The 119,541-nt window shown below is 45.0% G+C and overlaps 6 protein-coding genes across 7 annotated transcripts; 3 read left to right on the top strand and 3 right to left on the bottom strand.

Annotated features, from left to right (window-relative positions):
* Positions 1-28,445: 28,445 nt before the first annotated feature.
* hook2 (hook microtubule-tethering protein 2) lies at positions 28,446-53,249 on the top strand. The gene is made up of 22 exons (XM_088603563.1): positions 28,446-28,651; positions 30,509-30,591; positions 31,859-31,931; positions 32,999-33,049; positions 34,059-34,191; positions 34,393-34,460; positions 35,152-35,214; positions 35,830-35,910; positions 39,242-39,405; positions 40,322-40,462; positions 41,330-41,531; positions 42,287-42,397; positions 42,970-43,057; positions 43,892-43,958; positions 45,386-45,523; positions 46,173-46,260; positions 47,149-47,183; positions 47,964-48,046; positions 48,743-48,846; positions 49,564-49,668; positions 50,296-50,367; positions 50,800-53,249. The coding sequence occupies exons 1-22, from the start codon at positions 28,607-28,609 to the stop codon at positions 50,938-50,940; spliced, it is 2,136 nt and encodes a 711-aa protein (XP_088459689.1). The 5' UTR covers positions 28,446-28,606; the 3' UTR covers positions 50,941-53,249.
* A 1,370-nt stretch (positions 53,250-54,619) lies between these two features.
* Positions 54,620-67,050, bottom strand: best2 (bestrophin 2). Of its 2 annotated transcripts, XM_088603565.1 has the most exons (11): positions 66,601-67,050; positions 65,194-65,505; positions 62,386-62,621; positions 61,522-61,616; positions 61,090-61,323; positions 59,990-60,144; positions 59,357-59,434; positions 58,271-58,423; positions 57,435-57,515; positions 56,411-56,565; positions 54,620-55,813 (listed from the first exon to the last, which is right to left on the bottom strand). In XM_088603565.1, exons 3-11 carry the CDS (start codon positions 62,535-62,537, stop codon positions 54,958-54,960), a joined length of 1,959 nt encoding a protein of 652 aa, XP_088459691.1. In that variant the 5' UTR covers positions 62,538-62,621; positions 65,194-65,505; positions 66,601-67,050; the 3' UTR covers positions 54,620-54,957. The 2 variants fall into 2 exon arrangements, with proteins under 2 accessions (XP_088459691.1, XP_088459690.1); XM_088603564.1 differs by lacking the exon at positions 65,194-65,505.
* A 12,384-nt stretch (positions 67,051-79,434) lies between these two features.
* get3 (guided entry of tail-anchored proteins factor 3, ATPase) lies at positions 79,435-88,121 on the bottom strand. The gene is made up of 7 exons (XM_088603567.1): positions 87,924-88,121; positions 85,111-85,258; positions 84,626-84,774; positions 83,492-83,642; positions 82,258-82,365; positions 81,109-81,306; positions 79,435-79,872 (listed from the first exon to the last, which is right to left on the bottom strand). The coding sequence occupies exons 1-7, from the start codon at positions 88,064-88,066 to the stop codon at positions 79,744-79,746; spliced, it is 1,026 nt and encodes a 341-aa protein (XP_088459693.1). The 5' UTR covers positions 88,067-88,121; the 3' UTR covers positions 79,435-79,743.
* A 1,166-nt stretch (positions 88,122-89,287) lies between these two features.
* Positions 89,288-93,504, top strand: trir (telomerase RNA component interacting RNase). The gene is made up of 3 exons (XM_088603568.1): positions 89,288-90,269; positions 90,854-90,931; positions 92,118-93,504. The coding sequence occupies exons 1-3, from the start codon at positions 89,994-89,996 to the stop codon at positions 92,223-92,225; spliced, it is 462 nt and encodes a 153-aa protein (XP_088459694.1). The 5' UTR covers positions 89,288-89,993; the 3' UTR covers positions 92,226-93,504.
* A 7,015-nt stretch (positions 93,505-100,519) lies between these two features.
* On the bottom strand, positions 100,520-104,266 carry rnf11a (ring finger protein 11a). The gene is made up of 3 exons (XM_088603589.1): positions 103,838-104,266; positions 102,124-102,293; positions 100,520-101,067 (listed from the first exon to the last, which is right to left on the bottom strand). The coding sequence occupies exons 1-3, from the start codon at positions 103,934-103,936 to the stop codon at positions 100,896-100,898; spliced, it is 441 nt and encodes a 146-aa protein (XP_088459715.1). The 5' UTR covers positions 103,937-104,266; the 3' UTR covers positions 100,520-100,895.
* Positions 104,267-105,176: 910 nt separating this feature from the next.
* Positions 105,177-118,206, top strand: rad23aa (RAD23 homolog A, nucleotide excision repair protein a). Its single transcript, XM_088603588.1, has 9 exons — positions 105,177-105,449; positions 107,452-107,613; positions 108,994-109,175; positions 110,181-110,233; positions 111,244-111,371; positions 112,699-112,777; positions 113,021-113,151; positions 114,170-114,328; positions 115,666-118,206. The coding sequence occupies exons 1-9, from the start codon at positions 105,384-105,386 to the stop codon at positions 115,777-115,779; spliced, it is 1,074 nt and encodes a 357-aa protein (XP_088459714.1). The 5' UTR covers positions 105,177-105,383; the 3' UTR covers positions 115,780-118,206.
* The last annotated feature ends 1,335 nt before the right edge of the window (positions 118,207-119,541 follow it).

Below are 119,541 nucleotides of genomic sequence, written 5' to 3' on the forward strand. Positions count from 1 at the left end.
CCCACAAACCGCGAGAAAAACAATCCACGTGAGAAATTAAGTCGCTAATGGTCAGTCCTGGTCCTGACGAGCCGTCCTGGGTGGTGGTTTTCTAGATCTCTTCAACGCAGCCATACCTGAAGAAATAGAAGCAGCTTTTTTAGTCCCATCAAGCCCGTAGAGAACTGATGAAAGTTCAGAGATGAGCTGTACGGACGCCTGCGAATTAGAGAAGGTCTTCGCTCGCAAACCTGCCTCACTCCCATGCGGGCATCTGTGGGATCCAACCCGGGATCTACTCCAGTCACTTCCAGAAGATTCCCCTTCCAGGAGGTCTTAGGGAAGCTTGTTCCCGACGCCCTCCACAATATGTGTGAAGACGCGCCTCTTGTTTTCTGTCCTAAATTGTCTTTCCCATCACTTCTCAATTCCTGCTGCCCTTCCTGATTCCCGGTGTCGTGGGGTTGTCGGTACCTTTCGGGATGTTGAATTCTGTACTTGAATCACGGCTAATCTGTGTTGAAAAGTAATAGAGAAGTACACGTTCTAGGGAATTCGGGACATTGTAAGTTACTGTAATACGCTGTTACATACTAATTACAACGCCGACCCATGGTAAGGCCGTACTTGTAAGAATGATTGGGTTTATTATAATTGGTGTAATGGGTCCTATAGTAATTTACTATAGTTTAATACAAATTTATAGTAGCACAGCAATGTTCTAATGTAGTACTACTTAATCTGAGAGAGTACATGGTTATAAAGGAATTTTCTTGTTGATGAAACTCCATCCATTTTCTAAGCGTTCTATCCAATACAGGGGGCCCAGGAGTCTATCCCGGCAGGCAATGGGCGTAAGGCAGGGTACACTCTGGACGCGACACTAGTCCATGGCAGGACACACACTTACAACAGGGCTAATTTTCACCGAAGCCAGTAAACCTATTAGCATGTCTTTGGAGTGTAGCAGGAAATTGGAGCACCCAGAGGAAACACACTCGAATCGGAGAACATGCGGACTGCACACAGATAACACCCCAGGAATTGAACTCGGGGCCCCATCGCTGCGAGGAAACAACGCTCTTCACCGCGCCTCCGTGCCGCCCCGTGTTAAACTCGCTCCATTCTTTTTTTTTAAAAAGTGACTAATAACGTGAAGTTAACTTTCAGCGTGTCTGGCATTTCTGTCGTGCGTGCCCGCGCGAGGGAGAGTTCCTGTGAGAGTCTGTTTGTGGGGCTGTCTGCTCGGATGAAGGAGCGCGTGTGGGAATCCAGCCTGCTTTTGTTTTGAGCACAATATCTGTTTGTGACTGATGACGAACCAACGCCAACCGACAAGCGCTCCGGCGAGCGCTGCAATTGGGAATGACAGACGGACTTTTGTAAAACCGCAGTTCGTAAAAACACTGTGTCCCTTGTTAAAGCAAACCGCATCTTGTATAGTATGACAGACATGTAGAGAGGATCCGGCGAGAAATAAACTGTTTGGATTGTGTGTGCGGCTTTAAAATAAAGCTAAAATTATATCGGCGATTCGTTTACGTCTTATTCTCTAGCTGGTCTTGATTCCTGTTGCAGCAGATACCGTGTACATGCTCGTAGTTTGTGTGTATTCAAGCCAGAGTATGCCCAGTTCGGATATAGGTGCAGATTACCCGTACTTTGGAATTGGCTCGCGAGAAACGTGTGATTTCAAAGCCGTGTGACGGGAAAACGCCAAGCGCGAGGTGTCAGAAAAACTATATATTCATCACATCCATGAAGCAATTGTCCACGGAAATGTTCATGAAGGGACTGTTTGACCATATGAGCTGTTCCACTAACGAGCACAACAATGTTCTTAAACATTCTCAGGAGAAGGAAAACGCAGGTGCCATTGTAACTTCAAACTAAACGGTGATGATGATCGCAGCTGTCAGCTGAGAAACCCTGACGCTGGAAAACTTCTGACTGGAGCTCATCGCCTGGGAAAACAAGGACAGCGAGACGATGAGAAATAAATGTGGTATAAACACAATTACACTTTTAAAAGGCCAGTTAAGAGAGTTAACTACCATGAGGTTAAACTGCAGTGAACGTCTCTTCTAGAAACAACAGAAAATCCGTGGGATTCGTGGACTGTTACAGGCATATTCTCAATCTGCAAAACACTTGTTCTCCAAAGAACTTGAGGCGGTCTCTCCTTTCATCGAGTCCCATAGCACTGTGGCTAAAATTACATTGTTGTTTATTCATATTTTAATGTTTAATATGTATTTATTATAGCACAACACAGAGAGAACATGTAAACTCCACACAGACAGCCCTCAGGGAACTGGGCTCAGGGCCCCAGCGCTGTGACGCATCAATGCTTAAGGTTGCGCCACTGTACTGCCCTTAATTACAGTCGTTATCCACAATTAAGTGTCCCTATTAAAGCCTTCTACCTGCTCAGCGGACTGAGCTGCCACAGGGACTCATCCAGTGCCCCATCACTGCTGAACCTTGAGCCACCCAGAACGTGAGAAGGGCCCCATGGCTCCTTCCATTTGTAATCTATCTTGCCCGTTTGGTCATTCGTAGCCGATTTGTCGAAAGACCTCATCCATCCGCCTAGGTTTCAAATACACTTCCACTGTGCCCCGTGCTTCCTGTTTCACTCTTCATCCGGAAGACACCCTCGGACTCGACCGAATCCTATTAAAGGAGTCAAAATGGTAGATCTCCGTCTAAGACTAAAAAGATTCAGTTGCTTCAGCTCATCAGTGTAGGACATTCACGTATATCCCGGTTTTATCACTTAATTGGTCTATTAATTGGTTAAATTACTGTCTTTGCCAATGCCTGTCACTCACGAACTTGATGGTGCTGGTGCTTGTGCTTGGATCAGGACTTGTGCGTCTCCTGATGTCCTCACCTGCTTCAGACCAGGGGAATTGTTTTAATTGGTCTGGTCAATTAATAATAATAACAATAATAATAATAATAATAATAATAATAATAATAATAATAATAATAATAATGTATTATTATTATTATTATTATTATTATTATTAATTGAATTTCTTTATTATTAGCCCTATACAATTAGTTCAATTAGCTAACAAAAATTATGTTTACTTCTAAATACCTTCACCAATGTATATTACCTATATAAATCAGATTTGAATACAAGCACAAGCCAAATTAATAATTATAACCGTAATGAACGTAAAACGCTCATAAAGATAGTCCCCTCTGTTTTAAGATGTGTTATTATTAACGTTTAGCATATGCATATTTGTGTTCAATCTTAGAAATATTTTCTGTTGTATTTGCGAATGCCTTCTTTGGCGACCTAAAGACTTGAAAAGCGGACGTCTTTTTTTTTTCTTCAGCCCACAGAGTCACCGAGAGAGAAAGAGAAGGGGGAACCCGTGTAGAGGCGGTGACATGCGATCTCTGTTTCCCTTCTATTACACAAGAGAAGCCGCCTGCACTTCAAACAGCCTGGGCCCCCGGTGAGTAGCTGAGGCGGAGCGGCGGTACAGACGGCAGCTGCGGGCCCGGCCGGGCTGTTTCAGTTTGTGTGAGAAGCCTCTGATTAGACACGCCTGACTGGCTGGCTGGGGCTGACAGGGGGTGAACCGGCCAAGTCGAATGTTCCATAAAAAGAAAAGTGATGACTCACTGTAGTTCCCAAAATTCCCCAAATCCTCCTCCCTCGTCCCCCCTCCCCTACTTACTTCCCGGTTTACGGGAACTGGAATTTGTTTTTCTTTTTCTCTTCGCCTTTTTTTTTCCGACAAGGTCAAGTCTCAGGTTAATGTTTGTCTGTGTGGTCGTCTAATCTACACGGGGGCGGATAATTACTGCTCGCAGCTCCGGGAGACGAGGCGAAGAGCAGGCAGACACACGCGGGAGACAGAGCCCCCTTTGTTCCCCAGCGGGCTGGCGAACTGGAGAGTTTCCTACCTTATAAATGTTGAGCGTCTATAAGTTATACTGGTTTATAAACCAAAACTCAAGTCCATTTTAATTCATGGAGATATGTACAAAAAATACCTGTAAACGGTGAACATTAATTAAAAGTCCTTAAGTACTTTATTTTTTATTTATTATGTGCTACTTTGGTCATAGTTGTCATTTTTACCTCGTCCTTGGTAGTTTAGTATCTCATAAATATAAAAGACCTATAAAACAACTGGGAACTAACCAGCCAAGACTGGACTGGACTGGACTTTGGGCAGCTCTGGTCCAGAATGAAACTAAATTATGTCTTTCTGGTTTCTCCCTGCTCTCCTGTTCTTGAAACTGAAAGCTTTTATTTTTTTAACACTTTCATGACTAACGACCTTTTTTCTGGCCAGGAGAAGCTGGTATTTTTAGCAGGCAAGTCCATTAAAAGTAAGAGCTCAGACCCTGAGTCAGTGTATAAACAGTATCTATTTCAAAGAGCTTTATTGGCATAGCCAGGGAATTAATGTGCTGTCAAAGCAGAAACATATAAAGTAAAAACGTAGTGTTTGACATTTATGGACATCTCATAAAATGTGATTAGGAGACAAGCTCTCTGTTCTTCAGGCTGTGACAGGAGATCACATACTGGGCTGCAGCTCTTCTGCAGAGCACAACCAAGTTTGCTCTCTCCTCACCCAGTAGGATTGGAAGCTGTGCTGATTGTGGCAGGAGAGTGTGTTTTATGCTTTGCTCGCAATCAAATGTTTATGCTTCCTCGCAATCGAAAGTAATATCTTCTCGTGAAGCCATTTACAAATTCGTCCATTTTGTCAGCCTGTGGGTTTGTCAGTAAAGGTGACATTTCCCTGACAGGACAGCGTTGAATCACTGCTTAACAAAGAAACACCACCGACATCCTACTAACGAGCAGTCTGTAACAGCTTCAGATACGGGTACACCTCTGGCTTTAAGGTCAGGAGTGTGGGACAGGGAGAGGATTAAAGAGCTTTTTAATAAGAGGGAAGTGGTAGCCAGATCCCTGTGTCCTGTTAGATCAGCATTTCGATCCTATTTTCCACTGGGCCAGCCTGAGTCCCTGTGTGAAAAGAGGAAGGTTTGTTCCCCAACTCACTTTGTGCCTCAAGATTAAACTCTCCAAGACCAGGAGTCAGACTTCCAGACAGGTGGCTGGAAACTTGTGGATTTCTAGCTGGGGTTTTCCAGCCAGGAGTGGCTACTCGGGACACATAAACATTGTCTGCTGTGCTGTGCAACCAAATTAAACTCCTTTGGTCTCTACCAGTGGGGGGGAAATATCCCAAAAGCACAGGGTTTAAAACAGTTTCCTCTTTGCTCAATTTAGACCGTCTGGGGCTGGGGACTTTTCAACTGCGAACAAAAAAAAATCTCAACACAAGGAACAGAAGAAAATAATGGAAAAATCTGTGTAGCTCTGTAGTGAATGGCTGTGTGTTAGTGTCTGAGCTCATTGTCTGTGTGGGCTAACCATGGAGGATAAGTGTGCCTTTAACCCTTTCACTCTAAATTATTTGGATTTAAAACTGCATGGGCGAGCAAAACCATTGGAAAGGGAAAAAAACGGTGCTATCTCTCTGAACCGCCACGCTTGGATAATTAGAGACAAGTGTGCTTCTTTAAGAAAATCTGCTCTAGCCTCGTGTTTGTGCCACAGTAACGCACAACGGTGCGGTGAGGGCTGCAGATCAGCAGTAATTATACATTACTTGCAACTGTAGCTTGGGGGAGAAAATGTCAAATTACGACAATTCAGAGGAGGATGGAGGGGGTGTGGATATGAAGTAACACAGCTTCTGGGTTTTATCATCAGCCATGAAAACATCGCTGTGCTTCAGCCCTCAGTCACATTTGACCCAGAGCCCTCAAAGGACTAAGATCATCCAGAGAGGGCTCCAGCTCTGCAGAAATCTCCCACTCTTTCCTGAACACGTGCCGCTCCTCAGCAGAGTTTGTTCAGGGAACACTGCGGGTATCCCACCTCAGGCAGTCGGGATTGTGTGCAGGGTGGAGGATCGTCAGCTCATTGGAATGGCCCCAAGGCATGTCAGGGGGCGTGGCCCAAGGGTCAAAGGTTAGGCTCAGGTGGAGGGTGTTTGGGAGGTGCCACGCTGAAGCTGGAGGCATGCTTTCTTTCGCTGCTGCGTTGCATGGAGAGATGAGTTGTTATCGCTTTTAATTAAATTGAATTGAATTAAATTCTCTTTCTAGAAAAGGCTGGGTGAGACACTCGGATGAATCAACGACTAACTAGCAAACGGCCACCATGGGCCGGGCGGTCTGTGTTTTGTTTGTAACTCCTCTCGTGTTCTCATGCTCTTTTATGGCGTTCTCGCTGTGAAATTGAGTCCGGGCAACAAGGACTCAGACATGCCAGGGTCTTCCTCGGCGATGGCTAGGGAGTGGGCCTTGTTGCCTGACTTGCTGCCCAGTGCACATCCGTGTGTGTGCGAGAAAACTTCCCTGCGCTCCAGACGAAGGAATGCGCGTGTGGTTGGTGGTGTCTGAGCCGTGCGCTGAGGCGTGGCATGGCTGGAGGGAAAGAAAAACACACAGAGAGCCGCCAGGCTTTGCCAGGTACCCACCTGTGTGCCCACAGACAATCAGACAACAACACAGGCCCCGGCGGGCAGACAGGCAGGGAGGACTGTGGAACCGTCTGGAGCGGCAGGCCTGGGGGTAAGGAGGGGTGAGAGCCCTGACTGAGTTCAGCGAGGTCGGCCCGTTCGGCACTCTTTGCACTCCAGAAATGTCCCAGCCCTCCGTCTGGAATGACTCGCCGCGTTGCTGTTGTTGTTTTCATCTCCCTTCCTGTCTTTCAGGACAACTCTTGAAGGCGAGGAATGAGCAGCGCAGAGACGTGCTAGAAAATTCGCCACCACCTTTGTGTTTTCGGTATGTCAAGTCTTCTGTGTTATTTCAACGCCTGTGCACTGTGACAATGCCTTAGACGTGCACGTGAGATCTTGTGGGTAACTGTACGCAGCAGAGTGCGCTGTGCTGGCAGGGCTGCAATCTATGTTGCTTCTTCTCGTGGACTTCTGGGATGTTAGCGGTCTCTGGTGTCCGCTGTCGGCGGCCATGGGAGTGCACTGCCACATTGAATTGCTGGAAAAGATGTGGTTTCTGAAACACGGTTAATTTGATTGCCTGTACTTACTGTATGGGCTACCCTGCCTGTGTGTGTGTGTTCCCGAAGGAGCTTTTCAGTTTGGACTCAAAGTATGAATCACACTGTGATTATTTGAATTAATCAAGAATATAAGAACATTTGTAAACAAGAAGAGGTCATTCGGCTCCTCTGGCACATTTGTTTTTTAGCAGACAGTTGGTCTTAAGATCTCATCTGTGCATTTTACAAAAACATAGTATTGGCTGCTGTAGAATTGCTGGGTAGCTCCTGTCCTACTCCCACAACTCTTTGTGTAAAGAAGCGCCTCCGGTTCACATGTCTGATTGCACTTAATTTCCATCTCTGTGAAGTAGTTTGTGTTTCTCTGTTGATTCTCAACAGATATTGCTTCTGCTAGAGTCAATAAAAATATATTCAGCAGATCTACCATACCAGTTCAGGGATCACAGACTCAGGACCTGCAGTGCCTTTTGTCTTCTGGTTTTTGTTCCAACCTGAGTAGTCCATTAAACAATTACACTAATGATTGTTGAAATGGGGCATGTAGAATTTTTGTAAGAGTCTTTCACAGTTGATTACACAAAACATCCTCTTCATTAAAGGTATAGTTACCTAAAAATCACCTGGGAGCCTGGATAGAACGATTCAAATTATGTGCAGCTAATTAAATAATAAAACAGGAATACATGGTCTGCATTTGAGACCCCTGTTATAATTATTAAACTCTTTTTTTGTCGGTCTGTTTTTCTACATTACTAAAACCCAAATCAGTCTCACGTGTTCAGCTCAAATAGTGTCAACATCAGGGAACAGTTAGGAATGTCACCTCAGCAGTGCGGTTCAGAACGCAAACGAGGAAAGAACAAGACATCCTGAAGAAGCTGACACTTCAAACCATTAATAAAAAATGCAGTTTGCAAAAAGAGTGCACATGAACATTCACATGAGAACTGATAATCCTGCATCCTATAAAGCAGACAGAAGTTAATGTGTTATGTATGTGTTGGGAAAGAAGCTGCTCTGGTTTAAGGCTGGAGTGACTGAGCGGAGTGTGTGGAGGCCTGGCAGAAGGCCCAGCCATGAGATCATGCAGGATTCTGGGCCAGTCGGCTCTCTGGGTCTTAAGGTCCCAAAGGAGATGAAGTAAATAAGTGGAGTGGAGGGGTCAGTCGCTGAACTAACCAACCGGCTAACCAGGTTGGCATTCACTTAGTTAATTAACCAACCAGTCAGTTCACCAGCTAGTAAGCCTGTCAGCTGCTGAGTCAGTTAACCATTCAGCCAGAGAACTAGTGAGTTATCTAACAGTACAGCTATCAGTCAGTCATGTAACCACCCATGTGCCCGGTTAGCCACCCAGTTAGGCACTTAACCACCCATCAACCCAGTGAATCAGTTAACCACCCATATGCACAGTTAATTAGTTAGCCATTCAACCAGTCAGTTAACCACCCATGTGCACAATCAGCAGTCAGGTAACCACTCATCTGTCTAGTTAATCAGCCAGAAAGTCAGTTAACCATCAGTTGAACAGTCAGGCTGTCAGCCCTTCAGTCTGCTGGGCTCAGAACACTTTGCTTGGCAGACAGGAAGCCCATGTCAGGAAATACCCTGACCGGCAGACAGAGACGACTAATTGCTGCCAAGCCCCTGGACTGCTGGGACGCCACTATTTACCTTATCGAAGCTGGACCGCAGTCAAAACTCTGGCTCTGTGTGGCTTTTCACAGGGGTGTCAGGGGCAGAACAGGGGAACTTTCTCACAGAGTGAACCAGGACTCTTTCTGCACAGGAGGTTTTGATCCATTTAAAGATTTTTAGCAACTGCAGGCTCCTGTATGCCAGCCAGCATCAGGTGACTGGTTCTGTTTGAGCTTGTCCTCTTGTGCTGAGTAAAATTTGCCTCGGGCACATGTGTAGAATTAAGCTAAAATTCGCTTTGCCTCATTTCCTTTTCTGTTTCACTAGCACAGCAGGGCATGAAACAAAATGCTGTGCAGAGCTGCAGAAGGCTCTGGTGCAGCACCAAAAAAAGCTGTTACTTGGCATGAAATACTCTGACAGCCGTCCTCTTAATTTAGGCGCTTGGCAAACTCTTTTTTTTTTTCAGAACCAGATTAACAAGAACAAGACTTTTAGCTGGTGCACAGCCGGTTTAAGTGACAGGTGGCAGGAAAAGTTATCTCTGACAGGCAAGAACAGGAAGAAACGAGATGGCAATAACCTGTTCTTCAAACACCATATTTATAAATCTGATTTTCGAAATAGCCAAATATCTTTTTACGTACGCCTTAGTTTCCACATTTGTTAACCGAGAAAAGCTCCATTAAGTGCATTGTCCAACTGTATAGTGAGGACTGGTGTAATGTGCAGTGTCAGACCACTGAACCATCCGCTGGCCTTGTCTTTGGAAAGGAAATGCACTTCATTAATATCTCTGATCTCTAGTTATACACCAGGAAGACAGCGCGTCTTCAAGTAGACTGAATGCTAAATAGCTCAATTTCAGTACAAACGAAGCTGTTCCTCTCCCAGCTCTAAGGTTTAAACCATTGGTATTGGTGAAACAATCTCCTGGCAGTTTGCTCGTCACCAGTGAACCCACCCTGCCACTATCAGACTCAGAGCCTTTCTTTATCAAGAGAAAACTACCATTTTCAGACCCTCTCTTGTAATCCCCAAGCAGGATAGAAAAATAATTATCAGATTTATCAATACACACCAGACTGCCCAATCATAGCACAGTAAATTGGGGTCTGTCATAACAGCACACAGTGGAGGATAGACTGGAAATACAATGCCTTAATTAAAGCTGGGCTACTTTGGAAAACATGCGTAGTCAGGCCTCCCAAGGCAGAAAAAGGGATCTGAAGCCTCAGTTAATGTTGTTGGACTGTTGTTTCGCTAGGGTAGCCACAAGACCTTTAAGGCCAAGTGTTTGGGCAGCGTGTTTGGCTGCAGCACAGTAATGATGATTGTGGGGGACAGGCCCTGTCCCAGTAAACAGGCTCTGAGCGCTGAGTCAGTGCGGGGTGTCACTTCGGTGAAGGTCTGTGGCTTCAGCAGCCACAAACAGCACTTGTTGACGGCCTGAATGCCCAGCTCCCTGTAATTAAGGTCGTTAGGACGTACAATTAACATCTTTAGCAGCCGTCCGCAGAAGGAGCTGTGGCTGGGGCTGCGGCCGGCTGGAAAATAAACCCGCGACGAGGAGTGGCGAGCGGTGACGCACGCGGTCCGTTTCCCCTCAGCGGGGCCCTGTTTGTTTTTGGTTGCCCTGCCAGGCTCAAGACGAAAATAAGAGCCGGCGGAGGCGCAGCCTCAGCAGGACGACAGCTGCAGTCGCCGCCGGGGGTACCCTTGGACTCGCCCTGCTTTCCTCGGCCTCCACGGCTCCAGACCGGTTTTCCATCCGGACCGGGGCTCGTCGGTGTGGCGCAGTCCTGCCTTGACCAAGCTCGTCTCCGTCCCGGCCTTCGTCGTCGCTAAGGGCAACGGCGCCCAGAAGACCAAAACATGCAGGACATCAATCAAGGCTGTGTTTAATTCCTCACGGCCTGCGTTTTGGTTATTGCCTACAAATAAAGTTAAGAAGGACTCCGGTATTTAAGGCCAAACTTCACACCTGGCTCTTTGACCACAGTCTCTGCTCACTGACTTTTCATAATGGCAGGACTTTTCGAATCCCATCAGGCCAGGAAAGAGTTAAAGATGTGATCAACTTCAATAGCCGCCACGCCCTTAGCTCTTAGTAATTTTAATCCAGTATAAAGTTAAAAAAATGGCCCATTTATGCCACATTGCTTTAGGTGTAAAGTTAACAATAGAAAACTGAACTTGCTACTTATTTTTGGCTGACAAAAGACAAGAACCACTGTGAGTGATTGCTGTTTTGTTTTATAAATATATCTGCATGGTGGTTCATGGTGGTTTTTGGAGGGTTTTTTTCTTCTTGTTTTTATCAACACAATGACAAAAAAAAACCTTAAAGCTCCTCTCCCGAAAAGACAAGCACTCAAGAACACACAGAAAAAGAAACGGTCCAGGACCAAATTTTTTTTTTAATTTTCCAATTCGCACTGTTTTGTATCAAAACATTCTCATCTGTTCTTCAGTAAACCTGTGGAATTAGTCATTGTGCTCTACCAGGCTGCAAAAGAAAGAACTCTGCCTTTTTTTTTTGGAGCTTGGAAAAAGACTGTCAGACGCTGTCCATAATTAGCATTGTGAAAGACTGCTGCTCATTGAGACACTACTGATACATCTGTATTAAGCGTTCCTTCTTCAAAACCAGAAAGTGCTTGGAATCTCTCCCGCAGTGATGTTAAATTAATCTGTGTGAGCACTTTAGTCTGATATTGAAGCCCTTACAAGGCTCTTCCACATTGTGGTGCCCCAGGGAGAAAGAATGGCACAGAGCACAGCAGAACTCAGAGCTACACTGGGTTTGCTTTGGTGAATGACTTTTATTTCTGTTTCAAGTGTCTGAAATTTAAAGATAAGGGATGAGCTCATGGGTTATGAGTTACCATTGCTGCCAACCTGGGCTCAGTTCCTGGGGTGCTACCTGCATAGAGTCTGTATGTTCCCCCTGTGTTTGAGTATCTGTGTGGAGTCTGTATGTTTCCCCTGTGTTTGAGTATCTGTGTGGAGTTTGCATGTTCCCCCTGTGTTCGAGTAGGTTTTCTCCAGGTGCTCTGGTCTCCTCTGGCTCCCCCGCGACCCTCTGCTGGATTAAGCGGTTAGAAAATGGATGGGTGAGCTCATTCTGGCTCCCAGGTGTATGTCTGTAATCATTAACGAGACTTGGGTGTCAGGAGAGCAGATTCATACAGGTTTCCCAATCCTCCGAAATCCGCTGGCTTTGTCCAGCAAGACAAAGAAAAGACAAAGAAAAACAACAAACATCCTGCTTAATAAAAACACCATCAATTCAGTAAAGTCTTGTTCTAAGTACAGTCTTATTCTGAAAGCTTACGATGGGCAGTTGCTCATACAGAAATGAAATGAAATCCTGAAATGACCTTGTGGGAGAGAATTATTTTACTAAACGCACAACCAAAGCGTCAGCACAGCCCTGTTCGAGCTGTACAATGGTACAGCTGGAAAACTGGCTCCATCTTAGGCTGGTGCACAGAGAGAGAGGCATCAAGGTCTTCGATGTTCCCCCATCCAAGCACCGAACTGGAAAACCTGAGGATTCGGTCATTGTCTGTGGGGTCACGCCCCCTGATTCATCAAATCCAATCTGCGGTGCTCCTCTTGTTAGTGATTTTCTCTCCATTGTCCTTAACCATCCTAAAGGGGGGAGGCAGGCAGCCTGCAATTAGTGGAATTAGCAGAAAGAGGGTTTGACCAGTTCCTAACGAGCTCAGGCAAAGCCTGCTGGTATCCAGCCCTGCCCAGTCATGCCAATCAGCTTGGCATCTTGGGGTGGACCCCGCGGGTACTCCCACCTTTCTGTTACACCCCAGTGTTCGATTTCATCTCATTCCTGGGGTTTGTCACGCTGCTGTGTGTGGGTGTGCACGTGCGGCTTGTGACCGTGCCGCTGCTGAGCGATTATTTCGCCAACGCTGATGGCTTTAACCTGAGCGCTGTCAGAGGAAACCGGTTCCTGTGCAGCACGAAATCGAAAGAATCCTGGCCTGCGGAGAGGGCAATGCCAAGGGAGTGATGCCTGTGAGGTAGTTCCTGGTCAGAGTGCCAGCAGGCAGTGATGCTTGACCTTTGACCCAGGGCTGAGGTAAATGATGCCCTAGCACATGTGCGAGGGCACAGTTTTGCGGGAAGTGCCTGCCTACAGGGTAGGCAATGAATAGCACACATGCCAGCTCAAATTCGAGATCAGACCTCACCCTGTTGCAGAAAACTTGATCCTGAACTGTTCTTGGCAAAGAGTGACATTAACATGAGGAATGGCTGTAGAAATCATCACCTGTGTCACCTGTCCAGGAAACAGATTCATGCTTGACGGCATTCCTGTTGGCTTTTCCCCATTCCATCATTCCTGTTTTCCCCCGAAGCACACAAGAACAGACGTCACAACCGAGAGGAGACCATTCAGCCCAACAGGCCTGTTTGGTAGTTTGTAGAGGCGCTGTGGCTCATAGTGTAGCGCACTGGTCTGCAGTTGGTGAGAGTCTGGGTTCAAATCCCCAGAGTAAACTGCTTTCAGTGAAGGTCTGGATTCAAGTCCACTGACTGCAGAGCTCCAGAGGCACTGTATAAATGGCTGACCCTGTGCTCTGACCCCAAGCTTCTCTCTCTGTCTGTGTGTCTCAGGGAGAGCAAGTTGGGGTATGTGAAAAGACAAATTCATAATTTGTCAAATTGATGCAAGTATCATATTTCAGCCATTTCTTGAAGACAGCCAGGGTATTGGCTTCTACCACATGGCTGGGCTACTTGTTCCACACTCCCACCATCCATTGTGTAAAGAAGTGCTTCCTGATCTCAGTCCAATGGAAATGTATTATTTTCCCAAAAATACCAGGAAAGCAGCAGGTTTGTTCTTCCCTTGTGTGCCTCAAACAAGAATCAGCAAAAGCCAGGCCAAGCACAGACACCTCCAAATCATGTATTGCTTTGCAATTATAATGATTACTGATTATCGCAAATTACTCACAATGGCTGTAAAGTTTGGCTTAGCAATTCTAACAGCTGGCCTGACATTTGTGTCGTGGAGTGTGAGGATTAGGGTGCTGGATTAGATTTCATGGGATTGAATCCCCCTCCCACTGCTGTATCCCACACCCGCCAGTCTGTCACCTCGATAGCAATGCGTCTTCCCGGGCCCATCCTATGGGAAGTACCAGGAGTGTGTGGGTCTCTCCCAGGGATTAACAACTCACTGCGTGTGGGGCAGTGAGTCATGCTGCGATCAGCCGAGTGTTGGCAGCAAGAGCTGGAAAAAACGCTCGCACACACACAAACACACACACACGTGGTATGTACTAAAAGATGTACCGCGTTCCAGCATTCTGCAATTCCCGAATTGACTTCTGTAATGCTCTACTTGCTGGGGTGTCTAAATCCACGAACTTCAGTATGTCCACAATTCGGCAGCTGGAATCCTGACCAGGTCTTGTGCAAGTGATCACATTACTCCTGTCCTGGAGTCCTTGCACTGGCTTTCCTTCAGATTCCATGTCAACTTCAAAATCCTCATGCTCATCTATAAGGCTCTGCATGGCTTGGCACCTTTCTACCTGTCTAAATTACTATAATCCTACTCCCCTCTCTTGCAACCTAAATTCCTCAAATTCTGGTCTCCCTCTGTCCCCCTAGCCTGTCTGCACTCTATAGGTCACAGGGCCTTCTCCTACTGTGCCCTAAAGCTCTAGATCTATGTACCAAAGTATATCAGAGAGTCACATTTCCTGAGCTCTTTTCAAATCAGACTTCCTTTAAAAGGGCTTTTATTTAACTGGTTCCATGTGCTCCTATTGTATTCTTTTCCCTTCCTGTTGTCTCCTCTCATTGTGTATGTTCAATGCCTATATTTTGTATATTTTATGTTTTGTTTTGTTGCTGTTCTTTAAAGCTCGTTGTGAAGCCACTCTTAAAGGTGCTATATATAAAGTTTATTATAAACAACATGAGCTGTGTGCACTATGCTCCCTATGACATCTGCCCAAAGCTTGGTGGCAGCTTCTACATTTGCCAGATGTTGAGATCATGTGTTTGTCATTTACAGCTGGTAAGGAGGTCACTGCCTGACAGTCATTTTGTGGAGAAGGAGAGGGTTGTACCTGGTCTTGCTGTGCTTGTGCTTGACCTGAACACTCTCCCTGTGACCCCACTTTGCCTAATCAGGATCCCAAGCTGGAATCAAACCCAGGAGTCGTATAGCTGTGCCACCACACCATCCTTCACACTCTCTACATTCGATTTAATCCAAACGATGCAGGAAGTGGTGTCAGCTTTTCACGATATAAGCCATGTGTATCTCTCTGCAAAGCAATTTTTCTTTGCCCAATGTAAAAGACATGATTATTTTTCCAAATACGGGTCCTTGCGCAGATTTGGCATTGCTCTGCAGCCCAAACTGCACAAAACATAACAGGTGCACATGTGTGGTAGTCAGGCCTGGCACTTAATGCAGGCCCTGATGCAGAAGCTGGGCAGAGGGCTGAAGGTAAGGGGCACCTTGTGGAAGAGCTTAGATACTGGTGGGGGTGGGGCGGCGTGATTCTCAGTTTACCGTAGCTGAGGTAATTAACTAATTAGAGAAGAAGAATGTGACTCTCACAGTTGTTTAGATCTGTGATGCTCAGAAGCAGCGCCAGCTTGCCGGCTGTTGTGATGGGGAATGCTGCTGAGCTGCAGTGATTTCTCTTGCCAGTGAGGTCATGGGCTTATCAAGTGTTAGCGATTCTCTTGCGGCTAAAAGCAATAAATCTGTGGGCGAGGAGGAGGAGGTGGAGAACAGTGGGAACAAACGTTTCTCTTCTTTCTTTTTGCCATTGTTGTTGTGTTTGCCTTTGGTGTACCTGGAGATGACCTCATGTCTAGAACGATGTCTTTGATTCTCCCCCCTCTGCGCCTTTTTTTCCGTGGATATCTGGTTTTGTTGTTTGTGTGTCGGAGTTTCACACCTGGGATAGCACTGCGGGATATGGAACTCCTGCCAACATTCCAGCTGTGGAGCCCGAGCGCAGACAGACATCGCCGGGATTCTTGTCTTAAAGACACAGCGCCGGTAATTTGTGGGGGAATTAAGGCTTGTGCCCGGGCTGTTCCCCTACTCCCTCCTGTTTTGAGGTGTCTCTCAGCGTGGCGTGTATGTCGCTACAGGCTCCGGCTTCATCCGAAAAGTTTGTTTTCGTAGAAGGAGAAAACGAGAGATGGAGAATAAAAAAGAAAAGGCACGTCGCAAAATGAACGAGGTGCTGTCCCATGAGATTGAAAATCGATTGAAAGCAGTAAAAATAAGCAGGACGCTCTCAGCTTGGTAATCGTTTATGATACAAAACCGATGTTCTGGCATACAAAACGTCTTCTTCGGGACGTACACGTTTGGCTCGAAACATATTCTTAAATCAGCTAATATTTATTTGAGAAAGGACATTCTATTCAGAACTCTTCCCAAGTGGTATGCTATCGAGTAGGGACTTGTATTCTAAGCCTGGATTTCATCAAAGGTCTGAAATCGGCACAGGTTCGGGACGTTCAGGCCAAGTGAATGCGCCCTCCCCAGTGAATCCGCTTTCAAGTTTTTGTTTGGGTAAAAGGGAAGTCTTGCCAGGCTCTTACACAACAGCCCAACTCAATGTGCGTCAGAAAAGAGTTAGGATGGGCCGCAGAAGTGCCCGTTTTATTTTCAGGAAGGAAACGCTGCTGCTTTGGAATAAAAGAGAGAGAGGGGGAGAGAGAGAGACTGGCAGGGAATTCAAAAATAGCGTCGCTCTGTGCAGACCCTGTGTTAGTCAGCGGACCCTGCCTCTCGTGCGGAGTGACTCAGGCAGCTCCTTGCTGACCACTTCCTCAAAGCCTGCAGCCGTTCGGGACTGCAGCCCGGGGGCTGTGACCCACGTCTTTACCATGGTTATGCCCATAGGAGAGTGTAGTAAAGCTCTTATCAGTTATTTCTGGGCTTGTAAGAGTATCATCCACAGGCAGGCAATACATAATAATAATTCCTTACACTTATATAGCGCTTTTCTGGACACTCCTCTCAATGGGCTTTACAGGTAATGGGGACTCCCCTCCACCACCGCCATTGTGCAGCCCCACCTGGGTGATGCGACGGCAGCCATAGTGCGGCAGAACGCTCACCACACACCAGCTATCAGTGGGGAGGAGAACAGAGTAATGAAGCCAATTAATAGATGGGGATAATTAGGAGGCCATGATTGGTAAGGGCCAAAGGGAAATTTGGCCAGGACGCTGAGGTATCACCGTTACTCTTTCTGTGAAGTGCCCTGGGATTTTTAATGACCACAGTGAGTCAGGACCTCAATTTTATGTTTTATAGTGTCCCCCTCACTGGGACATTAGGACCCAAACAGACCGCAGGGTGAGCACCCCCTGCTTGCCCCACTAACACCTCTTCCAGCACCAGCCTTACTTGGTCCCAGGGGGTCTCCCATCCAGGTACTGACCAGGCTCACACCTGCTGAGCTTCATTGGGCTGCCAGCTGTGAAACTGCAAGGTGACATGGCTGCTGATTGCTACATGATGAAGATTCACAGCATTCATTTCAATACATTAGAACGGTTACAGCCGTGAAGAGGCCATTTGACCCATCCAGCCTGTTTTGGCAGTTAGCACTTAACTGATCCGAGGACCTCATCCAAGCACAGTATCCACTTCAACCACATGGCTGAGCAGCCTGTTCCACACTCCCACCTCCTCTTGTGTAAGGCTTTGCTCCTGTTCTCGGAATGAAACGCACTTCCCCGTACTTTCCGCTCGTGCTCTCAGGTTCGTGTTTCGCCGTTCATGCAGAAGAAACCCATTGGGGGGTGGCTCCGTCAGGGACCTTTGAAGATTTTGAAAACTTGTATCGGGTCCGACTGTAGTTGTCTCTGCTCAGGGCTAAAAAGGTTCATTTCCTTCAGCCTATCAGTGTAAAGATGTATGCATCCAATTCGATACAATTATACTGGCTGGCTGACGTAAAGTTGCATAGAGTCAATATGCAACAAATGATGCGTATTTACTGCACACACCAGCCAAGAACTGGATAAACAATATGGATAAGAAGCAATAGACCAACGAAAATTCAATAAATCACAGACAGCATTAAGATGACCCTTTCAGGAGCAGCTCATTGCAGGTGTGCAGGTGCCTGGGAGAGGGAGGGAGGACTGGAGTGCAGAGACTCAGCTCCTGCACCCGAGGAGTGTGTGGGCTGATTGGCTTGGCGTGACTTGGAGGGCTGGCTGAGAGGAAGTGACACACATGTTGCCACACACAGGTGTGCTGAGGAGCAGGTAGGCGGACAGGACGTGGGCAAGGTCAGCAGCACACGGCACACAGGAAGCTGCCTGCTGACGCCACTCGCCACGCGCGCTGTGTACACTGCAGCGAACAGTGCCGTGCCTGGAGGAGCTGGGGGGGAGGGGGCACTTTTTACTTTTTCCAGTGGTCAGTAGAGATGTTTTTTGTTGTGGGGGGGAGGGAGATGGCAGCTGTAACATACATAGTTATTTATAGACTAGAAGTGGTGTGGAGGCGTTCAACATCCAAACAGCCCTGGTTTTATTTTTAAAAAGGCTCTCATCTTGTATTTGGTCCCCCTATACTAAATTTAAAACTCGTTTCCTGAGCATGAGTGGTTTTTCAAAACAAACAGCCTCTACACACATACTGCCTAATGATTGCAGAAACTAGAGGAGGCTAGGCTAACCCAGGTCCTGGAGAGCCATGGTCCACCAGGTTTTCTATCAGTCTCTCAATCAATCAATCTCTCAATCTATCAATCAGTGGTTTTCTGGAATAGTGTCATTTTTAACATTGGAAGGTGATTTGATCAGTCAAGTAGTTCAGAAATTATTTCAAATGAAAATACTGACATAATCTAGATCACGATAAATTGTCTTGACTTAATTTGACCAATTAGTTTACCAAATATATCAAAACTCACAGATGTTTCCTGTCAGTACATACTTACAGTATGATCTCAATCTTTCCTGTATACCCTATGTGTTTGACCATTAGCACAGAGTGGGCTGGCAAGTCTTAAAGTGACCAGTACCTAATGTACAAGTCCGATGAAAAAAGTCCATTTATTAACTGGGACTGTTTCTGACACCACAAACGATAAGTGACGTAAAATCAATCATTTATTTCAATATGAATGCTGTCTCCGATCTTTGCAAAGTCAGACTGCAGCAGGCTAAAGTGAACAGTCTGTTGAATCTTGACATGTAATCTTATTTACAAAGTGAATGTTTTAGTCTATAGCTTATTGGTGAATCCTACCATCATCTCCCATAATTCTTTCTTATCAGTATTAGTCCTGATTTTTTTAATGTAATCTATGTATTCTGATAATGGGAGAAACATCTCACACATTTTCTGAAATTATGTATTAAAATCCCTGGGTTCTACAATCACAGCCGTGCTCATTCCAGATTCCTCATGTCAGGAGAGGAGACAGTTTTGCAGAGGATAGAAACCTCTCCTGCAGACGCGGGAAATATCAAGAACTTGGATTTTGGACACGCTGCACTGAAGCTCAGGAGGCTCACAGGCATCTTTCCAAAGCTTGTATTTCCAAGAAATCGTCGCTAACACATCAGCTGCCACACTCAAGACTGGTCTTTTTTTCCACATACTATGGAAGATCTCTAAGCAAGAATGCCTGTGTGTGTCCCTGCTCAGAACGCTGAGAAATGATTGTCATGATTATGGGTTTGGTCTCTGACTCTGGCTTCTCAGCTCTCACAGCTGATCGACAAAGTGTGGGGGTCTGAAAACTGGCTGGTGTGACAAACGAGCGACTTTTCTGGCGGCTGATTTGTTAGGTTTAGTAATATGGCTAGTGTTAAGGTTTGGGTTAGGGTTAGGTTGGACAGGATCTTGAAGGACACGGTGTGTTCCCTTTGTAACTGCTGTAAGGCAAAAGCTGTTTAGATGTGATTGAGAGCTACAAGTCATTTTGCCATTGTCCTAACACGAGGGGGAACTGGTCACTCTGAAAATTAATGCACCGTCAGCGTTAAACTGGAAGAAATAAAACTAACCACGTATAACTGTGTGCCGCAAAAGACAGTGGTGTAATCAGTTGTAGTAAGAGAGGGAACACCTGACGCTTTGAAAAGCTGGTTTCTGTGTCAAAGGTGACTGTACGTCAGTGTGGGGAATTGAAAGATCATCAGCTAGCCCCCCATTTTCAAACCACTTTATCCAATTCTGGGTCACAGGGGAGCCAGAGCCTATCCCAGCAAGCAACAGGCACAAGGCGGGTCACACCCTGGAAAGGACGCCAGTCCATCACAGGACAGACACAGACACACACACCCACTCCAGGGTCAATTTCCCCAGAAGCCAATTAAGCTACCAGCTTGGTCTTTGGACCGTGGTAGGAAACCTGAGCACCTGGAGGAGACATACAACAAATTCCATAGCACCCCAGATGTGGAATCGAACCCAGAGCCCCAGCGCTGCACGGCAGCAAAGCTAACCACTGCTCCATCCTCCCACATGCTACAGCAGCAGCGGAAAAATCACAGGTGACAGCAGAAGCTTCAAATGGAAAAAGGAACTGGAGGGGGGTTGGTGCAGTAGGTGACCTGAAGAGCAGTTTTGAGAGCAGTCTAATGAGAAGTCTGTGCTCCAGCATCTGTGACGTCAGTGCTCTCAGACTGACGTATGAAAAAAAAAATTCCAGTTGGTGTTCTAAATAAAACCGGTTCCCGAATGCTAACGTGCCGCGCTGCGAGTACCAGAATTATCAATCCGTTGCCCAAGCGCGCCACCTAGTGGAATACTTTTCACAATAAAAGGGGGGAAAATTCAAAAAGTTCAGCGCTGCTCTCTGGCCTGGCGGGGGTGTGGAGCGGGGGGGGGAAATCCAGTCATCTCTAGGACCACAACTTTGGCACGTAAAGTCAATTGAGGTGCTCCACATTACTAGGACACAAAATAACACAAGAAAAGCCATTCAGCCCATGTGTGTTATTTAGGTGTTTGTATCTAATGAATCATTATTCTCACCGAGCTGTGATTGAAAGAAATCAGAGTAACAGCTTCAACGAGGTGCCTGGGATGATTGTTCCAGACTCCCACAATGCTTGGCGTAAAGAAGCACTTCCTGTTCTCTGTTGTATAGCATTGTTCTTACAGTGCCAGTGGTCTACAGCTACCAAGGCACTCTCTCCCATCTGTCCCCCAGATCTGTCTCCTTGTGTACAGTAGCCTCTTTCTCCCCTGCTTTGTCCTTCATTCTCCTGTGTTTTCTTTATATTTCAGCCTTTTCTCTCTCCCTGGCTCCTGAAGAGAGCTAGGCGGGAGAGGTGCTGTGTTTCTCATTTCTACGTTTCAGCAAGGAATTAACCTCTTCTTGTGCCTTTGCAGCCACACAGCTCTCCACTCGATCATCTGGTGTGCGACTAGAGTTTCAGACACTGTGGCTGTATTTCTGCATGGGGAAATGGAGGGAGTCTTTCACTGCAGTGTTCTCCACAACGCAGCTCTGGGTCTCTTTCATTTTTGAAGGGCTTCTAGCTGGGGGTGGTCCAGGCCCGGTTCTGGAGGGCTGGCATGTCTTTGGGTGTTCAGTCCAACCCAGCTCATAATAACCCCAAACCAACTTGCAAAACCTTCACTGGATAAATCTACAAACCCCTCCCAGCTCCTCAGGTGCAGCAGCTTTAAAGAGAACCTGCAGACACTGGGCCCCCTGGTGTTCAGCTGCTGGAGTTGAAGGTGTTTTATCATCTGATCAGCGGCAGTGTGGTGTTAGTAGATTTCTTCACACAGTGTGCATCATTCTGGCTGATTCTGTAAGAAGATAAGATTAAAAAATTGTTATGAGCTTGCAGTGGGAACATTACCAGAAGGGGAAGAGTAACTCTTCTGAGTAATGTAAAAGGGGCTGTTTTCACCAAACATTGCCGACAAGAAAAAGAAGAGACACAAGCTTGAGGGTTTAGTGCGAACGTTTTGCTTCTAATGTTTTGTCAGTTAGCATGGCCACAAGGACCAAACCAGTGCTGCACCCTGAAGTAGCTAAGTTCTGTTTCTTTCAGCCCATGTCTTTTGATCTGATACATTTCTTGGGTTTCTAAGTATAATCTATGTCTTTCCTTCGTTACGTTTAGAGGTCTGGCCTTTGGTGTTCTCAAAACAAAATGTTGTCCTTACAAAAGGAAGAAATTCATAAAAATGCACAATTCTCTTGTCTTTGAAACCTTAAGAAAAAGGCCAATCTTTCACGTAAAGGCACACCACAGTTCAAAGGAAAAACATTGGTTTTTCCTCTCGTCTGCAAAACACCCTGAATGTTTATCATGTCAATATAAGTTCAACCCACCTGACAATCACAAATGTCTTCTGATGTTGCTGTTGGCTTTTCTCTTGGGTCACTTTTAAATGCCTATGTCCATCACAAAGCTGCTATCATGTGTCCCGTGTGGAATTTGCAATTGTTGGTTACAGAACCAATTTGCCTGGACACCTGTACGTCACTGATATCTTTCCCTATTGGTACCGACTCCTTAGAATAACTGCAGGTGGCATTACGTGGACACCATGGAACACGACCTATTAACAAACCATATTAAGGAATCAGCTCTGTACCCTTAAAAAGCAGCACAGATCCTTGTGGATCATGGATCATTTTAAAGCCAATTAAAAATCTGCAATGACTGGTGTCAATAACTGATCCAAGTCAATTAATAAAGACTTGGATTAGAGATCCAGATGGCTCAGTTTGCCTTTCCAAGACCGGGGGTATCTAAGTGCATTGTAGGAAATTTAAAATCAAGGAAAACATACGCCTCAGTTTGACCTACTCTCTATGGTGTTTATTAAACCATCCGTGATTCTGTCATTACTTATTCTAAATGACAAAACTGATTGAACAGTTCAATCAAGACTGTTGTCCCCACAGTGGTTGCTGATGAATACCTTTAGAGACTGTAGCAGCAGGTTAGTTGTCTGCGACAGACTTTCTGTTGTCAAATTAAAACTGTCACAACTGGTCAGCTGTTCATGGGTGTCTTGTCTCTCTCTACTTTTGATGGAATGTCCAGTCATGCCTTTTGGTTCTCCATCATCTCTTTTTACTTTTTTTTTTCTGGCCCAAATCCGCATTTCGGAACAAGTACACCCTCATGGAAAAACACTAGGAGGTCCCACTGAATGACCTTTCAGCAGCTGGGACAGGCTGACCAGGAGGGTATTTTGTGCCCCCACTCCATCCTGTTTTTCTAGAACAATCACCATCAGCTGGGGCTATCATGAGGGCAATTGATACTGTATGGCCCTGACATGCCCTTCCTGTTCATCACTTTCTATCCATTTCGCAGGAGTGTTCAGTCTAGTGAAGGTGATGGAAGCCTGTCTGAAGACCCTCCTGTCAGGCCGACATTGCCTCCTAACAAAGAAAGCCCATCCTGCTGAGTCAGGAATTTCAGCGTTTTACCTACTGAGTGTTTTACCTTTTTGTGGACTTATGCATCCATCTGGAGCCCTTTTCCATTTTTATAGATAAAAATAAATAAAGACCCTTAAGCCAGGTTTATTTTTTCTTTCATTATAAATAGAAGAATACGCATTAAAACGTAGCACTTAGCGGCTGTCGGTGCATTTTATTTTTTGCAAGTTGAGCCTTTTCTGAGGTGAAAACAGTTGCTCAGTCCGGAGATGCGCTTTTACTGATGCCCAGAAAAAAAAAAAACTGAATGGCACGCAAGCTGGAGCGTGGGAGGGAGTTTTGCGTCAACCCGGATTTGGCTTTTGAAGCTTGTCAGGAATTGACACTGCTTGGTTGTTGTTATTTTTTCCTCCCGATGCTGTCTGTCTCTCTATCGTCCTTCTCAGAAGCAAGCTGGCAGGGCCTAGCCAGCCGGGTCTGATAATAACCCCGTCTCTCCCTAGCTCGTCTCGGAGAGGCTGTTGGCGTTGCCGTGGGTACCGTACCGCGGAGAGGAAGTCTGGCCGCGGTGGTTGCAGCTTGCGGTCGCGAATGTCCTCGCCGCACCTTCCGAAAAACGCAGGCGTCCTGTGACTGTGTGTGAGAGAGAGAGCTTCCCGCTTTCAGTGGAACTGAAGCGGGCGGGAACCTGGTGCTTCAAACAACCATTCGCAACTGCGAAAGCGCGGCTGTTTGTGTAAGCAGTTTTGAGTGTGAATGTGTGTGTACACTTCTCAGAAGCCAACAATAAATAAAGTGTCGCGCCGAGCGGGGGACGGGGAAATCCGCTTGACCTTTTCTTGCGATCAAGATGAGCCTTCTCAAGGCGTGTCTGAGTTACTTGGAAGTTCACCTTGTGGACGAGCATGTGCCACTCAAGCAGAAGAGCACTCGGGTCTCCACTGCCAATGTCCGGACTTGATTAGTCCAGAACAATATCATAATTCAGCCACTGATTCCACACACCCAGAAGGACGAAGAAGGACTGGAAATGGTTCAGACCCACTTTTCGAAGAAATGCATTGTGGCATTTTTCACACCTGGCACTTTGATTTTACTACGATTGTTCTCTGAGAGGGCGTCACGGAGGTACAGTGGTTAGCATTACAAGTAGGGAGCTGCGTCAGGACGCGTAGGCTGCAGAGGAACAAGTAAAGGTTTATTTAATGCTGAAAAGAGAAGACAATTGCCGCCTTGGGCCCTGGTGTGAATGTGTTTGTGTCTGCCCTGTGATGGATTGGTGTCCCATCCAGGGAGTGTCCTGCCATGTATCCGTTTTTGGCTCTTCCCCGAGACCATAAATTGGAAGAAGTGGTTAGCAAATGATGTTCTCTGAGAACGCAGGATGATGTTCCAGCCTGGGTTATCCGAATAGCCGGCAGTGGCTGCGATTCCCCGGACAGTGGCACACAATCAGCACAGCACTGTGGGTGGACACTAGCTAGACAGTATACTCCAGGCTTTCAACACCATAGTGACTCCTGGAGTGTAACAGCAAAACTCTTCTAGTCAGTGCTCACTCACTTGTTGGGGGCTGTGGAGTTTCACAGTGCATGCTGGGATGAACGGCTCTGACAGGTGAGCATGTCAGAGGTGGGGGCCTGTAGGGCTTTGCTCTGATGGTGAACCAAAAATGTAAAAATCATTAGTGCCTTAAACAGTTGTGAATTTGAATGCTACTGGATGTAGTAAAGCAGGAAGAGGAGATAAACTATGTTACTGGTGAACCGTTTAGGAATATCTTAATCACTCATGCACCATGGTCTACAGAAATCCACTTTCACATTTTCAGATTAGCTTTCAGATTCAGAGAGTTTCAGATCAAACTCGCATATCTTCTGAAAGGTATATTGAGAGATCAGGACTTTCCTAAATTGTGTCGACATATGATTTCATTTCTTTTGTGGTTCTTAAATGTGAAGAAATTGTCCTTATGATTCAGCCAAGACTTTAAACAGTCCCACAGAATGCAGTTCACGAATGTGAAAGGAAGGCCTTCCTTACCATCACATTTTCAGGTTTGACAAAACACTGCAACTTAGTGCTTTCAACCCTAAAATAAATTCAAGTTTCTTTCATAAGCAGAACACAAACCACAGCATTTGGAGTAATCAACATGCTAATGAGTTCCAAATATCTAGTGAAGGCAGATATTTTTGGGCTGTGGTTTGAGTAATGACTCATGTTTTCATTAGTGAGTTTCTAGACCAGTCATTTCAAGGGTACACTTTTACTACCTTTTAATTCAACATTGAGATGTCCCAAAACATAAAACCACACATTTATGACAAAAACGAAGATTCTAGCACAGAATAACCCAGACCACATTTGAGGTTTCATTTATCATGGCTGGACTTACATTACCTGTGACTGTCCTTCTGTTAGTCTTCTGCCTACAAATTGTGTTCGGCTGTAGTCCTTCTCATTGTTTATTTTTGTATACTGCAAGAAAGCATCATATATTGTGTTTCCAATTAATGACAGTCATTAAAAATAATTACTATTATTGTTTTAGAGAATGCAAACAAGTTAATGGTCAAGTAAGATTTCAGGTTTCTGTTTTCCATCCATCCATTTTCTAACTTATTTATCCAATACAGGGTCTCAGGGCAGCCAGAGCCTAGCCCAGCAAGCAACAGGTGCAAGGCAGCATACACCTTGGATGGGACTCCAGTCCATCACTGGGCACACACTGACACAGACACACACACACTCACACCAGGGCGAATTTCCCAGAAGCCAGTTAAACTACCAGTATGTCCAGACTGTGGGAGGAAACTGGAGCACCCAGGGGAAACCCACACAAACATGAGGAGAACATGCACACTCCATGCAGACAGCACGCAGACAGCACCCCAGGAATTGAACCCGGAGCCCCACTGCTGCAAAGCAATGCTAGCTAGTGCACCACTGTGCCACCCATTTCTGTTATAAAAAAAAAAGATAATGAGTACTATTACTATTGCTAACCCTAAAGAAGACAAGACAATAAAGGCAGCTGTCATAACAATAATAATAATAATTGCTTACACTTATATAGCTCTTTTCTGGACACTCCACTCAAAGCGCTTTACAGGTCAAGGGGACTCCCCTCCACCATCACCAATGTGCAGCATCCACCTGGATGTTAGTAACTGAAAGCTATTTTACTCTCTGTTACAGCTTCTTTTAATGGATCAATTAAGAGGTTAATTCCAAACTGAGAAGTGGGGAACTCTGCTTGTTCCTCTGCAGCATGCTTCAACCAGAAAAGGTACTTCCTCCACCCAGCCTCCAGAACAGGGTGGGTTCTATCGACAAGGTGTCATGTGGTCATGTCATTATGTGACTGTTGACCAAGATTCCTAAGCAGCAGCGACAAATGAGAGGAGGCCATTTGGCCTATCTAGTTCGCTTCGTAATTAGCTAATTGATACCAGGATCTCACCCAGCCATTTCTTGAAAGAAACCAAGACATTGGTTTGACAATGTAGCAGGGTAGATTGTTCCATACTCCTACAACCTTGGGAGTGAAGAAGCGCCTCCTGTTTTCAGTTTTAAACACACTACCACGCAGTTTCCACTTGTCCCCCCTGGTTTGTGTTTCATTGATCATTCGGAAGAAATCTGCCAGGTTAACTATGTTAAGGTCTTTGAGGTTTCTGAGTGCTAGAATCAGCTCGCTATAGTCTTCTCTATTCAGGACTGAAAATGTTCAGTTCTTTGGCCTATCAGTGTAGCACATTCCTGAAGAAACTAAATCCTTTTAGACTTGAAGTGCTGTGACCTCACAGGCACCTGCAGCCTTTCAGTGACATCAGCAAGGCTTGCGCCTCTCCTCCAATCAGCACTAGCTCTCCTGTGAGGCATCGTGGAGCTTGGAGCAACTCAGAAAATGATTGGTTTGATGAGCTGGAAGGGGGAGGGGCTCGTGGGAAATTGTCTGTCCTATTTAATTCTCATCGTACTGCAAAGGAGCCATCACTCTCAAGGCGAAATGCAAAGAAAAACTGTTGATTCCAAAAATCCAGGTATACATGCACTCATCATCATTCATCAGTCTTACTTTCAATCCCTTGTCTCATCTTGTCATTTATCTTATCTATTCTTCTTATCCACTTACTAACCACTTAGAACATTGTTGCTTCACTCTTCCATGCATTAATGTATTTTTTTGTTTTTGCTTTTCCATGTTGGAACAAGCTAGCTGCACACATCAGGCTTGCTTCACCTCTGACTACCTCTAGTGTCTTCTCACACTTCTCCTGCACCTGTTATTCCCAGACATTGTCTGCCCCTCTATCTGCCAGTCATCATTAGCACTGAATGACTTAATACCAGCTACATTAATATTAATATTAATGTTGTTTTATTTGGTTTTTATTATAATACCTTCTTGTTTACTTTGTTACTTATTCTGTACCCTTTTTTGGACTGTATTTTCTAATTTCAATAGATTATGCTGTAAACTTATCCTTTATTTTATTTCCTCTTATCGCAGTGTATGTTACTTTGGGTGGAGTAGAAATTGTACTATAAGATAAACATTATTATCCCATAGGGTTTTTTTTTTTATTGACACACAGCGCTTTTGTACAACTAATTAGAATAATTACACATCACATCTATATGCCCAAATCGGTTGTACAAATTTTGATTCTTTCATGTAAGTCACCTTGCATAAGGGCTTCAATTTAACAGACGCTTAATGTTTTTTAATACATTCGTTTATAATCATTAACAGAAAACATATAACAATAATTAAAATTTTAAAAATGTGTACGTGGGAATAGGTAAAATTTTATTCCATGCTGAAAGGAAAAGAAAAGAGGCACAATATTTAGGCTGTGAAACCTCCTTCACATCTGAAGGCTCCACGTGGAATAAACCTCTTCCTTCGCAGCCTACGTATGCTGACGCAGTTACGTACTTGTAGGTATACATAATGTATACATACATTATAAGAATAGTTACTGGTACTTAAATACTTAAAAGAAACAAAAGAACACAACTTAAAATGTTACAGGTTCGTTTAGCTTTCTGCTTTTTGACGTTTTGAATAGTTTTAACATACAATTCCATTTATATTTTAAGCGGATTAATATTTGGAGAAGACGCTGACCATTTATTTTCATGGATATTAGTATAACAACATAATTAGTAAAACAAACTTTTATGATGGCTATAAATCCGTTCTATTTTTAAAAAATTGTCAATTTTAACAAGGCACTCATCGGTCACCCCTCACTAATCCGTTGCTATGGATTCCGTCCCATGTACGGAAGCCGAGCAGGGTGCGGCCCACAGGGTTTATTTGGCGAGTAATAGAGAAAAGGCGAGAGGAAAATTGTGCAAGAGAGAGAGGGGGGGCGGCCATTCCTGGTCGAAGTTCGGGCTGTAGACCAAGACATCAACAATAACAAACTCCAAATTAAGGAGCAATACATATATTTCCCACGTTGAAACCACCATGAGTTTGGATAAAGCTGAGCTGTGTGACTCGTTGTTAAACTGGGTAAGACATTACCTTTTTCTTAGATTTTTCTCCCGGCATTGGACGCTAGGATGGATAAAGACAGTCAGGAGAAACCTGACCCTATCCGTGCATGACTGGCTTGTGTGAAGCAGTTCGTGTGAGAGAAACAGGTGGTAAATGCCCTCCGAGGAAATTTGATATTTAATTTGAACCGACTGCAGATCATGAAGACGGGAAAACCGTGCGTGTAGAAAATTCTACAGTTCTGATATATTCTCAAACGAACCCCAAGAAAACCATGAGTAAAATAAGAGATAAATAATTCATGTTTTTTTCCTATACCACAGTGGCTATGGTATTCGTTACAGTTAAACCTTTTTAAAAATGGTCACTAGATTTACAACACTTTTCACTTCTAGTGGGGATTTTGAAGGCATAAATGTATATCGAGGTCAGCCAAATGTATATAAAGCTATACATGTGCCTATTAACAACAGCAACAAATGTGCATTGTAGCCATTTGTTTTGTGTTTGTAATGCCTCCCAGAATATATTTTTCATTTTGGGCAAGAACGAGCTTTTGTAACTGTCACAGCCCAATCATATCAAGGCAAATCAAATTAAAATAAAAAACCGTAGGCCTTCATTTAAGCTTGCGTGCGAAGTTTATTCAGCCGAGTTTTTTTATCCAGTTCACTGCGCAATAGCTATCCGAGTTTTAGTTGTTAAAGTCCATTACAAGAACAGGCAAATGCGTTCTTGCGTCGTTACAAAACAAGGAATACAGGTTCAGCCTTTAATTAAGAGCGTTATATTCACAGGATTTTTTGCTTTGTTGATGTTGAAAGCTGGGTTATTTACAGAAAATGAAGGCACAAGACGGACAAATACACCAGGCAAAAGAACAAACAAACCCATCTGAAACAAAACATTGGTACAAAAAGCAGATGGAAGCGATAGCTGTTTGGCCATATTTTTTAATTTGGCCTGGATGAAATCAAAACCTGAGCTCCTCCAGCCATTGCAAAATCGAAAAGCTGACTTTGGTATTTGTAATTGAGGGGTCTGTAACTAAATTATACTGGCAGATGCATTGGAGGATTTTGATATGGTATTTAAAAACAAGTCCAAACAAGGATGCCAAATCTCCTAATTTGTAGTCATATTTGGAAATAAACATTAGTTTTGCTGACTTCAGATTTCATGCCTTAGGGGTCTCATTGGAAGTGGGTGTTAATCTTCAGCATCATATATGTAATAAGGGAGTAGTTTTGCAGTCAAGCAACACCTGTGTGAAGTACTGTAGGAGCTGTCATATCTTGGATAGTGTGGAATTGCAAGGATTGTTTGGGTGGATTGTGTTTTAGAAAGGTTCAGTCATGATCCCACAGGTGGCAGTTTCTCACCACTGGCTCCTCAGCCAATCACAGATGCCAAATGTTTGCACCTCCAGTTCCTCTTGTATTAAGCAAGAGTACTATAGATGCAGGGCTGTTCAGATATCTCAGTGCTGCATAATAGGAGAGTTTCTTAAATAGGTGGTGTGCAGAGGCCCTGTGTCTGAACACAGTGTGTATGTGTTGTAGACACCAGGGTCCCCAGTTCTTGTCTATCCTGCTGTCAATCCAGCTCTCTGAATTACTAATAGCTAAAAGAATGTAAAGAATGTAAAGAATGTATTTGCCCAGTTCAATTCCTTTGGTTTTAAGATACTTACAGAGTTCAAGATTAAGATGAGGTATAACTTTCAAGTCTCAGTAATATTTTAAATTGAAGCTCCGTACAAATGTGAAATGTGTCGCATATGAAGGGTCCCAGGTTGTGCAGTCACAATCAAAACTCTTTTTTGGACCAATAACCATTTTCTGTCTCTTTCCTTTTTTTTCCCTCCCCCAGCTGCAGATATTTCAAGTGCCCTGCTGCACCAGCAAACAGGACCTGACCAATGGAGTTGCCATTGCACATGTGCTGCACAGAATGTAAGGTCATGTAAATGAGGGGGGGGGTCAAAGGTCATGAACAGGTGGATTGGTTAGCAGGGGTAGTAAATCCTGGGCCTGTGAAATAGCTCCAGTGTTTTTGGCTTTATTTGCCAAGTTAGGTCTCAGATACTTAACTGAATCAAGTGGTGGTTAAATTAGCTTCTTAAAGATGTGTATTCGTTCTGAAAGAGTAATTAATGAAACCAGGGGTCTTGAGTTCATAACATAGAGTACAAAGTAAACTTCATGTATTGTTTTCTTCACTTTCTTATTGACACCCTCCCAGTTTTTATGCACTTTTACAAGTACTGTGTAAAAAGAAAAACAAATAGTTTTGATACTCCCCATTAAGTGAAAAGTGCAGTAAATTCATCTACATGTCATTTGACAATCATCCAGAGGTGTGGTTGAATCTTAATATTTAATAAATAGATAGGTTTCCTCAGTTATAGAAAAACAAAACTCCGGAATGCCGCACGGAGTCAGACATTTATTAATATTTAAGCAGCCTTATCAGTAGCTTTGTTAATCGGGATTGTGGGTTTAGTCAAAGTTAGTGGTGTGATTTTGGCTTGCTGTGTGTGTTGGTTATGTGAGCGTGTCATTTGTAATGTTGTATCTGTGAGTCCCTGCTAAAGCCCGAGTTTATCTTTCAAATGTTTGGATGCAGGATCCTAATGTAACCCATATAACATCTCTTAATCTAAACAAGTTAGCAAAACGTCATGAGTTTTGGAATGAATGGTGACTCATGAACCAGAAGGCACAAGTGGAAAGCAAAGCCAAAGGTGGGAGGGATGTGGGAGTGTGGAACAGCCATGATGTTGAAGCCAATAGCCTATTTCTTTCAAGAAAGGTAAGGTTACAAACAAGACGAGGCTATTTGGTCCATCTGGCCTATTTGATGTAACTTATTGATCCAAGAATCTCATCCAGCCTTTCTTAAAGGAAGTCAAGGGATCTACTTCACCAACTTGGCTGGCCAGCTTGTTTCACACTCCCACAGCCCTTTGTGTAAAGTACTTCATGTTTGTGGCCAGTTAGATGAGTAAAGTCAATAAGTTATCATGAGATCAGGTCCATAAGGTCCCAAAATACCATGGAAATTTTGTAAAGAATTTCCTTCTGTTTTGTTCTTGGTTTTAAATGCACTTCTCTGTAGTTAACCTGTCTTTTTTCTTGATACCTGGGTTTCCCAGCTCTGCTGCAGACCAAAGGTGGTGGCTGTGCTGTAATCCTCCCCCTGTTCCTCTGTGCTTTTCAGAGACTCTTCCTGGTTCAATGAGGCGTGGCTTTGTCGAATCAAAGAGGAAAGCAACACCAACTGGAGGTTGAAGGTATGGAAGGGGCAGAGATCTTGGTCTTTGTAGAACGCAGCAAGGAAGTCCTGGGGTTAAAGGTAAAGGGGTTTCTTATCAGGAGGTTCACTGGTTCAAACCCTAGGATCACTGCGCTGTTCGGCGGCAAATTCAGTAAGTGTCAACTGAACGAGGAATTCTGAAGTGACTGACATGACTGCGTTACGTGTTTAACGAAATGTTTTCAGTTGTGTTTAGGTTTCCTCGCCGTACAATCTTCAGCGGGTGACATTAGAATGATTTTGAATGTCAAACATGGAGGGTTCATTCACTTCCTAGGAATGACTATTCTTAAGTAATCAATCAGCTTTTTGGTCATGAAGGTAGTGCATTCTCTTCTGAGTCTGTCTAAGTCTCTTCTAAGTCACCTTCAGTGAGGTGCTGCTGGAAAAATAACTGACTAACAGGTGTGTGATGGTGTAGTTTCTCGGAAGTATGAGTAACTCGTCAGCCTCTCTGATGACTATGGGCTGCAGACTGCTGTAAGATCCCTACTGTGTTAAATGGAACAGCCTTAATGTGCAGGGTATATGTGTAATAAGGAGCAGCAAAGCACAAAACAAAGCTTGCACAAACTCCTCTGTATCTGGTGGCTTGCGGATGCAGGCCCTGAAGTAGACACTCATAAAGAACATTGATGTTTAGATGCTAGGAAATAGTATATTTGGAGGAGGGGAGGGGGGAGTTCATCTTAGTATGGCATTTTGATCCACAAGAAAAAAAAAAACAGGAAGTTTCAGCAATTTTTTCCAAGGAGTTTTTTGTGTCTCTGTGTGGGTCCAAGTCATTAAAATGGCAATGGTGATCTCGGTGGGATTTGAGGGAAACGTTTTTGGAAATAGATGTCCTCTTTATCTCAAGAACTATGCTTCCCTCACTTATTTGTACTTCCTTGGACAGTTTCTCTCACAGAGCACTGTCTGGCCTTGCTGTTTTCCAGTTTCAGCACCTGTTTGTGGCGAATGCCATCTATGGAGGGAGGCTTATGTGTTGCTTTTGTTTGTCCAGCCTGTGAGCATTGATACAAACTACTTCTGTTTCCACAGGTGAGCAACCTGAAGAAAATTCTTCAGAGCATGCTGGAGTATTACCATGACGTGAGTACTGTGTTGGGTGTCCATAGAGTTCTTTTAAAGAACAGCACCTCAATATGTGCTTTCTTGTCATGAATGTAATTCATTTAATTTAACAGTTTTGGTCTGTATTATATCTGAGCCTCCATCTGCAACCTTGTTACAGAGTGAAAACCTGGAACTTAATGGCAGATTCTTCTGTCTTCCTGAAGGAAATCTGCCATTAAGTACTGTGTGCAGAAACTGGTGGATGAGTTGAAAGATTTTATCCAGGCCTTTGTATAGTCAGTGTGCCTATTGGGTTCGAAATGAAGAGGCCGTTCGAGTCCATCTTCCTCATTTGTTAGGACTTCATCTTGCTGTTTCTTGATGCGATCCACGGAATCGTCTTCAACAGTGTTCCATACTTCCACAACTCTGTGTAAAGAACTGCTAACCGGTTCTGTTTTTTTTTTTAAATCGCTCTTCCCTTCAGTTTCTGCTTTTGACTTTTGTAAAAATAAAATTGATCATTATTGCAGAAAGGAAACTATCTCTCTGGGCTTTTTGGGTGTCCTGAAAAAAAGAGTTTGACTTTAGATCTCAAGCGGTTTCTGTATGTTTACAGTATGTGCGTAGGGTAGCATGTTGGTGCAGTGGTTAGTATTGCAGCCTCACGGTGCTGGGGCCCTGGGTTCAATTCTAGACCTGGGTTTCTAGCTGGGTGCAGTTTGTATGTTGTCTCCTTTTTTGTGTGGGTTTCCTCTGGGTCCTCTGGTATCCCCCCACTGTCCAAAGACAAATTGGTATATTAATTGACAACTGGTTCCGTGTCCGTGTCCGTGTCCGTGTCCGTGTCCGTGTCCGTGTCCGTGTCCGTGTCCTGGACTGATGTTCTGTCCAGGGTGTACCCAAGCCTTGCGCCTGTTGCCTCCTGGGATAGGCTCTGGGTCCCCCGTGACCCTGTATTGGATAAAGAGGCTGAAGACTAATGGATGTAGGTGCGTATCCTGATGGGTTTCCCCCCCTTGTCTCCTGCGCCTGGTGTGAGTAGGTGCTGGGTCACCAGGTGTCAGACATCCACCTGCCTGACGTGAACCGCATTGGCGAGATGAGTGACGTGACGGAACTGGGCAAACTGGTGCAGCTGGTGCTGGGCTGTGCGGTCAGCTGCGAGAAGAAGCAAGGTGAGCCAGTAGTGAGGGGGGCAACATGGCACTGCCCAGTGGGACCCCACGTGCAGGTTTCGGGGAATGAAAGTGGTTGGATTGGTGCTCACGTGGCAGTTGCAAGACTTCCCTGGTACACTCATCTGTGCACAAGACCATCTTGTTCGCTCACGAGGAGCGCCCCAGCTGTCGGCTCTTGAGTGTCTGTCTCTGTTGCAGAACATATCCAGCAAATCATGACCTTGGAGGAGTCTGTGCAGCATGTGGTGATGACGGCAATCCAGGAGGTGAGATCTGCGTGTGTGGTTTTTCCTATCTGTATTATTTTGCATTGCCAGAATTGCAATCCTCATTTCAAAGATGGGAGGAGGTCAAGTTATGTTTCTCCAAATAAGGGCTTTTTGTAAAGATTTATATATTTTTTTACTTCCAATAGGGATTCATTTTATGTTAAACTAGAAAAATAAAGTGATATACAGTTTAATGTGTTCAGGAAGTTTGATTAACCTTGAAAGAGTTTTGGAAATCTGTTTTTAGATATTTAAAACACTTAAAAACCAAAACAAAAGAAATAAAAAATACCAACATCCAGCCAAAGAACCAACAGCCCATACTTTCTTATGCAATTCGGCAGTATTCCTCTTGAGATAAGAGTAGAGTTGAAATCTGTGATGGTGGTAATCACCGATGATTGAATGTGTAAAACAATTGGGGATAAATCAAGTCCAGTTTAAACATAAACTTAAGACTTAAATTTTACCCACCCCGAATACACAGCTGCAGACGTTAAGAAAAGCCTGGAAAACTGCTGACTTCACTTGTAAGGCCTTGAAGAAGGAATCCAAGAGGGAGTAAAAATGTAACGTCTGGGAAAAGACATTTGACACGGGGGTGTAGGAGGGAGGGACTATGGGAAGGCTGTGTACACTACCAAAGCTTGTTTTAATGCCTCTGTTTGTTCTTGCTATCATTACATAGCTGTTGACCAAGGACACAGTGGACACCGGAAGCCCTGAAACATATGGAGACTTTGACTATCAGGTGTGTGTTGCTCCGTGTTCTGGCTCTTCTACAAACCCCTTCTTCAGGAACGGCATGAGTTTGCATAGACCTCATCAGGTTAGGATCAGGATAGCAAACACAGTTACAAAACTGCAGACGACAATGATGTTATAAGAGTAAGGCCTTTGCACACATACCCAGGCCTAAGAACATGTAAAAATGAGATGTATTGGGGGTACAACATGAAATGTAACAACACAACAATAAAAGGTAGCTCTAGCCCAGCAGTGCTTTATATGTGAGCAGTGTTGCTATGCTAAAGCAGTGTGCTGACAGTGAGCCAGTGTAATTTATGCAGGATGGAACTTATACACTAAGACAGTAGTTTTAAGTGGCACTTGAATCACATACAGCTTTTCTGAGCATAGTAAAGTCCATCTTGTGTATTAACAGATATCCCAGTAAGTAAGGCACTACAGTAGTTCTGTACATCAGTTCTTGATATAAACGCATGTATCAGTATTTGAGCATCAGATAGCTGTTAGCTGCCTGATGGGATTTTAATATTCTGTTGTGATGCTAAGGATTCTTCCATTGTCAATTACTTACATTCTCCTCCTTCCTTTCTGATGTGTCTGTGTTTTTCTATGTCAGTCCCGGAAGTATTATTTCCTCAGTGAGGACATGGAGGAAAAGGAGGATCTTACCCAGCGATGTCGGGAACTGGAGCAGCAGGTAGGACCAGCTTGGGGTCATGGGAGGGGTCAGAGTGCATGGGTCACGCAGGCATGTGGAGTGTGATACCCAAACCAGGCTTCCCCCTTTTTAGAGCAATTGGCTGCTAAATGATTTCTTTAATTCTTAAAAAAGGTTTTTGTTAATTCTAATTATAAAACCCTTTATCTACAACTGTATTAACTAGTAGACTTATTAACTGGTGCTGCTTGGTTGGTTCACTACTTTCACTTTCACGAGACATGGTCATATAGTGTGATATTCTACGACATTAGTGTCATATAAACACTAATGTGGAAGCCTTTGTAAGCCCAAAGCTATGCCGGTGTGCAATTTGACTTTGCAACACTGATTATTTCCTCCAAAATAGCAGAAACTTTGTAGATCATTTTAAAGAAATTAATTGCTTGCAATTATTTAGCACATTTTGTACCAGAGGATGCCAATACACTTATACATAGAGGAGGGAACTCACTTTAACCATCATGGACCACATTTGGATGATGATTTTGAATTTCTCTGTTACACAACTTAGATCCTGTAGTTAAACCATTGTGCAGATGCCCTGTTACATAACAGCAAATTAAACTCTTCTTTAGAAGGAGTGCAAGCTTTTTGTGCTTTGAAGACTAAAGATATGACTTAGGAATGAGATCTGCTATTTTATGTTTTGTGTGATTCTAAAGAGCGCTGTTTGTCCCATAAAGATGTACTTTGTAAGGGTCGAAGTTCGCAGTCAGGCAGTGTTAATGGCAGTGAGGTAAGTGTGTTGGCTGAAGAAATTCTGGCTTGTCTAACCAACAACGAGCGCTGACGCACGCACGTGACTCACCCCTCACTCTTCCTTTCTGTCCTTATCTCGCTCAGAGCTGTCATAGGCCTGCAAGCACGTTTTCAGGAGACTTTAAATATCATTCATTGCCAACACATCAGCTGTGCCAACAGGTGCATGGTTCAGGGTTCAGATTTACTTATTCTCATTCTGAACCTTGCTTTTGGGTAATGTATGAATATTTGAATAATGTGCCTCTGAAGGGAGGTCTTGTACAATGCACTAGGTCTCCTATAATTGCGGTTCCGGTCTCGGGCCCTCTGGAGACTATAGAAAAGCAAGGAATCGGGCCCTGTATATCAGAACAAGCGGTCACCTGCAGAAACCATGAGGACCGGATTCAGGGAGACTTGTGTATTTCACCTTTTGACTAATCGGAAATCAAGCTCTAGAGCAAGTGCAAAAGCTTCCAAATCTAAACTCTGCTTAGGCGGCTGATGTGTTAGGAATGATATTTGAAATCTTTTTGATGGTCAGAATTAATATTTTATAAAGCACTGCAAATATGAATTTAGGACCTAGAAGGGTACTACTGGAAGCAGAATTATTTTGCAATTTTTATTGTGCATACAGGTGTGACATTACCTTTACCTGTATGCTGTGAAGCCATATGGTATAGTATGTAGTTTTTCTTTTATTCACAGCTGTGTGCACTCAGTATCCAAAATGGCACACTCTCCCCCACGGAGATGCGCAAACTACCTCAGTGAAACGCAGTACGTTCATCCGCTTTCCATAGCAATGAATACCAATGTCATCTGAAGGCCAGATGTCTTGGAACTTTGCGGAATATGTATCCAGTTCCAGCTGTGCTCCTGCTGCAGCTGGAAGAGGCCCAGTTTTGCTCGTTATTTGCTGGGTGTTGCTAATATTCTGGCCAGCAAGTGGACTAATTGCACCAGCACTACGAACATCGAATTGGATTCGAAATCCGTTAAAGCCATGCTCCTGTGTCCGGTGCAGGTGTTTAAGGAAATGGCTTTTTCACATGCAGATGGCTGGTTCCGGCTCTGGTACTGCACAGACCCCTTATGCGTGGCCCTTTGAGTGAGACAAACCAAGGGTGCGATATAAGTGGTCCTGTCACAGCAGCTGGTCCACGCCCCTTAGGTCTGCAACTCGCTTTGAATTAACCTGTCAGCTACTGGTCTACTTCAGCTGGCTGAAGATCAGTCCAGAAGTAGCCACGTGGGCACTTCCCTGGGGTCACCCAGCTCCTTGCATGTCTGACTGTTAATGTGCATCTGCATCTGGAATGTGGACTAATTCTCGTCTGCTGCAGTGTAACTTCCCAGCGGCTCATGGAGGCCAAACCAGCACAGTGGCCTCGTCCATGAAGCACAACCAACCTGTGAAACTGAAAAGACTTAGGCACGCAGGCGCTGTTCCCTTGGTTTGGTCTGGTTTAGGGTAATATAGCTCCAACACAAAGTGCAAACGGGCGAGGCACACAGGCCGTCTGCTTACTTGGCCTTCTGTGCCAGACAAGGCCTGATGAAGATGGTCATGTCAAGGCCTAAGATTTACCCTGTGAGTGGCAGCATTTCTGGGGCTGCTCTTGATCAATATGGCAGGGGCTGTGTATGTTTCAGTGAGAGCAATGCTGATTTTCTACAAATAGAAAAAAAGTCGGGCCTTGTCTTCAGACCTTGGGCCTGTCCTGGAGCCAAGCAGGACTGCTCCCCTAACAGTATACCAGTCCATCGCAACATGGACAGATTCCATGTTGACCCCAGTTAACCTCATCAGCATGATTTTAGGAGGTGAGAGGAAAAACCATGTGGAAATAGGGAGAATTTGCAAACTTCACACACTTCTGCCTGCAATCAAACATAATCAAGCTATGACACTCACCGCTGTACCAGCAGCCTGCTCGCTCTGGCCTTTTACACAGACTGTTTTAGCAAGATATGCAGGAATACCATGTTTTCCTGGTTTTTCTTGATAGTTTTCATTTTTTGGATGTCTTTAAAGGTACTTCTAAACCTCTTCACATATGCATATGTGTTATCTTGATGCTTAGGAACATTTGATCTAGCCAGAATTTCACCTTAAAGTCATAAACAAATTACTTGGGTAAGTCAGATGTTTAAGATTTTAAATATGTGGACTTTGTGGGGGAACTCTCCAAATTAGTTTAAAATGTCAGAATAAATATCATACAAAAAGGGAAGCTAGTCTTGTTATAAACAAAACAAAGAGAAGGGCATTGTAATATATGTGTATTTGTGTTTTTGAGGTTGTGGTGTTTTAACAGTAAGCACTGACTATGAATCATGGGAATATTGATTCAATTTTGTTATACAGTGGTAGAATGCTTATCCATCTAAACAGGTTTCTAATTGTACTTTTTATGTATCAAATCAAAGTTGCAGGCTGCAGGCAGCTTTTGCTCATCAGCACGGCATAGCTAACACAGGACGTGTATAATTTTCCACATTTTTAATAGTATAAATATACACGCACTCCTGATTTTGGATTCCTCTTTGTCCGGCTCAGGTGTCTGCGATCATGGAGGAGAAGAACGCCCTGCTGGCCGAGACGAGGTCGTTGAAGGAAAGACTGAGCCGCTCTGACCCTCTGGACGTCTCTGCTGGGATCACTGGCAAAAAGCTGCTGCTGCTGCAGAGCCAGATGGAGCAGCTGCAGGAGGAGAACTACAGGTAAGGAGCAACACCAGTCCGTGTTTACAGTCCACAATTCCTCCGGCACCAGATTAACTCTAAAACTTATCCAGTTTTGCTTTAAATTGAACAGTAGGTTAAGTTCTTGTTAAGCCTTAGTAGCTGGAGCATCTCTCTGTTAACTGAACTGAGAGTACAGGACACCTCCTGGCTGGGACGCCAGTCAATTGCAGGCAAGTCCACCAAGCAGTGCTAATACCAGTACATTGTTAATAACAATAATTCCTTACGCTTATATAGTGCTCTTCTGGACACTCCACTCAAAGTGCTTTACAGGTAATGGGGACTCCCCTCCACCACCACAAATGTGCAGCATCCACTTGGATGATGCGACGGCAGCCATAGTGCACCAGAACGCTCACCACACATCAGCTATCAGTGGGGAGGAGAGCAGAGTAATGATGCCAATTTGTAGATAGGGATTATTAGGAGGCCATGATTGGTAAGGGCCAATGGGAAATTTGGCCAGGACGCCTGGGTAACACCCCTACTCTTTCCGAGAAACACCCTGGGATTTTTAATGACCACAGTGAGTCAGGACCGTGGTTTTACGTCTCATCCAAAGGACGGTGCCTGTTCACAGTATAGTGTCCCCGTCACTATACTGGGGCATTAGGAGCCCCAGTGAGCGCCCCCTGCTGGCCCCACTAACACCTCTTCCAGCAGCAACCTTAGTTTTTCCCAGGAGGTCTCCCATCCAGGAACTGACCAGGGTCACACCTGCTGAGCTTCAGCGGGTTGCCAGTTGTGAGTTGCAGAGTGTTATGGCTGCTGGCGCTAGGGTTTTAAACATGACAAACTCTTGCCATGTTTAGGTGGGCAGGCTTGGGCTTAGAACCTGTCTGCAAGGGATGTTCATCAGTGTATTTCCTCTTGCACATGCTGCATGACACAGGCTGGAGAATGCCAAAGATGATATGCGGATCCGTGCGGAGATACTGGAGAAGGAGGTGCTAGAGCAGCAGCATCGGAATGAGGAGCTGGCCAGCCTGGCTGAGGAGGCCCAGTCCCTCAAGGATGAGATGGATGTCCTGCGGTGAGTCACACCAAGCTGCTGTCCCTCCCCACTGCCCCCTTCTGTCACTGGCTAATGTGGCACCTTTTAAATGCTTCTAAAGGACAAAGCTTTTTGTTTGTTCTGCTCTTTGATTTTATCTGTGTACAATAGGTGTGGTGATTTCGGTCTCCAAACAGCATTGGTGTATCAACTACCAAGCGTTTGGCTTGAAGGCACAGGTCTTATTTATTCATCTAGATGCAAGACTTAGATTTTTTTTTTAGTTAATCTTATAGATAAGATCACTTTATTGGCCATATACAATGTCTTGTATTAGGAATTTGTCTTTTCACATACCCCAACTTGCTCTCCATGAGACACACAGACAGGGAGAGAAGCTTGGCGTCAGAGCACAGAGTCAGCCATTCATACGGCATCCTTGGAGCAGTTGGGGTTAAGGGGCTTGCTCGAGGGCTGAACGGAGTAGGATTCCTCTGCCGGCCGCGGGATACAAACCGGCAACCTTCCAGCCACAGGCGCAGAACCTTAGCCACAGAGCCACTGCACTGCCCTAAATGCTTAGCCCACAGTGTCACTTTACATTGTGACTTCATTAGCATCTGGAAATCAGAAATATTTTAGATGCTTAAAAACAAAGCATTGGAAAGCCCAGGGCTCTAGCATTGCAAGAACCAGGTTTAGAAAGCTAGTTTGTGCCTCCTATTAATAACCAATTGAGACCAATTAAAGAATTTATTTTGGCCGGGTAATTCATTTTCTTAATGCAGAAGAATAGAAAAATGGGACCTGATTAAAATGCTTGGGTGCCGTGGCCTCAGTCAGAGGGGGTTGAGCCGGCCCTGCTGGCTGTGGTGCTGTGCCCATCTGCCGATCCGCTTCCCACAGACACTCCTCGGACAAGGTGAGCCGGCTGGAAGCCATGGTGGAGACCTACAAGAAGAAGCTGGAGGACCTGGGCGACCTGCGCAGGCAAGTGCGGCTGCTGGAGGAGAGGAACACCGTCTACATGACGCGGACCTGCGAGCTGGAGGAGGAGCTGCGCAAGGCCAACGCTGTCCGCAGCCAGCTGGACAGCTACAAGAGACAGGTCCGCACGGAGCCTGGTGTCCCACAGCCCTGTTCTGGAGGAGCCTCAGTCCAGCAGGGTGGACAGAGCTCTTTGATTAGATAGAGACCAAAAAACAGAGGAAAATGTAACTCTCAGATACCTTGGTTTCAGAATATTGTCCCAACATTGGAGTAATCTGAGATTTCAGGCATGCGTGAGTGGACAAGTTCCTTCCTTTTTTCTAAATATCAGGTTAATCCTTAAGTGCACTGTAAAGGCTATGACCTGGCTCACATCTGGACTGAATTTAAAAGCAGCAGGACTTGTCGTATCTCTAGTGTCTGCTCGAAGTGCACACCCTTGAATTTGACTTGAACCTTTAGCCTGACTGGGTAGTTCTTCTGTTCTCATCAATTTGTTTTCCTAACACCAGGAGAGGGGGTTCAGGGGGGCCAGCACTGTTCTTAAGTGAATATTGCATTGATCTTCATTCCTCTGTTCTGTGATATTCATTCCTGATCATAGAGTTTTACAGGAACTGTTTGATCTAATGAGTAAAGACTTGGGAATAGTGGTAATATAGACAAGTGAAGCTATTCCACAGCTGGGTATTTTCTTACTATATCTCCACCTTCGTGTCAGAGTCAGAGGACTAGGGAGACAGTTTAGTTCTGTGAGATGTTTGTAAGGGGGGAGCTGGTGGTTATACTGGCAATATTGTGGGACCTGGGGGGGGGGTGTGGGCATGCAGAGGGAAGAGGCGTATCGTTGAGAGGCCTGTGTCGTTGCTACAGGTCCGCGAGCTCAGCGATAAGCACTCGGCAGAGGCCGTGAAGGCTGAGAAGTGGCAGTTCGAGTATAAGACCCTCCACGTCAAGTATGAGGCCCTGCTCCAGGAGAAGGAGGTAGGCGAATGGCCTTCAGGTTTCGGATATTAATTAAGATGGTGAAGTGGGTTGGTGCCAGTTACAGTGTCACAGCAGCCTTTTGTTGTAAAGCTGGTGCTACTGAAATATAAAAGCATTTATTGTGGTAACTGTGAAAAGGCTGAGGTATAAACTGCATTTTTCCAATTAGCCTCGTAAAACATCAGCCTCTTCTGTGTTTCGTGGAGGTGTTAGGCCCAGCATGTCATGTAGGGCTTAGCTCTCCAGATACTCTGTTTAGTGCTAAGTGTTTTGTTGAGTTCTCTTTGTGGGTGGGCTACGTAATAGAACTGTGATCTGTGGGAGTCATTCAAGGATCATTACTGACATCTACTGTCTAACCGGAGAACAGCCTTATTGTTGACTACTGATTCTATAAGATGCTGATTTTGTGCCACTGGAATTTTTTTTGTTTTGGAATTTAAGAAAGAAACCATGATCAGCTTGTTGTAGCGGAAGGTTTTTCAAAGCTGCAGTTTTGTTTCTTGTTGCCTGAGCTCCCAACAGGCGACGCAGGCGTTACTTCATTGAAGTGTCTCCTGTTGTTGCAGCGTCTGATCTCTGAGAGAGACACCTTGCGAGAGGCTTATGATGAGCTGTGCTGTATGCAGCTGCAGCAGAGGTACCTGAGCCAAGCAGGTAAGCTCTGGACAGGTGGGCGGGGCATGGGGGCAGCAGTACTGGCATGCTGAGTCACAGGGAAATCATCTTAGTCATAACTTTAAAAGTTTGCCTTCTGCGTCTACATTCTGGTATACATTAACAATGTAACAAACATTTTTTGTGCACTGCCCTGCCATATTCATAATGGGAACCATCCAAAAATAGTGGAGTCCCACACTTCTACTGTGCTTCATTAATATAAACATCAGCAGGAGTCTTTTACTTGTTACACTCTGCATTTTCTGCATTTGATCAAATGTGTATCGGGGCTCTTCAAGTTGATGTAAATCCGATTTAGATCATGTCTGAGGGATTCAAATAACACATCAGAGCTTTTCTATCATCAGAAATTTGGCATTCCCTGTGGTTATCAATAGTTTTGTAAGGCTTTTCTGCAGGGACTCCTATACCCAGTTGGGAGAAAATGAGACTGAATGGCACTCTGCCAGTTGTGGGACATTAGTTCAGTAATCTCAGCCACAGTCTTGCTAGAAGCCACGATCCAGTCTCCTTTTAGATCAAACTGCTCAGATCACTGCAGTGAGACCTGAGTGCACTGTTAATTGCCTTTACTGGTTGAGCTGCTCAGGAGCCTGCAGTCCAGCCACAGCTACACCATTTTTATGTACGCATGAGCTCTGTATAAAACAGGTGTGCATCATCATTTACCTTGTGTATGAGTACCTAATTGGATTATAAATCTAGACCATGTAATGCTTCCTAGGACTAGAGTTGGAAATTGCTGCCGTTTATGTTGTCACTAAAGTATGTTCATACCTGCATCTCGAATGTTTTTGTTTTCTCTTCCAGGCGCACTCCATGAAGATTCCAGCACACTGGGTAACCTACAGGCAGATAGTTTGCCCACAGAGTTCAGGTGAATCCTGTAAAACTGCCATTTGTTGTTGACAAAGCTAATGCATTGCCTGTTTGGAAGGAATCTAGATGCACAGAGAAACCTGGGTGTCTGGAAGGTCTACAGCGTGTTCTTATGTGACACTTGAAAGTGCTGTTAATGATCCTTGAGTGACGGACCTTGTTTCTTCCAGATCTCTTGGACCAACATAGTCAGGCCCTATTTAACTATTTTAGGTGCCCTGAGATTGTTCAATATTGAAGTCACCTGAGGCATTTTTCTAGTTTGTTTTCCTTAATGAAATCTGAGCTTAAAGGTTTTTCTTTTTCTCTTTAATCTTCCACTGTGAATACCAAGATTATTCTTTTTTTTTTATTTGGCTTTTCCTCTCGGCTACTAAATTGTTTAATTAACAGGAACGAATTGCTGTCTTCTGGCCAAGCCTTGCGTCTGTCTTTTCATTCAGCTAAAAGAGACCTCTTGGGGCTGGCAAGGGGTGAGAACCTCCACCTGTGCCAATAATCAGCCTTGTTGATTGACAGATGAAGCTGCAACAAAAACCAGAAAGACCCTTTGGCCATATAGGATCTTTATTTTTTACCATTGGGATCCAAGCTTGTCTTGTTCTGTATACATCAGTCAATCAACCAATCAAAGTTTATTTATCAAATGCACAACAATACAGCATGCAGCAGTAGTTGCTGGCAATGAAATGTCTTTTCTGCAAGCTCGATACCGTTTAACGGACAGTAGGAGAGAAAACAGTTTGTGACTGGGATGACTGGGGTCCTTGAGAATGGTGCCGTCACATCCTTCTGGTCGGGAGCTTCTGAGGCAAAAAAAAACCCGATGGTGTCTGTAGAGTGATTCACAATTCAGTGCAGCATAAGATGCTAGCAGACCCGTACAAGAAGCAAAATTGTGAAAAATCCACGAGGAGCAAAATAATATGATCAGTTTGCATACAAGACCACATTTCAAATGCTACATTTCTCCGGAGGATGGCAGCTGACAATAAACAGCTTTGTGCATCTGGTTTCTCTGTCTTTCCACATGTGCTGGACTTTATGGACATTAATTTGTTCACATGAACACCATCTACTTAGTGTGTGTTGCCATGTCCATGCAAATGTGGTTCTCTTTGTTCCATTTGCACATGCATCAAATGCTATTGTTCCATAGTGTTCATAGGGTTCACAATGTTGTCGTTTGCATGGGACAGCTGGGTATATAAATACCAAGTACAGTACACTGACTTTCATGTGAAGGTACAAATAGTGTTGTGCAACCAGTTAAGATAAATATGGTGGACCTGCACTGTGAAGTGTCAATAAAATTTTCAAGACGCTTGTAGCTACTGTAGGGTTTCTAACACAGGGTCAATGTGTTCAGGCTGGCGGATGTAAATTGGTGTTTCTGTGTCCTGTGTGCCGTCTCTCCACTGCCAGAGAGACGATTGTCCGGCTGCAGAATGAGAACAAGATGCTGTGTGCGCAGGAGGAGAGCTACCGGCAGAAGCTGGGAGAGGCTGAGAGCCAGCTGGAGGAGGCCCAGCGCAGTCAGAACAGACTGGAGACTGAGAACAGGTGTGTCCATCTGTCCTTCCTCGAGTCTGGGGCAGGATCTGTTGGTGGGCCTGGCTGGCCTTCCTGTTTCTTAACTGTGTTTTTCAATTTAGCCATAGGCTCTTGCAAAAGAAATACTACACTTCCACTAACAAAAATCTAATATATATCCATGATGCTTATCTGAACCACACCAGGGGTGTCCTGTGTCCAAGCACCCACAAGAAGCTAACAATCAATAGCATGAAATATCCTAACGGCTCTTCCTGGCTTTGAACACATGGGCCAGCAGCTTGAAAATCCTGATATGGATAAAAGTGATGTGGAACAGGGGTTTCAATTCCATGACAGTGTGCCAAGCCTACCATATTTACACAGAGACTATAATGTACACCAAATGGAGCTTGCATAATCACAACGGTATTTGGAAGCTTGGACACTTTATGCTCAGGATCTAAATGTACAGCTGTACATAAAACTCCCAGCTGTGTACTTCCTACTTGATCTTGCAAGTCGGTTTTGGGGAATAAAGTAACTCTTGAGCCCTTGTGAAGGCTGGAGCCAGTGAGGAGGCATCAGCTGTGGAAGGCAGGGGAAATGTGTGTTGGGGCTGTGTCTGTTTCTCTCTGATCCCATGCCGTCTCCCCCCACAATCCCCCACCCTTGCCAGGCTCAGCCAGCAGCAGGTCTCCGAGCTGCGGTCCCAGGTGGAGGAGCTGCAGAAAGCCCTGCAGGAGCAAGGAAGCAAGACTGAGGATGTGAGTGCGTAATGGAGATTGCTCACCGTTTCTCTGCCAAGGGGAAGTGGGGGGTCTCCTTGCAAAGGGCACTGCTGTATGTATGCACTGCTGGGGCTCCCAGGATCTTGTGCTTTTTCTCTCCATCTGTTTCCTTAAAAAAGTGCTTTCTTAAATGAGTTGGTTCGTCCTGTTTAAAGGGCCTTGATTGACTGATGAGGCCTGTGAGGCCCTCTATCTGCTAATGATGTGACGCACCTTGACTCCTTCAGATGAGCGTCTTCACCTCGCCTTTTCTTGCTTTAATTGAATTTTACTTTATATCCTTGCATCCCTTAGCCAGTCACCTTCACCGATTCCCGCTTAGAAATTGTTTGTTGCAGAGGGCCAGCGTGGACTTTCCTTCAAATCACCCTTATCAACCCGAGCCCTCTTGTGAAATATATTGGTCACACCCAGTGGAGATCAGGCAACATAAAGACACGGAGGGGCCAGTAGGCATGCGGGGATATTTTTAGGCCCTGTAAATATACTGCTTGTCCTGGGTTGTATTTACAGAAACAGGAGATGTGGGTGGCGAGGTGAGCTGTAGGCTCTGATTGACCTGTGTGTTTTCAGGCCATATCAAAGTGAACTGTTTGTGTGGAACACATCGTGTACCCTGCTCATCTGATTGTTGTGATTTGCTGTGATTTGCAGGGTGTGTGAAAGTTAACACGCACCCTGCCTTGCTGTGGAATCACTAACCTGATTTTTCTTTCTCCCCCTGATTGCTTGCTGTTCTCTACACAGGCTATCGTAAGTACAGCCCACCCCTGCATGCCAGTTTGAGTTCCGAGTGCATTAGCAGATATAGTGGGTTTTTTTAAAAAGAAAACCTCATCGGTCGTCTTTTTTTTCCATTTCTAGTCCTCTTTGCTGAAGAAGAAACTGGAGGAGCATCTGTGAGTAGAATTGTTTGTGGTGTTTTTTTAGATTACTCTCCTTCCCACCCATATACACACCATGCTTCTTCCACCCAATGAATACCAGCTGCATATCTGATTGTATTTCTATTCTCCTTATTTTTGACACTAGTCATTGCAGATTTTACTTCAGGAGGGAACTCGTGCTTGTGCTGCAAGGATTGTTGATAAGATTTAGTGCTTGAACCTTGGTTACACCTCCCCAGCATTCCCAGGATATGTCAAGGACAATGAAGCCATTCCCATGCCACCGCACACACTGCTTGTTGTAGCAAATACCTCTAGGCTCAGGGGAAAACTTGCCCTTAGGGAAAATCGGAGCGATCCTCTTTGGAGCAGTTTGGCAGGGTCAAGTATTTATTGTTGCCAGTCACCGCCTGTGACATGTGGAGCCTAGCCAGTTAAGTGTGCTGCTGTCTAAGCTGTAAACGCATACATTGCAGCTTGTTCTTGAGCCCTGCAATGCGTAAATGGGAGGTGTTTTGGTCATTGGCTCTTAGAAGCTGCTACTATGCATGGAAGTATTCTCCGCTTAACCCCAGATTAAAAGAACTGTACGTGTAGCTCATTACCCCAGATTAAAAAAACTGTACGTGCAGCTCATTACTGTTTGAGAAATATGGGCAAAACAATTTGTCGAGTTGCTTTGCCCATGAACTGCCTTGCCGCTATGCGGTAAGTCAGCACAGGCTTATTTGCAGTTCTTTTGTTTTTTTTAATTGCCTGCTGGTTAATGCAGTGTTTTTCTTGCCTGTCCAGGGAGAAGCTGCATGAAGCTCACTCAGACCTCCAGAAGAAGAAGGAGTACATTGATGACCTGGAGCCCGGCGCAGACAGCGGCAGTGTGTTCATGTTTTCCCCTTTGAGACCGTAGCACAGGGGAGACCCTCAAACCACGTTGTCTTGTTTCGTTTTGGAAGTGTCCAGTGAGGGAGAAACAAAACGGCCTCAGAAAAGCCTCAGGGTCTTGATTTCGGGAAGCGAGCATGGGGCTGATTTTCTGAGCTGAGGGTTGAGGGCTTGGTGTTGGCAGTTGAGCTGACAGCTGCATTTGACGCTGTTCTGCTTCTCTGTCCTTGCATTGGGTTTTTACCAGCTAGATAGGCTCCATTAGGGCATAAGGTTATCGTTTGGAAGCATGCAGAAAATCCAGGTCTCTCCTGTTTTTAAATAACTTTTGAGTGAGTTTAGAAGGTAACAGTCTTGCAGTCCTTGCTTAAGATGGTCCTTCCCAGTCCCAGGGAAACACCAGCTAATCTAATTTTTGAGTTTTGATGGGAATAAGTTATTGTGCGTCCATCAGTCTACATATTTTTAATGCAAGCTTCCCAGGATCTGAGATGGGATTAGTCATCCAGTGTTTTGACAGCTGATGTGTGGTGAGAGGACTGGCGGGCGGGTCTACATGGTGGTGGTGGAGGGGAGTTCTTCTAAAGCTATTTGAATATACCAGAATATATGAGTGTAAGGAATTATATACAAGTACCCTGTATTTGGAATGCTGTGACCAAGGCTCCTCTCCCTCCTTGCTGTTTCAGTGGCGAGAAAGATTGACGAGCTTCAGGAGATCCTGCGGAAAAAAGACGAGGACATGAAGGCCATGGAGGATCGCTACAAGAGATACATGGTTAAGGCACGCACGGTCAGTCACCAGCAGGGGGCAGTGTGCAGGGCAGATGGGAATGGTGTGCTTGGCTGTGTCTTTGCAGAGCATTGTCATGGGCCAGCAAGTTCGCTAAGACTTTCCCAGCTCAGGAAGAAGCTCCAGAGACACACTGGTACTTCAAGGTTAGAGCTGAGAGTCTGATTTAACTAGAGAATTTGACACAAGTAGGCAGATACCCTGGTTAGAAAAAACAGCTATTCTAATGCCACATGCAGGATTGGCAAACAGTTAACTGGGTCTACTGGATGGTGCCACCTTTTGATTGTTACAGGGCACCTGCATGTTGTGGAAAACTGTGCCATGTATGAATGAGATCAGGAGCCCTTTTCTGCAATCAGTTCCAGTTCCAGGCATTGAGTTTAGTGGGACGGGTTGAGCCAGGTGATTTGGACAGCCTGTAGTGGAGCTTCTTGTTTTGTACGTGTCTGGTCTCTGTGGATCCTGCACTGTAATCATGCTTCACATATGACACTGCACATTTAAGGCAATGCATCAAGAATACATAGGTGTTATTTCCTGCACTAGTAACTTGGTATGTCCACATCAAGACTTCCATCTCCTTTTCACTGTTAAACTTTGTGGCAGAACCCTTGTATAATGTCTAGTTCTAAAAGGAGCAGAACCCTGAGCTGTCGGTTTTTTATGTGTTCTTGCTCTTTGACTGACCTGTGGCCCAACTCTGGTGCTTGACAGGTGATTAAAACCCTCGGCCCCAAGCAGCAGCCGGTTGTGTCCGACGAGGTCCAGGCACTAAAGAACCAGCTGAGCGAGAAGGACCGGAAGATCCAGTATCTGGAGGTGAGAGCTTGTCACCATGTGCTTCTATTTTTGACTAATGGTGTTCATTAAATGCCCATGGATCCAAATGCACCTTTCTTCTGTGTCACTGGGTGATATTTAGCTTCTGGTACTAAAGAGACCCACAGTCCTTGAGGTTTATAGTTGGATAACGATAAACCTCGAGGACTGGGGGTCTCTTCAGGACTGAAGAGTTGCTGAAGATCAGGTTATTCTCATGAGGCAGTGGTTGTTTTATTCAAGTCATGTGAGAGCTGCGTGGGTAAATGGGAGCCAGGAGGTGGCATTGATCTGCAGGTCTAGTGTTGGACACTGCTGACATTACTCCTTGCATTTAGATGGGTTCCCCAAGCACAAGGATTGTGGGAAGGGGACTCACTGTCCACTTCTAAAGTAATGGTCCCACTACCTCTCTTTTTCTGTCATCTTGGCACTAGACATTGTCTTTGAACTGCTGCTCTTTATAGCAGTCAACTGACTTCACAAATCTACGGAGGGACAGCGTGGGGTTGTTTTTTAATCTAGTAGTAGGACAGTTTGTGGCTTTCATGGCAATTGACCAGTTTTTTTAATGAGCAGTTGCCTTTGCTTCTGGAGTCCAGACAGTAAAATCCGCTCTCCCTGCAGCATGACTTTGAGAAGACCAGGTCTCGCCACGACCAGGAAGAGAAGCTCATCATCACTGCCTGGTACAACATGGTGAGTTTGGCCGCCTGCCATGCATGTGGGCGAGCTTCAAAACACTGTACCCAGTCTTGTCGATTTGTCTGTTTGCTATAATGTCCGACCATCTTAATCTGAGACGCTATAAAACAGTACAGGGATTTAAGTTTTGCATATGATTTAAAGAAAGTTGTCAAGATGAGTATTGATGTCTAATTGCAGGGAGTGACAAAGAGCTCTGATCAGCCTTTTACTTTTCCTGTAACTGTTCTGACTGATGGAACTGCTGATCTGCTGACACTTTTCAATTCACAAAATTAAAAATGAGAAAAACCAAACCCTGATTTTACCACGGTTTGTGACTGGGGGGGGGGGTGGGAGGTGTGATATTCGATGCTGTCACTGATGGCAAATTATCAGCATTTTTCCTCTGATGGTTGCTTTTCCTTTTGCTTGCTGTTTCTGTAGGGCATGGCCCTTCATCAGAAAGTCACAATGGAGAGAGCTGGCGGCTCCACCCAGGCCCAGTCCTTCCTGGCCCAGCAGAGGCAGTCGACCAACGCCAGGAGGGGACTGTCCCCAAGGCTGCAGCCGGGCTCGCCCAGATAAGAGGTGGGGCATCCCTGGACTCCTGGTTGGCCACAACTGGACAAGAGGGCTGGTGTGCTTCGCTCTCTTCCCTGCCATTCAGACTCCTTTTGTGCAGAGCTCTCCTACTGTACCAACACAGCTGTGCTGTTTACAGACTGATATGCACTTATGTTTGGACTGAGGAGCTGGGAGGGTGTGCTAGGCTGTTGCCCTTCTGTGTTGGATTAACTGGCTCAGCTGCTTAAAAGAGCACAGCCCCTTCTCTATAACTAACTTACAGAAGCTTCTCCATTTTCCTACTCTTCATACTGTAGTCTTTAAGACCTGCTGGAAGACCTGGAGTAACTTTGATTTTCAGAGCTGCTGAAAGGGTGCTGAGAATACCAATTGTGTATAGAGAAAGTTAGAGTTTTCCTCATTTGACCCAACATGAAAGACTGTAGAAGAAATGAGACGGATGTTTGTGCTTTTTCTGTGTTGATCTCCTCCATGCCGTTTTGTTTTAGAGGAAGCTGGTCCAGCTCTTCTAACAATCAGGTGGTCTTAGAGTGATGTTGGCAACCATGAAGCTCTCTCTCAAGCAGGGGTTGATGGGGTTGAACATGTCAGTCAAATTGCATAGTATAGTTTTTTATTTTTTTTGTTCCTTTGGAGTATTATGATACTTGTTGATCTGATCCAGTACTTTATCCGGTATCCGTCTCCAGCCTCAAAACACTAAAGTCAGATCTCAGAATTGATATTAACACTCCATTTTATGGACTTTTTAGTTAGTGTAGTGTTTTAAATATATTTTAAAGTCTAGAATTATTTCATTTGCTAGAAGCAAAATGTGGCCTCTTTTTCATAGTTTTTTTTGATTTGTTGTACAAATGTGGCTTTGCGGTTGAGAAGGAAACAGTCCTCTACATTGGGCACACAAGGTCTTAAAGGGGAACAGCAGAACGAAAATCTGTGCCCTGCTTTTTTTCCTAGGTTTGAAACTTTTGATCATGGTTTAGTAGCTGCATTTAATTATTACTTTTGCTTTCCTTTTAGCTTTAATTTTGTGAAAATTATGATTATACCAGTTAATATTATTTTATATATGTTTCCACCACAAAAATAATCTCAACAAACTACAATGCCTCTGAACAGTTTCAGTGATGCACAACATCAATTTAAGCTTAAGTCTCCATTGACTGTGAATTACACATTAGCCTTCTTGTATTTTCAAGATTGTAACTGCACATTTCATGTACAGTTAATCTCAAACCAGCTATGAAGGAATTATGAAAATAAGCCTTGTTATAATTTTGCAGTGAACACCATTACAGAAGTGAAGCATTTTTTTTGCATTATATGAAGACAAGCATAGGTACAATTAAATGTTACCTGCAAGCTACATTGAGTTGGAAATCAAATTTTAGATCCTCACTACATTTGTGCTGGTGATCAGATTGACAAATGGGCAATTAATTAATTAAGATTGAAGGTCTGACCCATCAATCATATTGGAGGTCTGACCCAAAAACTGGACTGACTGTACCTGCAGCTCAGAATGACACTATTGTGATTAGTGACCATGTTTACAAGCTGCGCCTCTTGCATTCTTATATGTTGCTGGGCAAAATGCTTGTCTGTGACTTGCTAGAAATACTGTTGGCACCTCTTGCCATTTCAAGCACTACCATTTTTTGTTCTAATGAGCAAGTCAAAAACACTGGTCAAATATTTTCAGTTTCTCAGAATCAATGAATGACTGATTTAGGCTTTGGGGTAGGGATTCCATTTTAGAATGGGAGTTTTTAATGTGTTTTTAAGGTTTTAAGACAATCTGAAAGGCACCAAAGACTGTGCTTTTTGGATCAGGTTTTATTGCTGGAATTCTTTGAGGTTTGAGGTCTGTTTCTCATTCCAAAGTGTAATTGTACTGTTACATAAGGAGGAATGATGCTCTGTACAAACATCCTGAACGTAACAGGCACCGCTGCTGCCCTAGTTTGACAAACATCAATATAACAGGAAGAACTTTATGATGAGCTCTCTAACTGCCAGTGTGCTCAGTGTAATACTTTTGCTCTTGAACATTGTCCCTTTCTGATATGTGAGTCATGTCTATTTCAAGAGCTGCTACCCTATGCTACATTAGAAAGCTCTGTTGTAAATGAACAGGTTCTAAAGATTATGGGTGAGAGAAAGGGGGATTTGTATATTTTGTTCTAGATGTTTTAATTTTTTCTGTACTACATGGGGAATCTAGGCAGTGGGAAATATACTGGCTGTTAGTTAAAACTCAAGTCTGTCAGTAATTCTTTTGCACTACAAATAAAATAGGGTCTAGATACTGCAGTGGTCATGTTTCTGTCCTTTGACACGTTTAAATCCATTTTGTGTTCAGAATCATAAAAATAAGGGAGATGAAATGTTAAAAGACAAGCCAGAGGTTCACGTTACAATTCAGCTGTGTTTGTGTTTCTGCACAATCCATAAATAAATGCTATTCTTCTCTAACGTGAAACCGGCTCACTTAAAAAATGGTTTAATCCATAGTTTACAGGAGTTGTTTGTTTCTTATGCATACTCAAAACTTTTTATAGGCAACTACCAAACTAAAAAAAAAAGTATCCTGCTCAATCTCAATCGGGAATAAAACTCTGACCTTCTTCTCCTTTATTTCTCGTCTGAGCTGGATGAGACTGGTTTCTTAGATTTCAGATGGAAGTCCGATAGAATTTCAAAGGTCATAGTCCTGCCCTCATGTCAAGGGTGACCACCTGGTCAGGTGGTCATGTGTGACTGAGGGCTCCCTTCTCCTGAACCTACACAGCTGCAGGCTCTGCTAATGGGGATTCTAGGTTTTTCTTGATCTAACTGAATGAGCTTTAGATCTAATCAAAAGATGTTACAATGCCAGGTCTTCAGCCCTGCACATTGTAAATTCCTTTCAAATCCCAGTAAGGCCAACAGCTCTCTGGAACCAGTAGCTCTGTGTATGTCTGCTGTGAAAATCCAGCAGTGCTTCATGTTTGCTGACACTTAATAGCCCAGCATGCAGAGTGCAATCACTCAGGTGCTTGCAGACCAGAGGCATGCTGCAGTTGCCTGACCTCTGCTGCTCTCTTTCCCAGAGGCTGCGAGGCCTCTGGTGCAGCCCTAGCTCACTTGTGATCATTATTATTCATCGATAATCCAAGGTCTCATAAGAACAAACAGAATATTTACATTCTAGAGAAACCAACTCCTACCCCTGTAACAAATTCATCACATCTGTAGGGGTTGAGTCATGGTATTTAAAGAAGTAAAAAAAAAAAAAAATGACTGGGATTCACCCTAGTTTCATTTTTTAAAAATGAAATCCAGTTAAAGAGGATTGCTGGATGTAGAGCTCTTCTGGCTCCTCCGTCCCACCAGAGGACCCCTAATACCAACTCAGCCCTGAGAGTCTTTCCTAAGCGGAGGTGTCCTCTGCATGCCTGCAGGGCCTGCCCTACCCCTTTAATAAAGGGTGATATCACCGAATATGAAACTAACCAATAAATGTAAGCATGAACATGGCTGAAGACTCACACACCCATGGACATCATTCAATTTCATCCGGAAATCAGCCCCACCTTTTCTAAACAGGACTACGTGCAGGAAGGCTTTGATAACCTTTGCCTTGAGGTTCCTAGGGCTCACTGTCTAAGCTCACCTAGAAAGAAAACAGACACCCCCATTTCTAGTTTTAAAATAGACAATTTTATTTTAGAAGAGCAAAGAATTAATACTTTGGCTGTGTCAAGACAGCCTTAACAAAAGAAAGAAGAAGCAATATAAAATTTATAAAACTTTTTTGTTGGAAAGTGATGCAACGCTAACTCCTAAACCAAGAACTCCTACTGTGAATGGAAAAAATTATTTTCACGTGCACATGACTTACTCCATTATAAAAGCTTAACCTTTTTTTTTTTGGTTTCCCAGCTTCCATGTGCAGAGTATCATTTGCTCTTTAGAGCGAGAGCAGGTTGAAAGTAGCACTTCGTTTCCCAGGATTCAGTCCATTCTGCTCCTGCCTTAGTAGATGCTTGTCTCGGTGGGACAATACTGGCTCTTCAGACGCATTCCTCCCGTGCTGAGGTGTAGCTGTGGGAGAGGGCCGCTGAACTCTGAGCCCATGCTGACACTGCGGAGGCGCTGATTGAACTTGGCAACGGCTGGGCAGCGAAGAGGGGGCTGCTGCTGCTCCAGCTGTTCTACGGAATTCAAGCTGCCATTGGTCGGGACGCACAGCATGGACCGCCCTGCCCCTTTCCCATTGGGCAGTGTTAGCAGGGGCGGGGCTTGCTTCTTGTCACCTGCGTGGAAAGCGCCAAAATCCTGGACCGAGCTCCCATGGACCGGAGACAGCCGCAGGCCGGAGCCCTCCTTGGGATTCGCCCCCGGGACCCTGTTTCGTTTTTCTGCCGCAGGCGTGGGCGTGAGGCAGCAGGGGAGTTTGGCCAGCTCCTCATCCTGGCCACCCGCCGCGGGGAGTGTCACCGTGTCGCCGGAGGGCAGGGCTGGCAGCTCGGCCTCGGCCTCCTCGCTGGGCTGGCGCGGCCAGGCCTCTCCCTCGCACTCGCCCGTGGAGAACTGGATGGCGCTGAGGGGCACGTGCTGGCTGACCGCTCCGCAGCTGCACAGCGTGCTCTGGGTGTCCGGGCACAGGCAGGAGTTGAGGGAGCTGCTGTCGGAGTCGCAGCTGGGCCGCCGGCCGAGGCGCTGCAGGCGGGCAGTGGTGCGCGTAAACGCGCTGCCCAGGCTGGCGGGCGAGGGGGCGGCGCTCAGCAGCCGGTTCAGCAGCGCCGTGCTGTTGTGGGCATTGTGGGGCTCCTCCAGGTTCTCTGCAATGTCCTCCAGCGGCTGGAACTGCATCTCCTCTTTGGGGACCCTGCGAGGAAAACAGGGAGCAGCCCCCACAGCGCTTTAAGACACAGAGAACCCCCCGGCAGGAGAAAGGGCCCTGCCAGTGTCTGCCCGTCTTCCCTTGTGTGGTGTTAATCGCTTGGGGTTCACGTGAGAAACTTCCAACTTGGTCTAAACCTGCTTTCGCCTCTTTACTCCATTTACATTTTCCCTTCTGTGTGTGTTGCAATAGCAGGGGGAGACAAGTAATAAAAGTCCTGTTGCTCCAGGCATAGGAACTATTTCACTCTCCCCAGCCTCCTCTCTCACTCTGACTCCTGCAGCAACGTTTGTTTTCTGCAACACCTGCAGCCGTATACAGCCCCTACACAGAACACAAGTACAAATCCAGTTTCTAGCTTTCCGTCATGCTTTTAGGATTCACTTTTCAACGTATTCCACTTGTACATTTGTACTCTTTGCAAAATTGTTATACGAGTTAGCGCATTTAACCCAAGACGGCCTTAGTCCGTACATTTCTAAACTTGACCAACTGCAAGTGGTGGGAGGTGTTTGTGCCTGCTCTGGTGTGTGCACAGGATCAAGGTTGCTTGCTGTTGCACATCGTGCAGGAGATACTCACGTCATGTCGAAGGTGGAGCCCTGGAAGGAGGGCTTCCGCAGGACAAACACGGTAGCAGCTGTGTAGGGGGGGCGCGGGTTCGAGTCGTTCCAGTAGCGGTCCTTCTCAATCACCGGCAGGTCGCCGTACATCTCATCCACGGCCATCATGGACACCTGGCAAAGCACAGCAGGGGCGGCCCTCAGGGTGAGAACAGGCGGCTACAGGCCAGAGGGCGGTCTGGCCACTTTGTTAGAACCCTGCTTCCTTGGCACAGTAAGGTTTTGTTCAGCAAACTGGATCAGGTACTGCAAGGTGCTACCATTGTGCTTCTCACCGATGGCAAATTCCCTCGCTGCAATGGTTAGATTGAAACTGCTAATAACTGTGCCACTTCAATTAATCCATCCCCCTCCGTGTGGCCGCACTATGAAGTCATAATATACTAAATATTCTACTATAACGGCCGTTCTCTTCCACTTCAATACACTCACCACTGATCACACTGTCACACATCCATCCATTTTCTAATGGCTTCATCCAATTCAGGGTTGTGAGGAAGCTGGAGTTTATCTCAATCAGCAACGGGCATAAGGCAGCATCAACCCTGGGACACCACTCCATCACAGGGCCAATTTTCCCAGAAACCAATGAACCTACCAGCATGTCTTTAGGACTGTAGGAGGAAACTGGAACGCCCTGAGAAAACCCTCATGAACACAGGGAGAACATACAAACTCCACACCGATAGCAGCCCAGGAACTGAACCCGGGGGCCCTTCACAGAAACCTAAGACAGCCCAAATTGTACATGATATACACATCAAGATAAAGTTTTTAGACCCTTGCTATGATCTCCACCAAACGAGAATGAGTGCCACACTGAAAAGCTTGTAATCGGTCAGTAACACACATTGCTATTTTTGTCTTACAAGTTAGATGGTGTACAATCATGACAGCGTGTCTGAGGGAAGAAATTGGTTCACTTGATCATGTTGCGTGGCTTTAATAGCATTGCCTGGCAGTTTTGAAGACGAAGAAGGCACCTGGAAGTTCCTGTCAATGAGCCAGTTGGTCTCGAAGTCGTCATCGTCCACGCCAAAGGGATTGATCAGCTGCTCTGCGACCTGAGGGACACAGCAGGCAGGTCAGTGAAAACAACCTTTACTTCGTCTCGACTCTCTTAGAGTCGTTATTAAATCTCTGCATCAAAATAAATTCAGTGATGGCATAGAACAATTCTGAAAAAACTCAGAATTAAGCACAAATGTGTGAACTTTGTGAAAGTACTGTATGGTTGCCATCGCTGGGCTCACTCCAGGTGATAGTAAGAGTTTGCAAGATTGTGACATGATGCAGCCCTTCCTGATCACTAGTCCCTGTAATGACTAATGTACAAGCGATCAAGCACAGGATGTGCAGCAGTCATTTCACCGCAGAAATGTTCCAGTGTGATCTGCAACTCAGAATTAACAAGAAGGTAGTATTTGTAGACAAAACCATATCGAAATCAAGAGCAATATTTCTATTGAATTAAAAGAGATGTATTCTAAAGACTGCTTGTTTACAGTGTAATAGGGCTACTTCACCTCACCAGAAGGTTTGTTGCCTAGTTCTGAATCACAGACAATGACAAATATGGTGCTTTGCCATATTTTATATAAATTGGAGGTTGTACACATTAGTGCAGTTTATTTTCATTGTGGTCAGAATTGGCATTGATGAGTACATTTCATTCTAACCCCAAAATCTAACAAAAAAAAATGTAGGAGTTCCCCTTTAACTGATGCAACACAGGTTTCCATGAAAGAATCACCAAGGACTCCCCAGGAGCAAAGCCGCTGGATTTGCCAGATTCGCACCCCGGGCCTGCTGCTCTTACCTTCAGCCAGCCGGCGTAGAAGAAGAACTGCAGCAGAGTGAAGATGGGAATGTAGAGGTCAAGGTCATGACCTGGGTAGCCCAGGGTGGGGTCTAGGAACTGTCTACCAATGAGGCACACCAGAAAGAAGCTGTACACCGCGATGGTCACCACCTGCCAAGGGACAGACCCTCCATCACAGACAGCCAAGCCGCGGAGCAAACACCAGAACAGGACATCTTTCTCCCGCCAGGCTGACTGGTTCCTCTCCTTTTCCGACAGGTGCTCAGGCTGCGTACTGTACACACACTCATATCCTCAGTTTATAGCAGAACGCAAGTTGGTACAGACTGGGTCACCTTGCATAGTTTTAAAGGTTTCAGAAAAGATTCAATTCACAATCTCAATTCACAGCTGATTTCTTTCAGTCACTTCACCAGCAGGCCATTTCTACTTGTCTTTGTATAGATACAGGGCAAAGGGTGTCACAAAACCAAAAGGTTAGCGTTTAACATTTTAAGACGAAAAAAATAAATATGAAATCAGCCAAGTTAAAAGCACAGCTTAATCTACAGTTAGCAGGAGCTGTTTATTTCCTACCTATGCCCAAATAATTTTATAGGCAACTACCAAACTAAAAAACCATTAGTAAAATATCCATCTGATCCATAATCAGGAATAAATTTAGACCTTCTAATCTACTACATGCCTAGGGTGGGTGTGGCCGAAAGTTCCTAGATTTGGGATTAAACCCCCAAAAAATATGCATTTCAAAACTCGTGCTGAAAGGTTGGGGTCATCACCTTCCCATCAAGTATGACAGTAGGTCAAGTGGACATGTGTGATTGAGGGATCCCTTCTCTTGGCCCTGTAAGGCCACAGGGCCTACGGATATGGATTCTTAAACCAATTGAGCTACAAACCTAATGAAAAGACCTTGCAATCCCCAATCCCAGGTCGTCAATCTATCGGTTTTTGAATTCCCTATAAGCGCTTTGTGGAACCAACAGATCTGCAGCAGGCCTGTGAATGTCTGCTGTGAAAGTCCAGCAGGGCTTCTGGTTTGCCACCATTTAATAACCCAGCGTGGAGAGAGAGATCACTCACCTGCGTGTAGACCAGAGGCACGCTGACCATGTCGTAGTGGAAAAGCATGCTGCAGTTGCCTCGGAACTCATTGAGCCCCTGGCCAGACAGAAAGACAGGAGAGAGAGCCACTGTAAAAACTGGGGTCAATCTCCGTCACGCAGAGAGCAAAAATCAGGGTATGGAAAGGGAAAAGGGCAGTTCCCTAGATCTCAAAGACTTGCAAGTATTGTACAACTCATATGAGAACATTTCTATCCCCAGAGAAGGCTAGTCCCCTAGTGCGACAGTACAGACAGGGATTCCTATCCAAGAGGAGACCCATTCAGCCTAGCATTTACTATATGCATGCCCATTAGATTCCAGGATCTTATTCTATTTTGTTTTTTCTTCCATTTTTATCCCAGAAAAAATTATTTCTACCCAAGTAACTAAATATAACCATGGCTCAAATCTACAGATGTGCTCTTTGGAGATGAAGAGCAATCCAGCCTCTGTTAATCACTCCGTTTCAATGAAATCCAATTAAAGAGGATGTCTGGATGTACAGCTCTTCCGATTCCCAGGTCCCACCTGAGGACCCCTAATAAACTCAGCCCCAAGGGTCTTTCCTAAACCGAGGTGTCCTGCGCATGCCTGCGCAGCCTGCCATACCTCCAGCAGCAGCTTCAGGGTGTTGTCGTCCTTGATGCGTCCCTCACAGCGGGCCAGAGCCGCCAGGTTAGTGAACCAGACGCAGGGCATCCAGTACTTGTTGTAGCGCGACTGCAGACTCTCGAACTTCTTGCGCTCATCTCTGGTCATGAACCCTGAACAGAAACACAGGAGCACTCCAGCTGAAACGTATGGAGACCGATTCGTTTTTCACCTCACTGTAACCTGCACTGAAGGTGCAGGACCCGCAGAGCAGCACTGACCATGCTTCCTTTTCTGAAAACGGAAGCTGCCCTATTTGATCTGCTCAAAAATCTGGAATACAGAATGCAGACTGAAAACAGAAACATGGATCTTCATAAAAAATAGTTTTAAGTCCAAGTGAGCAGGTTTACAGAAAATTTTATGTAACTGATCCACCTTTTTCAATTTGTCCCTTTGCCATTTTTGGTTTAAAAATCACCCCATCCAGTCCACCATCTAAAATCTAAAAAGGCTGGAGTTTGGAATCAACAGAGACAAATAGGAGGCTTTTCCAGGGACTCCGTTCTAAAGCAGGAATTTATTTCCAGTCCTTGGAGAGCACAGCCTAACACAACAGCTGTAGACATCGGCAGACTTTCTATACAGATCCCGTCACACTAAGCAGCCTTGACTGTGGGACAAAACACCAAGCACAAAAGAGAGTAGACAAACACCACAGTAGGTTTTAGCTGGAACTGTTCATCTTCCAGGTCCTACTGCTGACAGAAGACTGATAACAGGACCATTCTCACTCATTATTTAAAGAACCCTAACCCTACTAAAAGGATATCCTACTGATGGGTTGGGGAGCAAGGCTGGGGTCCCTGGATTTCCAATATGAGTTAACTTTGCAGCTTGGGAAGCAAGAGGGAACAGCTCTAGACAAATGTATCTGAAGAGGGATCTTCAACCTGGAAAGCTAGTGGGAATGCCAGCCAGGTGAGATTTCAGGCCATTTTCTGGCCTCATTAAGATTAGTGTCTCTGAATGTCATGAGAGCCAGCAGCAGGACTGAGGCTCTGAGCGACTGGGGATTCCCCGGGCACATGGCCAGGGGAAGGCGGGTGGACGCTCACCGGCCTCCACCACATGGTCCATGGTGGGGAAGCGCCGGAAGACGGCGGTGCTGACGGAGCGGAGGATGAGCAGGGCCGACAGGCTGGCGTAGCGCATCAGGGTGCGCCGGAGGAGACGCCCCCTCTCATCGCTGCCCTGCACCCCGCCGGAGATCACGCACATCAGCCTGTCGGGCAGCGGGATGGACTTGTACTGGTTCCACCAGCGGTTCACCACCAGCGTGACATAGAAACCTGCATGGGAAGGAGGGACAGTCACACACACGGCACGCTAGGCGCACGCCGGGAAGGGCTGAGGGCACCTATTCGCCCTGCGCACTGGAGATCCTGCTTACCCCCGAGACTGTACTCAGCGTTTCTAAAAGGGAATGACACAGAGAGAACAGCCCTGTGTGTCACTCCCTGCCGCCCGGAGGACAGGAGCACACCTACCCAGCACGAAGGACATGGGGATGAGACTGGCGTAGTGGTTGCAGTAAATGGCCAGCTTCTCAAAGTACCTCTTCTGATCCTCCAGCAGCAGAAACCTGAAGAAAGGGAAAAGAGCATGACGCTGTAGTGTGGCAGCCAAGCAAAGGGCTGGAAGCCTGGCTGGGCTTTCATGACTTTTGACAACTAACTACCTTACACAGAGGATTCTGGGATCCTGGGATTGGCTGTCCTACTCACATCACTGTAATAACTTATTCCAAGGGAAATGGCCTCATGGGATTTTGAATATTTAAGCTACAAGCACCCAAATAAGTTATTATCAGGGAATATTATAATTTCTGTCTATACACTTTTAACTAACTACCTATGTTCTCTCAGGTGACCTACTCTTGCTGGTACCTGCTGGGACTTGCAGTGCCCATGCAGCAGAAACCGATTGGCCCAGCACTGCCTGGGATAGAGAAGGTGTCCGTCACGCAGGGTGCCTGTCAATAGCAGCAGCTGCAGACCGGCAGTGGCACCAGGGAAAAACACTCTTCCAGGTGGTACCAGCTGTTTGTAGGGAGCTATGGGGATCACAACAGTCACAGACGACTCTGACCGTCAGGCATGACCCAACAGGGCAGCCATTCAGCCAAGTCTTTAAAACGGGGCAATACTCTGAACTGTAAAGTCAATTAATCAAGTTATCAAATGCACAACAATACATTTGCTGGCAATGAAATGTCTAATTGCAAAGGCAAGCTTCACAGAGATCGCAAAACAAGAGCGATATTCAGCTTTGATTCGATTCAAGCAGGTACATGCAGATGATTCCTGCACCAGTTCTGGTCAACCGTCAAGCTGATGGGGTGATGGGCCTACCTGTAGGTGACGCTGATGGCCATGTACAGAGCAAAGAACACCATGAACTCCTTGTACAGGAGCTTGTAGATGCTTCCCTTCCAGGCCAACAGCAGCTTGGAGAACCCACAGAAGCGGGCATTGGCCACCCGGGCAGTATAGGTCACTGTCATGGTGTCCCGGGTTCAAAGGTCAGGTCTGGAGGGTTGGCAAGAGTTGGCGTGAGATGGTCTTCTACCAGGGCTGGCGTAGCAATCCTGGAAAGACAAGGTACATGGGTTCGATCATTTATTTCATGGCTCCCTTGGGTCTCCGTCTTTGGAGGCAGACATTCTGTAGACTGAAGAAAAGCCATACATGAAATAACATGACGTTAGTGTTCTGCAGAGCAACAGGCATTCATCTTGTCACCAGTATGAAGGAACACTGTAGAACTGGCATGACTGGAGCACAACAGAGAAGCAGGTTTTATAAGTCCATCTCAAACGTCATGGAGCAAATTCTACTTGTGTTGTGGAAGAACATGGATGTAGATTATCATCCTAAACAATCTCCAAATCAAATAATTTAATAAATGACAAACATGGAATTGCACCCTTAAGAAACTGCCGATTTCATGTTGGATTACAAGACTTGCTGGGCTGGGGCTCTCCAGGATAAATAGAGGGAGCCAGCCTGCACAACTTGTATCCAGAGGGCTTATGTGCTTTGAAGGACATGGCAGTGTCTACTGTCATTACCTATTGGAAAGCTGCTCTCCTCCAGCCTGTTTCTAGCGCAGTCTATTACCCTTATGGAGAACAGGATTCAGCTGTTTGAAGAAGCCAGCTAACTTCGGAAAGCAGCTACTGATGAAGAGCAGAATGGGATAGTTTAATGTTTTACTGGCTTTGTGCACACAACTACGGAGTTGTGGAAATCCAACGTTTTAAATGTGTCCATTTCCCCTCTCATGCCAGGCTTCTGATTAAGTGGCAAACCATCCCCTTGCTTGATTACCTCATGACCTACAACGTTCCAGGATGCTCCAGGCCCAAATACAAACGTGAAAGAAACGGCAGGAATCAAACGAGGATTAGTGTGCACATCAATCACGTCCTGTTCTCATCAGCTGTACATCAAGCAGTGCTCCTATTAGAGCAAGGCTCTGTGTACACATGCACCTCTCTGTCCAGTTTCTGCACCCCATCACCACTTCCCACCTTACGAGGGACACGCCGCCTTACAAAAATATTGATTCACCAGACATCCAATGGATATTTTAAAGGGAATCAGGGGAGGTTTCTATCTAAATCCAGGGAAGGTACAGCTCCCTTCTCAAAACCAAAAATACAAATCATTTTCACGTCAATACTACAAAACACTATTTCAAACCATTGAGAACAGGCTGGGTAACTGGAATCATTCCTCATCAACCCAAGTGCTCTGATAGAACTACTTTTGGTTTACAGGATAATACTCATCTAGATTGCATGGCCTGTGAAGGTCTCTTACATCCTCACAATTTGTGATTGACGTGTTGTTGAAGCACTATATTTCCATCCAGATGTTTTCTAACTGCAACGCAGGATACACCCTGGGTGGGATGCCAGTCCATCACAGGGCAGACTTACAGACACAAACACACACACTCACAACCAGGGCCAATTTTCCCAGATGCCAGTTAACCCAGCAACATGTCTTTGGACTTGGGGAGGAACCCGGAGGAAACCATTGCAAACATGGGGAGAACGTACAGACTCCACACAGACAGCTCCCAAGAATTGAACCCAGGGCCCCAGCAATGCAAACCACTGACCCACCTGCACTATATTTCCAATATATCAAAAGGTTCGTGAAAATAATTATTTTCACAAATCAAAGCATGAAATCAACTCTTTACATCACTTTTCAGCCTAGGTCCTTGAAACTCATGGCAGTTGGTTTTGACTACGTTGCTTAATTGAATCAATAATGTAACTGATCGTTCAATGACTGATTTCTGGCACAGTTTGAAAAAAAACTTATGAAAATATATAGGTGCTGTAAATGTACAACCTCTGACAATTCCTGCAGTGAAAATAATTCAATACCAGTATAGCAAAATCGTCAAATCAGTGGTTCAATTAAATGAAGAGCTTGGGTGGAGAAAAAAACAGCACCGGATCAGGAGGAAGTGGATTAGGAAGACCCGTTTTTACAGTCGAATTGCTTGGTGTGCCAAGAGCAGCCATGTCATCAGACTGTTTCCCGGGCCGGGTTTCCCACCACGCTCCCAATTACATGCTTGATCTTATTACTTAACTAGTTGCTGAATTGTAAAACATCGAACCAGGATCCATGGAGATACACAGGGGGACTGTACCTTTAATATACAGTACATGCCCAATTGAGAAAACAATTAAGTTAATTGTTTAATTGACTACTCAGGTTGGAAACAAAAATACAGAAAATGGATTAACACATGAACAACTATTGGTCTCGAAGCTGGCGTGTTGAGTACAGTTTGCGGACGCCGTGAGCGTGTATTGGGGACCTAACCGTATGGGAAATTAACACACAGCACCTATGGGACTTGACTATCTGCGCTAACGTACTGGTATTCCAGAAATAGGCTTCACTTCTGCGAGGCATTAGATCGCAGACAACCTGCCTGAAGGTTGCAGGACACGATAAAGGACTACAGCAAAATTCGCATCATCACTTTTTCAAACCACTTCCCATTATGAAGTCAAACTCGATTATTCCCTGTTAGGAATGTCGCCATGCTCCCTTTTTGCGATGGCAGGTTAACTTTGTATGTACCAAATATCTATGTACAAAATGTACAAAAGTATCACAAATACTTACGGGCACGCCTCATCGTTTGGGGAGAGCGGTTATCGGGGACTGCAGTGACTGAACCCAGGATGTGAAGCCGAGGTTCTGTTGGCAGTGACCTGAAGCAGCTGCAGAATATCCGCAGCCGATTCTCTTCCTCCCGGGTTCGGCAGTTCTGGTCCTGTCGGGCCGGCGCGTCTGCAGGGTTTCATTCCAGCCCAGCTCGTTATTAACAGCGTCTCCCAGCTGCTCAGGTGCGGCGGCTGCTTTCAAGAGACCGAGAACAGCTGCAGACACACCGGCCGGCCCTCCAGGACCGGGACTGCCCTCACCCGCTACTCTCTGCGGGACGGAGAGAATCATGTCTGGATAAGAATCGTCTGTTTGTTACAGTACATGCCTGAGCGCTGCTGAAGTGATCTGGGTTCTCTGGGCCACATGAAGTGTCGTTTTACAGTGCACATAGGGGTAAATGCTGCTGATACACCGTCATCCAGGTGTCCAGAAAAGCGCTATGAGTGTAAGGATTATTAACATGAATACTAAACGGCAGTCTCAAGGATGGAGTCAAACTTCCAAACCCTTTGAAACAGTCCCAGACAGCAAAACATACTCGACTCTACATGTACTGCAGTACTGTAGCTTCGAGGCTTGCAAACCGACGTGTTTTCAAACTAGAAGGCTGCCTTTTCGAAGCAATTAGGACCCTGTGATTCACATTGAATGTGAAAGCATTACACCGGGGGTCACAAGTTAAAACTAACCTACTGCCACTGAAAATTACTCAGCCACCTACCGTTTAAGGATGAGCGCCGCAGAGTAGAGTCTTGCACAAACTCTACACAAAGTCTGGTACAGAAACCCAATTACAACCTCAAAATCAAAGGCACAGGCAGTGGAGTTTGTTTCCAGGAACAAATACAAGCTGGTCCCGGGACATAAACACTGCCATCAAGCTCGGAAATGTAACAGCAAGTCCCAGCAACATTGTAATAAACCTCATATGCTGTAATGTTTGAGGAGGCATTTGTGAAGTTCGCTGGGGTGCTAATATTCCGGAGCTTTTTTTGAAAATCACAAAAACAATGTAGTTCTCAGTGCTTACCTCGCACCCATTTCACCTCCTACGCATTAACTCCGATTCCAGATATTTAAGTAACTGTAAGAAACATTTTCTTAAAAAAACTATGGTGTCATACACAAATATGACTAATAATGATTGTTATAACAAACGAAACATTTTCATCGAAAATTCTAGAATAGCCAAAAAGTCGCATTTAAATTTAAAATCGGACGAAACATTAGTAACAATATCACACCCAGTAATTTAATAATCAGTCTCTGTAACACAGTAATCACGTACTGTTACATCCCGCACAACTGAATTTGTTACCGCGGAGAAAACATAGCAACTTTTACTAGTCATTCAGCACTCACCTTGAACTTCTATAACCTTGGTTAAACAAATGTCCCGAAGCATCACCATCCACCGAAGCCTAACAAGTTTTTTGGGTAAAGGATTATCCACCGGTGTGCGCTATTTCAGAATAAGCAGCGTGCGTCTTCTCCTCTTTCCGTAACCGAGTGAAGCCGACAGGTGTCTCGTCCTTCCCAACCGGCAGTCGCGCAGGAAAGTTGGTTTTCTCTCAAAAGCCCCGAATTGCTTAGCCCCCCGCATTAAAAACCCCGTTAACTGCGCGAGGCGTGTACTTGTAGTAACTCACTGTGGGCAGAGAGAGGGACTGAGCGCTCCAGCCAGCCCGCCGACCTTCAAATAGCTTTTTCATTGTCTGCTGGGGGTGTGTGCGTGTGTCACTGAGGGAGAAACCTGTTTCATCTCGCTCTTTCGTGTGTTCACAAGCCTCCTCCTCTCTGCTATCTCTCACCACCCGTAATCCAATCAAGACTGCTTCTAAGACGACCCACACTCTCATTGTTTTATCCCAGCTAGCCTAGGTGGAATATTAAGCACAAGAAATGCACTTCTGTGTTTATCCCACCGCATAGAAACAAAGCAAATTATTTTCAACAGCAGTAAAACAAAAACATTTCACCCACAGTGCTTAAGAAAACAAATCGATATTGTTAGTCGTCTTCAAAAGGAGGGGGTTGTTAAAGATTCGTTTTAAAACCATTTTGTTTCGCTCTTATAACGTCAACACAACGGATTTATTCAGAATAAAATGGGAAACACGAGTCGAAAGAGGCAAACGGGAACTAAGAGGACGTGCCTATAAAACCCCGTTTTTTATAGCTTTTTCACGCGAAGAGTTGCGGTAGTCTGGAACAAGCGGCGCTGAATTTGTTGATGCTGATAACCTCTCTTCCTTCACGAAAGCCTTCTTTGAGCCAGAATCTAGGGTTGTGGGTGGGCTAATTAGACTTGCCCTCGCGTGAGAACATTCTTGTGTTGTGAAAACTAGGACAGATTCGGTGAAAAGATTTGAACTATAAAAGTACACAGATTTGTGCGCCTGCTTATGTAAAACATGGTAAGAATCTATGGTCATGATGCCGTCACGTGATGCCAAGTTCCACAATCTCCTCTTCCCCTTGTTCGCTGAAAATGTTTCCTTTGTGTGATGAAGGATAGATGAAGGAATTCTCCTCCTCCTCCATTAGGGAAGGCCACACTGCTAGATGACTCTACAGAAAGCTACTGTGCGTGTTGGATAACAGGCAGGACCTTTACAAATACCAATTAACCCGTGGAACATCATGATCGTTTAAAGATAAACACTTAATCTTTTCACATAATAACTCAAACCACCCATTGCTGGCGTTTGGCAGACATATTAATTAAAGGCCCTAAAATAGATCTTTATAATGTCTACAGTCGCCTCACTGACATCATAGTATCACCATAGTGTCGATACAGGATTAAAACAACATGGCACTGTGCTTACAGACTGCAGCTACGTATATCATTTTTTATTACAGGAGGCTGAGAAAGTATATTTAGAGTCAATCTGTAGAGTAGGAGTCTTGTGAAAACACACAGTCTGTGGTGTTAGGACAGATTGTGTGTGAAATATGGCAGAGAGGGTCGATTCAACAGTTCCAGATTAATTTTGCTTCAACAATCAAAAGAATACTGTTCCCATTACAAAAAAAACAACAACAAAGAAATGCATGTACAAAACATGAATGAACTCCAAACAAGTGCCATCAATAATTCCCAGATCCCCTTCAGTAAACAGATCAATCGCCGCATCACAATTTACAAATGTCAGAGTCACACTACACAGGTCTATTCGTCAGGCAGGTGGGCAAAGAGGTACTGAACGAGAAGCATTGTAAAAATATCCAGTCTCAATCACTATTGAAATTACAACCACCATGGGTTCTGTTTACACTTGGGGACTGTTTAGCCAATAGATTGATTGTTTTCAGAACCTGTTTACAGTTCACAGATATGAATACAGATATGGGCTCCATCTCTCCCAGTTCAAGGTAGCTGTACATTTCTAAAAGCCTGGCCACTGGCCTTGGGTTATAGAGCAGGTCGTAGAAGACAGCAGGTTGTTTATTTTTTTATTTTGCTTTTTCTTTCATTGGCAAAGCAATGGAAGCATGTTGTCAGACAGGGAACCGGACAGCGCTGTTCACACCTCCTACAAGATCGACAACGAAGACAGTTTTTTCAACTTCACTATCACAGACACAAAACATGTACAGTATGACGAACCACCAGCCCCTATCATTTCAGACACTTTCAATTCCTGAAAATCTTTGCTTTCACACTCTAGATTCTGAACTCGGTCTAATTTGCTGTCTTAATTTGTGGATTCCTGTGCGATTGTGCGGTGTCTTGATATAATGAACTGTGGGAGGTCCTTTTGTAAAATAAAGGTCCTAGTTAGCAGAGTTAGCCCTCTGAGAAGGATGATTCTTAGGTTGTTCTCCCAGTGGCAGCCCTTGTAATGGAGTGAGAGGAGGAAGCTACATCACACGGTGTACATACTGTAACACTGGGCATACAGTATAGCCCCTCACAGTGTGGCCCCATGCAGAGAGTACTGAAAATAATTGTCACATCTTATCTGGGAGATGGATGGACAAAATGACACCGATCTTCCAGAGCTACGGAGAAATAACTCTCCCTTGGAACATTTTTGTTTTTTGATTGAATGTGCACAAAGCTTGCAAAGTTGCAGAAGTCCACCAATGTGTCAGCTCGGCCTGCATTCTCATTATTCAGCTAACTGTGGGAGATTCTGCCCATTCTCATGGACTGGCCTTTGCAGGGACATCGGCATAACCCATAACAGCCCCTCCAAGCAATAGCCAACTGTTTGCCAATGAGACAGCTTGGGTAAGAAAGGGGTGGTGGTGGGGGGGGGGGGGTTATGGAGGATTCATTGTATGCAGTTATCTGCCCAAGACATCAGCCTTCTGCAACGTCTGGTGGCTGATTGTATACAGTGGCGTCACTTTGAAGTCACTTTGCCTGTATTAGGATGGCGATCAGGGCTGCAGGTGCTGGTAAATCCCTGCATTAGGGATTTTGAATCTGGCTAACATTTCATTTTGTCAAACGTGCGCTGCAGCAGAATGGCGGTGAACTATTGCAATTGTCAGCCAACACTAGTTCTGCCGAGTAACAACACCCCAGCTGGTTTTGCAAGTCACTTTTATCCATTTATAAGTCTTGGGACCAGTTGTAAGAATCTGATCAGTTCAGCATGGGTTGTATTTCGTTTACTCAGGCCTGGAACGGCCAGATCTGCTCCTGGAAAAGTGCAGGTAAGGTGTTCATACTGGGTTTTCACTCTGCAGGATCTGAAATTACAGTGTTACAGTAATAAAATGTCCTACTCCAGTAACTGGGTTTGACACCCCTGAGTATAGAATAGAGCATAGATCAACTAGTGGTCCTTCCTATCCAATCCATTGCAGGATTTTGCTCCTACCAGGTCTGTAATTATTGAATTGGAAATCAACAGTAGCAATTAAGGTGATGATTGGAGCAAATTTCTGCAGTGGGGCAGACTGATTGGGAACAGCTCTGGACGGTGTAGAATGATTCCTATGTCATATCCTGTTGGTAGAAAGTACTGAAGTTTAGGAGTCTTTGATTTTGTGAAAACAAGCTATCACGGTGTTGCATATTACCTTGCTGACCGCAAAATGGTAGCATGGGAGATGTTTTGTCAAAACACCAATTCGTTCCTTTAGAAACCCCTTGACGCTCACACAGCCCGCCGTTAAGAGTTCCTGGTGCCAGCTGAAGCTTGAACATGTTCCAGTGCTGTGCTATTATACTGAAGGTGCTCATTTCGGTTTCCTGAAGTTATGTAATGTGGGAAACGAACACTTACTGTACGTTACCTTTGTCAGTGATATCACTGCCGCTGTGTTCACAGGTCTGTCTACAGCAAAAAAAAAAAATTTTATGAGGTTAGGTGGTGACTAACATATTGTTAAGGGTTGCACATGGTTGCATTCATGTGCAGAAATGGCATTTAAAACAGATGAAAAGGAGGCAGTTCCTTACACAAAGAGTTGCAGGTGTCTGGAACATGTCACCCAACCATGTGGTTGAAGCGATTACCCTTGTTTCTTTCCAGAAATGGGTGGAAAAGCCCCTCAGATGAACAAACTACTAATGACCAAACAAACTAGATAGATGCAACAGCCAGCTCTAGTTTGGAACTGTTGTTATGGAAACTGGCCTTCTGGGGGAAAAAAACCCTTCTCGATCTTGCTATCTCTCAAACCGCAGAAAACACAAAAACCAAGGCACTACACCAGTACAAAGCGACTGCTTCGTTGTGTGTGAAAAAATATTGTCCTACCTGCGGCAAAACGTTCACACAAGCCGAATAATTCGAGTGTGTACATATTGTATATGAATATAAAACGGTTTCTATATTGTCCAAAAGACGTTACGAATTCCATTACACTTGTTTATGTACATCATTAAAGACTTTTAACAAAGTCTTTTCTTGTTAAAATTAGGGCATACTAGGGCGGACTGCTGCAGTTAAAATCTAAATCGGTGACATCAGCTCACACCTGAAGAAGGCTCTACGGCCGAAACGTTGTATTTTCTTTCTTCTCTTTTCAGCACGGAACAAACCTATTGTTCCTTTGCAGCCTATGCACGCTGATGCAGCTACCCACCTGAAGGACATCCACGCTGTTTACCTTTACGAGAACGAAAAGGAGTTATAAAAAGCCCAAAAGTTGAAACTCTCTTATCGATTTTCCGGCTTTTTATTTTTTGGGGAGCGGTCGTTGATGCGTGTTATTCGGGACAAAGACACTTTCTAGTGCAAAAATACACATTTCTTAGGTCATTTAAGCTTTTTTTTCCAAATCAAATGCGTCTATCTGAATTAATCTGAAAGTAAAGCGATTTACAGTGTTCTGGACCGCGCTGGTCTGTCGGTTATGGTTCATCACCAAAACCGGTTCCCCTGCGCCGGGCCGCCCCGAGACAACGGGGGCCTGTGTTAATGAGACTTGGCGCTGTCTGTGCCCTTGTATCCTGTGGAGACTTGACCAGTAATAACCCCTAAATCTCAAAGTATTAGTTCGTTTTTTTTCTAGGATGTAGTTTTATTTCCTGTCTTTTCCTTTAATCTAAAACCAGACTAATATGAAAAAAAGAAACGGACTGGCTGCAAGGCCCCGCAATACCCTTGTCTGCTGGTTAGTGTTCTAAGTGGGCCCTTAATTAAAGGTGCTAATTGACGTTTTTAAATGATCTGCGTGTCTGTGTAGATTTCTCTATACTCAGACTACTTTTCCCCCGAAAACGCCTCACAAATTCATCACTATTGTTTCCAGCCAATTAAGCACGCGTAACTTGACGCACTGTCTAAATAGCTCTTCATATGGATTCAGTTTATATTGTTTTATAATGAACAGGCGCGGGTAGGAACGGCAACGTGTCGCCACTCCAACAATTGGCACAGTCAGCACGATTAGCTTTGTTTTTCTCCTGCTGGAGGGGTGCAATATGTGATTGTACTCTGCAACTCACAACTAATAGCCACTAAAGCTCAGCAGGTGTGAGCCTGGTCAGTACCTGGATGGGAGACCTCCTGGGAAAAAAATATGGTTGCTACTGGAACAGCTGCTAGTGGGACCGGTAGGGAGAGCCCACCCTGTGGTCTGTGTGGATTCTAATGCCCCAGTGTAGTGACAGGGACACTATACTGTAAAAAAGGCGCCATCCTTCAGACTAATTTTTTTTGCAACTTTCACTGCTGCCTCAAGGTAGTGCTCACAAGCCCTGCCTCAGCCCAACACAGTCAGGATCACGCGAGTGTGATTCATTCAACTCTAATCAGAGGCACACTAGAGCCGACCGTCTTATCACAAACCACACTGTCTCATTCGGCCGATATCAGAACGAGTAATGAAATTTCGCAGACATCATTAAACCCTTCCCGGGTTTACATCTTGATACTCGTGGTCGCTAGCTCCCAGTAAAACGTGGTTCTCATTCCTGACTCTGCGGACGACGAGAAGCCCCCAGAATTAAAGCGCTCCGCGCGGCCCAGATATTCCCACAGAGAAACCAGGGTCTGCGGTTAAAGGTGTGCTTTCACACAACAGGAGCGGAACACAATGGAGGAGAGAGACCAAAAAGTCTCAAACCGCCTTCAGTGCCGTCATCCATCGGCTGTTTTATTTCACTGGCCAGTGTCGGCTTCATCTTACTCCCGTTTAAAAAAAACACTTTTAAAATAGGACCCCAGTGGAGGGAAACACGGGACAGAAAACATTTTGGAAAATTTAACGGATTTACTTCCTTGGGATTAAAAAACAAGTACGCCGAGCCCGGATGATTGCTTGCAGTCCTAGACGTGTTTTTTAAATCGATTTATAATGCTTAACTTGATATAAAACCTCCCAGTTCAGAATGCACAGGGCTGTTTGTTCAGGGGAAATTTAGGTCTTTTCGAATGGAGACGAGCAGAATGGATTAAATGTTTTGTGTTGTGGTCACATAGCGGGATAAACGATTTCTGAACAACATACTTCTAAACGATTTCCTTCCCTCGCCTATGAATGCAGAATTTACCTACATCTTAAAACGTAGACGTTCGATGAAAACAAGCTCCCGTTACATAATCGATCTTGAGCACCTCGGCTGGAGTCGGGATGGGGGGGGGGGGGGTTAAACCAAGGATTAAAGATGAAACCGCCCCTCAAAGGCGCCTGTCGCTGTTAATGTGGGCATTCGGGCGGCTGGCGAGTCACCCGCTAGAGACCGGAATCCGCGCGGAAAGGATTCCAGAGGGGAGCGCGTCTCTGCTTCCCCGGAGGACAGGATCAGCTCATCCAGCCCCAGGGCTGTGGAGGGGACTTCTGGCAGCCTCGTATCACGTTTTCGATTTGAATTTGTATTGTTTATTTCACCCTCCTCCATGCTCAGCCGCCCCGACACACGTTACAGAAGACCAAACCCTAATGAAAACCCTCCACTCAACACAATCCAGATCCTTTAGCAGCGACCCAGATTCCGAATTTCTGTCAGAATCGATGGGTCCCGTTTCGGGAAAAAAAGGGGTCAACGCGCCACTGACGTTTTCTTAAATGGGATATTGTCATGCATGTTTTCTAACAGAGAAGGCTGCTGACACCAGCATTCCCAGGATTAAAATAATGAAGAAAAGAAACGAACAATTCCGTGGTGGTAGAGTTCAACGAAGAGCACATACCTTTACTTGTCCCGTAGATGAAACATGTTAATAACATAAAAGAGATTATCTCTAGGTAAATAACCAGTATGTACCTGGATTCCTACAACATAATGACGATGATTTTTAATCGCATTTGCAAACAGCGGTTCTGAATCTTCTTCCGTGGAACGGTGAATAAAACCAATCAGGTTCGAAACCGTGGTTAACAATGTGAAGATAAAATAAATGTAGGTTATATCATGAAGTGGATATATCTTAAAGTGTTATGGGGCATTATCTACTATACTCATTGCCAGTAATGTGGCCACACACGATGAGACATCTCTTCCAAAGCGGTCATTGTTGTGAAAAAAACTCGTCCAGCCCCTTCTCTTTGTGAAATAATAATCCAGTCAAACGCTAAATGAAAATGGATAAGCAGCAACTTGTAAAAGTGAGCTGAAATCTATTCAAAACTCTCCACCTGCAGCGATCTGCTCGCTGCTTTAAACGGGCACCGAAAACATTATTTTTTCTCGTCCTTCAAACTTACTGATCCATCATTTCACATACCGATGGTTACGACCCAAATAAATGTGAATTTGACAAAAACACCAGAAACACGAGTAAGATAGCTTAGTACTGACATTATTGATTCTAGAACAGGAAGTCTCCAGCAGTAGTTATGAATTTAGAAAGCTATACGAACAATAAGTGCATTGGCCGACCAGCAGTGTGGTGATTGATTATTAACAAGGGGACAATTTTGAGGGAACATTGCTTGAAGAGCACTGTTCTAGACCGCACTGATCGAAAAACCCTCCAATAAGTTAATTGATCGCTAACTGCTTAATTAACCCAGGTGCCAAAGATAACTTTGATAATTAAGTATTCATTTGAAAATCTGAAGCACCAAAGTGGTCTACATCTGTACTACACCATCTAACATCTTTGCATGAGTTTTATATGCAGCTACATCTTCCAAGCGGAGACATAGCTGACTGTTAAATGGTCCTGTATTGAGACAGACCCACATACCTTGTTTTTCCCCACTGTTGTTGTAGGTCATGCTTTACACTGTGAAATTAGACTTACGCACATTGAACCTTTGTGTTCAGATACAAAGATCTGACTGTTTTTCATTCCTTCTACAAAGAAATATTAGACAAGACCATTAACAATACAAGAATTCATCACTATTGGCCTTTAAGCCATTATACTTTCCAGGAATAAAGACTAGGTTGACCAGCATTTTCAACCACTGAAAAATTTAACAAATTTAAGTAAAAGATACAGATCATGGAAATGGTATCTTTATTTGAAATGTCTACATGAAAGCTGGAATGGACTATAAGCGCACTGCCTTGATTCAGAGGGGCAGGAACATGCCGTCCTTCTGCTCTGACTAGAGCTCCCTCGTACTGAGTATAATTACCCTGAAAACTGCACAAAGCAGCAGGAGCATCATTCTGAAAAATTGTTTGGATGCGTAAAAGAAAAACCGATCTACGTCGACAGAAATGCATTAAAGATAGATAATGGAACAAATGGAGGGTAAACCCATGCTGAAGAGCTTTAAAAGCTTAACCTGCGGAGTCTTCTTCAGGTGTAGAAAAAGTAGTACAGACACAATAATGCTTTTCATTGTAGAATTAACCTTGATTTGTTCAAAAGGCTCAACTGTGGCGAAAGAAAGGAACTGCAGATGTGCCAAAGAACACCTCCTCACCTGTGAAGCATGAGATGCTGTTCTGAAGATGCACACAAGTCAGGGTGTGTTGGTGCAATAACAACTCTTTCCTCTGCCTGGGTAGCAGTGTGGTAATTGCCAGCGAGCCTGGAGCAACTGCTTCTCAGTCCAGGTCTTGGGGAACCTCACACCTGCTGGCTTTCATTGAACCTGAGCCATTCACTTCACTGAATCCTTTACGTGATCCAACAAGTTGTTTGGTTAGAACATGTGCAAGTTCATTTTTCTGCTCATCTGCTGGAGGTTTTCATTTACGTAAGGACTACCACAGTTAAAAGCCGAAAAACAATTAAATAGCTGATATTGAAATCATTATTAGGTCTGTTCAGGGTTTTGTTTTCAATCACTCTTGGTTCTTACTTGCAAGCACATCGCAAAGCTTGACGGAGGCAGTGCCATAGCCTGGGCATGCAAGTCTGCCTCTGGAATGGGCTCACTGGTCTTTATTGATGATGTAACCAGTGACAGCAGCAGGACGAGTACTGAAGTTCACAGAAACATCTTGGTGGCTCCCATCCACTTCACCATGCAGCATGACAGTGACCCAAAACCAACAACCTGTACCACCATCAGGAGGAAAAAGAAGTGGAAAACCTCTAAAGCAGGATAAGTCAATTTCCAGATCAAAATCCAACTGAGAACCCCAAGAATAAGCAAGAACCCAAAGTAGCTGCAGCAAAGGCATCTCAAATCCGATGTCTGGCGAGCTCAAAGGGTTGCAGAGCTCATACAGTTATTACCTCAAAGGAATGTGCAACCAAGTACCACATATGGCATTGAATACATCTTGATACTTATGGTCACTTATGAAATCGCTGGGTTGAACACAGATTTACGTTAATGTTCTAATAAGAACAAATGTATTTATGCACTCTGCTAAAACAATGAGCACATTTATGCACAGAAAAATAAAAGGTCCTTCTGAAAAATACATGTAAATGACATTGCATGAGTGGACATCAAACAGTTTTAAGTGTTGTTTTAATACCTTTGAAAGGCACTGTCTGCTTTCCTACACAACATAACCAGGCTGTCAGGGAAAGCAGATCAGCGCCTGGAGCGAGGCATACATTCCTGCATTTCATCCGGCAGACTTTAGCTTCTCATGACTTTGAGTCGTGAAATAAAAGGCATGATTCACCCACAACTACAAAAGACTGAACTGGCTGTAAAAACTGAGCTTTTATGCCTGGTTTGTCTCGACAGGTCTCTGGTGATGGCGATTTCGACCTTGTGCATCAAGTGTGGGGGGAAAACATGCCAGTGGAGAAGAACTGCTGCTGAGGTGCCTAATGAACCTGTGCAGGTAGAAGCCACTGATGTGAAAGTGACATCAATAACAGATGTCACTTTGGAGAAAGGAGAAAATTAGTCAGCTTTGTCCATGATAAAATCACGACTAAAAATATATCATCCATTTCAGATGTCCTTTCAGGAACAAAACTTCAGTTGTAGAGATATGCTGAAATTGGCTGATCCAAATTACATGCTAATCAACAGACGCTGTTGTACAGTTGGAGGTGTATCTGATGGGAATGGTGATTTTTAATTTTGTGGTTCTCTACATCTAACTTGGTTTCTTTAATTTAGCATTGCTTAGAAGGTTCCGTTACAAAGGCAGAATAGAGAGACACATTCCTCTGATAAAACAAAAGGTACATGCAAGGCAACAGAGATGGGGCCACAATAAAAAGAGAACCAGTAGCCACACAACTATGCCTTTAAGGAACCAAAGGCCCTATTTTCATACTGTCATTCCTGGAGCTTGTGTAAAAATTGTGCTTCTTGTAGTTTCTTTAGTCGGGAGCGATATCTTTTGAATTCCCGAGCTATGTGCGGCTCTTTTGTGCTTGTCCTGGGTGTGATGGACAAATATTGGAGACATTTTAGGTTTCAGGCTACACTGCAGCATGTATGAGGAAAAAATGGACTAAGTTGTTTATTTCAAACTCTTAAAGACAATCTGGAATCCTTGTAATTAAAAGCGCTGTATAACTGTAAAGAATTTATCATCAATTATGAAAATTCAATGAAATTAAGCACTTCAGAGACACTAGTGGGGAAATAATTTTAGTTTTCTCCTGCAAAACCACTGGCAAAAAGAAAACCAAGACTAAAATCAACTAGTTTTGTGCTTGCCTTTGAGCAGGTTAGTGTCTTAATTATTGTAACAGTTAAGATTTTTTCTTAAAGGAGAACTGCAAAGCTGTTTTTACATTTCAGGGTTATAATGAGTACATTTCAAACCACAATGAAACTACCAAGTACCCAGTAATGTGTACAACCTCCAATTCACATCACAAAAACAAAGTTTCAATGTTTGTGCAGAGCCATGTTGCCGTCATTGTCCGTGATTCAGAATGAGGCAACAAGATTTCCAGTGACACAAAAGCATCTCTATTACATTGTAAACATGCTTTAGACCAAGCGAATTCTGCTACTACATTAATTGTACATATTTTCATGAAACCAACACATACAAGGCAACATGTGTTCTAGATACTTTTAAGTATTACAAAAAAAATGTAACCTCCCAGCCAACTAAAACACACTCATAATAAATAACGTTACTTATAGTGATTAGTGAGCAGAAAGGGCCACTTTAACATCAATTCAAGAGAACTCAACAGTGGCAAAACTAGCAGGTTCTCGTCTGCCTGCGATAACACAGCGACTGTATCTTCCAAAAAGTTCGCAATTTTACACTTAAATTTCAAATTTGTAAAATTTTACAACATAGTCGATCAATTTATTTTGTTACCCAGATTTAATAATCAGTCTCAGAAACTGGGACTGTAGCTTTCAACTATTAACTTGAGGTTTTAAACTTTGCAGTACAAAAGAAAGACCAACGCAAAAGCCCACCTCAACAGCCATCGATGTAGAACGTCTGTTAAACACAGGCGAACAATTCCTTGATTACGCCACAGAGGTATTAGAAAATAATGGCCCCATTTTTAGTGACATTTCCCAGGAGAACATTGCTGGAGCAGCTCTTCCTCATGTGGGAAAGACTAAAAGGTTTCTTGGAAATAAAGGAAGCAGGAAGAAAAATAAAGGAATTAAGATTCAGAGGAACCAAATGAATCAAAAACCCAAGATGAAACTAATGCACTAACACAAGACAGGCATTGCAAAATGAAGACGTTGTCTACCCCAGTGCCCAAAAGCTAATGCCAGGGCCAAGCACTCTCTTCCAGAAGTAAGAGCAACAACCCTCCCAAAACCAGTCTCTAACGCCCCCAGACTGATAGTTTCAATTATTTGCAGCAAGTTAAGGAGTGCGCTAAACCACAGTAACAGAATAAAGTACAGTACTCACAAGGATTCTCAAGTATTCCATTCATAAGAATCGCACACAGGCCTTAAAAGACCAGCAACCCCTTTTCGCTGAGTAATCATTTAGCACAGACACAAGCACAAACCGTAACCACAGAAATTCCATTCAGCTTCACCACCTTCCTTGAAAAAGCCAAGTTCAGGGAAACGTCCTAAATAAAAGATGGCTTTCCTTACTCAGCCTGGGGTGTGTCAAAGCAACAACTGCCAAAAGAGGTCACGAAAGACCGCCTCTGATCTTAGCATGGTGTGAACTATACAGAATTCCAAAGCATGTTACATGTACAAAGAATCAGCTGCTGGATTTAATCAAAGATTCAACCCTTTGTAATACATAGAAAAAATGCAGCCTGAAAATGTTGCTAAACCTCAAATGGGGAGAATGTTTTCTAAGAGTTTCTGTGCATTCTGTTCTATTTTGAAATGGTATTTTCGATAAACCTGCGTTGGAGTAACTGGAGTTGGTAAGTTAAGACAGTTGTTGAGGGACTGCACACCTGCCAGAGAAATCTTTTGGTAATCCAGGCACAGCCAGTCAAAGTGAACTTTTTAAACCGATTTATTCATCAACAACGGCAACTATGCACCCTGCTAGTGTTATGGGCCTGTCAGAGTCCTGTAAATAGTTAGAGGGGACAACTCTGAGTGGCTCCCAGGAGCCTCGCAGGCCGAAGAGGTGCTCGAGGAGCGAGACAGAGAAGAGAGACCACCGGGGTGGGCGGAGAGGGGGGCATGCCGTCTCCCTGCGCTGGAGCCGGAAGGAGACCTGGCCCCCAGTGCCCCCATGGGTCAGTGGTTGCGGTGTGGCCGTGCGGAAGGGGGGTTGCTGGGGGGGAGCAGGAGGCGGGTGTGTCACTTGGTGGGAGGGGTGTAAGGCTCCAGGAGCTGCTTCGAAAACGTGTTGACCTTGTCGGCACCCCGCACCTCATGTGGCAGCAGGGGCAGCTTCACGATATGGAAGTCTTCGTACAGGTCCTCCATCTGAAACACACAGGGAAACCCACTCTGAAGAGAAGAAAAGAGGAACAGCCTTCTTGGACTCCTATCCTACCTGCGCACCGAGCTTGCTTGGCTCTGCACAGCTCAGATTGATCTATCTGCGCCTTGAAAGAAGCAAAGCCGTCACAGGTTTCAGACACATGGCTGCGATGCTTCTTCCAGACTCTCACAACCTTTGGTGAAAAGAAACGCCTCCTTTCCTTGGACTTAAAAGCACTTCCTGCCATTTCCTCTTGCTCTCCGAAAGACACTCGGGCGTCTCTTGACTTCTGCAGTTCAACTTTCTACGCTCCACCTCTTGAAGCCACAAACACAAAAGATCGAAATTTAAGTGACCTTGATCCCTGCGAGGAGACAACATTAGAATCCCCCTGCTGAAAGCTTATTTACAAGAAACCAGAGGCTTCCTGCTGTGGCCTAACAGACTCCTGCTTCCTCTAAGATCTAAGAAGCAGACGGTGGCATGTCCACGCAGTTCCTTTTGAAAGCTTTCTTTTTAGTGTTCCGACAACACACCAAGCCGACCTACTCAACTTGCACCTCTGCTTCTTTTCCTATCCACTTTAGTGCAGAGATTGCTAAAACCAGTTCCATCCTGCCGATTATTATTTAAGGATCTTTTGCAAAATTCTAGAACAAAGCTAAAGTGAAGGGCTGCAGCCCTGATGCACAGAAAAGACACCTTAAAAACTTCCAATTCAAGACGAGACTTATTCCTTTCTGTATTTTTCAATCTAGGCCCTGTTTATTGGGACTAATCAATACTAGCAGGAAAACTAGGTAGGGATTGGATAAATACTTTGCTCCTTTTATAAGCATTCGTTACAACATCACAACAGCTGAGGGATTGATTTTCAAAGTCATAGAGGGCCATGGGTCAAGTGCTGTACATTTAAAGATGAAGGCAGCATCATATCCTGTGATCAACGTAATTAAGGATATTAAATAGGATAAGCACCTTCATCTATATTTCTGTCATCTGCTGTATAAAATGAGTGTATTTGGTAACCAAGGCAAGCATATACTGTACATTATATCACTGTTCCATATTTGATGGTATAATCACACACTGATTCTCTGTGTACTACAGGCTGGAGATGGTACAAAATAAATTGTGACGCGTACAGAAACAACTCAGCTGCGATTTGAAATGCTGAACGCTAAAAAAAAAAAGACGAGGCTCGTGATTTCGAGGTGATCGTGGGGTGGAAGGGTTACCTGGTCGAGGTACTTGGATTGGATCTTGTGGCGAGCCTCGCACATCTTGCAGGGCCTCTCCGCATCGGGGAACACCAGCTGGTTGACGATGATGTTGTGGGTGTCGATCTTGCACTTGGCCAGCTCCTGGATGAGCCGCTCAGTCTCGTAGAGCGAGAGGAACTCGGCGATGCACACGCAGATGAACGTGGTCTGTTCCTGGGAGGGGTTCCCCGAGAAAGCGCTCATGAGTCAGGCCAACAGGATCGCATTAACAGCCCAGGGGATATTAAAATAAACTATTTCTTAAAATAAAGCACTTTGCTCTTTAGTTTAACAAACCAGTCTGTACGTTGCAACTAAACGTTATTTTTATTTCTGGCACCAGCTGCACAGATACCCCCTTTAGAGACAGGCCAACCAAAAAATGACCTTTGCAGAGTTTGGAATATTTTACTCTTTCTTGTGAAAAGATGTAGAAAAGAACTCCCCGTTTATTCATGCAGTGTTAAGGTAAGGGATGGGATGTAAGCCAATTAACAACACAAAGCAATATCTTCATGCCTGTACATCAATGTGCTGTATTTAAACCACTTATGGGTTCACCTGGTGGGGGGGAGCATCTGACCCAGTGCAGTTAAGATCTTAAATACACCACCAATCTGGAGTTTCTGGTTTTATAAACCACGGCTTTCAAGGAAAGCGCTCCTGTAGCCACTTAAAAGCCTGTAGAGGGTCTGTAGACACTCTCCTCCAATATGTCCACCCATCTGTTGTCTTAGAAGAATAACTTTCCTGTAAGGCGGAAAGTCTGTGCTAAAGGCAGGGGTGGCACTGCTGTCACTGGCATTGCTCCAGACCTGGCAGGTGATTGGGAAGGGTCAGGAGCTGCTGTTGTCCTGAATACTGAGAGCTCTGGCTGACTGAACACTCCCAACCCAACTCCAGCAGTGCTCTGCCTACTGGGCACTGGATGCACAATAGGCCACTTGGATGGATATCCATTTCACTGCCTTAAGCTGAAAGGACTTTTAGTACCCTGTTAATATCATGCTGATCGGCCGTGCGGTGCAGCAGGAGCAAAGCTTAAAAAAAAACAATCACCTTGGATTTTGTGAACAAAACAAGGCAGACCTCACTGCGCCCCCTGCTGGTCAGCACCCCACTTACCGGGTCCTTGAACTGCTCGCTGACGGAGCGGATCACCGGAAGGGTCTCCTCCAGCTTGGAGGCCAGCTGATCTGCGTTCATGTCACCCAGGCCCAGCATGTTGCACATCTGGAGACAAAACAAAAAGAAGCAAAACTCAACAGAGTACTCTCTCTTACCCACTTTAACACCCCTCCGCCATCTCATGCTCCTATTTAACGATCACTTAATATACTCTGACCGACTCCTTTCCTTTTCCATCCTGGCCAGACTGGCCTTCACTTCTCCTCTTTCTCTCTCATTTTGCAATGCACAAACGTAAAACATGACAGCTAATTCTTGCATTCCTTACATGGATTTATTTTTTGTGATGGTGAAAAAAAGTTTCCTCATGAACTGCTTTATTCCTCATTAACACAAAGCTACACGTGAATCCATCTTGTGATCTCAAGCATCAGTTGCAACCAGAGCATGTGGAATGCTTAGAGCACGGTTTCGAGGCCAGTCTAAGCTCCCCTGCATTGTTTTGGGTGTGTGGGAAGGGGAGAAAACCAGAATAGTGAGAGGAAGTCCACCGTCATTGAGGAATAACATGCAGACTCCACACAGAAGGACATGTGCCCCAGATGAAAACCAAACTTAGTACCCTGTAGCCGTGTTTCTACACGGTTAATAGTCACGCCACTATGCTGCCCATCAACACTGTAGGCAGTATACTCGGACAATGACCTGGCCCTAATTTCTAGTAAATGGATAGATGGGTTATCAGACTGAGTTGCAGTTGCAGATTTTCTGACTCTTTACAAAATCTTTGAGGGTAAACCTGCTGCTCAATGAAGGGGAAAGAACAAAATACAAAATGCAATTCCCAGTAACACAAGAATATAAGAACATAAGACTGGTTACAAATGAATGATCCAGCCAACTTGCTTCACTGTAGTAAGTAGTTAACTGATCCAAGGATCACAGCCGTCTGTTTCCTGAAAGAAGCCTCCAACAGTGCGCCAGGGTAGCTCATTCCACATTCCCACCACCATGCCCTGGATAAAGGCAAGCCTCCTGTACTTGGATTTCCACTTGTGTGCCTTGGTTCCTCCTTCTTGATATACAATCTCTGCAAGCTTACTTATGAGCTGCCGTGGATAAACCCCCCAAAACTGTCGGAGACTGTCCGACAGTTCCTGGGGATCGTTTTCTTTCCTAGGATACTCAAAGCAACCGATGAACGTCTCATGTGAGTGAGAGGCTGCCTCACCTGCGATATGAAGGGACTGATCTGGTTCTTGATCTGCATCAATCTGCCCAGCCCTCGCTCTACGATGGTGGGGAAGTTGAGCAAGCGCAGGGTGTGTCCTGTAGGGGCAGTGTCGAACACGACCACAGAGAAGTTCATGCCTTTCACTAGCCTGGAAGGAACAGAGAGTGCAGGAGGGGAAATATCACTGGCCTTGCAGTAAATCCCAACTAGAGCAATGGAGCAAAACAACAGGAAATGGTTAGTAGCAGCATTTCAAGCAATTTCTGTTTATGTTTCTCATGGGTTAATAAATGAGCATTTAGCAAAGAGGACGAGATAATTAAACATCTAATGTTTAGCAAAACTGCCACAGTGCTGCCTCTACTTCACTGGGGGGCAAACTGGAAAAACGACTTAATCCTCTAGAAAGTCCCTGACCTTGAGAAATGGAAAATAAATGTTGTACAGAGTAACTTGTTTCTAGCTATGCTTTGGGCACTGTTTACTTTTGGTGCACAATAACAGCACACTTGCCTTTATTTCACTTGACATACATTGCAGCCCATCAACATTTCCTGCTCAAGGTTTAGGTTCACTTTAGGTTCCAGGAATTTTTATTTCTGGATGGGAAAAAGGAAGCTACTTTGAACTGGGGAAACAAAATATTTACAGTAGGGACATCTCGGGGTCAGTGCAGCTCAGGTATGAGTGGCATATGACTAAGAGCTGATCAAAGGCAGGTCAGAGGTGCAGAACAGCCGCCACCGAGAGACATCTGGAAATTTAAGAGAGCGCAAAGCTGTAGCCCGAGAAGATGCTTTTGCAGCAAGATCTGTTAACTAAGCCTCTGATGCAGATAAAGCACAAATGATTACTTCATTACTTGTTTCTTCCACACTAGTCGTTGTTCCATCTTTTTCCTTAATACCGAAGCGATCTTCACAACCTGGGTCAGTTAAGCCATGCAGCAACACTTCTGTAGTTAAGAGACTGGAAAGTCACAGATCTACAGTGGCACGGACTACAGCCGAACAAACGTTGAGGGGCTGGGCAATGCACCAGAGCAGGGGTCACTAGCGTTCTCAAGCCTAAGCTGTCTGCTCCGGTCATTGCTGGAGCAGCCTGCAAACGCGCCCGCCCCAGGGGTCTGACCTCATGACCTCTGCGTAGCTCATGGCCTCGTCGATGCCGGGGAAGGCGCTCATGGCCTCCTGCATCATCTTCTTGCCCATGCTGAGCATGTTGTCTTCCTCAAAGAACTCATCAGGAAGCTCTGCCACACCCAGGCTGGGGTCGATCTCCTGCACACACACACAGAGACCTTTAGCCACAACGTAGCTACAACGTAATGTGCTTTTATTTCTCGTGCTCCCCATTGTCTTGAATACCAGGAGAAGACAAAAAGCACAAGATCATCCTTTTATCTTTCCCTTGGCAACAGCTGTGACTTTCCTGGAAAGTGCAAAGCAAACTTGCGCAACTGGCACTGTCAGAAAAAATATTTTTTAATCAGAAAAAATTAATTCAAATGGGACAGAACATTTTTACAATTGTTATTAAATATACACATGGCCTCATGTCTCCCCCCCCCACACATCAACTTAAGACATCCTACAGTTGGGTATGGGGGTACTGACCATAGCAAAGAGGTTGTCATAGCCTTTGACTTTGGTGGGGACTTTGGAGAACTTCTGGTCGAAGGCGTCCGAGATGTTGTGTGCTGGATCTGTGGAGATGATGAGCACGCTCTCTCGTACCGATGCCAGCTGCACAGCCAGACTGCAGCTGCACCAAAGGGAGAGAAATGTCATCACCTGCAGCTCCTTAAAACTCAGAGTAGCAACAACGCCTTCCTGCAGCAGAGAGGAATATTACGAACGGCCTCCTCTTTTGTAACCTTAACGCCCATCTAGATCATTCACTTTTTTAATAGCTCATTGATCTGATTCAGACGAATTGAAAGTAGCCAGCATATTGGCTTCAATAACATGGCTGGGTAGCTTGTTCCACACTCCCACTACCCTCTGTGTAAAAATGCTCCTGTTCTCAGTTTTACATGCATTTCCACTCAGCACCTACTTGTGCCTTCTTAGGGGTTCAAAGATTAAAAATCATCAGCATTTCTGCTTACTGTTTTATTTCAGCTCCTAGAAGAGAAACCTGTAACCCATTGAGGAGAGCCACAGTACTGTAATTGTTGCAGCAGTTTCATATTTTCTAATGAACCAAAATCTCGAAGCTGAGATCAGCTGTACTAGTGAAGCTAATAATGCATCCAATTAAACTGCTCAAAGCTGAGAGAGAATTAAATAGTGGGCCCGAAGACGCAGTGGCTCTCTAAGATCAGGTTCTGCAGACTTCAGCTCTTGAAGGATGTACTGCATCACTTATCAATTGAACAGGCCAGAGTCCAAAGAACAGCTCATGGAAATAATTCCAGGTCTAACAAGACCATTGCACACAAGGTGGTTAAAGGAAAAAGGAGATTATAGGGGGTCTTGACAAACATTGCAAATCCTGATAAAGTCAGGTAAAGTCATTCCTGTACATTATAATGAAACGTGATGAAGAAAGTGCTTGTGAGAAAAAAAAAGACACTTTACACAAAAAGTGGTGGGTGCCTGGGACATCCATATAGTTGAAGGGGACTCCCTGGGATCGCTGGGATCCTTAAAGACAAACCTGGTTAAGATCCCAAAACCAATAAACCTACAGCCACCAAACAAGACTGGTGGGCTGAAGGCCTCCTTTCTCACACCAGTGGTAACAGAAGCGGTTCTTGGTAACTTTACATATCTTTAGATATCATGTTGGCAAGCCCAGCTGCCTTACTTGAGTCACAGACTCAGTCAGCAATGTGCTTCGAGACACAGGAAGCAAAGATTTTCTACAGTGTTCCTGTCTTTGCGTGATTAAGTAAAACCCATCATGCTGGTATTCCCACATGATGAATACAGCGTGTTTTCAAGACTTTGCACTACTAAGGTTTTGGGTCAGCAACCGGAAGGTTAACTGCCTGCATGCTAGAAGTAAACACACTGTTCTGTTCTCTAGTTTTTACAAGCAATCTGTGAACAAGGCCTCCTTTATACAAAGGAGAGGCAACTGATCAGTCTCTCTTAAGCATAAGCACAACATTATTTAACCATTGTTAAATGGTTAAATCAATCTCATTTCTGCTGAAATTGAAAGGAACTCCTTAAAAACATGTGTGTGAAGTGATCAAAGAGGCAGAAGAATGCTTCGTCCCACAGCTCAGAGCTTGAAACAGCACTTCTTTACTGCTGATGCAGAAAACGTCTTCAGAAAAATCAGTCACCCAAAAGAGAACTTTTCTAGTTAAAGAACTTAATATATTACTTTCTTTTCAGATCAGCTGTACACTCTCTACATTTGATAAATGATAAGGCAAAAGAGCTGAATCTTTGCATTACAGCACGTTTTAGTTCTAGCTGATCATCTGTATCTTTCTCTATGGCTGCCGCCTTTGACTTAACAAAACAGGACACCAAAACAATTGGGTAACACATTAGCTAGCAAAATGAACTCACTTTGAGTTAATTTCCTGCTCTCTTAGCAGTAGTGCTTACCCAACTTTAAGCAGATGTGCTCACTGATGCTTCAAATTGCCCCCTTTTCTAAAATAAATGGAGGCTTGTGAAAACCTATTCTAGAATTAATACTGTATTAAAAACTTGTTTTGTGATTGGAGAGCAGGTGTTTCATTGTCAATTGCTTCTTCACGGTTCGTACGCCTTCAGACAGAACAAGTCACGGAATCGGAATTCTACTCTACTCTGCTCCCCGAACCCCTGTATCCCAAAATCATAAAGTGCCCTAACAAGGTAGCGCGTGTGCTGACCATGAAATCATATGCGCAGCTAATTGTTGTCATTGCGTACAGCCAATAAAATATCTTTGTATTATAATAAAACGAACCCCGCAGATCCTGGACAGATTACAGTCATACATTTATCTGTATTTCGTGAGTTGTTTTGTTAGAAAAATACTAATGCATAGGCTTGCGCTTGCCAAATAACAAGACCACTTCATGTAGCAGGTTGACAAGTCAGTGGAATTGGGTTAATTGATTTTAAATAACTTGACTGCACATTTTCGAGTGGTTTCGATCTTTCCAATCATTTGCAGCCGAGAAAAAACGGCCCAGGTTATCTAAGGTGCTTCATTCACGGCGCTGCAAAGCTGACAGTTGTAAATCACACATCCAGGTCGCCCTGACAGCGACGACACAATCAAGGCGCTGCAGTTCACATTAACAGGTGCTTTAGGGATGAAACTCTGCTCTCGTCGGTTTGCGTTTCAGGTTACAAGTTCACATGTGAAGGAAGGAAAAAAATAATAAAACTACAGTATCGTGGTAACAGTACGGAACACAGCAAGACGGCGCAGGCGGTTTGGATTTTGAATGGACTCGGCCGTATTGACGTACCTGCAAGTTGTTTTGCCTACGCCGCCTTTGCCTCCAACAAATATCCATTTCAGCGACTTCTGCTCGATAATGTTTTTCAGCGTCGGTTCTAGCGGTTCAACATCAGGTGCATCTTCAAATTCCTCTTCCATTGCCGCTGCCATCTTGAAACCGGGTCAGTCAGGGTACTGGCGCCTACCAAATGTTATAGTAGGTAGGGGTGGGTGGGTGGACGGACGATCAGGAAGCAGCTATGGGCGCCATTTTGGCTCATCGGCAAAGCCCCGAATAGTTAGGCGACTAATCACAAATTCTCTGGTAGCGGAACCAACATGGAGGCCAAATGTCTACGTCGTGTTTCCTTTTGTGCGTCACGGTATATACCACTTTTCAATAAAAAGGGTGAAGATAGGGTGGGAATATTCCAGAAATCATTATGAATATACTGTATATATAATAATTCAATATTAGTAAGTATAGATCACATTTAACAGTGAGACAGAAACAAGAGAAAAAAAGAAAATTATATTAAAACTGAAAAAGGAGGAATTTCTCTACACAAAGGGTACTGAGAGTGAAAAATAACGCTTTCGAACCCTGTTGTAGAAGCTGATACTACTCAGATTAATACACAACTAGCAACCTAATGGACAGAATGGATGACTGTGGTTTTTGACACAACAAATGCGTCCCCCGATAGTAAACAGGTGGCCATTTTGTTTCTGGAATAATATAGGCACTAGTGTGCATCTGCAATGGATTTATAACACAGTCGAACCTCTGCTGATTTAGATATTACACCCAGTTTCCGTGTTAAACCTGTTCAGATTGGCTTTCTATGGCCGATTTCTTAGGATAAGATGAACTTCTTATCTTCTGTCCCCTAGAGGAAAATGTTTAAGAATAGAGCTCTTCTGTACATTTCTTTTTGGATTTCTTATATGAAGAGACATGCATTACCCCCCCCCATTAGATCTCTGTTAATAAACTAAACGTGAACACAATTTATCAGGTGAAAGTTCAACCGATGATACCTCAATATAAAGAGCATTTTACGGGAAGAAATTAATTTCCGTTTTATGAACATCGTATTTACATCCAGAACCAAAAGTAATACTGCTAGCATTTTTTCATTAATTGGTTGTTTTATTTTTTTTTCAACACAGTAAGATAACATCACATTTATTCGGAATTTCACGCGGTCACCAAATAAAAACACATTAATTTTGGTTTTGCGACATAGTGTTAATTCCAGTACTCTTTAATTATTGGCCCATTTCCTTTCAATTCACGGCCATCCATGGTAACGATCCTGATTTGTACGATCCAATTGGCCCTCTCGTTAAGTGTCGCAAAGTAAATAGTCGGGGTCCTCGGTTTGAAGCAAACAGAAAAGGGGTGTTGGGGTGTCCATTTTGGCTCAAGTTGCTGCATTCAATATTACGGCCAGGCAACTCCAGTGCCTGAACCACAATGGCGCCAGTTTCTCTATGAACTTTGTAAAACCAGAGCAACGCTGTGCTTGAGGGGACGTACTGGAAATCCAAGATGGCCGACGGCAAGAGAAAGAAGAAAAACTTCTAGAAAAAAAAACAAAATTGGCGAAGACCATAATTTTCGTGAGGAATAATACAGAGAAAATCAACGTTTACATGAGTATTTAGCAGATACTCTGGACTGTGATCGGTTTTATCGACTAGTTACATTAACGTTTAGTGGATGTTTTTGGTTTGGTTTCTGCGGGTTCTCTCAGTAAATATATAGTGGGCACCGACAACCGATGTATGTTTTAAACCGTAGGCGGTAAACAGCGATTAAAAGGTGTGTTATTACGTTCGTGACGATAATTACCACCGTGATAACGCAGAGATTTCGATCGTGGCGTAGCTAAAGATACGTCTGCTAACAAAAAAACATCAGATTTAGTCGGAGATTGAGTCTGTAGTGTCGGGTGTGTTTTAAAGTGATACGGAAAAAAACAACGAAACAGTATTTGTCTCAATACCGATAAAAGCCGACCTCTGGAGAGAAAACTAATCAGGGGGAAGTGGGATTAAAAGGAGGAAAACCTTTATTAAAAGAGCGACAAAAATGGACCCACAGCGCAGCTCGAGTTGTAAAACTAACCAACACAGTTGCGGGAGCGACTCCAGCACCAACAGCCCCGGCTCTCCATCCAGCCCTAATGTCGGGGCGGCGACGGGATCCAACGTCTTCGCCAACGACGGCAGCTTTTTAGAAATGTTTAAGAAGAAGATGGAGGAAGAGAAACGGAAGACTGAAACCCAGCAGGGACAGGGCGACAAGGGAACGACGCAGGAGGGACAGCGGACACAGGAAAAGAAGCCATTTAGCGTGACGAGCATTGTAAGGGGTTTGGTAGTTTAACAAACAAGCGAATGTATTGTTGATTTCGGCGTATCTGAGTGGACAGTTTTCTAAATTAAACATATATATGGTGGTCTTGGCTGCGACATTGTTTTTACGAACTACGTTGGTTTTAAATTATTCCAGAAACGAAATCCATACGTGCATATTAAGTGCAACCCCCAAGAGCTTTTTTATTGGCCCGTCTTGTGAGGTTGCCTGCTTTTTAAAACGCTACAATGCTGCTCAATACGTCATTGTCCAGGAGTGTTTTTTTTTGGATAAAAACAGAAAACGTGATGCTGTTTTCCAGTCGGGGTTAAGCCAACAGGACAGGTCGACCATGTGTTCACGTTAACCCTTTCCCTCCCTTCTCTCTCTGTCTCTTGTGTCTCGGCGTTTATGTTAGGGACGAAAAGGCCCTGTAAGCTATACCACAGCTTGAGGGGGGTCTTGGTGGCCTGGCAGGTGTGGTTTGATGAGATCTAACTGTAGGCTCCTTGTTCCGTTATGTAGTGGCCATCATTGCCAAAGGTCCTGAAAGGGGCTCGTGTAACGGTTGCAGTCTTCTGTCCTTAACCCAGGTGGGCAAACGGCGAGGTGGAGCCAAGCTAGCCCTCAAGACTGGAATGGTAGCCAAGAAGCAAAAGCAAGACACTGACGTAAGTGTCGGGGGGAGGCTGTTTGTGGTCTTTACTGTTTTGTTTTTTCTGCAGTGAAAAACTGGAAGGTTTGAGTGCGGATTAGATTATTAGGAGGGGAGTACCTGGGAGTGAGGTGCTTCACTCCTGTATAAAAGGGTACCCAGCGCACGTCGCTTTGGGTCAGAGTGGTGCCAAAATGTCTTCCAATAACGAGTCTGGTTTTGTAGGAATGTCATCCTTGGGATTTTAGGATGCAGGTACTCTTGCAATAGATCTGCACCGATGCGGACAGAAATCGAATTTCATGCGCTTTGCCTGCCTGACTGTGCTGATTGACTTGGTTAATGAGCATGAAGAGTAAGCACCTGCTGTTGGCTGATGTGGAAGGAATTCAGACTGAGCTGAGAAGAAAGGGGTTTTTCAGTGCCCTGTGTTGTCATTATTAGTAATACTAATAATAATTGCTTACACTTATATAGCGCTTTTCTGGACACTCCACTCAAAGCGCTTTACAGGTAATGGGGACTCCCCTCCACCACCACCAATGTGCAGCATCCACCTGGATGATGCGACGGCAGCCATAGTGTGCCAGAACGCTCACCACACATCAGCTATCAGTGGGGAGGAGAGCAGAGTAATGTAGCCAATTCAAAGAGGGGGATTATCAGGAGGCCATGATTGGTAAGGGCCAATGGGAAATTTGGCCAGGATGCCGGGGTTACACCTGTACTCTTTTCGAGAAACGCCCTGGGATTTTTTAGTGACCACAGAGAGTCAGGACCTCGGTTTTACGTCTCATCCGAAGGACGGATGTCTAGTAACTTAGTAATTTATAGTAACTTCGTTAGACAGGTTTGCTGCATAACTTCGCTTATGACTGGACGTACCATTTGAGAATCGTATCCAGTCACTCCTTGAGAGATTCCAGGAAATGATCTTTAAGGATGTGGCTGGCTGTTTTGTTCCTCACACCTGTGATTCTTTAACTCGTTCCTTATTACGCCATAGACTGAGTCTGGTCATGTTCAACACAATTGCCTGCATTCTAAGTCCGTGCTAGAAGTGCTGTTGAAGAACTATATCAAGCTTGGCTTTTTATTTTTGTGCAGGTAGTGGGGAGTGTGAGTTCTTCCTTAATGGAAAATACCGTTGGGGTCCGGTTGAGGTTAACTTATTTTTACTCTTTCTTTTTTCTTCCTTTCAGATTGATACAAGTAAAGGAGACGCATGGGCTAAATACATGGCAGAGGTCAAAAAATACAAAGCCCACCAGTGTGGCGACGATGACAAAACTAGGCCTCTTGTCAAATAAACTCTTGAGCCCCCCGTTCACCTGCCTCCGATCTCTCTGTTCAGGACAGCTCGATCAGCTACCCGTACGCTGTTGCTGGAGGAGAGGGAAAAACAGATCAACTCCAGCAGCCCGGTGTTCTCCTAACACTGCCTACCATGTATGCATAGCATAAAAACCGTGTCTTTCCATACATTTCAGAAAAGGATCCCAAGGTCTTGGTGTAAGAATTGGAATTTTTTTTCTTTTAAATGCAAAAACATCTTTGCTTACTTTGCTGGGGGAACTGATGTAGTTGACTGTAGTATGTTTTTTTTTTTTCCCTGTTTGTTATGGTACTTTGCTTAGCCACTGCAAACCCCTTGTTTTGTGGGGAAGCTAGTCTTTGCCTCATAACATTACTGTATTTTGGTTTGCCCAGCCTGTTTCTCCTCCATAAAATTTAATGTAACTTGAACCCTTGTGGAGTAAAAACTGACGTTATACCACACACGCCGGCTCCAAGTGGTGCTTTTTGTCTCTGGAGTTGTGATGATTTAACAGATCAGCTTGGTTGAAGGGCTGTGGTTAGCATGCTGTCGCAGTGTTGTCTTGCGGTATGGGATTCAGGGTGCAGATGCAGAAGCTAATGACAGACTTTATGTGCATCATCTTGAGCTTTCAAGAAAATGCCTGCCTGGGTGTCGTCAATTCATTCAAAAAAAACAATGAACTTTGTCAGTTTAAATAAATAGGAATTGGGTCTCTTGATTAGTTACTGATGGAATTAATAAAAAAGTGTTCACTCTTAAGCATTGACCTTTTTTTTTTTTTTTTTGCTGGGTTCAGTTTTGTAATGCATCCTAATTTTTTGGCAGTGACCAGGGGGGAGCAGCAGTTAAGGTTCCTACACCCATTACTCCAGAGTGCTGGGGGGTCAGGGCCTATGGTGATGGCTTTAGTCACTCTTATCTGTGGAAACACAAGGAGCAGAATTTCCTGGGTATTGACAAGTATCCCTACCCAGAATCCTCTTCTGCCGCCCTCTCGTTCAGAGGGGTGTTGCCGTGCGAGAAGGATACAGAGTGCTGTGTGTAAGGTGCGGTCCCCCTTCAGGTGTTTCACACAGAAAACACCCCCTGCACACAGTGACAAATTACATGCCCACTGTGTGCGCTCCACTTTTCTCCAGTGATTTTAACTGTAATGGTGTAGCATTGTTATTTTTCATTGGCCTACATCTTTTTTTTTTTTACATTTGTGATGGCTTGTATCCACATGAAATGGGAAAAAAAAATAAAATTCAGTATTTGGATTTACAGTTATTTTGTACTCCTGCTTTTCCTTGGCTTGGCTGTATGATAGGAAATACGTTATGTCAAGTGATGTTAAGTGGCTGTTGAAATATGCTTCTGTCTCTTACGGTAACAATTATATATTAACAGTGGTATTTTCCCCCTTGTTCTTTTCACTGAGTCAGTATTAGGTTTTCAATACAAGGCCACAAAGGCTTAGTTACAGACCTGAACCCTGACATTATTAGTGATTAAACCTCATTGTTATTAAATGTGGAAATCTCCCTTTTGTTTCTTTCGTAACTAAAAACTCTTCTTCTTTAGTTGATGACCTCAGAAAGGTAAAGAAATGTAAAGTTCAGCTCAGAAAATAATTACTTTAATTGGGTGTTTGACCATATATTTATGCATTACAAGATAATACATTTAAGTGTACTAAAGTGATCTTAACCAAGCATACCAGACTTGAGGTAGAGTATTTTCAGAATATTCTGCAACTTTAAGATGAAAACTTTGGGGCCAGCAGGCGTCGCTCACCCTGTGGTCCATGTGGGTCCTAATGCCCCAGTTTAGTGAGGGGGACACTATACTGTAAACAGGTGGCGTCCTTCGAATGAGACGTAAAACCGAGGTCCTGACTCTCTGTGGTCATTAAAAATCCCAGGGCGTCTCTCAAAAAGAGTAGGGGTGTAGCCCCGGCGTCCTGGCCAAATTTCCCATTGGCCCTTACCATTCATGGCCTCCTAAACCCATCTCTGAATTGGCTTCATTACTCTGCTCTCCTCCCCACTGATAGCTGATGTGTGGTCAGTGTTCTGGCGCACTATGGCTGCCGTCGCATCATCCAGGTGGATGCTGCACATTGGTGCTGGTGGAGGGGATCCCAATCACCTGTAAAGTGCTTTGAATGGAGTGTCCATAAAAGTGCTATATAAGTGTGAGCAATTATTATTATTAATTATAACTAAACTTTAAAACTGTATGTTATTAATCAAATTACATACTAATTGATTAGAAATAAGTGATTCATTTATCACTAATGTACAGGCTGATTTAGGGTGACCTTCAAGACTGGCTGGATTTTGGAGGTGCTAAACCACATACAGATGTAGACCAGATGTCAAGGAGATTTAGCTTTTCAGTAGCACATTTTAAACTAAACCCGGAGTTACAGAGGGTTAAAAAAATCTTGAGAATGATTTTACTATTACTGTCAGAAAGACTTTTAATTATCCTGTGTAGGATAATGCATGCTTTAAGCCCTATTGAAAAACACTTCTAAACTGAAATATTTTTCAGACCTGTTTTGAAACAAAATATAAAACCACCCTGTTGGCACCATTATTATAAGCGATGTGTATAAGTATGTTTCATATGTATCATTGGGAGCACTCTCTACAGCTATGCACCAGGAGAAGAAAAAAACACAAAACATAAAAACAAATGGGATATCTTTAGATATATACATAACAATATTTAATATTTTGATTTTAGGCAGCCATAGGGTCTTCAAAATGAAATTCAAGAGCGACTTCTGCTAAGCTGGAAGTCTGGTCTCGTAAAGCAGCAGTTCCAGTCCTGGCCCTGGGGGAGCTACTGTGCCAATGTAGGTTTGCATTCTAATGATGGTCATACCCAGCTCGATTGGACCAATTTGAACTCTTTAGGTCCTGCTCTTGAACACAGACCTCGATAGCCTACATACGCACAAAAACCTAACTCTGTTCTAAAGCTTTAAACATAAGACACTGGTGGCCAAGTCCAGTCCTGTAGATCCACAGTCCTGCAGGCCTCTCAGCTGTCTCAACTATTAAAACAGCCAACAAATCAAGTTTTTTGAGCTCACTTGAGAAATTGAGAGCGCAGTAGATATTATATAAACAGCCCGGGGATCCTGGTGATCTGTCAACACAGAATCACAGACAATGAATAAGCAGGGCAGCAATGTGCAGGTCCAGACTTCCAGCTCTGGCCTGGATCAGCATTTAAAAACACAAGAAGACCCAGTGGTTTGTACTTCTCATTGGCCTGTAACACTGACAAAGATTCCCTGCTTTTCTCAGCACATCATCATCGTTAAATACTGAAGACAAGCTTTACCACAGAGGGCGAATGAAAGAACACAGCATGGAGTCGGCTAAAAAAATAGACCTCAATCACATAAGGCCGGTGCCACATCTCTTGCAGCCATAGAAGAAATAGACTGTCTTTGACAGGAAAGAAAAACAGCAATTGGAGAACAGGAGTGATTCTTTCACTCACTTCTAACTGGATGGAACCAGTTCATAAAGCTGAAACTCCTGTTTTTCTTTGATTATTTTGTTTGTATTCCACTTCTATGCACAGCGGCAATCAGGGACAGAAAAAAAAATCAAGAAATGCAGAGGGCTTCAGAGTAGCTAAAACAGTAAAACGCTCTTGCTCAGAGCCCAGGTTAAGCTCCGTGGCCCAGATGTTATAAGTTTGGGTCATGTTTCAGTAGATTGTGACTGGGGTTCACCATGAAGCATTACACATCTGGCAGAGCTCCCCCTGGAGGCAGGCTGTCTAATGCAGCCTGCCGCCACCTGCAGTGATATTGGCGCCACATACGACTTCCATAATTGGCATCAGCTCTTTCGTCAGGGCTGCAGTTCTCAATGTGCTCATAGACAAAGCGCCCTGGATCTGTTGCCTGAAAGCTGAGCCATAAAAAGAATTGGCAATTCCCAGTCGGATGGGTAGAGTTGATAAAAATGAAACAATTCAAAGAAGAGCAGGAGTCTAAGCTTTGTGAAAGGGGCCCTTACAATAACCATAACAATAAAAAAACGTTCACATTGTCTAAGCATCATTGTCTTGAATAGCTAAATTGGCACTGTAACTCTCTTGGTCAAGAGAGTCACATTTTTAATTGACCTTACCAAAACCACACAGAGAGATGACTGATTGCTTAAAGCTGTCCTTCACCTTTCTCATCTGAAAATATGAACACATGCAGGCTGCACCTTAACTCAACAGCTTATTAAGTGTAATAAACACTTTATTCATCTCCGCTTGTCTGCCCATAGTGCCTCTTCCAGACCGCTGACCTCTTTCCCCCAAGAGTCTGGAATGAAGGTGATCTAGTTCATGACTTCCAGGTACCACATCCTCCAGCTGTAAATGCAGTCTTGGAGGGTTTCTGCCCTCAGCATTGGGCTGCCAAGACCTGTGTGAAGAGATTACCAATCTGAATCAAGTAAATAAGTAATTCTAAACATGGGGTACAATACAAAAGTCCCTACTCGCACCTAGAGGCTCACTGCAGACAGGAGCTCACCCCAGTTTCTTTCATGTTAAGGGGACTCAAGTGTATGCATATGCCCCTACCTTCGAAGGGTCGCTCTTCGATTACAGGTCACCCCCCACAACCCTGTGGTCCCAGTGATCCCCAGTATATGGCTGTGTGGACTGGAGCAACTGGGTTAAAGTACTTTGCTCGAGGAGGCACAGCAATATCCACACTGAGGATTTGAACCCTCAACTCTCCCGTTAGGAGTCTCAAGGCACTACTCACCAGTGTCCACTGTCCCCTCTGCAATTCTCTACACTCCTGGAAGGCTGACTGAATACTCTGAAGCCTGCAGAGATGGAGACCTTTTTTCTGGGACCCTGTGTCTTCCTTAAACACGGTCCTGGTCAACAAACTCCTTTACTAGGACAGTATTCCCCAGGCCTATAATATAATAATATACACACATGTTTAATAAGCCCAATTAAAAAAGCTAAGCTAGGATAAAACCCAGAAGGGACAGAGACATTTCACTAAAGGCATCTGAGGCACCTCATGATGGGACAAACAAATGTTTCAAGATGGAGACACTGACAAATGTTTATTGCGCCTAATAAATCGGTGAACAGCCATTTCAGATCCAGCGGGCGAACCTCTCCTCTCTTTCCTGATGGAAGCTGGTAGCCGACTCTACCTATATTTAACAACCTCTGTACGAGATCATGACTATCAGCAGGCAGCAGCCTTGGTTAGTCCTCTCCGGATCACATAGTGCTTTAAAATCCAGTAAAACAAACAACTACAATGAAAACTGACAAATGGATTTCTGATCTCAGCAGGCTTGGCTTATGTTCTTTTGTTTGCCTTATTCCAATTCCTAAAAGCCATGCCTTTCCATGCCAGAAACAAACACTTATAATACCAGCTAGCAGTGTCTGACATTTGCAATGATTCCATTCATACAGCTGATTCGCTAAACGTCTGGCACAATCTTCTTATCTGCAAAAAAGAACCAAATAAACAACACATCTTCACACATGCAGCAGGATCAACTGTTCTTTACAGGTTGCTGCCTAATAGCGCACCTCTTACACTTTGTTAGCCATTCTTTATTTTTTTGTTACAAAATTACATTTTGCATACTTCGCGAAGACTGTTCAGCTAGCAGATTCCCCAGCCCATCCTTCACAAAAACCAGCAGTGTCCGAGTGTCTGAATGCGACCCCAGCTGATCCTTGTAGAAAATCGTACTAGATTGTATTAATGTAACATCAGATTTTCTACTGCTTCTGAAGAAGTGTGCAAGGCTGGGTTTTTTCAATTTTATCTTTGCTTCTCTTAGTCAGACCCCAAGGAAACACACTCCACTCTAAAAACTGATGTATATAGAACACAATTACTAAAGAAAGTAACTCCAGCTGTTGAGGCAGGGCTCCTTCAGATTTTGGAGGCTCCTATCAATTATACAGAAATGCACTGCTACCATCAAGGGAAAAATTATGTTATTATGACGAGATATACTTTATCCAGTACTTTACATGACAGCACACTGTGTGTGTGTGTGTGTGTGTGTGTGTGTGTGTGTGTGTGTGTGTGTGTGTGTCCGTCTTCATGCTTATAATGATGTGTGTTCACATTAGGTACGAATCGTAACATTTCATCATGACTAAACCCCCGTCGACTGTAAGTCTGTGCACATTCTGCAGTGTCGGACACCGTCACAAACTCTAAACCCCAGTTCCAGCTGAGCTCTGTAGCTTCTAGGTGCTGTCACTGCACAATGTAATAGATCTGTCATACCCATGATCATTTGAGTGCAGCTTGGGATTATGAGGTAGGAAATTACCTCATAATTACAAGGTAATTGTCTCATAATTACAAGAGACCACATGAAATATATTTTTCCTTGATGGCAGCCATGCGCTTCTGTACAATTAGCACCTGATTAAGACAGAGAAAACAGCTGACATGATTTCTTATCCACTTAATGAGCCCAATTAAGTCATTCAGGTCTGAGATGGAATGCGAAACTGACACAAATGTGCCATGGGGGTGGAAATCCCCCCCCCCAGCTGTGTGTATTTCACAGAGGCCCGGCTGCTGTTAGGTCCAGGCTAACTAGTTAACACACCAACACGTGATTGTGCTGTTGTGTTGCGTTGGCAATATACCGAAGAAAATGATTACCATGTGATCCAGTGCTTAGTGCACCATATAACAGCACAGTATTAATGCATTTTTATTGAAATGTGGAAACGCATGGTAGTTTTAATCCTCAATCAGCCTTTAAAAATGTGGAGTCACTTCTGCCTTGCAAACAGGCAAGAATAACCAGAATAATTCCCCGCATTTTAAGAGTAAAGAACAGCTAACAAGTACAAAGGTGCACAAAATTTGAGGCTTGAAGTCATGACTGAGCTGAAAAAAAAAAAAACCTGACATGAAACACAATACTGACTGCAGACTCAGTCAGCTCTGTAAAAGACCAGCTGATTCCATGGCATAAGCTTCTCAAAGGTTTGTCAGCCCCCCAGAAATGAACAGGAAACACAAAACAGCAGCTTAAGGTTATTATTAACCCCCCCCCCCCCCAGAAAACAAACCCTCTAATGAACAGGATCGCTTTGGTGGCATACTCTGATGAGAGTAAAAAAGAATTAACTGTGATCAAATTCCCACACCGCTCTCACAAAGTGCTTTCTGCTTTCTGTGCAATAGAAAAGGAGTGGGAGGACCTTGAAAGACCCCCGCCTTTCCCTCTGATACCCTTCTCAATTCCCCCGCCCATCTGCAGAATCCAGCTGTGCTCCCACAGCTGTTTAGGAAGAGGCTGGGAACAGGTGGGACACAAGGCAAGTCAGCCCTTGACAAGGAGGAGAGCTCTGCTTTGAGTTTGTCTGCGATCACCCCCTCTAGTAATGATGATTACAGTTACAATGTACTGTATTTGGACGAAGCCTTTCATCCCACGGGGCTTTGCATAAATGAGGACTCATCTAAAGACTCACTTCACCAGCCACAGAAGTGCGGGTCACCGCTAGGGGACACAAGGCAGCTATGCTGCACCAGCAGCCCCAGACCACAGCAGATCAGGGGGAGAAAGGAGAAACTGCTTCCCCAGCTGACTTACGGGGGATCTTTAGAGAGGCCAGACTGCGCGCACCCATAGTGGAATGACACTAGCTAACACCCCCGTATCCTCCTTGGCACTTTGTTATGGGGCCTAGGCTTGACGTCACTTAGAAACAGGTTAAATTTAAACCTTCCCTTCCTGTTAAAGCCCAGTCCAGGTTGTTAAATTTTCAAAGGTGCGCATCAAGCTTAACAAACATAGGCATGAAAAAAACCTATACACACTGTAAATGGACATAAGAGTTGGGACAGGTTCTGCAAGAACCCTTCTTCCACCTTGCTTACCAAAAAAAAAATCTGACGAAATGTTGAGTTACTCCTACTCTGTGCTACTCGGGTGACAGAAATAAAAGTTTATACTACAACTGAGCAGCCTCACCACCCCCAAGCAGAAGGTAAAACACCAAGGTTTCAGCTGCACCTGTATTCCACTCACATTCACTGAAAGCCTCTCCACTGATCTTCTTGCCCTCACCACAAGCAGGAACTTACGAAGAAAGCAGTGCGATGCGCCAGTGCGGATTTAAAGAGGAGTTTAGGGAGGCATCTGCGTGACTTGTGTGCTTAATGCATCACACAGGGCATGAGGATAAAGGCGCCTGGCCTCTTTGTTGAAGCTGATCTCCCCTCGGGGATCCTTCCAAGAAAGCATGCGGGTCTCAGATCAAAATCAAAACCTCCTCTTTTTTTGTCTCCTATCTCCTTCTCTCCAATCCCATTAACCCATGGAGACCGGATCCGTTTCCCAGTCCGTCCCGGATCTGCTGGGCGCACGAGACCTCAAAGCAGGATGCAGGCAAAGAAGAGGAGGCGCCCTCCCCAGTGCTCTCTGCAGAGCCAGGTACTTGCGGGTCAAAGGGGCTCTCGCCCACTTCATACCGGCTTTGCCCACAACAGCCCAGCCCTCTCCCCTCCCACCCCCCATCCCTGCCCTCCCCAGTACCCTCGTCACCCCCTCCCCTGGGTAGCTCGGTCCCCCCGAAGCAGCGCTATCAACGGGCGTGCGTGGCGGTGGGTGGGGGTGGTCACAGCTCAGTTAGCCTCGTAGGAGGAGAGGAGGGCCGCGTCCACGGGCTCCATGCAGGAGGGGCAGGTGAACGACCTCATGAGCCAGTTGTCGATGCAGTCCACGTGGTAGATGTGCAGGCAGGGCAGGAATCGGATGGGATCTCCGTATTCAAAGTCCATCATGCAGATTACGCACCTGGGGGGTCGGGGGGACGGAAGATGAAGAGAATGAGCAGAAGACCACAGAGGAGATTCAACCAACCTTTTGAATCACAGCGTTTGCTACAGCTTCTGTCTGCTATAGAGTAATTATCGATAGGGGGGGATCTTGCCGGTAAGAGTGCCTCATGCTCAGAGGAGCTTGGGTTGATCCAGACTGTGACCGGGGTCTGTACAGTGGTGACACTGTATGGGCAGCATCAGTGCTGTGTGGGCTTGATTTGGGCAGGAAAGCCCCAGAGCGCCACCAACACACAGAACTCTTCCAGCTGGCTTTAAGTTCTGCAGAGTTTTACAGGAAAACTTATCTATGACTATCAATTCCCAAATTTTTACAAAAGAACTGCTAAGAATTACAGTCATGGAACTTAAGAAATGAACAATTATTTCACTTCGGTATTCTTGGAATTAACATTCAAAAAGAGAACTAAGTAGTAAACTATGAGTATTTTTTGACTCAAGGCTTACTGAATAGTCTTCTGCTGAACTGCTCTAAAGCAGCAGGAATTAAGTCTTAAAGCAGAAAGAAGTCTGCACCTCAAGGGCTGTTGGTTACATCACAGTGTACTTACCTGTGTTGAACTTATAATAGAATTAATTTGATATCTCCAATTGTTTTAGCTTTTAAACATACTGGAGGTTCCCTTTCAACTATTAAACTTTATGATAATGTGAGTTAATTTAAAATCGAGAACAGGAGGGACCTCTTTACCCAAAGAGTGGCGGAAGTGTGGAACAAGCTATCCAGACCCATTATTGAAGCTGACAGCCAGACTTCTTTCAAGAAACATGATGAGCTGGATGGATGAGCTCCTTGGATCAGTTAGCTACTAACTACCAAAGGGGCCAAATAGCGTCCTCTCGTTTGTAATCATTATGTTCTCATTAAAGTAGCTAAAAATCTGTTTCAATCAAGAGATCAATATACTAACTAAGAGCTCAGCCCCACTCCCCAGGACCAGAACTGGGAAGCCCCCTTCTATTTTAAGTTTATTGTCAAGGGTACAAGCATCAGGCAAAGGGGGCGACTCACTCCTTGACTTTCTTGTCGGAGGGCTCGGACCCGGGGTCGAATATGCCCTTAGGCAGGTGCTGGATGAGGCCAATCCTCTGGGCGATGCGAATCTGCTCCTCCTCGGTCAGCTGGGTGGCCAGGCGGGTCTGGCTGGGCGTGGGGTGGTACACTGGCACCTGAGCATGCTCCTGGGCACATGAACACAGCACAGTTAGTCCAGCGTACAGGAGAGCAGGCACAGGGCACAGTCAGAGCCCAGCGTACAGGAGAGCAGGCACAGGGCACAGTCAGAGCCCAGCGTACAGGAGAGCAGGCACAGGGCACAGTCAGAGCCCAGTGTACAGGAGAGCAGGGTTATTTCTAGCCCTTACAATATCATATGTGTTATTCAACACATGAAAATAGAGGAAACGTCTTTCCTCCCCAGGTACTGTGCTTCAAGCCTGAATATCTTTAGAGAGAGGGTTCCCAGCTCTCTTACACCTGCAGTCCTACAGGTTATCTTGACCTTCTCAAAGTCCAAAGAAGTCTAAACTGGAACCATTTCATTCTTCTCTTCCTGTGCTACATTGCAGACAATGTTTAATGAAACAATGTTTGCTTGGTGGTGTGGGAATTCAATCAATAATGACAGATAAGAGCACAAGCATGTTGGACCACTAAAGTCTAGTCTACCAACTGGACTGTAAATATCCTCAGTGTTTTGGAAGAAACGTTTTACAACTAAATTCTGCATCTAGCAGTAGGTGTGTTTCAAGGAATCTTCTGAAGAAAACTGCTCCAGATATTTAGACAGTACATCCAGCAGTGAAAACCACAAACGGTGAAGATATGAACTTTAATTTGGAGTGTTTCAACATGTCAACTTCAAGAAATACAAACAGAAAAAGGCTTAAAGCAAACCATACAAATTAGAGGAGACCTGAATTTTTTTAATCAAATCCCATTATCAGCCCGGTCTCAGCCCAACAGGACGGAAAGTGTAACCCTGCTATGTCTATCAGCTGGTCTGATCAAAAGGAACTAAGAGTTTGAATCAATAGATTCTATTCCCTGGAGTGTTGGTATGGACCTTCTCCTCAGATCTACATCACAATAAGCACAAAGAGTTGTTTTTATCACGCTTGGCTGCACTGACAATTTTATTTTTGAAAAGGGGGTAGCAACACCAAGGCGATAAAACGTTCTTAGTCTTGAAAGCGTTGCAGACATACTCGGTATGCTATTGAAGTCAGACATTTCATTTTAATTTACTTTGTAAATTAAATTAAACCCCTGTAATCAACATGCAACGGGCTCTTAAAGTGTAATAAACTGTCGCAGTGTCTGCCACACAACAGACAAAGCAACGCGGGTTTCTGTGCAGTAAATGTGTAGCACTCTTAATTCTCTCGGGATTCGCGTCTCAAAAAGAGAAGAGAGGCTCTCATGAGAATCGTCTCAAAAGCACGTTTCACGGAAAACCAACAGAAAGGAAAAAAGCCACATTCCCTGGAGCAGAAATAATTGTGTACCAGTTTTCTCGTCTTAACTACACTTCTGAACTACCTAAATAAATACTCGTTAATTCCCTCGCATTCGGAGTTTCAGCATTTTAAAAATGTATAAATTATACAGGCGTTCGTTTTCGTTTGGGCTTTTCCAGACGCCAGCCTGAAGAGCTCTGTTCGACCACTCGTCCTCTCCCAGCGAATCCCCGGTCTGTATTTCACTCTTTCCCCCTCTACTGCACCTGATAGGGCGGCGGTGGCTCTCCGGGCAAGCTGGCCCCCTCCGACTCGTTCAGCAACGACAAGTCGTCCGCACCCTGCGAGGAGAGGCAGTTCCCCATCGAAGTGGACTCGGGTGCACTGGCCGAGAGAGTTGCGGAGGGGCGGCTAAACAAGACCCGTCTTCCCCCGACACCCGAAATATGGGCAAGGAAAGCTAACCCGCCGCTAAATCACGCCTATCCATGAACAACTGCACGCAAGAGAGCAGTTCTGGCTTTTTTTCTTGTGCTTTTAACCGAATCTCTCCTAGCCAAAAATAAACCAAAAAAATAGCCGGTATTTATATATCAGTTACATATCTGATTCACTTTAAGTTAGTATTATAGGATCAGTCCACCCCATGTCCCCTTTGCTCTGTTTACAAACTGCAAGGGCCGGAAGTGACGTTTAGGTGCTTTGTGGGAGTTGTAGTTCTGAACAAGCAAATAAAATAAATTTTAGGGGAATTAGTACTTGACTGATATTACTAGAAGTCATTACTGTGTTCTGCCATTGTCTGTTCGCTATATTATTGTTGCAGTTGACGGACTTCTATAGCTAGGGGGACGCAGAATAACAAAATATATACAAAAATATAATAACACTAATTCGATCTTGTCAGATCTCAGAAGATACGCAAGCTTGGGTCTGGTCGGTAGTACTGCGATGGGAGACCTACAGAGAAAAACAACCTGAAAAATAGAAAGTTCCAGTCTGGCACGATTCCGTTCCCTGAGTACATAAAATACGGGATGCGTGTCTTTTAGTTTTATGTATTAAAATAAATTATAAATTGGTTATAAATTGGCTTCATTACTCTGCTCTCCTCCCCACTGATCGCTGATGTGTGGTGAGCGTTCTAGCGCACTATGGCTGCCGTCGCATCATCCAGGTGGATGCTGCACATTGGTGGTGGTGGAGGGGAGTCCCCATTACCTGTAAAGCGCTTTGAGTGGAGTGTCCAGAAAAAGCGCTATATAAGTGTAAGCAATTATTATTATTATTATTATTATTATTATTATTATTATTATTATTATTATTATTCAACACAAGGATTATTTATCACCGCAAGCAGGTACCAAAATCAGGCTGAGCAGAGCCTTTTGTCTCCGATAGACCTTACTGTCGTCACTGGACACTACGGCAATTGGTACATCGTTGTCTATAGTGCCATTTATGGTATGTTAAGTTTAGTTCACGGAATCAGACTTCTGACCACGCAGTTATACGAAAATGACACCTAACTTTACAAGAACCACGTGTTTAATAGCGTTCTATTACCCTCAACTCGATTGATACCCACATCACGTGACAGAGATGACGCCGGGCCGTCTGCCCACCGCGTTCGCTTCATGACGTCATCACTAAGATGGCGGCAGTGAGTTGATGGCTCGTGTGTGCTGTTTTTTTCGCCAACCTCATCTACCAGCGTGCGAGTTATTTCAGATCCAAATTGACAGGCTGTGTTTCAAATATATAGTTTTTTTTAGAGAAGTTTTGGACTGACAGATCGGAAACAGAAGAAAGATGCAAATCACTCTGAAGACGCTGCAACAGCAAACTATTCAAATTGACATAGACGCAGAACAAACGGTAAGCGGCTGTAGGTTGTTGAATGACAGCATGACTGAGGCATTAATATTACCTGTTAAGCCGTACTAATGCCTCAGTCCATACAAACCCAAACACGATTTGATGAAACTGAAGTGTAACGTTAGATTTTTTTAAAACAGTGATGGTTGGTGATGGTATTCTTGGCGGATTTAGACTTAAGTCGAATTTGTCATTTTCAAAGTTGACAGTTCCGTTTCGCCGAGCGATCGCATATGCTTTTACAAGTTTCTTAAAAAAAAACATTGGACACGCCGAGCTAAAGGGATATCCTCAGCTAGAGTTGGCCCTTTCGGTTTGTCGGAAGATTTGTACATGTTCGTTTTGTTGTCCGAGTCTTCTTTAAAGAATAATGTTACTACTACACGTAAGACACCGCATACGTTGACACATAATTCCCAGTAAAAGCGTTCCACTGAGTTGTTCCAATGAGTAACTCGGTGTGTTTCATTACAGGAACCGCGTATACAATTATGAAATAATTCTGCAGAATTAAAGTGTCGTTTCGGTACTTTAGTTATGATGCTTCGTGCGTGAACAGCAGAAGTCATACGCCACGTGACTCTGTACAGCGGTTTCTTCATCACATGAAAGGCGGTTCCTTAAAAACGATAAGAAACGATTGTTATGGTAACAGACAGACAGAAACGCAGTTTAGGCCGTTGTTGAGTGACTGTTACTAACATAGATATGGGTGACATTGCATGTGTAAAGGTGTTTAGAAAAGAGACCGAAAAGGCAAATTGTAATGCTCATCATTCGCAAACATGACATCATATTGAAGACTTAATAATAATTTTTAAAACTCCCTCGTCTGAGACCCATCTAGTTTTCCCAGTTAAAAAACATTAGTGTACACAATATACACACAGTACTGTACGATTTTAAAAAGACATTTAATTATTTATGTTTTATAAAAGGTAACCTCTTTTGGGAAGTGAACACATTTAATTTAAAAAAAACATTTTTGTACAGCTCAGCAAACATCAAGTTTCAGAATAAGAGGCTCCAAGCAAAATCACAACATCACATGGCCACACTTAAGAGCGTGGAAGAGATGACAGGCCTGATGTTGTGCTGGTTAACAGGCCTTATGAGGCATCAGGCAAGACAGAGTTGTGCCTGTACAACTTCCCTGTTTCTAAAGACCAGGAGAAACGCTGGCTGAGGAGCTTCCAAAGGGCAGGGAGGGATGAATGGTGTCTTCTCGTTGCTAACTGTACTCAGGTTCTTAGAAATTTCAGAAAAAAGAAAAGACCCTTTAGCCAGCCCTGTTCGCTTGGCAGCTACTTGTGAATGGAGTAAAGGGTGTCAGGCAGGCAGGTTTTGAAAGCTGTGCTGGAAACAGCTTCAGACACCCGCCACTCTCCTGGCTCCTGAAGGAGCCCTTCCTGTTCTCGTTATTATAGCCTCCATTTCGTGTTGTCCTTGATCTGGAATCACCAATCGTGTGTGGCTTTTCTCATCTCGGCTCTCAGCTACAAACCCCCCCACCGCACACTGGGGAGGATGTGGAAATGTAGGCAGACTCCTCCACCCTGCCCGCATTGGAGACACCCGTCTTGTAACACGTCAAGGGCCGTGAATCCCTGTGCAGGAGGAGAGGCATGTCCCTCACCTACAGCACCATGAGCCGACGGCATCCTGGCCAGCTAATCCGACCCTTGACATCCCCTTGTGTGCCGTCGCACGGGGAGTCCCAGCCACAGTAACATGACCCAGGCTCGAACCCGGGATCATGGAGCGGAATCTGCAGGGTGACGCCTTGCTAAAGGGCACTGCGGGGGAGAGGCATGTCAGAGGGGCTTCTCCCCCCCTCCACAGGAGAATCAGAAGTTGCTGCCTTAAAACAAACTCACGTCGGACAACTGGAGATTCCAAATCCTTGGGGATGGAGATCGAAACGGTGGTTGGCGATCCCAGCTCGCTAAAAAGAAAAGCGGAGGAGTGGTCCATTTCCCGAGCTGGTTGTTTGTTTCTCCAGGTGAAAGCCCTGAAGGAGAAGATCGAGGCGGAGAAGGGGAAAGAGAGCTTCCCCGTGGCAGGGCAGAAGCTCATCTACGCCGGGAAGATCCTGCAGGACGACACGCCCATCAAGGACTACAAGATCGACGAGAAGAACTTTGTGGTTGTCATGGTATCAAAGGTAGGGGGCGGAGAGACCCACGTCTTACTGCTTGAGCCTTGGCGTGAGGCCACAGATATCTCTAAGGATGTCCCTACGGACACTTAGGGTTCCTGTGAATTCTGAAAAAAGTGGAAAGTCTGGAATAACTGAAAAGGAGTTTTTGAAATCCTGGAAATATAATCTGGGTGGTAAGGTGGTGCACTGGTCAGCATCGCTGCCTCACAGCACTGGGGCCCTGGGTTCAATTCCTGGGGTGCTGTCTGTGTGGAGTCGGCATGTTCTTCCTGTGTTCGTGTGCGTTTCCTCCAGGTGCTCCGGTTGCCTCCCACAGTCCAAAGACACACTGCTAGGTTAACTGGCTTCTGGAAAAATTGGCCCTGGTATGCGTGTGTGCATATCTGTGTCTGTATGTACCCTCCGATGGACTGGTGTACCCTGCCTTGTGCCCATTGCTGGCCAGGATAGACTCCGGCTCTCTCCCAAAACAGAATTGGATAAAGAGTATAGAAAATAAAAGCCATGTCACCCTGAAATGCACAGCTGGCAGCCCACTGGAGCTCATCAGGTGTGAGCCTGGTCAGTACCTGGATGGGAGACCTCCTGGGAAGAACTAAGGCTGCTGCTGGAAGTGGTGTTAGTGGGGCCAGCAGGGGGCGCTCACCCTGCGGCCTGTGTGGGTCCTAATGCCCCAGTATAATGAAGGGGACACTATACTATAAAAAGGCGCCGTCCTTCAGTTGAGGTGTAAAACCGAGGTCCTGACTCTCTGTGGTCATTACAAATCCCAGGTTGTTTCTTGAAAAGAGTAGGTGTGTTACCCCAGTGTCCTGGCCTAATTTCCCCCTGACCCTTACCAATCATGGCCTCCTAATAATCCCCCTCTATGAATTGGCTTCATCACTCTGTCCTCCTCCCCACTGACAGCTGGTGTGTGGTGAGCGTTCTGGTGCACTATGGCTGCTGTTGCATCATCCAGGTGGGGCTACACATTGGTGGTGGTGGAGGGGATCCCCATTACCTGTAAAGCGCTTTGAGTGGAGTGTCCAGAAAAGCGCTTTAAAAGTGTTAGGAATGATTAATTATTATTATTAAAATAGAAGTATGGATCATCAGTCTGAGTTGTGAGAAGTGAAGAGGCTGTGTTGTGTCCTGGAAACCAGAGGATGGTGAAGGAAAGGCGTAGGAGAGGTCGGGAGAATGAGTTTGGAATTTGTATGATCCTTGTGCGCTGCACCAGAGAGAAGGGACAGCCTGCATTTGGCACTTTGTCACCAGCACAGAATCTTATCATAAATGGATCTTTTTTTCAGAATCTCTGATCTATCTGTTTATCAGTTCAGCAGGTTTTTGTTTTTTTGTTTTTTGGTTGTTGTAAATCTCCTGTCTCTCCTGCTTCAGACAAAACCCGCCCCAGCATCACAGCCCCCCTCCTCAGAACTGGCTGCGGTCTCAGTCCAGGAATCGGGTTCGTCTCAGGTTCCCGAACCGGTGCCAGCGGCCCTTCCCATCACACCAGAGACCGACAAGCCCAAGGAGGACCCAGCTGCCCCTGCTTCAGCCCAGCCCGAGGGCACAGCGAGGTAAGAGAGCTGACTGCTTGATCCGCATCTTTGAGGTTCTGTCTCACTTGCTGCTGTAGGATGAGCTCTGTGTGTGATCGCGGGTTCGAGCCACTAGCCCACGTGACTGGGGCTGGGATGAGACAGACGAAACTCTTTGACTCCTGGCAAACGGGGACCGCAGAGACGTCCAGGGGCCCCTGCAGCTGGCTCGGTCCGCCCAGCCTCAGTCTCTCTGTGTGGGTGCAGCACCATTTAGAGGCACAGCGGGGGATAACAGACCTGGTGGCAAATGATACAGATCGGGTGCAAGACTCTGTCTTGACAAGTCAGCCAAATGAAAGAAAATCAAGGCAAGGGAACTGCTCCAGTTCCTGGCTTTTTCAGGATTCATAACTGTATGCAGATCTACTGCTAATTAAAATTGTTTTCTCCAAATATACAGGGAAATTAGTGCACAACTCCCCCTGTCAGTAATTCTTAGGTCTTCGTTGGAAGCTGATTTGAGACCGTACAGCTGTACCGAGGTGAGGCTGGCAGTTTTAAGAGCTGGTTTCATCTTGGTCTTCTCACCTGCCCAGCTTTTCTGTCTGGTGCCACTTATCCCTTCGGTGCTCTCCAGTGGTGCTTGAAAGGACTGACCGAGAGCAGACACGGTGGCCAGTGAACACAAGCTGGCTCTTGCAGTGGCAGAATGGCTGTGTTTCTAGCTCTCCCATCACCGGCTCTGACAGGGGGGCGTGTCAGAGGAGCACCGGCTGGTGTCTCACTGCCTCTACAGTCAGATTGCACATGAGAAGATTCCAGGTCAACAGATCAGGGTTTCACAGCCTGTGGACAACATATATAAACCTGTCAAGCCAGTGTAGGTGTAAAGGAGGCACCACTTCAGAGGACAACTAAGACACCCTGCACGGACCTCTGATCAGATCTCGCAGATTTCCTACTCGTGTGCAGTGGACCTGTGTAATCAGGAGCTCAAGTTCCTGTATCTGTCTCTGATGTTGTTGCTTGTCTTGCGTGCAGCACGGAGCCGTCTGCGGAGGCGGCACGAGCAGGAGATGCTTCTTCCGAGCTGGGTGAGTGTCTAGGAGTCTGTCACTGGTGCGCGAGATGCACACAGAGGCTCTCAGACTCCAGTAGCTGTTCACACAGGCCTCACTGCAGATGGGGGGGGGCTACTGTCTGGAGTTCAGCACGTGGCAGTTGTAAGCCTTTCATCCTGGATTCTAACATGTCTCAATGATCACAAAGCAATTCAAATGGACCGCCTCAGCCCGTATCCTGGAGGGCACCTGGTCTGCGATGCACGAAGGAGCAGTGCATCCCTGTCCAGCCCTGCAAACTTGAGGGAACAATGCATTTAGACCAGAAACGGACATATTGTTTCTTTCTCACAAGAGCTGAGGAAAACAAGCCCTTACATGCTCATAAGTGCCTTTAGTCCTGTGTTTTTTCTTCTCCCAATTCAAATTGTGTTTGATCAGGCGCCGATATGTTATTATTCATTTGTTCAGCTGATGCTTTTCTGCCAGGTGACCTACAAGAGCAGCAGCTGACAATACAGTATTAATAATAATCATTTGTATTGGCAGTGTTTTAGCAAATGGAATACTGGTGTGTAATAAGAGAGCAATCCAAGGACCGTGTGTGTTAATATGCACAATAAATATGGCAGAATACAACACGAGGTGATGGGCAGTGAACTGTGGGGCAGTAATGGGAGGTTGAGACAAGGGAAAGCAGTGATGCCAATGGCTGGCATCACTTTTGGACCTGGACAGATGCGGGCCACCAGCTTTTATAGGTGATGATTCCCAGTGAGTAAACACCTGGAAACAGTGGTGAAATAGACAATATCCACTGAGCTGTTGATTCAAATTAAGTCACGAAGATTCCAGGACAAGCAGGGGGCACTGCTGATCTCCAGGACCAGGAGTGAACAGCAGAGGCTCATGGGATTGAGCGGTACTTTCCAGCAGTGTTGGCCAGGGCAGAGTCTGCCGCGAGGGGGAGTCCAGACGGGTGTTTCAGGTTGTGCCCTGGCTCCACTGCTTTTACCACTGTCTATCTGTGTGTCTGTGTGCAGTGACAGGCGCGGAGTACGAGAGCATGCTGACCGAGATCATGTCCATGGGCTACGAGCGAGAGAGGGTGGTGGCGGCGCTGAGAGCCAGCTTCAACAACCCGCACCGGGCCGTGGAGTACCTGCTCACTGTGAGGACCCGCGGGCATCGGGCCAGCCCCTGAGAGGACGCTGGTACCGAGCAGAGGGGGCGCTGATTGCTATAGGAGCCGGTGGCTGTTAATTGCAAGTCTGCACAGTCTTTTAACTGACTAGACCATGGCAGTGGGGGTGAGAGAAGTACAGCAAAGGGCCCAGGCTGTGAGTGCGTTTTCAATGCAGGCAGTGCAGCTGGGACCACACCGAGCTCCTGGGGGGGGTTAGCCTGGGACAGATTTGGGGGTCTAGTCCTCTTGAGTTGTCTTAAGACCTATCCGGCCCTGAGAACATAACTGGCCTTAAATTCCCCATCAGCCTGAACGAAACTCTGACATAAAACGGTGCAACTCTGCTGAAGCAAAACTAAACATGGTCCCAAGGACAAAGGAGTCCACAGCGACGAGGACGCCGGTCGCCTGTTGTACTCAGTCGCTTTTGAGTATTAGAAGTAGGGCCTTGTGATTTCCAGAAATATCCCAAAACTTCTGTGTGTTTTTTGAAGAGGCACGTAATTCCACATGAAGCAAAATCATGTATAAAACTTATAGAAACTGTTAGGATTCGTGCTTTACGTTTCCAGTTTCTTGTACACTCATTCAGCCTGAAGGGCATGACTGATGTTGCTTCAAATCGGCCTGTTCTGAAAGCTCTGTGACTGAACCTTTACTGGAGCGATTTCCATCCTGCTGTCTGGGTGACAGATGACATTAAGAGCTACAGAATTTACAGACTTTTTCCAGTAGCATTCTGCTGATTTAGTTTTGCGACTTCTGCCTGTTAAAATGGCTTAAACTGTGGTCAAGGTTAGGCTTAGGCTTCTGAGCATACTGCGCTTGTGAGTACCAGTACAGATTGTGTTCAGTTTTGAGTAGCCGTTAATTCTTGAATTAAAAGCATTTCCGGTTTGTCTAAAGACAAGTCGTTAACACTTTAAAATTTTTTAATGGATTTCCTCTATTTGTGTCTAAAATGTGGATACATTACAAATATCCTTTGCATGTTTTTTTTGTTCCCTTTCGTATTACGTGTAACGTATATCCAAGATGGAAAGGCTTAAATATCCGGAACTAAACTGGAAAACCCCGGCCCTGCTTCTAAGCCATTTAGAGAAGTACTGGTCTAACGAGACATTGAACTGCTGTGCTCTAGTGGTGTCGATCCTTGCAGTGTAAGGTGCAGCTGGGTTTGATCACTGAGAGGTTAAATACGGCATGCTGGGCCAGTTTGGAAAGGGGATAGATTGCACTGGGTGGGGGTTCAGAACATCCCAGGAAAATGTCTCAAAGTGGTGTGGTTGTGTTTGCTTGCTTTTCCATGCAGGGGATTCCCAGCAGCCCCATCCAGGAGACCACCCCCCCAGCAGAGGAGCTAGCCCCCGCCAACACGGCCGCAGCTGAAGGTAAGCCCAGCTCCCCAGCTCTCTTCCCCAGGGGGCGTCTCCCGTGTGGTCCCGAGCACTTGAAGACGGCCAGTAGCTGCTCCCACATCGAGAACGGGTCGTGTAGCCCTTCATGCTCGGAGCCCTGTTAGGTGTGCCCGGGTGTCGATTTGCGATTGTCAGGGTAACTTGCGTGCAGGAACTGGTCGGGCCTTGCGAGACCCGACTTCAGAGCTGACTTGTGGGCTGTGTTGCCGTCTGCAGATGCCAACCCTCTGGAGTTCCTGCGGGAGCAGCCCCAGTTCCAGAGCATGAGGCAGGTGATCCAGCAGAACCCTTCCCTCCTGCCCGCCCTGCTGCAGCAGCTAGGCCGGGAGAACCCCCAGCTCCTGCAGGTGAGCGCTCCTTTCCGCCCCTCCCTCTCATCCTGTCTGGAGCTACAGGGTTCACCTGGGTACATCATAGGGCACACGGACACAGACTCACCCGCCAAGGGTCCCAGGTTCTAGTTAACCTACCAGCATGTGTTTGGACTCTGGGAGGAACCCCATCACGGGGAGAACATACAAACTCCACACAGACAGCACCCCAGGTCCCGAATCGAGCCCTGGGCTCCAGCGCTACCTCCCCACTTTCTTCCCACAAGACGATCTCAGGCTCCTTAGGTCTCTCAAGGTGTAGATGGCGGCTGACTGCACCTTCTCTGCACCTTTAGAATCAGGAGCATCTAATGTGCTGTGCTGATTCTGGTTTCGTGGAGTCAGACAAGCAGCTCTTTCAACAGCCCACAGAAAAGATTGTACGGAGTGTCGTGGTCATGGTTAAAACATGCTCATTGAAATCAAGCAGGTTACAGCTTCACTTTACACCTGTGAGTTCAGCCAGTGGTGGATTCAAGATGAGCTGGATGGCTTCCAAACCAGACTGGCTTTGTTCTTTCCCTGAATGAAGCCCCTGGAAAATGCTAAATCTGTGTAATTGAAAGGAGACATTAAAATTAGGTGTGTTTTCCTGCACCTGTTTTGATTGGTGTTGGCATCTTTGCAGTTTTATAATTACTTTCATGAAAAGAGAAGCAAAAGTCTTGAAACCTCCCCTGCAAAAGTGATGAACTGTGTCTGACTACTATTATATTAATGCTAAACATCTATGTCAAATCTAGGCTTGTAGGAAACTCCATTCTAAGCCAAGTGACACATAAATGTGTTTTACAAGGGAGAAGACCCAGAGGGCAGTCTCGGTGAAAAGCTGTGACACTTTAGAGTTTAAAAGACTCTTTTCTGCTTTAAGAACCCTTTGATGAGCAGAATGGATGGTTATTGCCTGTGATCATCCAAATCCAAGTTATTCCTCCCTGGTTATTCTCAGCTCCTTGTGTTTTCTTTTTCCCATGATTTTCTTTGTCTTCTGCAGCAAATTAGCCAGCACCAGGAGCTGTTCATCCAGATGCTGAATGAGCCCGTGGGAGAGCTGGCCGAGGGGCCTGAGGGTGAGCTGGGGGCCGCGGGAGACGACAGCTCCCCTGTCAACTACATCCAGGTCACGCCTCAGGAGAAGGAGGCCATCGAGAGGGTGAGTGGGGCAGGGGGAGCTCTGGGAGACGTACCCTCAGCGTCTGCACACACACCTAGGGCCTATTCTCTCTTTTACAGACTCATCCAGCACACTATCACCCTTCTGATTTCAGGGTCTCGCCAGCCCGTCTTTTGCTTGGCTGCCTCTCTGCCTCCGTCTCGCTCTTTACCTCCTCTTTCGCCTTTAGCTTTCTGCCTCTGCAGCCTCTTTCAAACTACCTCTGCCCCTCACTCTATCGTAGCCAGCAGCCATATCACCCTGCAACTCACAGCTGGCAGCCCACTGAAGCTCAGCAGGTGTGAGCCTGGTCAGTACCTGGATGGGAGACCTCCTGGGAAGAACTAAGGTTGCTGCTGGAAGAGGTATTAGTGGGGCCAGCAGGAGGCGCTCACCCTGCAGTCCATGCCCCAGTCCTAATGCCCCAGTATAGTAACAGGGACACTATACTGTAAACAGGCGCTGTCCTTCGGATGAGACGTAAAACCAAGGTCCTGACTCTGTGGTCATTAAAAATCCCAGGGTGTTTCTCGAAAAGAGTAGGGATGTAACACCCGGCGTTCTGGCCAAAATTGCCCCTGGCCTTTACCAATCATGGCCTCCTAATAATCCCCATCTCTCTGCTCTCCTCCCCACTGATAGCTGATGTGTGGTGAGAGTACTGGGGCACTATGCCTGCCGTCGCATCATCCAGGTGGGGCTGCACACTGGTGGTGGTGGAGGGGAGTCCCCATTACCTGTAAAGCGCTTTGAGTGGAGTGTCCAGAAGAGCACTATATAAGTGTAAACAATTAAATAATTATTAATTATTATTATCTTAGTTGCGGTTTGGCAGCGCCAGGGGTCTCCGCTCAGAGGCATGGCCCACTCGGGGAGAATGAGGAAGTGCAGACAGGCTCCGCCTCTGACACGCCCACTCTGTCAGCCAATCATATACAGGGTGGGGGGGGGGGGGGTAGGGCAGCAGTTAGAGGAGAGGCTCATCTCTGCAGGCCTGCCCAGGAAGTGACAGGGGCTTGCTGGTAGCAGAGAGAATAACAAGAATGACTGATCCCAACACGACTGCTTTTGTGAGGCACTAGGCTTGAGAGGAAATCACCTTTACTGCTTGAGCTACTCAGAAATCCTCCCTCTAACCCCCACTTTCTTCTCCTTTAGCACATTCTGGCCTTTTTCCTAAGGGCTTTCAGAGTGCCGCTCCTGGTCGTCGTCCCGTGATGACTCTGAGCGCTGCCCTAATGGATTTCGGCTTTCATTTATTTTCGCCTCGGATTCCCCTCACTGCCCCTTTGACTCACCTCTTCCTCCTCTTCTGTCCCTCCCTCTTTCTGCTCCAGTTGAAAGCGCTGGGTTTCCCGGAAGGCCTGGTGATCCAGGCTTACTTCGCTTGCGAGAAGAACGAGAACTTGGCCGCCAACTTCCTGCTGAACCAGAACTTGGAGGACGAATGAGAGTCGCGCCCTCCCGGCCTGTGTTTTATACGAGCGCTGGAGTTTATTTAACTTGGGGTGGGTGGGGGGGCTAGGGGTTCTGGGCTGGAGCGGGAGTAGGGGAGGGTGAAGTAAATCCGCTTGAATTCCAATGGAATCGCTAGGATATACTGGGACAGAGGTGCGGCTTGAAACGAAGGGGGTGGGGAGGAAGGAGTTGGGTGGTGAGAAGCAGGACAACAGTTTTAAAGTTTTGAAGTAAAGACTGCAGACCCAAAGCATTCCCTTACTGAAACACTAGCGCGTCAGACAGCACTGTTTTCAAGTGCTCCCAGAGAGCGGACGAGGAGCCGATCCTAAGGGCTGGCAGGATGCAGGGGGCTGGGAGGGGTGGAATTGGACTGGAAATGTTTCCCAGTCACTGTGGCCTGCAGCTTTGCATAGTCCCACACTGCCAAAGCCCTCTGCCTACTGGAGATGGGATTGGGGCCTCTTTCCCTGTCAAAGGGAGGCCTTCAACATGAAACTCTATTTTTAATTAAACAAAGCAAGGGGTGGCTTATACTGTCTAGATTTTCTGTTCTTTTACGCTGCTTTGCCCGTTTGGTCCTGTGCTGTTGTAAATGTTACTTGCAGTGAGCTTGGGCAGCCTGGATCAGAGGAAGGGGGGCAGGCAGAGAGGTGCAGCTGTGCAGAGAGGACAGTGGAGGAGAGAGGGGGCTTGAGTCTCGGGGCTGTGCTGGTGAGGCAGGAGAGGTCAAGAGGTCAAGCTAGTGCACAGGGACGGCACCTACGAGCAGTTCAAAGGTCACATGATCTTCTCGCATTATATATACTGTGTATCGAGTTACAGATGATGCATAATGTGACTGCATCAGTGATAACATACCATTGTATAATCTTGCCCTTTTAGAAAATCCTGGTAGTTTATGAAAGTAACAAAAAAAAACGTGTTTTTTGTCCATATTGGAAACAAGAACTAGAAACCTGAACTGGCTATTAAATTACACTAATTGGGGAAACAAATGAACTGCTAAACTTAATTAAACAAATCACCTTCTTAATTGCTCACTGATCTTTTTCCTCAGATCTTTCTAAGGTCATGTAATAGCAAATTTGCTGACTTAGAGTTCTCTGGGACCAGGCTTGGCCCTTAGAATTCTTGAGCTTCAAATTTATTCAAGACTGCTTTCCTGTGAGTAACATAATTCCTGAATTTAGTCATTTACTTAGTTTATTTAGTTTGGCTCAAATATTACTCAGCATTTAAGTCATGTAGTCTAATGCTGAGAAAAAATATTTTGGTTTGTTCAATGAAAATGACTTTAGTATAAACAATTTTTCCCCCCGTCATAAAACTCGTAGATTTGTATGCTGACATGTTGAGCGAGTTTTAGTAAGTGTGTAGTACTGTCCATGTGGGGACTAAATCTGAGAGCTGTAACCACAAAGAGACTGGCTCAGGACAGCAGGCCATGTGAGGAAGGGCCCATAAGCCACATGTAAATCTGAAAGTGTCAGAGAGAGTTGTTTTAGGTCTGCTTTCACCCTTGAGGAGTTAAAGTGGAGAGTTAAGCCATAAATTGAACCAGCGAGTCAATAGAAAGTCCCCACAATGACAGTAATGCACATGCGTGTATGCGTGTGTGCTACATTGTTTGTGGAACAAGTCAGAATTCTAAAACAGCAGGAAAAATGAATCACCCCCCACCTTCCCTAAACAATTATGGGGAGGGTTTGTTAAAGGAACATTTTTAAATACAAAATTTATTTTAGTGTTTTTATTAATAATGAGGGGATTATTATTGTCGCTAAAGGAACAGTGAAGTGATTGCAGATGCCTTCTGTGCCATCTGTTCCATACCCTCGCCAATCTTTGTGCAAAGAAGCGCTTCATGATTTCAGGGCTGACTGTTCGCTCTCTGGGTCAGGGGGCTCTGCCCACTCCGATGTTTGACACCTCCAGTGTGTGGGTTTAATGAGCAGAAGTCTGGAAATGATTGGTATGATTAAGGTTTTCAGAGTTTCACAGACCGCTCCTCCTACAATAAGGGAGCTCTGGTCCTCGAGAGCCGACAGGTTCTGTTCCAGACGATTTGAAAATTCCAGTGATGAGCATTCATCCGATTGGCTGCAGTTGCTCACACATTAATTGTTCCAAGGTGTTTTATATAAAACCTGCTCCCTGGGGATTTCCAGGAGCAGGGTCCTACGATGAAGATCGTGGCGAGAATAAAACGATTGTTTGACCTTTTACTTGCCTCTCATATTTTCTGGGATCACAATAAACTGTGTCTTCTAGATCTCCCTTCTGACTTCCCTATCTTCTTTACCTGAACCCAAATCCTTCTGTGCTGGTCTGCTTTCAGCCAAGTGTACCTGATTACCAGTGAGTTTGTTTCTTCTAATAGGAAAATAAAGAAATAAAAAGACCAGATGTTCAATTCATCCCTTCATACTGTATATGTGTCGGTCATTTAAGACATCGCTAAAGACAAGCTTCATTTTTTTTTTCCAAATAGCCCTTTTGTTTTAATTTTATTGTATGTCACTTATACAGCTGGGGATTCTGCTGTCTCAAGGGTACTACCACTGTACCACCCACACTGGATTTGAACTTTCAATCGTCCAGTTTGGAGTCTAAGCCACAGTTTAGCAATCCTGGTCATGGAGACTCGCATACTTGAGCACTTAATTAAAGAATTGAACCCCGAATAGACCTATTAACAAATCCTGAACTTCATTTTCAGTTCCCAAACCCTTAGGTTTATAAGTACCATACAATCTCCAACTTCTGAAAACAACAAAACCCCAGAAGTGCCTCGTTGGTTCAGTGAAGGATTACTATAATGAAAAAGCTCAAGTGGAATAGTGAGCAGCAGGTTTGAGGGGCTCCAGGCCCAGGATGGGGAACCCAGCCCTAGAGCCTTATCTGCTCCTTCACACACTTACTTGGGGTTGTGAGTTTGTTTTATTTTTGTGGTATTAAGTATACTTTTAAAGTTAAAGTTATGCTCATAACCCACTGAAACTTTAAGTTATGTATTGAAAGGCGGGGGGGAGTACAAATTTTACTCTGCAGTTCTAACCAAAAAGCACATTAAATATCCAGTGTGCACCGTGTACGGGTCGGCTTGATGATTTTTGACCTGTAGCAGAAATTAAAACAATACCTTACCCTTTAAAGCACTGGGTTTAAGCAGCTGTTTTAGGCTGTTGCAATTAATCAGAAATATTCTGGAACTGTTTGCAAACCTCAATGTACTGTGGCAAATAATGTCTTATCATGAAGACAAGAAACAGGTTTTGATAAATGTGTAAAAACAAGGAAATTGCCACATCCTTTCAGCCAATATGTATTATACCCACGCCAAATCATAAATGCTGAAGATGAGCAAGACTGTTTAAATTCAAATAAGTCAGTGAAGCTCATTAATGAAGATGGGTGGAGATGAACATTTTGTAAGGCTTAAAATTTAATACCATTTTTTTTTAAGTTGGGATTTTTAATAGTGCAAGTGACTCTGGAGAAAGGTGTCCGACAAGTTATGCAACTTTTTAACATTTTAGTTTACAATAATACAGTAACAGAATGTAGTATTGTAGAACCAGAACACATCATAGGGACGTACAAAAGGTAGGTACATGAAATGAATATACTTTTTTTGGCTACTGTTCCTGCCATCATCATAACACATTTTCCTGGTGTAATAGGTTTTAGGAAGGTTTAATTAGGGCTCTTACCTGCATGTTGGTACAAGGGATAGTTGCTGGCAGCTGGTT

This window comes from Lepisosteus platostomus, chromosome 13, assembly GCF_059453375.1.
Source record: "Lepisosteus platostomus isolate fLepPlt1 chromosome 13, fLepPlt1.hap1, whole genome shotgun sequence".
Lineage (NCBI taxonomy): Eukaryota > Metazoa > Chordata > Actinopteri > Semionotiformes > Lepisosteidae > Lepisosteus > Lepisosteus platostomus.

Bases quoted from the DNA above. Each gene is read 5' to 3' on its own strand.
- get3 (XM_088603567.1), bottom strand. From the start codon at position 88,066: ATGGCAGCGGCAATGGAAGAGGAATTTGAAGATGCACCTGATGTTGAA. The intron at 83,643-84,625 runs GTCAGACCCCTG...TGTTCCTTCCAG, and splicing joins AGCTACGCAGAGGTCATGAG to GCTAGTGAAAGGCATGAACT. The intron at 82,366-83,491 runs GTGAGGCAGCCT...TTTTGTCTCCAG, and splicing joins TCAGTCCCTTCATATCGCAG to ATGTGCAACATGCTGGGCCT.
- best2 (XM_088603564.1), bottom strand. From the start codon at position 62,537: ATGACAGTGACCTATACTGCCCGGGTGGCCAATGCCCGCTTCTGTGGG. The intron at 61,324-61,521 runs GTAGGTGTGCTC...CTTCCCATGCAG, and splicing joins CCCCATGTCCTTCGTGCTGG to GTTTCTATGTCACGCTGGTG. The intron at 59,435-59,989 runs GTATGGCAGGCT...CTGTCTGGCCAG, and splicing joins CCCTGAAGCTGCTGCTGGAG to GGGCTCAATGAGTTCCGAGG.
- rad23aa (XM_088603588.1), top strand. From the start codon at position 105,384: ATGCAAATCACTCTGAAGACGCTGCAACAGCAAACTATTCAAATTGAC. The intron at 107,614-108,993 runs GTAGGGGGCGGA...CTCCTGCTTCAG, and splicing joins TGGTTGTCATGGTATCAAAG to ACAAAACCCGCCCCAGCATC. The intron at 114,329-115,665 runs GTGAGTGGGGCA...TTTCTGCTCCAG, and splicing joins AGAAGGAGGCCATCGAGAGG to TTGAAAGCGCTGGGTTTCCC.
- trir (XM_088603568.1), top strand. From the start codon at position 89,994: ATGGACCCACAGCGCAGCTCGAGTTGTAAAACTAACCAACACAGTTGC. The intron at 90,270-90,853 runs GTAAGGGGTTTG...TCCTTAACCCAG, and splicing joins CATTTAGCGTGACGAGCATT to GTGGGCAAACGGCGAGGTGG. The intron at 90,932-92,117 runs GTAAGTGTCGGG...TCTTCCTTTCAG, and splicing joins AGCAAAAGCAAGACACTGAC to ATTGATACAAGTAAAGGAGA.
- hook2 (XM_088603563.1), top strand. From the start codon at position 28,607: ATGAGTTTGGATAAAGCTGAGCTGTGTGACTCGTTGTTAAACTGG. The intron at 43,058-43,891 runs GTAAGCTCTGGA...TTTCTCTTCCAG, and splicing joins GAGGTACCTGAGCCAAGCAG to GCGCACTCCATGAAGATTCC. The intron at 47,184-47,963 runs GTGAGTAGAATT...TTGCCTGTCCAG, and splicing joins AAGAAACTGGAGGAGCATCT to GGAGAAGCTGCATGAAGCTC.
- rnf11a (XM_088603589.1), bottom strand. From the start codon at position 103,936: ATGGGGAACTGCCTCTCCTCGCAGGGTGCGGACGACTTGTCGTTGCTG. The intron at 102,294-103,837 runs GTGCAGTAGAGG...TCATGTGCCCAG, and splicing joins AGCCACCGCCGCCCTATCAG to GAGCATGCTCAGGTGCCAGT. The intron at 101,068-102,123 runs GTGAGTCGCCCC...CCGACCCCCCAG, and splicing joins TCCGACAAGAAAGTCAAGGA to GTGCGTAATCTGCATGATGG.